This window comes from Oryx dammah, unplaced genomic scaffold, assembly GCF_014754425.2.
Source record: "Oryx dammah isolate SB20612 unplaced genomic scaffold, SCBI_Odam_1.1 HiC_scaffold_27, whole genome shotgun sequence".
In the NCBI taxonomy this organism is placed as follows: Eukaryota; Metazoa; Chordata; class Mammalia; order Artiodactyla; family Bovidae; genus Oryx; species Oryx dammah.
In genome coordinates this window covers 3,513,026-3,654,402 of record NW_024070211.1, presented here as the reverse complement: position 1 = coordinate 3,654,402, position 141,377 = coordinate 3,513,026, and the positions used below count along the sequence as shown (strand labels likewise).

At 49.3% G+C, this 141,377-nt stretch overlaps 4 protein-coding genes across 10 annotated transcripts; 2 read left to right on the top strand and 2 right to left on the bottom strand.

Moving 5' to 3' along the window:
• Positions 1–44,729: 44,729 nt before the first annotated feature.
• Positions 44,730–55,737, bottom strand: UBXN10 (UBX domain protein 10). 3 transcript variants are annotated; one of them, XM_040229458.1, is made up of 2 exons: positions 55,422–55,737; positions 44,730–47,803 (listed from the first exon to the last, which is right to left on the bottom strand). In XM_040229458.1, exon 2 carries the CDS (start codon positions 47,786–47,788, stop codon positions 46,943–46,945), a length of 846 nt encoding a protein of 281 aa, XP_040085392.1. In that variant the 5' UTR covers positions 47,789–47,803; positions 55,422–55,737; the 3' UTR covers positions 44,730–46,942. The 3 variants fall into 3 exon arrangements, with proteins under 3 accessions (XP_040085392.1, XP_040085391.1, XP_040085393.1); XM_040229457.1 differs by lacking the exon at positions 55,422–55,737 and adding an exon at positions 52,631–52,698; XM_040229459.1 differs by lacking the exon at positions 55,422–55,737 and adding an exon at positions 51,293–51,954.
• On the top strand, positions 52,044–79,700 carry PLA2G2C (phospholipase A2 group IIC). Of its 4 annotated transcripts, none has more exons than XM_040229462.1 (5): positions 52,044–52,401; positions 63,329–63,444; positions 66,295–66,439; positions 68,336–68,439; positions 78,103–79,700. In XM_040229462.1, exons 2-5 carry the CDS (start codon positions 63,405–63,407, stop codon positions 78,267–78,269), a joined length of 456 nt encoding a protein of 151 aa, XP_040085396.1. In that variant the 5' UTR covers positions 52,044–52,401; positions 63,329–63,404; the 3' UTR covers positions 78,270–79,700. The 4 variants fall into 4 exon arrangements, with proteins under 4 accessions (XP_040085396.1, XP_040085394.1, XP_040085397.1 ...); XM_040229463.1 differs by lacking the exon at positions 52,044–52,401 and adding an exon at positions 55,876–57,108; XM_040229464.1 differs by lacking the exon at positions 52,044–52,401 and adding an exon at positions 58,061–58,374.
• Positions 79,701–91,929: 12,229 nt separating this feature from the next.
• On the bottom strand, positions 91,930–102,929 carry PLA2G2F (phospholipase A2 group IIF). The gene is made up of 6 exons (XM_040229456.1): positions 102,710–102,929; positions 102,004–102,056; positions 98,700–98,844; positions 97,227–97,336; positions 94,006–94,178; positions 91,930–92,711 (listed from the first exon to the last, which is right to left on the bottom strand). Exons 1-5 carry the CDS (start codon positions 102,817–102,819, stop codon positions 94,006–94,008), a joined length of 591 nt encoding a protein of 196 aa, XP_040085390.1. The 5' UTR covers positions 102,820–102,929; the 3' UTR covers positions 91,930–92,711.
• A 25,350-nt stretch (positions 102,930–128,279) lies between these two features.
• On the top strand, positions 128,280–139,753 carry PLA2G2D (phospholipase A2 group IID). 2 transcript variants are annotated; one of them, XM_040229454.1, is made up of 4 exons: positions 128,294–128,390; positions 131,721–131,865; positions 133,850–133,956; positions 138,859–139,753. In XM_040229454.1, the coding sequence occupies exons 1-4, from the start codon at positions 128,351–128,353 to the stop codon at positions 139,005–139,007; spliced, it is 441 nt and encodes a 146-aa protein (XP_040085388.1). In that variant the 5' UTR covers positions 128,294–128,350; the 3' UTR covers positions 139,008–139,753. The 2 variants fall into 2 exon arrangements, with proteins under 2 accessions (XP_040085389.1, XP_040085388.1); XM_040229455.1 differs by lacking the exon at positions 133,850–133,956 and having other exon boundaries at positions 128,280–128,390; positions 138,859–138,967.
• Positions 139,754–141,377: the final 1,624 nt, after the last annotated feature.

Genomic DNA, 141,377 nt, shown 5'->3' with positions numbered 1-141,377 from the left:
GAAAAAAACTGGGTTAGAACCCAGGCCTTTCTCGAGAAAACACAAGAGGAACGCAACAGGCTGGCTAACCCAGCACACCCAGGAGCAGCAGAGGGCTTGCTTGAGTTTTCTGTTGCAGGTTCCTGGCTGTCCAGCTCATGGACTTGCTGAGCTTCTCAGCAATCTGGGAAACCCTGATCCTCTTGGGGAGGAGGGTGGCCCAGGCTTCGGGAGCTGGGCCAGATGCCATCCTGGCGGTTGGCATGTCTCCGCCCGCTACAGCCTCCCCAAGTGACCTTGAGCTGTGGCAGTGTGTGCAGCTGCCTCCCTGCAGGAAGCACTCCTGGCTGGCCTGCTGAGGAAGGTGGGGTTGGTAGGAAGGCATCAGGACCCACAGCCGTCCTAGGCAGCTGAAGCCATTGACCAGAGCGGCATTCTGCCCTCTCACGGAGCATCTCCGCACCCCGGAGTGGAGGCAGAGGAGGAGCCTGAGTTAAAACCCAATTATTCCTCCAAGTTACTTAGCTCAGCAAATTGGGGGAAACACTTCGAATGAGCAGAAGCTTGAGCAGCTCGTGGCTGCTCACTACATGATGGTTTTCTCCTTCCCCTTCCTCCCTAATGTGGTGCCTAGATGCTACCTTAACTACTCCTTCCTCTCCCAGCCCCGTCTTCCTCAAACTGAGAACATGGATTGAGACCAGTGTGTGTGTGGGCTTGATGGTGGGAATATATAATCCCTCATGTGTTGCTGCTGTTCAGTTGCCAAGTCGTGTCCAACTCTTTGCGAGCCCGTGGACTGCAGCGCTTGCTTGTCCTTCACTGTCTCCTGAAGCTTGCTCAAAATCATGCCCATTGAGTCAGCAGTGCCGTTCAACCATCTAATCCTCTGTCGCCTCCTTCTCCTCCTGCTCTCAGTCTTTCCCAGCATCAGAGGCTTTTCCAGTGAATCAGATCTTCACATCAGGTGGCCAAATTATTGGAGCTTCAGCTTCAGCATCAGTCCTTCCAATGAATATTCAGGGTTGATCAAACCAATATTGATTGGTTTGATCTCCTTGCTGTCCAAGGGACCTCTCAAGAGTCTTCTCCAGCACTGCAGTTCAAAAGTAACAATTTTTCATTGCTCAGCCTTCTTTATGGTCCAAGTCTCACATCCATGCAAGACTACTGGAAAAACCACAGTTTTGACTATATAGACCTTTGTTGGTGAAGTGATGTCTCTGCTTTTTAATACATTCTCTAGGTTTGCCATAGCTGTTCTGCCAAGGAGCAAGCATCTTTTAATTTCTTGGCTGCAGTCATGGTCCACAGTGATTTTTGAGCCCAAGAAAGGAAAATCTGTCATCGTTTCCACTTTTTCTTCATCTATTTGCCATGAAGTGTGGGGACCAGATGCCATGATATTAGTTTTTTGAATGTTGAGTTTTAAACCAGTTTTTTCACTCTCCTTTTTCACTTTCATCAAAAGGCTCTTTAGCTCCTCTTCACTTTCTGTCATCAGAGTGGTCATCTGCATATATGAGGTTGTTGATATTTCTCCTGGCAACCTTGATTCCAGCTTGTGATTCATCCCACCCAGCATTTCATATGAGGTACTCTGCATCTAAGTTAAATAAGCAGTGTGACAATATACAGCCTTGACGCAGGGGTGGGTAATTTCATAGTCTGACCAAAGGGAGGAGTATTCCAGCCATGTCAGGGGAGGACTGGGGATTTCCAGGAACGGGGCCAGCACCCACTCTTTTATCTTTGTGGTCAGCCCTGGAACTGTCATGGTGCCTTTGGGTGTGTTGCTTAGCCTGCTGATGTGTTATAGTGAGCATATACAGAGTCTCAGGATCTAGTGGAAATCCACTCACCTGCCACCTTGGACCTGTTTGATTTTAATCGGTTTATGTCATTTCCTCAGGAGGAGCCTGGTAGGCTACAGTCCACGGGGTGGCCAAGAGTCGACTGAGTGACTTCACTTTCACTTTCACGCCATTCTTTTAAATGTAGTGATCTGCCCCTTTCCCTCATGGTTCACTATGGCCTTCGCTGTTCCACAGGTGTGATCCGGAGCACACGCTCCAGGGAACTTTCTTGTAGAACTCTCTCTCTCAGAGCCTACTTATCTGGGAATCTGGCCTTCAGTGGGAGTACCTTCAGTGGAAATGTCCCCCTAGCACTGAATGTGTAGGCCTACATCCTGCTAATGGAGACTAGAATGACTTATGAGCCACATGATCAGGATTAGACCCTTACCACTCTAGAGCTTATGTTGCAGGATGCAAGGGAGTGGTCCTGTCCTAGGTCAGCCCCTGGGATGAGCCACTGAGTGAGGGTCCTGGGCTTCTTGCAGGAAAGAATTTAAGAGAGAGCTGTAATAAAGTGAGAGCAGGTTTATTGAGAGAGATGCACATTCCACAGGCAGAATATGATCTGTCTTAAAGGTGAGAGCTTCGATCAGGTGTGGTAATAGTTTTTATAGGCTGGGTAATTTCATAGGCTAATAAGTGGGAGGATTACTCCAGCTCTGTTAGAGAAGGGGCCGCGAGCTCCAGGAATTGGGCCACTGACCACTTTTTATGTCTTCTATGTTCAGCCTCAGGATTGTCAATTAGCACTAGTGGTAAAGAATCCACCTGCCAATGCAGGAGATACAAGAGGCATGGGTTTGATCTCTGGGTCAGAGAGATCTTCCAGAGGAGGAAATGGCACCCCACTCCAGTATTCTTGCCTGGAAAATTCCATGGACAGAGGAGCCTGGTGGGCTACAATTCATGGAGTCGCAAACAGCCAGACACGACTGAGGACGCGTACAAACACATACTTGAAACTCTCGTGGTGCTGGTGGGTGTGTCATTTAACATATGCTCATGTATTGCAGTGGACATATGAGGCTCCACGTCTACTGGAAGTCAAATCTTCTGTTGTCTTCTGCCTAGTCGGTTCTACCCAGTATCTGTCCTATCCCCGATGCCATTCTTTTAAAGGTTGTACCCTGCCCCCTTCCTTCGTCTCATTTACAGCAATGTGATCTTAACCTTCTCAGAACCTGTGTTATTTTTTGTAATCCAAGCATAATAACGATTTCTATGTCATCTACTGTGGCAACCGAGATAACAGGCCTTATATTTAGAACAGAGCCTAGCACATGGTGAAAGGGCAGTAAATATTGAACGTCTGTAGCGCTGTTACTGAATGCAAACTTGTGTGCAGGACACACAGTGAGACCAAAAAAACCAAAACGTAAGATTTTGCAGGAGGGAAAGATTCATTTCAGGGCCAAACAAGGAGAATGGGTGGTTCATGCTCAAAAACACCAAACACCCTAGATGGTTTTCAGGGAAACGCTTTTATTGGCAATTTTGGGCATGTGATTTTCTTCTGATTGGTTGGTCCTGAGGTAACAAGGCCTGAAGTTACCATCTTCCACCTGGCTGGGAGCCTTATTTGCAGAAGAACTCAGATATTGTTATGTGTCTCCCTCGAGCAGGAACCAGGATCCCGATTTAATAGCTGTGCTATTCTTTCCTGATCGCTCCTCCTTTGTTCCTACATTCCCTTCCCGTTCCCTATTCAGTTCAGTTCAGTTCAGTCGCTCAGTCGTGTCCGACTCTTTGCGACCCCATGAATCGCAGCACGCCAGGCCTCCCTGTCCATCACCAACTCCCGGAGTTCACTCAAACTCACGTCCATCTAGTCGGTGATGCCATCCAGCCATCTCATCCTCGGTCATCCCCTTCTCCTCCTGCCCCCAATCCCTCCCAGCATCAGAATCTTTTCCAATGAGTCAACTCTTCGCATGAGGTGGCCAAAGTATTGGAGTTTCAGCTTCAGCATCATTCCTTCCAATGAACACTCAGGACTGATCTCCTTTAGAATGGACTGGTTGGATCTCCTTGCAGTCCAAGGGACTCTCAAGAGTCTTCTCCAACACCACAGTTCAAAAGCATCAATTCTTCGGCACTCAGCTTTCTTCACAATCCAACTCTCACATCCATACATGACTACTGGAAAAACCATAGCCTTGACTAGACGGACATTTGTTGGCAAAGTAATATCTCTGCTTTTCAATATGCTATCTAGGTTGGTCATAACTTTCCTTCCAAGGAGTAGGCATCTTTTAATTTCATGGCTGAAATCACCACCTGCAGTGATTCTGGAGCCCAGAAAAATAAAGTCTGACACTGTTTCCACTGTTTCCCCACCTATTTCCCATGAAGTGATGGGGCCAGATGCTATGATCTCAGTTTTCTGAATGTTGAGCTTTAAGCCAACTTTTTCACTCTCCTCTTTTACTTTCATCAACAGGCTTTTTAGTTCCTCTTCACTTTCTGCCATAAGGGTGGTGTCATCTGCATATCTGAGGTTATTGATATTTCTCTCGGCAATCTTGATTCCAGCTTGTGCTTCATCCAGCCCAGTGTTTCTCATGATGTACTCTGTGTAGGAGTTAAAGAAGCAGGGTGACAATATACAGCCTTGATGTACTCCTTTTCCTATTTGGAACCAGTCTATTGTTCCATATCCAGTTCTAAATGTTGCTTCCTGACCTGCATACAGATTTCTCAAGAGGCAGGTCAGGTGGTCTGGTATTCCCATCTCTCTCAGAATTTTCCACAGTTTATTGTGATCCACACAGTCAAAGGCTTTGGCATAGTCAATAAAGCAGAAATAGATGTTTTTCTGGAATACTCTTGCTTTTTCCATGATCCAGAAGATGTTAGCAATTTAATGTCTGGTTCCTCTGCCTTTTCTAAAACCAGCTTGAACATCTGGAAGTTCACGGTTTGCGTATTGCTGAAGCCTGGCTTGGAGAATTTTGAGCATTACTTTACCAGCGTGTGAGATGAGTGCAATTGTGCAGTATTTGATCATTCTTTGGCATTGCCTTTCTTTGGGATTGGAATGAAAACTGACCTTTTCCAGTCCTGTGGCCACTGCTGAGTTTTCCAAATTGGCTGGCATATTGAGTGCAGCACTTTCACAGCATCATCTTTCAGGATTTGAAATAGCTCAACTGGAATTCCATCACCTCCACTAGCTTTGTTCATAGTGATGCTTTCTAAGGCCCACTTGACTTCACATTCCAGGATGTCTGGCTCCAAGTATCTGCTCTTTGATACTCAGAGAAGGTCTAGGAAGCTGAAGCCTTTTTCCTGTAGACTAGAAACAGGAGACATGGAAAGGATTTGTATCACTGAATAGCACTCTATGGGGCTTTCCTAAGGCAGAGCCCTCCCCCGTATCTTCTGCTTTAGCTCTCCTCCAAAGTACCCAGATAATAGCATCTGACACATGTTTCCTGAGTTGGTTTATACCCCACAAAATGGAAGATGTTAACTGTCACACGAGTGTATGTTCCTTGATTCTTTGTCTCGTCACAACAAAGATTTGGAGTGACGGACGTTAAAGCCCCCTCGGCGTGTCACAGCTCTCAGGTCTTGGATGGACTGTGTTATAGCTCTCAGGTCTTGAATGGACCATGTTATAGCTCTTAGACAAATCAGTGTTACAGCTCTATTTTATTTAGAAGATAGCAGGAAAATCCATCTTCGAGGTGTGAGGGCACGTTGATCTAAAGACACGAGGAGAAGAGCTCCCTAGCACACGAGAGAGAGAGAGAGAGAGAGAGAGAGAGAGAGAGAGAGAGCTAGCTTTGGCTCTTCTATTTATATGTTTCTCTCTCCCTGGGCCTGTCCTATGTAAATTGGGCCAGCCAGGAGTGTTGTTTGTTTTACCTGAGGTCCTCACTCCGGTCCTCGGACCTTCTTTTGTTTCATTTTCGCAGGCTGCTCCCTTCCTTGTCTTGTAGCCACCGCCATTTTGGACTCCTTTTCCCTGCTCTACCTACCTAACATTAACTATTTGATAACCATGAGCCTGTAGTAGCCCACACACCTACTGGAGTCTAAGGACTGATAATGTGAAGCCCTGTGATACCATCCTATAGCCTCACCACCATCTGATCAGAGATTTGAACATTAGCTGATCACATACCCTGAAGCCCTCCCTCCCTTACCTGGCCTTTAAAAATGTTTTGCTTCAGCCCTTGGGGGAGTGTGGGGGTTTTTGAGCATGAGTCACCGGTTCTCCTTTTATTGGCACCTTATAATAAATGCTGCACAGTCCTTCTCCGCAACCTGTGTCAGTAAATTGGCTTTACTGTGTGGGTGAGCAGGCCCACGTTTGGTTCAGTAACTTTTGAACCTGGAAGGGCCCCACGGGGTCCTGCTTGGTTCCAGTAGTAAGCACTGCTGAAAACTCCTTCTTAATTTCCCCCACTTACTTGGTTTCCTTGAAATTGATACCAGACCCTTGGCTTTCTGTGCACTGATGCCAAACAGAAGTACAGAGACAAAGTTATGGAGTAGAAAGAAAGAGTGGCTTTATTTCTTTGCCAGGCAAAGGGGGAACACAGCAGACAAGAGTCTCAAGAACTATGCCCCCCTATTCCCCAGGGAATAGGTCTCTGGTCCCTTTAATCTGGCCTCAGGTGGTTTCAAGGCTGCTCCTCCTTTGATTAGCAGCTGTTGGATTCTTCCTCTGGGAAGTCAGGGAAGGTCTTGGAGGCTGAATGAAGGCTATTTCCTATAATCAAAGGAATGGGAGACACAGAGAGGCTTTGTGCCAGAAGCCCCACGGGGCCCTACGGGGCATCAAGTCACACTGTGCTTGCTTTCTCTGCTTTTCTCAACACTTGTCCTCTGTCTGCTTTCCTGGCTCCTCTTCTTCCTCCTGCCTCTTCATCTGGCTATTTAGGGTCTGTCCCTTTCCCACTTACTCTTCCCTTCTTTTTCCATGTTCTTTCTCTCCAGTCTCGTCTACTCTGCTGGAAGCTGGCCTGCAAGTGCAGTGAATAGCCATTGAAGTGGGCTGCATGTAGTTTTTAAGTGATGTAATTTTCAGGGAGGATGGGCAGACCTGTCATTTGCATGAATAATCAGAGCATTTCCCATTTGGGCTGCTCTAAAAGTCAGTCTGTCAAAGCTTGTAAATTGTGTCAGCAATTTTGTTTTCAAGTTTTGCCCTTGAGTAAGGGCACCTGCCTGTCTGTTATGGGTGCTATTGTCAAGGCTGATAATGCAAAGCAGGCAAGTGGAGGCGGAGGGAAGGGTAACTGCCATTTGAAGTTCTACGACAAGAGACGGGTAAAGGGATTCTGAGAAAGTCCTGGAATAATGAGGACAATGAACCATTGTTCTCAGGGCTTCATTTTATTTTATTTTATTTTATTTTTACACTGAAAGCCTCTTTATTTTTTACCATATCTTTAGAAACATCCAACCATGGGTAACTTCATATGTCAAAAGCTCCAAATTCACCTCATGAAATTTAGGTTCATCTTTCTGGCTCTTTAAGGGCTTCATTTTAAAACGGTTTTGATAAGTCTCTCAAACCTCAATTGTTTACATATGAATTACAAGACTTCTAGGAAAGCATAAAATCCATGAAAATTATATGCAAAGAATTCTACTGATGGTCTGTGTTTTGGATTCAGTTGACCTACAGCTAAATCAATGAAAACATACTTTCTGACTTCAAAGGTTAGAATTAAGGAGTGTGGTTCTAGGAGGGCAAGACGAAAAGGATGCTGGAAGAGGCGTCATCCCACTGCAAAAGGTGAGCAGAGAGAGGGAGAGGAAATGAACACTTCTTAGTAATTACCCCATGCTCCCCTGATGGCTCAGCAGTAAAGAGTCTGCCTGTAATGCAGAAGACCTAGGTTTGGTCCCTGGGTCAGGAAGATCCCCTGGAGGAGAAAATGATTAACCCACTCCAGTATTTTTGCCTGGGAAATCCCATGGACAGAGAAGTCTGGTGAGGCTACAGCCCATGGGTTCACAAAAGAGTCCAACACAACTTAGCAACTAAACAGCAACCCTGTGCTCAGCATCAGAAGGGTTTTCTCATTCAGTATCCAGAAAATTTCTGTAAGGAGAGAGTCTCACCCTATTTTATAGAGAAAGAAACAGAGGCCCAGACAAAACCCCTTCCTGAGGCCACATTCAGGATGTTCCAACCCTAAAGTCTGTGTCCCTAATGTTCCCAGTAAATTTAAGGTTCTTGCTTCATTCTGAAAGAATTTAGAGACAAAGTGATAGTAAGAAGTACATTTATTTAGAGAGAAACACACTTCACATTTTACATACAGAATGTGGGCCATCTCTGAAGGTGAGAGAGCCCCGAATAGTTTTTATGGACTGGGTAATTTCATCAGCTAATGAGTGGGAAGGTTATTCCAATTATTTTGGGAAAGGGGCGGAGATTTCCAGGAATTGGGTCACCGCCACATTTTGACCTTTTATGGTTGGCCTCAGAATTGTCACTGCGGGTGGGTGTGTCATTTAGCATGCTAATATATTACAATGAGTGTATAATGAGGCTGAAGGTCTCCTGGAAGTCGGAATCTTCCGCCGTCTTGGACCTAGTTGGTTCTAACTGGTTTTTGTTGTGTCCTATGGCCATATCCTTTTTTTTTTAAGGTTGTGCCCTGCCTCTTTCCCTCCTGTTTCAGTAAACACCCACCCAGCCCCCTGTGCCAGAAGCGCTGCTGGTTTAGGGCACTCCAATGTCACGACTTTAAGGTCTTTAGTTAACTTCAGTTTCTGCCATCACCTTGTGAAATGTAGGGGAGTGCAGTGAGGTCATGACTGAACAAGATATATTTCAGTCGTGACCTTGATTTGTTTATAACACAAACCAGTGACAGTCTTAGGATGAATTCATATCTCTTTCTCCTGTAGCCTGTGGCCTTTCACATACACACACCATGCACACACTCCCCTGAGTTTGGAAGAGTTGTTGGAAGAGATTCAGTTCTGTTCACTGTCACAATATCTTTGGTTCAACCCACTGTAACCAAATGGATTGAACCTGCTTTCCATCACCTTTCTGGGCTTAGGAAATTCTGGAGACAGTGGCTTTATAACATCTGGGCCCTAAGACCTTGCATTGGCCAACCAGTGAAACCCTCTCATCACATACGTGTGAAAAATTCTTGCTTAAATGAGTCACACCGAGCAATTTCTTATGTGATGCCCTTTTTTGATTGCTGCAAAAACAGGAAAAGGAGGAGAAATTATGCTGAAGAAGAGAGGTTAGAAAATAAAGATCTTTCCTTTCCTCTGTGCTTGATTTTTAAAAAAAAATCTTTTTAACAGTTGAAATTTGATACTTGTGGTTTTGAAGAATAAAATTCCCAAGCCTTATGTTAGAGCGTTGTGGCTTTGACCTGGCTGCTGTCCCACAGTCTGTTAGACTGAGCATGATCAGAAGGACTCTTGGTATTGGCAGCTGAAAGGAACAAACAGCTGAGAAACAACTGCCACCACCTTACAAACATCTTGAAAGTTAAGTACTTTTAAAGTGGAGTGTGTGTTAGGATCCATGCCCGCCTCATTGTGGTGTTACAAGGAATGATGATGGATTTCCATGAATCTTAGATTTTAAAGGTCTTTCCAAGATTGTTCTTGGTTGCCTGGAGTCCAAGGGTTTCCTAAGGTCAAGGAAAGCATCTTAGAGAACATACGAGCACAGCCCCTGAGCCAGAAGCATTAATTTTGTTTTTTTCCCTTTATGCTTGCCTGTGAAACATTTCCCAATTATTTTTCCATGTTGTTCTTAAGCAAGTAGTTCCTCTTGCTTTACCGCCTAGACTTTTTCAATAAAGGGTTGAACCGCTCGCTTCAGAAATAAAATGTTCAGAGGACTCCCCTATATGGAATCCACTTTAAGAAGAAAGTCTGTGCCAATGACTCGGGTCCAGAAACCCATGTCCATTTCTTGCAAGAGATCCTGTCCAACTGGCTCTCACCCTCCCTTCCAGTTCCCTGGGTTCTGATTTGAAAGCACTTAATGAGGGTGCTAATTAGATCCTGATCAGGTTGCTAATGAAGTCGTTGACAGCCCAGATCAACTAAGAAAGGGAAAAGCATCCCCGGCCTTTTCTTTGCAACCTCTTCAGGAGATGACACTCTCTCTTTTTAATTGCTTTCAAACAGGCTTTGCTGAACCCATCAGCCGCTGCCATTGCTGCTTGGCTCCTGGCCACACTGCCTGTGCCAGCTAGAGACCGCACTGCAGAGGGGGGAAGTGTTTGGACTTCGGAAAGCAAGGCTTCCCTTTCCCCCATGCCTGAAACTTTATAAACCTTCTACTTCCAAGGGGTTTGCTCTGCCTACTGATCCCCACCCCTGACCACTGACCTTCTGAGATAAACGCTATAAATCCCAACTCAGCTGAACGCCATGTAACCAGCACATCCCATATTGTGTGTGTGTGTGTGTGTGTGTGTGTGTGTGTGTGTGTGCAGCATGAGGATTGAAACCAGAGGACTGTTTTAAATAATACTTCTACTTTGTTTTTTTTTTCACCGCCCTGTTAACCTGGATGCTGGACTCCAGACACAGAACTCTTGAGTTTGGATGATGATTTTTATGGTAGTGTCACCCGAGTGTAAGTTTCTCGGTTCTTTGTCTCGTCACAACAAAGACTTAGAGTGATGGACATTAAAGCCCCCTCTGTGTGTCACAGCTCTCGTGTCTTGGATAGACCGTGTTATAGCTCTTAGACAAATCAGTGTTACAGCTCAGTGTTACCGCTTTATTTTATTTAGAAGATAGCAGGAAAATCCATCTTCGAGGCGTGAGGGCACGTTGATCCAAAGATGCGAAAAGAAGGGTGCCCCAGCGCGCAGGGGAGAGAGAGAGCTAGCTTTGGCTCTTCTTTTTATATGGGTTTTTTTTTTCTCCCTGGGCCTGTCCTATGTAAATTGGGCCAGCCAGGAGTGTTGTTTGTTTTACCTGAGGTCCTCACTCTGGTCCTCCGACCTTCCTTTGTTCTATTTTCACGGGCACCGTCATTTTGGCCTCCTTTTCCCTATTCTACCTAGCTAACAGTAGAAATAACAATAGTGGGTGAATTCTGACACAGTAGGCATGACTCAGTAGAAAATGAAGTTGGTTTCTAGGCTGCAGTCATCTCACACAAGGTGTGAGCAATCCTGTGAAGCCAGGTCTGCAAATAGGACAGAAGGGCCTGATGATGGGAGACGGACCACAAGCTCAGGCAGAGGGGCCCGGAGCGCGGGATGGGACTTACGCTGAAGAAAAGGGGAGATAGACAAAGGGTTTAAAGAAAAAAAAAGTTAAGTATATTTGTTTATTTACTTTTGGCTGTGCTGGGTTTTTCTTGCCATGTGGGCTTTCTTGAGTTGCTGCGAGTGGGGGCTCCTCTCTTGCTGCAGAGCGCAGGCTTCTCTTTGAGCTCTTCTCTTGCTGTAGAGCGCAGGCTTCTCTTTGCAGCAGCTTCTCTTGCTGCAGAGCGCAGGCTTCTCTTTGCAGCTCCTCTCTTGTTGCAGAGCGCAGGCTTCTCTTTGCAGCTCCTCTCTTGCTGCAGAGCGCAGGATTCTCTTTGCAGCTCCTCTCTTGTTGCACAGCGCAGGCTTCTCTTTGCAGCTCTTCTCTTGCTGCAGAGCGCAGGCTTCTCTTTGCAGTGGCCTCTCTTGCTGCAGAGCGCAGGCTTCTCTTTGCTGCTCTTCTCTTGCTGCAGAGCGCAGGCTTCTCTTTGCAGCTCTTTTCTTGCTGCAGAGCGCAGGCTTCTCTTTGCAGCTCCTCTCTTGCTGCAGAGCGCAGGCTTCTCTTTGCTGCTCCTCTCTTGCTGCAGAGTGCAGGCTTCTCTTTGCAGCTCCTCTCTTGCTGCAGAGCGCAGGCTTCTCTTTGCTGCTCCTCTCTTGCTGCAGAGTGCAGGCTTCTCTTTGCAGCTCCTCTCTTGCTGCAGAGCGCAGGCTTCTCTTTGCTGCTCCTCTCTTGCTACAGAGCGCAGGCTTCTCTTTGCTGCTCCTCTCTTGCTGCAGAGCGCAGGCTTCTCTTTGCTGCTCCTCTCTTGCTACAGAGCGCAGGCTTCTCTTTGCAGCTCCTCTCTTGCTGCAGAGCGCAGGCTTCTCTTGGCAGCTCCTCTCTTGCTGCAGAACGTAGGCTCCAGGCCACGTGGGCTTCAGTAGCTGTGGCACACAGACTCAGTTGCCCCTCGGCATGTGGGACTTCCCAGACCAGGGATTGAACCCGTGTCCCCTGCACTGGATGGTGGATTCTCAACCACTGGTCCACCAGGGACGCCCCAACAAAATACTTTTTAAAAATACGTATTGAGCATCTACTGTGCCAGGCGCCGTACTGATCACCAGCTGTAGAGCATGGAATGAAACGTGACTCTCTGGAAGACAGACCCTAAAGAAATGATTGTAAGTGACGTGTGAAGTACTGCAAAAGATAGATTCTGAGCGCTCTGTATGGACACTTCAGAGTTGGCTGCAGAAAGAGCTTTAAGCTGAGATGCAAAGGTCACGTAAGGGATGGCTGGGGCAGAGGGGCCAGAGCAGAGTTCCGGTTGCCCAACAGCACACAGGAAGTGGGAGGGAGAGAGAACAGGACCTAAGAAAAGTGCCACGTGTTGGAGCAGAGACAGGAAAGGCAGGATTTCATGCCCAATTATTCATAGCCCTTTAAGTCACATGAAGGATTTGCGACTGGAAGGAAGGCATTAAAAGGTTTTAAGCAGGGGATTCTTAGGATCGGATTGTATTCTTGAAATCTCCCAGCAGCTGTTTGGGGGAACTGAACAGAATGAGTCCAGATGGGCAGTGGCCCAGTGATTCGGGCTTCTACAGTGGTTCAGATGAAAGCCAATGGTGGCCTGCACTACGATGCTGATTGGGGGAATGGGGAAGGGGGGTGCACTTGAGAGATTTATACAGAAAATGGAATGAGCAAGAACTGTTGGTTAATCGGATGTTGAGGGTGAGAAAGGAGTTGTCAAGAGTGGTTCCCAAAGGTATGCTTTAGTGGTGGGTTCAAAGTGGGGCCGTTTCCTGAGGTTAAGAGTGGTGGGGAGACGGTAGGACCAGGTCTGGGGCTGGGACGGTGGTAACTCTCGTCTTTGCCATGTTTAATCTGAGGCATAGGATGGTGACCTTGGGAAGGCCAGTGGGATTGGTAGGTCTGGACCCGGGATGAGTGGAGGGTCCTTAGCCAACAGTAGACTGAAGTCTGTGGAGCTCCATAAAACTTCCTTGTGGGGAGGCAAGCCTCTCTTCCCAAAGGAAGTACAAACCGGAAGCCAGGGCCTGAAGAATTCCACCATTCAATGGTCTCTCCAAAAAGGAGGAGATGAGGGACTGCCCTGGTGGTCCCCTTGCAATGCAGGGGTTTCGGACTCCTTCCCTGGTTGGGGGGGAAAGAGCCCACATGCCACGGAGCAGGGACGCTCGTGAGCTGCAGCTAGTGAGGCTGAGCACACTGGAGCCCACGAGCCACAACTGTGAGCGCGTGCGCCACAACCAAAGGCCGTGCGTGATGCAGTGAAGACCCCGCGCGTGCGCCTGAGGCCTGACAGCCACATAAATAGGTACATATTTTTTAATCTTAGAAGGAAGGGAGGAATCTTGGGAATTCACCAAGACAACGAAGAAGAAGCTGCCAGAGACAGGAGGAGAGACACAACCTGTGGCGATGGATTTCATGTTCAAGGCTTTCTGCAAGGAGATCACTGTGGACTGATAACCACGAAGGCCTGAGTGCACTGGTTTCCAAAAACGTTTAAGCAGCAGAGCCCCTGAAAGTGAGATCTTTCCAGGTGACCCCCTTTCCAGTAGGGCTTGAGACCCCGCTCGCTCAGCCTTCCTCCGTCAACCCCACCTCTGAACCCCAAGGCTCTGAGGAAGGACATTGGAACCGCCCTGCCCTAGAGGACACCTACTTGGTCCCATTGAGGGCATCTCCCAGCAGAATCGCCTTTGGACTCTCCCGAGGCTATGCACTGCGCTACCCCATGAACCAGCCTATGGCCCAGCTTCTTTGTTCCATGAGCTTACAGAAATCTGACCTCTGCGTTACTCCAGGTTAGAAAGGATCTGGGAGCCGATTACCAGACACCTCCCCTTCTCCCCCCAGCGATAACTGCCTCATAATCCTTGGAAACCCAGCTTAGATGTCATTAACTTCATGACCCTCCCTAGGCCCCCAGTTCAGAACTGATGCTGCTTCCCTGGGCTGCTTTTTGCTGCATCCAGTTCACAAACTACTTGGATTGGTTGTTTACACTCTCCTGCCAGACTTTGAGTTTCTCGAGGGCTGGGATTAAGTCTTTACATCTTAAAGCCAGGACAGTGCCTTTGCACAGTGTGCGTGTGGAATACATGTCTGCCCATTTCAGTTCAGTTCAGTCACTCAGTCGTGTCCAACTCTTTGCAACCCCGTGGACTGCAGTACGCCAGGCTTCCCTGTCCATCACCAACTCCTAGAGCTTGCTCAAACTCATGTCCATCAAGTCGGTGATGCTATCCAACCATCTCATCCTCTGTCGTCCCCTTCTCCTCCCGCCTTCAATCTTTCCCAGCATCAGGGTTTTTCCAATAAGTCAGTTCTTCGCATCAGGTGGTCAAAGTATTGGAGTTTCAGCTTCAACATCCATCCTTCCAATGAATATTCAGGACTGATCTCCTTTAGGATGGACTGGTTGGATCTCCTTGCAGTCCAAGGGACTCTCAAGAGTCTTCTCCAACACCACAGTTCAAAAGTATCGATTATTCAGTGCTCAGCTTTCTGTCTAGATGTTTGCCCAGTTGGATGAAATTATATTGAATCTGAACTTGGAAGGGCGCTGGGACTTCCCTGGTAGTCTAGTGGTTGAGAGTCCACCTTCCAGTGCAGGGGACGTGGGTGTGGGTTCAATCCTGAGCTGAGGAACTAAGATCCCACATGCTTCGGGGCCAATAATCCTGAGCTGCAACTACCAAGCCTGTGCGCTCGCGAGCCCGTGTTCTGCAACAAGAGAAGCCTGTGTGCCACGACGAGGACCCAATGCAGCAAAGACGAAACTTAGAAGGGCCCCAAGCTAGTCTACAGCCCTTCCTTCTTATATAAAAAGGTAAGGATAAGCTCCCGCTTGCTGCTGGCAGAGCTGGTTCTAGAATCCAGAATCCTGATTTCAAGTCCAAAATTCCTAGGCTCCTTTATTTGGTGCTCAAGGGTCAACAGCACTGAATAAACAGGAAAATGTTGGAGGAAAAACTCCTTCATTTGCAAGTCACAGGAGTCTCTAACTGATTTAAGTGGTGCCATCTCAGTTTCACCCACCAGGCCCACAGCATAAACTGACCTTCTTTGGAGTCATTTTTCCTAAGACGAGTGTGACTGTCTCTCCTACTTGTCTTCACCGCCTGGCATGGTTCTGGCTGCTCTTCAGATTTCCTGTCGTTTTGAGTGCCTACCTTCAAAAGAACAGCCACTTCTCACATTTTCTAGTGGAAACGTTTTGTTCGTTTGTTTTTAATCTCCTCTTGCAGGATTTGGCCCAAATATAGTCCCAATATAAAGGCTCTGGCGCTTTCTGTGTGTGGACAAGGGCTAGGAAATTCCTTGGGGGAAAAAGTAAAATTGCACTCTTTTCCTTGGAAACAGAGTAACTGTTCTTTTTTGGAAGACCAGTTGAACAGGGGCTCTCAAGAGGCATCCTTGAGTATAAAAGCTGCAAGCAGCTGTTTCTCACTGTTCTTGGTGGAAGTGACCCCCCTCCCGCCACAATTTAGAAGGAACTGGCTAAGGGGTCTGAGAACCTGGTGTTCACTTCTCTCTCCCATTTATTTCTTTTTCTTGAAGATTTGTTTTTGATGTGGACCACTTTTAAAGTCTTTATTGAATTTGTTGCAATATTGCATCTGTTTCATGTTTTGTTTTCTTGGCTGCTCCACGGCATGTGGGATTAAACCCTTACCCCCTGCACTGGAAGATGAAGCCTTAACTGCAGGACCACCAGGGAAGTCCCTATTCCCATTTATCGTTTACCTGGGTCAGCTGTTTCCCCTTAGAGCACCCCTCCTGATACTCTGCCACCTCCCAGCTTTGGGCTAAGAGTTATTGTCAACCTACTGGTTTTCTTGAGGAAGTAAAGGCAATGGAAAAGAAGAGCGAAAGCTTAGGACTTGATCCCATGTTCCAACCCTGGTGTGCAATCTGTCCCTTCACCTCTGTGGGCCTCAGTTTCCTCATCTGCAAAATGGGACTGATAGCCCCTCCCCAGGAGGATAGTTGCGAGGACTGATGAAAATGTCTATAAAGCCCCAGCCAAGTACTTGGGCCATGGAGTCACCTAAGGAACATTAGTTGTTAATAAACCACATTTTTTTTTCCAGGTAAAATCATTAGTTTGACTTGCCTTGATCTTGCTTGCTTGTCCGAACCAGGTATGATTGATCCACGTACTCACCATTTTCACGGAAGCGAGTGCAATAAAGGGTTTGCTGCTATAATTCCTGTTGTCACTAACAGCACCATTGTGATGCTTATTGATGGAAAGTCTCTTTTAAAGATAGATTCTTGCATGATAAGTAGTTACATGTAACCAAAGGCATATGAAGAATGTAGCCCAGATAGCTTTCTGTATTTCCCTGTTTTGTGTTAGAAAAATATGAATTAATCTGTCAAAATAAAAAGATAAAGTGTTTAACTAGTGAAGGCTACTTGGACTACTGTCTCGCTTCTGCAGCTTTTCAGTGTATCCTTGGCAACTGGTTAGGCGAGAGCTGAGCTTCCCGGAGGAAGCTCTCTGATGGAGGACACACAAAGGTCATACTTCCAAAGCTCTTTGTGTCTGTCAGCTAGTGTCTGTAGGCAATATGTGCTTTTTAGAGAGCCTGTTGAATTACAAGCAAGATGTGGGTGGCCAGATTCTTTCCCTTGAACAGAAATATACTTTTCTACACTCATGTCTGATTTTCATTTAATAGCTCTCTGGTTAAGAGGTTCCATATCTTAACCCTGGCTTAAGAGCAACCTGAAGGGCTACTCTTTTCTTTGTGTCTTTACACTGGAATCCATTGCTTTTCTATTCATAGGCCCTTCCTGAAAGCCTTGAGTGGGCCATTTGTAGCATCAAATCCAACAACTGGATTCTCTTCACTCTTTTTGCAGCATTGAGTATTTGCTGGAAACTGTTTTAGTACAAACTAGTCATACCTAAGAGCATATCCCAAGAAGATAATTCAGTTCAGTTCAATTCAGTTCAGTTCAGTCGCTCAGTTGTGTCCAACTCTTTGCGACCCCATGAATCGCAGCACACCAGGCCTCCCTGTCCATCACCAGCTCCCAGAGTTCACTCAGACTCATGTCCATTGAGTCAGTGATGCCATCCAGCCATCTCATCCTCCGTCGTCCCCTTCTCCTCCTGCCCCCAATCCCTCCCAGCATCAGAGTCTTTTCCAATGAGTCAACTCTTCGCATGAGGTGGCCAAAGTACTGGAGTTTCAGCTTTAGCATCATTCCTTCCAAAGAAATCCCAGGGTTGATCTCCTTTAGAATGGACTGGTTGGATCTCCTTGCAGTCCAAGGGACTCTCAAGAGTTTTCTCCAACACCACAGTTCAAAAGCATCAATTCTTCAGTGCTCAGCCTTCTTCACAGTCCAACTCTCACATCCATACATGACCACAGGAAAAACCATAGCCTTGACTAGACGGACCTTTGCTTACTCCTTGGAAGAAAAGTTATGACCAACCTCGATAGGATATTCAAAAGCAGAGACATTACTTTGCCGACTAAGGAGATAATTAGGAACACCCAAAAAGCTGAAGAAATTCATACCAGCTTCACTCACAGCAGGAAAACACTGGAAAGACCTGAGCCATCCAGCAGTGATGATGTGGTTGAGGGGTTAGACCCCACCATGAGAAAGAGCTGCCTTCATGGGAAGATGTTAACATGCCATCTGCATGGGAAAATGTTTATGAGTTAACGTTAATGTAGGACATAAAATTTTTTGTTGAGCCTGATCTTGACATAAATCTTGGAAGAGAGATGAAGACCAAAAGGAAATGATCCAAGAGGATAATTGTACCAAAGTTGTTCCTTGGAAGAGGGACTATAAGAGAATTTTATTTTATTCTTTATATTTTCTATTTTTTCACAGCACACATTAATAACTGTGATTTAGGTAAAAGTGTCATTTAACAGAAGTAAAGGCAAAATCTCATAGATCCAGGGAGGTGATTGTAGAACTTTTCGATCATAAAATAGTAGGAAGTGGCAGCTGCTGGATATTAATGTTTAGCACTGCTGCTACTGCTGCTGCTGCTAAGTCGCTTCAGTCGTGTGCGACTCTGTGCGACCCCATAGACAGCAGCCCACCAGGCTCCCCCGTCCCTGGGATTCTCCAGGCAAGAACACTGGAGTGGGTTGCCATGTCCTTCCCCAATGCATGGAAGTGAAAAGTGAAAGTGAAGTCGCTCAGTCGTGTCCGACCCTTAGCGACCCTGTGGACTGCAGCCCACCAGGCTCCTCCGTCCATGGGATTTTCCCGGCAGGAGTGCTGGAGTGGGCGCCATCGCCTTCTCCAGTTTCGCACTGAGATAACATTTCATGGGATGCCTTTAAGGTGCATCGTAGCACCTGAGTTCATTTTCATAACATCCCTGTGTGGCAGGCAGTAAGAATTGTAATGACTTTGTGGATGGGAAAAAAAAAAAAAAAATCCAGGCACAGAATGAACATTGCCTTTTGCTTCTACTGATGTTTCTAAGCTGTGAAATTCAGGCCCGCATGAGGACGTGCTGCCATCCGTCCGCGTTCGTCCACACCAGACATTTAGGATCCGCAGGAACCGCAGGACCAGCGCATCGTCCGCCGCCTCGCAGGGAGGAGAGTGAGGGGAGCGCCGAGTCAGCCTCGAATTTGGGAAGATCGTTTCCACGCCTGCTTGTTTAGTACAGAGGGTCTTCCAAATGAGCTTTTTGCTTTAATATATATTACTAGATTATTCTTGCTGAGAACCTTCAAAAGAAAAAAGGAGGGGATGCTACATGATTACAGGGTAGACGGAGGTGGGGCAGGCAGGAAGGCTACTGGCAGCCAGAGAAAGTGGGCGGGACTCGCGGTCTCCCCGCCTGCTCGGTGTCCCTGGGGCTCTCATCCCCTTATAACAGTCAGACTATTCGAGCTCCTCCTTAGTGGCCGTCCAGCCTCCTGTTACTGGCGTCTCCAGCACACCAGCCCATCTAAGGTAACTCATATTTGGGATTCAGGGTATACTCTCCCTAGAATGATAAGAGGATTCTAAGCTTCTCTCCCTACCAGTTTTCTGATGTAGTTTTAAAAGGTGGTCACGGTCCAGATTCGGAAGAAGCATATACACATATTCCCTGACAGTTACCATCTCTGGTGTTTTTTTTTTTGTTGTTGTTTTTGTTTTTGTTTTTTTAAAATCAGTGCTTAAGTGAAGATAAACTTTTTTTGGAAACTTTTTTTTGTAGCATCCGTGAGTTTGTGAGAACTCCCCAAAAGGCAAATGTTCATATGAAGATGCAACATTTGGTGCTTAATAGGTACCTAGGTTCAAATGGATGTTTTCTCTTTGGCTTCTTCAAAGTGCAAAAAGAAGGTGATCAGAATAACATAATAGTGCTACGTTCCTCAGGATATGGTGTGCTATGCTGCAGTAACAAGTACATCTGGAAATATCAGTAGTTTAGAAGAGTGAAGATGAACTTTTTGCTCTGGTAACATCTGCTGTGCGTTACCTGGGCCCTCCCTGATCTGATGACTCAGGGATGCAGGTACCTTCCATCCAGCGTTGCCGTCACCTAACATGTTGTTTCTAGGGTCATTGAGCCAGGGAAGTGAGAGCTAAAAAGTCAGGCACTGTCTCGTAACTGTTGTGTCTGGAAATGACATGTCACTTCCTATCATATTTCATGGACACAAACTAGTCATATGACTTTGCCTAACTGCCAGGGGATTGGATGTTTAGGAAAATACATGGGTCATTGCTTCTGCAACAAATGTCTCTGCCACCTTACTAACATTAACTGAGCCCTTCCTATGTGCCAGGCACTTTCATAACTACTTTACATGCTGATTCCATTTAGCCCTAAACCTTAGGAAGTAGTTACTAATGTCTCCATTGTACAGATGCTACGCTGAGCCACAGAGGGTTTAGGCCACTTGCGGTAGTCTCACAGCTAGTAAGAGTTGGAGCCAGGATTCTGACTCCAGGACCTGGTACTTCACCTCTATGCCTGTCGCCCCCCTTGTATTAATAACATCTCTCCTTAGGGGTTTTCTGAAAAATTATAGCCAGTGTAAATAAAACACCTGGTATGCAATGTCTAACATGTAACAGTTACTCACAAATGACAGCGTTTTTTCTCCTATTGTTGTTTTTGTTGGCTACCTCAGATCCTTTCTGAGTCAAGGCAGAGTGTGAATAGATGACTATGTGATAAAGCTTTATTAAAAGGCACCTCTTTTGTCCTGGCAGCTGAGGTTGCATGGAATGCTTTAATATAACCTTACAGAAAAGTATCAAGTAATTACCAGCGTGTGGAAGTATTTTAGCAAGTCGTGCCCATTCTTACCCTGTAATGGCATGAAGGCAAAGTCTACATTTTAATTACTGTCCTGCCATGTCTCATTACTGGTATCTGCAAGGCTGTTCTGAGCAGAATATAAGGACACAACAGTAGCTTATTTTGTATTTGTTTTAATTAAACATTAGCACTGATCCTGACTTGTTCTTTGGGTAGTTAAAGCAAAAATACTGTGCTGTAAAGTGATTTCTGAACCTCTTTGTAAAGCCAGAAATATATTTGGTGTTGAAGTGACTCCCCTGCCTCTTTCCTACCAGAAGTTAATTGAACTCACTCCTGCCCTTTCTTGGGGAGCCGCAGAGAGCCTAAGGGATGGGCCAGTGATCAGGCAGCAAAGGAACTGTTTTGGATTCTCTAGATTTGCAGAGATGGGTGAAGGATATCACTGAGTCTGTAGAAGGACTGGGGCGATCCGTGGTATAAGTAAAAGAGTGTGCTCTGGTGGTTGGTGAGATTGCTCCTTGCCAAGTGGGACATGGAAGGCAGACTCTGGGTACTTGAGAACTATTTCTAGTTTTCCCCTCCCACTGGGAGTTGGGGGAAGCCTCTTTTTTTATTCCTTACCTCTCTCAGAAGCCCAGCTTCTGCCATAGATTGCTGCCCATTGTCTCTGACAAAAGGAGATGCCCTCCTAGGATTCTCTCATTAAACTGTGGATGGTGAGGCGCTCTGCTCAGCGATGGGGCAGGATAGAACACACTGCTTCAGCATCATCACACACAGATAAATAATAACTTGGGATCAACCCCTGGGTCAGGAAGATCCTCTGGAGAAGGAATCGGCAACTCACTCCAGGATGCTTGCTTAGGAAATCCCATGGACAGAGGAGCCTGGCGGGCAGCAGTCCATGGTGGTCCCAAAATAATGAGACATGATTTAGTAACTAAACAACAACAACAAAAAGAATTAGAAGTTCAAAACACTACATAGAGACACCCGGGGGAATGCAGAGGAAGGGGCAGCTAACTCAGCGGCTCTGTCTGCAGGATCACTGAACCATGTATGTGGACGTGAGTCCTTTTCTACTGATCAAAACCCCCAGGTGTTACTGTTTCTAAGGACTAAAAAGATCATGATGGGCAATGTAATTCCCCAGTATCATTTCAGCTTTAAGCGATTATCATTCTGAAGGATCTTTGGGTTAGTACTGAGACTTTCGGCATTTTGGAAATAATGTCAGCCAGATACTGGATAAATTTTGGCAAGTTTTTAAAAGTAAGTATTCTGCAAAATAGCATGTATTCTGTGATTACAACTATACAAAAAGAGACATATACATATCCAGCATCCAGAAGGGAATATGCATGGAAGGGAGTTACTTTATAGAGGTGAGATGATGACTTTATTTTTTTAGGAAATATTTCAATATTGCATTGCCTTCAGTTTAAAGAGAGAAGAACAAATAATTATTCTGCTATAGCCAAAACATTATATTAAAAAAATATCAATGGGAAAAGCATCTCAGTGAGGCTGAGAAAGGGAATCTTTAAAAATAACTCAGAAACAGTCACACTTGATGGAAATTCTGACCTTTGGGCAGAGAACTTGAAAAGGATTTTAAAGCAGAAACGCGTTTTTAGGGATATACAGGAAGATTTTTAGAAGTCAAAAGATCCTGGTCTATTTAGGGAACTGCTACTGGTATTTCTCAACCATCAGAGCAAAACTAAGAACATTCTAAATAAGAAAGAAAAATTCCCCCCAAACGCACAAATGCCACAAACCAAACCATCTTTGGATTTGTTCCTTATACTCTAATATTTGGTCACACATACACAAAAAATTTAACATAGCTTTAGATACATTTATACAGCTTTCTTCCCACAAAAAGCTGTAAGTATTTTTACTTATATTGTACAATACTGTATTGTTTAATGTATTCAGAGAAGGATTTACTGACTACACTTAAAAACACGGTTATTCTGGAACACTTGTTGACTTGAAATATCTGACCTTCTCTTAAAAAAAAAAAACAAAAAACCATTGAGATTGTCGCAGAAAGGGAAAATATGTCAGTCTTGTCGTGTTTGACTTGAACAGACATGAGGAAAGGTGCCAGTCCCAGGCCGCCTGGACCCCCACCACTCGGGAACTCCGTGGCAGGGATTCTTGACCTTAAGGTTCTTCCTGAAGCTTCTGAGCCTTTGTTTTGTGTGGCTGACATTCCAGAAAGCTTAGCTGTAAACGGAGCTCCAGCACAGAGCCTGCACCCTAACCTTCCGGGGACTTGTCCTGGTGAAATCCGGGCCCGTGCAGCAACACAGGTTTCCGAGGGCAGGAGCTGCCTTTAGGAGCCTGCCCGGCCTGTGCAACCTGAGCCCAGGCGTCATCCTTTAAATCACGTTGCTTTTTAGAAGTGTAAGCTCATGACCGTTTCCTGTTCTCCCTGATTCAACCTGCCGAGCCAGATCGCACCGTCTCTCTCTGGTCTTGGAAGAGCGAACCCCGTCCCCGCCCCGCCCTCGCCATCGCGGTGCTGGGCCAAGTGGAACCGCTGAACAAATACCCGCCAGATTGCCGCAGGCCCCGGCCAGCTGCAGTTGGAGACACATTGCCATCTAGTGGAGAAACAAAAGAAATCCGTGCCCCGCTTAAAAAAAAAAAATCAGCAGAGCATCCTTGAAGTACACCAAAGAAATCAATTGCCCTTATTTGATACCAAAGGAGCCTGGGAATCAGAGAAGGAAATGGGCTTCCCGAATGTCACACAGCCGGCTCGTGGCAGCATCGACCCCGCAGAATCTCATCACCGGAGCCTTGGTTCAGCATTCTTTGCACTACCCCGCAAAGAAACCGGAAGATAAAAGAGCTTCCAGTTCCGGTCGAGCATTTCAGACCTCTTCCAGGGTGCAGGTGAACACACGTAGGGGCCGATGTCTATTGAGCAGGCGTGGTTGTTTACTGTCCTAGAGAATGCCTTGGCTGGGCTCCTAACAAATTTAGAATCCCCGCCCCCTCCACCTCCCACAGACCCGCCAAGAATTCAGCGCAAGATCAGACCACGCCCATGGCACGAGGTTATGGAGCAGAAGATTCCACAGGTCGCCTGCGCCCAGAGGGAAGAGACTAGAAAGAGCCTGCGGGTTGTCAGGCCTTCCCCAGAGGCTCAGCCGTAAAGAATCCGCCTGCAATGCTGGAGCCGCAAGAGGTGCAGGTTCGATCCTGGGTCAGGAAGTTCCCCTGGAGGAGGGCGTGGCAGCCCACTCCAGTATTCTTGCCTGCAGAATCTTATGGACAGGGGAGCCCGGCGGGCTACAGTCCATGGGGTTGCAAAGAGCTGGACAGGACTGAGTGACTTAGCAAGCACGCAGGTGGGCTCCCAGTCGCCTTTCCACTGCGTTTTTAGAGCTAAGGAAAAATGTGCACCTTTTTTCCAGGTCCCCCAGATCCCAGAAGAGAAGTGGGAGTGGAAACGGGGTGCAGCACCCCTGTTCTTGCGCTCCAGAGACTTCTGTGAGGAGCTGCGCAATGTGTAGGCTTCTCAGCCGGTCTACCGAGAAAAGGCAAGCAGATTGGGTAGACTGTGGGGGGGGGGATGCAAGCAGTTATTCAGTGTCAGCTTGCGGGGTGGAAGGAAAGGTGAAAGCCACTGCCTAGCTTCACTCCCTCGAAATAAAATCCTAAATCCTGACTTGAAACATATGGCTGTGCTTTGAGGTAAATCTCAAGTCTAGTTCCTCGTGGATACCCTAAAACAGCTAAAGAATTTCTTGGTTGCGTTCTCTTCCTCGGAGCCTGGGCATCCCCTTGACTCCCGGGTCATCGCTTCAGCAGGAAGGACAAGCCCATCTTGTCTTAAATTCTAGGGCGCTGGCAGAGCCTTCAGCTGTCAGTGTGACTGTGAAGGCCGTGCTGTTAACCTCTGTGCTCACTCTTTTCATTTAATTTCTCTAAAGCTGATTAGGGTAAGAGGAACCTTTTCATTTGTTTTTCTAACCCAGGGAATCTGACTCAGGGACTTTTGTAGACCGGAATGTCCTGAACTGGCCAAGATCTGATAAAACCTTCGGTGCCCAGGGCCCTTGGTGAGTCACTGTGCAGCCTCACACGGCCTGGCTTACCCCAGGCGAGAACACCTAAGTTCCCTGGATGAATGAACAGCCTCTGAGGCCAAGGGCCGAAGCCTGTCCTGCAGCCCTTGAACAGAAAGTCCAGCCCCCAGCAAGGTCCTGCCTTCATCTGCTTCTATCTCTGCCCTAGCCTCACTGTCCTGCTGCCCCCAAAGTCACAGTCCTCTGAAGTGTGTGGTCACACCTGGGCTGTGTGGCAGTGTCCAGGAGTCTGCTGAGATGTAGAAGTCTTGCTTTTTAGGCCAGCGCATTCTTAGGAATGCTTCCCTCATTGGTTCAGCTGGTAAAGAATCCACCTGAAATGCGGGAGACCTGGATTCGATCCCTGGGTTGGGAAATGTCCTGGAGAAGGGAAAGGCTACCCGCTCCAGCATTCTGGCATGGAGAATTCCATGGACTGTAGAGTCCATGGGGTCACAAAGCGTCAGACACAACGGAGCGACTTTCACTTTCACTTTCATCCCTGGGAAAGGGGCTACAGAGAGTACTTTATGATGGAGCTATTTCCCATGGAGACACTGTTATAATCGGGTGTGCTTCTGAGCAGGGACCTGGTACCGCACGAATCACCGAGATATCCAGCTGCAAGGCGTAAAAGCCAGGATGTCCCCAAGCCTCTGTAATCATCCATCAGAGGACAGCCTCTGACAAGTCCTCCGCTCTGGATGCTGGCAGGGCCCCCAGCTCATCACTCAGTGCTCCTGAACTGAGCTGCCCCTCCCAGCACACATGCCCGGGTCCCTTTATCTCCTCTCCAGGCTTTGATCTTCATCCTTCAGTCGTTCCACACTGTCTAGCTCTCCTTTTCTCACCAAACGCCCTTAACTGAAAAACCTCTGAGCTCAGTTCACAGTCTCCTCTGCCCTCCTTCGCCGCCAGCCCCCACAGTGACACCATCGTTGCTGTGACAAGCAGCCCCCCTAGATCACCCTAACAGCCCCCCTCCCCATGTTATTGATCCTGGACCGTGATTAGCACGTAAAGAAGCCCCCTATATAATGCACTTCCAGGTCTAAAACAGCCTGAATATAACTCCTCAATCCAGTCAGCTTTAAGAGAAAAGTATAGCTAAATGGGCCATTCATTTACTCTGAAAATATTTATTGATTTCTTTCTATGAGCCAGACCCTTTCCAAGGCACTCAGATATAGCTGTGAATAAAGCAGATACAAACCCACAGACAGCTCGAGAGGGGAAGGCATAAAGGCATCTGTCTAATGACTGGAAAGACCATTCATTGGCCTGGGAGCTGGGAAGTCTGAGGAGCCAGTCCAGATGCTTCCACCTACCGGCTAAGTCACTTCTCCGCCCCTGATTCTGGCTCCTCACCGGAGTCCTTCCCAGTGACCCTCCAGGAGCGCTGTGATCTGTGGCCCTGCTTCCACTGTGTCTTTGGCTTCCCAGCCAAGAGAGTGACCTCCCCTGACTCTCCTTAAGCGGGGGCATCATTCCTGCCAAGCTCCCCATTCTGCCCTCATAGCCCTTTCCTGCTTTGACTCCGTTTTGCTCTTCAGAAAGAAAGAAAGGAGAGCCCCCCTCTATTGGGTTACCCGGCCTCCCTTCTGCATTTCCCTGGGGTCATACATAGCTTTGAGCAACAGTCAAGTGACCCCTTCTTCAAAGAGGGCTGTTGCAGGAGGATGCCCGTTTGGGGTCATGGCAGTGCCTTTGGGGGCATCTGTTCCCCCGGACTCCATCAGGGTAGCCAGTGGACAGACCCCAGAGCGGGATTCTGTATGGTTGCTGCAACAGAACCACTGCAAAGCAATTAACGGGCTGGAAGCTGGAGGACGGCCGGTGGCCGGAGAACAGGCTCCCCGTGGAAACAATTACCTGTGTGGGCAGGGGCGGCGATGTAGGTCAGCTCCCAGCCGGGAAGTCATTTTCCAAGAGCAAAATGCCAGTCCCTTCTGGAGGCAGAATCTAGGTAAAGGGTTGCTTTCTATCTTTGGGCAGATGACCACCTGGTTGCCCTGCAACTGCCCTTGGTTTTGGAGACAGCTGGCCTTGACGGCTACCTCCCTGCCAAGAGGAAGTGGCTCAGGAGCCTTCTAACCTTGACCTTCTGGTGGACGGTCATGAAACGGGGGGTGGGGGTGCTCCATCCTGCTCTATGCACCGGGTCCAGGTGGGGGGTGCCTGGATCATACTCCCACCTCCTGAGGACACGGGATGTTTTCTGGCACGAGTGTGGGAGATTCTTTCTCATTTGTTTCTGAGTGCTCACTCTTGTAAAGATTTGCCAGTTTCAAATGAGTATTTGGGGAATTCAGAAATTAAGATCAACATCCAAGCTCTAAGGACTCTCTTGGCAGGGATTTGGTCAAGCAGAACGGGAGGCTCTGGGGCTCCCGTTGAGTCCCGTGAGCCCCTCGGTTCAGGTGACCTTCAACCTCTGTGACCTTTAACCTCTTCACATGGCATGGACACAGGCTTTTACAGGATACAAGACGCTACCATACTTATTCTCTCCCTTTGGTTCCAGAGAACTGTTCTGGAAAGTGGGCCAGGGGGGTGGTAACATCTTCATTTTGTAGAGAAGGAAATGGCTCAAAAAGGCTCCAGGCAAATGGCATTATTTTGTTCTTTTTTATGGCTGGGTAATACTCCAGTATATATTTGTACCGTATCTTTATCCATTCCTCTGCTGATGGACATTTAGGTTGCTTCCATGTCCTGGCTATTGTAAAGAGTGCTGAATGAACATTGGGGTGAATATATGCTTTCAAATTATGACTTTCTCTGGACATACGCCCAAGAGGGGGATTTCTGGGTCATATGGTAGTTCTTCTGTTAGTTTTTAAGGAACCTCCATACTGTTCTCCATCAGTTCAGTTCAGTCCTTTAGTCGTGTCCAACTCTTTGCAACGCCATGGACTGCAGCACACCAGGCCTCCCTGTCCATCACCAACTCCTAGAGTTTGCTCAAACTGATGTCCATAGAGTCAGTGGTATCATTCAACCATCTCATCCTCTGTCATCCCCTTCTCTTCCTGCCTTCAGTCTTTCCCAGCATCAGGGTCTTTTCAAATGAGTCAGTTCTTCACATCAGGTGTCCAGAGGATTGGAGTTTCAGCTTTAGCATCAGTCCTTCCAAGGAATATTCAGGACTGATTTCCCTTAGGATGGACTGGTTGGATCTCCTTGCAGTCCAAGGGACTCTCAAGAGTCTTCTCCAACACCACAGTTCAGAAGCACCAATTCTTCGGTGCTCAGTTATCTTTATGGTCCAAGTCTCACATCCATACATGACTCCTGGAAAAACCATAGCCTTGACTAGATGGATCTTTGTTGGTGAAGTAATGTCTGCTTTTTAATAAGCTGTCTAGGTTGGTCATAACTTTTATTCCAAAGAGCAAGTGTCTTTTAATTTCATGGCTGCAGTCACCATCTGGAGTGATTTTGGAGCCCCCCAAAAATTTGTATGCAGGTCAAAAAGCAACAGTTAGAACTGTTCTCCGTAGTGGCTGCACTAGTTTACACTCGCACCAGCAGTGCAGGAGGGTTCTCTTTTCCCCACACCCTTTCCAGCATTTAGTTTGCCGATTTTTTATGATGGCCATTTGGGCAACATGGATGAATCTGAGATTGTCATACTGAGTGAAGTAAGCCAGACACAGAAAGACAAATATCATGTCTCACTTACATGTGTCACTTACGTGTGCTTAGTCACTCAGTCGTATCAGACTGTTTGTGACCCCGTGGACTGCAGCCCGCCAGGCTCCTCTGTCCATGGGATTCTCCAGGCAAGAATACTGGAGTGGGTTGCCATGCCCGCCTCCAGGGAATCTTCCCAACCCAGGGATTGAAGCCAGGTCTCCTGCATTGCAGGCAGTTTCTTCACCATCTGAGCCACCAGGGAAGCCCAAGAATGCTGGAGTGGGTAGCCTATCCCTTCTCCAGAGGAACTTCCCGAGCCAGGAATTGAATTGGGGTCTCTTGCTTTGCAGGTGGATTCTTTACCAACTGAGCAACCTGGGAAGCCCTATATTGCTTCTATGTGGGATCTAAAAAAAGGGGGATACAAATGAACTTATTTACAAAACAGAAGTAGAGTCACAGCTGTAGAAAACAACCTTATGGTCGCCAGGGAACAAGGGAGAGGGAGGGATCATTGGGATTGACATACACACACTGCTGTGCATAAAACAGATAACGAAAAGAGCCTGCTGTATAGCACAGGGAACTCTACTCAGTACTCTCTAATAGCCTATATGGGAAATGACTCTTTTTCTTAGAAAGCGGACATATGTACACGTGTAACTGATCCAGTCTGCCGTCCACTTGAAACTGACCCAACACTGTGAGTCAACTATTTGTGGTCAGTGTTGTTCTTTCTCTCAGCCGTGGCCTGCAGCCCACCAGGCTCCTCTGTCTGTGGAATCGCCCAGGCAAGAACACTGGAGTGGGCAGCTGTTTCCTTCTCCAAGGGATCTTCCTGGATCAGGGATCGAACTTGTGTCTCCTGCATTGGCAGGCAGATTCTTTACCACTGAGCCACCAGAGAAGCCCCTCTTTAAAAAAAAAAAAAAAGGCTCTGGGCTGCTATGTGACAGTCAAGCCCGGAGGTGTGGGGTCTCCTGCTGAGGCTGGAGTCTTTGCATCACCCCGTAGCGTGTGGGGTGTCTCCTGATAGCCCAGGTTAGTTCAGCAGTGGGACTCACGAAAGCGTATGACTGCAGTCTCTTCCCACCTTATTCGGGAAACTCTTTAGGTTTATTAGTAACTCGGGGGGCGTGTCCCGGCACATTCCTCGATAGGCCGAGGTCACAGAACCCTGATGGGCATTTTTCCAGGCAGTTCCCGACTCTGCTTCAATAAGACCAGAGCGAAACCGGATCCCCTAAGTATCCCAGGTTTCCTAGGGAAGCGACATGTGCTAGGAGCTTCGGAGGCTCTGCTCCCTGACCCTCCTCTACTGCAGTGACGCCCTGAGGCTGTTTTCCTCTCTGCCACGCTCTGGCTTCTGACTTAGGAAGAAGTGGTGACCAAATCCCAAGACTTTCCCCTTCTCCCCTTCTCAGGCACGGCTCCGGACAGCTCTCTGGCAAACAGCCCTAGTGAGGCTTGGATCTTCTGCTGGCCTGTTCATAGAAGAACAAAGAACGTCATCCTCAACTTAGCAACACAAACCTCCACCCCTGAAAAGCACCTGTCAACAGCTAATCCTGAAGCCTTCCTTCAAATGGCGCAGGAGGAAATTTGCCAATACAGTTGTCTGGAATCCTGATCCTGGTTCTCTTTGCCAGCTGAGCTGTCTTCCTGAGAGAATCACACTGGAATCCTGCTTGGACTCATCTCTGAGCAGCTGGACCAGCTGTAGCTCACACCGGCATCCTCCAACTCTGCTCCATGTAGTAAACTCTCCGATGAGACCATTTGCCCCCCAGCCCCTCTCTAGGGCCTTGTTACAGAGCGGTGAGATTGTTAGGGGTGAAGAAATTCATTGTGTGCTTGTAGGAATCTAATGTCTTTTTAAAACCAAGAATTGAGAAGTGTAACTAATGAGCTCACTGGGAAAGCCACAGACCACCTCATTAAAGCTCAGAGCCGTGGCCCAGGTCGGGCAGAAGCGAAACATTCTCAGGGAAAGGCTACCCCATCCATTACTGAAGAACTTAAAAGGAAAAGCGTGATAGGTTTTCAGCAGACATTTTGATAGACAGAAAGCGTTCACCAGGGGCCTTAAAAATAGCCCCGATTGCTGGTGGGGTGTGGAGAGGATGAGAGAGGTGAGGAGGAAGGAAGAAGCTTCTGATGATGTACCCTGGGCATCAAAGAGCTGCTAGTTTGGGATTTCTGGGTTCAGATGATTCCAAACTGTTTCCCTCTTCTCGGCAAGGACCCTCCTGTCATGCTGGCGTTCGCTGACCCTTCTGGAGCCACCCCTCTGGGGTGGTTGTGAGGTTGAAAGAGAGACTCCGCACAAAGCTTGCACCTGAGAGTCTGGCACGCTGCCAGTGACTAGGGTGTTTGTTGCCTGGGAGATTCATGACATCCTCATTTAGGGAGGCGATGTGTCCCTTTCTGTGAATTAGGGAAGGAGTGGAGGGCCCAGGGAGGGCGGCTGCCCGTGGCTCCCGCAGAAGGCCCCAGCCACCTCAGCCTGGTGTGTCAGGGGCCAGGCTGACTGCAGCGATGGTGCTGGACGAAGCCCAGCCTGCAGGGTGGTGGGCTGCCCACCGGGGTCTGTTTCACGGCGGCCTGGCCCTCCTCCGAGCACCCTGGGGGTCCAGGTTGCGCTCAGGCAGCATTGCTGGCCCACCAGCGTGGTTAATAGAACAGAGCTCCCGCTGTCCTCTGTGAAGGGGCTCGTCGACTGCCGAGTGCTGGGAGCCAGCCCACTCTATGCGGCAACAGCCTTAGCTCAGGCCCTCCAAGCAGACCTCTCCGTCTCACCCTCCTCCACCCTTCACACAGCCACCAAGAGGCCTGTCTAGAATCAACTTCTGATTTGAGTCATGATACACTCTTCTTTGATGTGAAGAGCTGACTCATTGGAAGAGACCCTGATGCTGGGAAAGATTGAAGGCAGGAGGAGAAGGGGACGACAGAGGATGAGCTGGCTGGATGGCATCACCGACGCGATGGACATGAGTTTGAGTAAACTCCGGGAATTGGTGATGGACAGGGAGGCCTGGCATGCTGTGCTTCGTGGGGTCACAAAGAGTCGGACACAACTGAACGACTGAACTGAACTGAACTGAACGCTCCTCTTCGGGGCTTCCTTGGCGGCTCAGCAATAAAGACTCCGGCTACAATGCAGGAGACACGGTTTAGATCCCTGCATCAGGGAGACCCCCTGGAGGAGGGCACAGCAACCTCCTCTAGAATTCTCACTTACAGAACCCCACAGATGGAGAAGCCTGGCGGGCTACAGAAGGGGCGGGGGTAGGGGACAGCCTGCCAGGCAGTGGGATGAGTTTGAAGCCAGGAAGGGCCTGCCCTGTGTGATGATGAGTGCAGAGGACCCGGGCTGGGGTCACACAGAGTCAGACACGACTGAGCGACTAAGCACGCACACGTGCATGCTCCTCTTTGAAAATCTCTGCAGGCTCCTCTTTGACCTCCAAGGGTCAAGTGCACAGTCCTTAGCATGGCTGTCAGGGCCCCTTGACAATCACCCCACATAACATCCCCCAAGAAAGACACAGCCTGGGTCCTCTGCACTCATCATTCACGCAGGGCAGGCTCTTCCTGGCTCCAAACTCATCCCACTGCCTGGCAGGCTGTCTCCTACCTGCTCTTCTCTGCCTGGAACCTCCTGTTTCATCATTTAAAACTCAGCTACAAGGTGAGCCCCATCTACGTGGCCTCCTCTGATGTTCTCAAGCAGAAGTTCACACGCTCCTTGACCACCAGGAGCCTCCTGCCTGGTGAAGGCCAAGATGTTTCCTGTTATTCAAGGGCCAGCCCCTGCCCCCCAACCCCCAACTTCTGTGCGGGGCTTGGGTATCTCTGAACAGTGCAGCCTGGCCTTGAGAAACATCACACACTTTCCATTTCAGCCTCCTTAGGAGACTTAGGGTAAACATTTACCCCAAATATTGTCCTAGGCGTGAGAATTGTGTAATGGAAGATTAGAGGATATTAAATGCCATTAAAAGTCCTCATCGTTTCCGAGATAACGACACAGAGAATCACTGGGATCTGGACCGCAATGTGCTCTGAGCTGTGGTGGCTTCCCGGGTGGTTAAAGAGTGGTTAAAGAACCCTCCTGCCAGTGCAGGAAACATAAGAGACACGGGTTCGATCCCTGGGTTGGGAAGATCCCCTGGAGGAGGAAATGGCAACCCACTGCTGTAGTCTTGCCTGGGAAATCCCGTAAACAGAGGGTCTTGGCAGGCTATAGTCCCTGGGGTCACACAAAGTTGGCACGGCTTAGCATACACACACTCACACTCACACTCACACACACACTCACACACACACACACACACACACACACACACTGAACTCCGGCAGGAGTTCTCAACTGGAGGTGAGAGTGAAGGCGTCCTGGGCTTTGCTGACACAGACTGGATGCTGCATCCCGTCCTCCCACCCCTTTACCTGCTATGACCTGCCCTAGTCACTGAGTACCAGTCACCCGAGTGCTGGGCAGTCACACTTCCTTTCTGGATCTCCACTTCCCCATCTGTGGAAGGGAGCAGATGACGCTGGCCTCAGAGCAAAACCCTGAAGATCAATGAGAATCTGCCTACGAGGTTCTTGTACTGTGCTTAGTCGCTCAGTCGTGTTGGGGTCTCTGAGACCCCAACTGTAGCCCGCCAGGCTCCTCTGTTCATGGGAGTCCTCCAGGCGAGAATACTGGAGTGGGTTGCCGTTCCCTGCTCCAGGGGTCTTCCTGACCCAGGGATCGAACCTCGTCTCCCAAATTGCAGGCGGATTCTTTACCAGCTGAGCTACCAGGGTTCTTAGCAGACACTAAAAACAAGTGAGTCCCACTCTCCTGCCGCTTCCTCGCGTCAGCTAGAAATTCTCCCTGGGTACCACGGGCGCCCATGGGAGGGAGTCCTCAGTTGTGGCACAAGGAGACGCTGAGGTGGGACGCCCCGGGGCAAAACGCAGCCCCCTCTCCTCTTCATTCTACAGCTTAGGGAGAAGCTCAGACGCTGCATGGCAAGGGGCTCTGTAGCCCTCACTCATGTCTGTGACCGGGGGTTAGGGACGGAGGTGGCGCTGGTGTGCTGGCTGACTTCCTCGTGGGGTGTACACCGGGATGAGATGGGGTGAGGCGCTCTTCCAGGAGGTACACCAGGTGGCGCTGTGGAGTAACCAGAGAGCCGAGAAGGGCCGCGGAAGCCCAACCAGGCCGAGATGCTGGCGAGGGCGGGGCGGGGGGACAGAGAGCCCTTGGAGGCCCACGTGCCATCGGGCACAGGCGCCCCGCACAGGAACACCCCTCTGACTCATTTGAGCACCAGCCAGAGCACTTCTATCTGCGTTCCCTGCAGAGTTGTTGACAAGAGTGGTTGACAGTGTGCCCCGTTCAATTCTAGGTGCTCCGTGTGAATGTGTGTGTTAGTCGCTCAGTGGTGTCTGACTCTTTGCGACCCCATGAACTGTAGCCTGCCAGCCTCCTCTGCCCATGGGATTCTCCAGGCAGGAATACTGGAGTGGGTTGCTGTGCCCTTCTCCGGGGGATCTTCCCGACCGAGGGGTCCAATCCAGGTCTCCTGCATTGCAGGAGGACTCTTTACCAGCTGAGCCACCAGGGGAGCTTCATGTGTGTTACCTGGTAATTCTCACAACCCTGGGAGCTAAGCACACAAACCACCCCAACAAGAAACACTGGCAGCTGAATCACAGAGAGGTGAAATGTTGCCCCAGGTGACCTGGCCGTAGGTGGGAGGCAGGTGGCCTGACCTCCTCACACAAAGAACTGACTTTGCTCAACAGCTTAGATACCTTTCAGGTTACCTCCAGTGGCTTGAGGGTAAAGCAGCAGCCCTGGCCTAGAGAAGATACCACAGGAGGCTGAAGATTCCACTTCCTCATGGAGGACGGACCTTTAGGGTGCCATTTTCAAGAAGCCCGAACCCAGTGTGCCTGGCATGTGCTCTTGGCCTGTGGGGCTTGCATTCGCTTCTTCCCAAAATGTTTACCAGCCAGGCAGCGGGTGCCAGGGGTACAGACAAGCAAGTTCCCAGTCCTTGTGAACTTTATACTGGGGTTGGGAAAACAGCTAACAAGCAAATCCATAAATAAGAAAATTTCAGAAAGTAAAAGAAAAAAAAAAAAGAAAAGAAAAGCAAGTTGGGATCTTCCTGGTGGCCCAGATGGTAAAGAATCTGCCTTCAATGCAGGAGACCCAAGTTCAATCACTTTGCCAACAAAGGTCTGTGTAGTCAAAGCTATGGTTTTTCCACTAGTCACGTACAGATATGAGAGTTGGACCATAAGGAAGGGTGAGTGCCAAAGAATTGATGCTTTCAAGTTGCAGTGCTGGAGGAGACTTTTGAGAGTCCCTTGAACAGCAAAGAGATCAAACCTGTCAATCTTAAAGGAAATCAATCCTGAATATGCATTGGAAGGGCTGATGCTGAAGCTGAAATCCAATACTTTGGCCACCTGATGCAAATAGCTGCCTCCTTGGAAAGACCGTGATGCTGGGGCAGGAGGAGAAGGGGATGACAGAGGATGAGATAGTTGAATGGCAATGGACGTGAAAGTGTGTTAGTCGCCCAGTCGTGTCCAATTCTTTGTGACCCCGTGGACTGCAGCCCGCCAGGCTCCTCTGTCCATGGGATTTTCCCAGGCAAGAATACTGGAGTGGGTTGCCATTTCCTTCTCCAGGGGATCTTCTCAACCCAGGGGTTGAACCCAGGTCTCCTGCACTGCAGGCGGACTCTTTACTCTGGGACATGAATCTGAGCACACTCCAGGAGCTGGTGATGGACAGGGCAGCCTGGAGTGCTGCAGTCCATGCGGTCGCAAAGTCAGACACAACTGAGCGGCTGAACAACAGCACAGCAGGTTAGTGGGATGGAGACTGAACAGTGGCTGGAGGAGGGCGAGGGAGAGTAGAGTGACCAGGTCAGTGCAGTGAGGTCGTTCTGCATGAAGGACGCACTGCACATTTCCAAGCTCTGTGATCTCCTTCCGGAAGAGGAAAGGTCATCTGACGTGGACAGCACCCTCGTGTAACCACCTCTCCTGGCATAACATCAGTCTAGGCACAGGTTAAACAAGGGAAGACTTGTTTTCCAAGTGCCAGAGGTTCTGGAGCTCGGGCAGGCCGTCTGCGCACCTCACTTGCTCACCTGGCCCCAGGTGTAAATGGCGCAGAAACACAGGCCCATTTGGGCTGGGGAGCTGGCCGGGTCAGAGGGCTCTGTGGTAGTTGTTGAAGTTGAACCTCAGTTTTGAGCATTTTGCCGGAAGGAGCCTGTTCATGCTTACAGCTTGGCAGGAGTTCTCACTCTCAGCCAGATTTCCAGCTATGAGCAATAAAGATCCAGCCCCTGTGGGCTGCAGAACCAAAGAACTGAAGGACTCCTGAGAGGTTGCCCAGCCTCTGCCTTCAGACAGGGAAGGTGTAAACCCTCCTGGTCCCAAGGCACTATTTCTCTTCTTGAATGTGTCTAAGGGCAGAGGTCATAGAGGGCCCCCAAATGCAGTCACCCCCCGCCCCATGTCCTCAGGGTCACACTCTGTCTCTGGTTCCAGGGTTTCTATTCAGAAATGTGCTCTCCAAAAGGAACCTGAGCAAAGGTCATTAAGTACTGGATTCCTTATCTGATATCCAGCGGCTATCTCCCCTGCAGACTGAGCTTCTGTTCTTGTGAAAATGGGAAGAATTTTGAGAACAGGAACCTCCCTGTCTTCACCGCTAAGAATGTATTATCTTGATTAAGGTAATGAAGGACATGCTCTGAAATACGTGGATGCGGACCAAAGCAGATGGACGGAATTGATCTGTGTTTGCCAGCTCTAGCCAGCACACTGCAGGGATTTTGCAGGCCACGCCAAGCTCCTGGGGGATGGCACAATGGAGACGTGTCACTGGGAACAGGCTGAAGGGCTTGGGTGACCCAATGACCTGAGCCAGTTCTATGCCTTTGCTGCTGAATACGTGTTTTGTTTCGAAGGCAAGATCTTTTAAGGCAGTTTCATTTCCGAGATGTTGACAGCTACCATGGGCAGCTCCATTGCTAAGCACACAGAGGAACACAGGATGTAAGATTTGTGGGCCAGTTTTCTTTTTAACATACTTTTTTGTATCAGGGTATAGCCAAGTAACAATGTTGTGATGGTTTCAGTTGAATAGCAAGAGGACTGAGCTGTTCATATCCATGTATCCACTCTCCCCCAAACTCCCATCCAGGCTGCCACATATCACTGAGCAGAGTTGCCTGTGCTCTAGAGTAGGACCCTGTTGGTCATCCATTTTAAACATAGCAGGGTGTACACGTCCACCAGTCATGGGCCAGTTTCTAAGTCAGAGAGCCCAGCTGTGCACTGGTTCTGGAACATTGCTCCTCCCTTGGCTGGTTCTCTCCTTCCGGGCCCTTGGAGGCTCCAGAAGCTTCCCCCACCCTCCATCTGTGATTCCATCGTGTCCTTCAGTGCATTCATTAACCTCCGCAAGTGCTTACTGAGTGCCTACTGTGTGCCAGGCGCTGCTTAGATGGTCATGCTAATCCGGTGATACGACAGTTTTTTGTGCATCAGTTGGCCTTCCTCAGTGCAGGGTTGGGGGGGTTGGGTGGGCGGCTTCCTGAGGACTGTGAGCACGTCTTCATTCTTGTGTCCCCCAGTCCCTGGAACAAAGCCACTGCTCCGTAAATGTCTGTGGAGCAAATGGAGAGAGAAATGGCAACAGTATAAGACGGGTAGGTCCTAAAACAGAAATGAGCATTTATCTCTATTTTTACGGGTGTCTAAACATTCTCAATAAACGCTGCTTCATCTGATTCTTCACCACAGCCCCTTGAGATGCACCCATCTTCATCTGCGGCGGGAAGGTGGCGGCTCGCGTGGAGCATGAGCGTCTCAGCAGGAGGGGACTTTAGGTGTCAGATCCTGTGGTCTTTCTACCCCTCATGGGAGTGCTGGGGGGAGGGGAATACAGAGAGATCGCTCCCCACGGAGAACTGCAGAGAGGGCTGGGTCCAAGGCTGCAGGGGGAGGGAGGAGGAAGCCCCTTGCCAAGGTTCGGCGGCTAGTCACTGAGTCCCTGGTCTGGCCTGCAGAGATGGCGCTGAAGAGAATCAGAGACCCCAGGTGTTGGGAGGCACCTTGGAATGACCCAGCCAAGCAGCTTGCAGCCTGGGGACACTTACCATTCCCTGGGGCTGCTTCTAAAAGTGTCCTTCCCAGGCTGCATCCCCAGAAGATCTGGGGCAAATCTTTGTAAAACCCTTCTGGAGCCTTTGGGCTGCTGGGACCCCATTTAAAAGTCTGTTCTTCAGTTGTTCGCCTACTGGGCACAGCCGTAGAGTTCAAAGCCGCTTGGGAGGCGGCATGGCTGTGCCGAGTCAAAGGCTCATTGGGGGTGGTCTGAACCGCGCCCAGAGCCTGCAGCCTCACCCGTCTCCCAGCTGCACGTCCCCTTACCCTTGGACGCACTGGGCCTCCCTCTCCTCTGCCGGGACACCCAGGGGCAGGTTGTCTCTGAGTCTGTATGTTGATTTGGTCTCTCTTGAGCACTGAGCTCACCCCTGAACTTCCTGGAGGCGGAACTGAGGAATCTAGACGGGTTGGTGCCAGATGCCGTGGCTGGTGGGGCATCGGGGGGAGGATGGCAGGGGCGTAGCCCAGCATGCCCAGCCAGGACCACATCCGGGAGCATCTCTGGCTAGTCCCCGGACTGTCCCCTCCATGGCCCCTCTCCAGGACAGACGGCCGTGGGGGCAAATGGGAGCTGGTTTTCTGCACTCCCACACTGGCCTTTGCTGCCTCCACCCTCTTTCTAAAACCCAGATTAAAAGGAGTTAGAAGACTGTGGTGGGGTGGTCACTCATGGCTTTGACCAGGCTCCTGGGCAGCTGAACAGGGAGACCTCCTTGCAAGACCATTAGTCACAGATCGATAGGGATGTTTTCTGCCACTCTGGTGCCTGGTTGGTTTCAGACACAGTCAAAGGAGATAAATGACAGGTATGATACTTACCACATGTGGTTCTTAAAAATATACATGCCTCTTCCCACTAGGCTGGAAATTCCCTAAGAGCAAAGACCTGCCTGTTCCACCTCTGCGCTCTGTGTCTGCTGTGTCTACGTGTCTCAATGAGAAGACATGCATTTAACCAAGATTTGAGTCATAAAAATGTAGTTTAGGTCACGATTTTCTTTCCATATATAGAAAAGTACAACGTTTCTGTCACCAAAAATGCACGTATCAACAAATATGAATATTAGGAGCAAATTTCTCTCTCAGACCTCCCCCATCAGTCCCCACTTTCCTTGGCTGGAAGGAAGTATTGGAATAGTGTCCCAGATTATGACAACAAATTAACCCCACCTTGAATTTTAATTTTAATATTAAAAATATTTTGAAAGACATGTAAAAGGTGTTGCTGCTGCTGCTGCTGCTGCTGCTAAGTCGCTGCAGTCGTGTCCGACTCTGTGAGACCCCATAGACGGCAGCCCACCAGGCTCCGCCGTCCCTGGGATTCTCCAGGCAAGAACACTGGAGTGGGTTGCCATTTCCTTCTCCAATGCATGAGAGTGAAAAGTGAAAGTGAAGTCGCTCAGTCGTGTCCGACTCTTAATGACCCCATGGACTGCAGCCCACCAGGCCCCTCCGTCCATGGGATTTTCCAGGCAAGAGTCCTGGAGTGAGTTGCCATTGCTTTCTCTGATAAAAGGTGTTAAGACTAATCAAAGACGTGAAAAATATGTTTTAAAAACTTTTAGGTTCTATTTTCAGCCAAAGTAAATTCAAAAAAGCAGTAACTTCAAAACTAAAGAAGCCGCAGTGAAACTGTTAGCTCCTTGTTATATAACCCTTCAACAAGCAAAGCAGAAAAATGAAAGGGTTTTTTTGCGTATACATAACTGCACCAACCTATCCTATTCCTATCTGAGTGGCAGAAGCCTACCTATCAGGGCTTCCCTGACAGCTCAGTTGGTAAAGAATCTGCCTGTAATGCAGGAGGCCCCAGTTCGATTCCTGGGTCGGGAAGATCTGCTGGAGAAGGGAAAGGCTACCCCCTCCAGTATTCTTGCGCTTTCCTGGTAGCTCAGCTGGTAAAGAATCAGCAGGTAAAGAATCCGCCTGCAATGCGGGAGACCTGGGTTTGATTCCTGGGTTGGGAAGATCCCCTGGAGAAGGGATCCCTGGAGAATTCCATGGACTGTATAGTCCATAGGGTCGCAAAGAGTCAGACACGACTGAGCAACTTTCACTTTCACATCCTATTCCTGCAAATCTGTCCTAAAGAAATAATTCAAAAGCTGCAAAAAGCTACACGAAAGAAGATTCCAGCCTTGACTTCTGAATCAAAAAAAAAAAAAAAAAATCTGGCAAAGTGCAAATGTTCCCCCAAAAGGAAATACTTAATAATTTACAGTAGACCAACACATTGAAATCTTATTCAATCTTATAATAATTATGAAGACTATAGAAATTTGGAAAAGGAACATAGTTCTGCTGGTTTTGCTCGGTTTACAAATGTTAAAAATATGCCTGTGTGCCTACCAGCAAGAATATAATGTGCAAAATAATGTAATCTTTGAGAATGAGGTAACGTATACCAAAATATTAACAATGGGTATCTCTGACTGAAAGGATTATGGATGATTTTCAGTTTTCCCCTTCAAGTTTCCTATGTGTTTTGTTTTGGAGGGAGAGTATAATGGATTCTGGAGTCAGCCTTCTCAGCCTGGAAAATCATTTATGATGATGATACACTCTGAGGGTTAGCATTTACTCTACTACTATCTCTACAATAAAATCAAGTATCACCTCTTTAAAAAGTAAGCGGATTAGATACCCAGAAGCTGATTACTTCTCACGACATCTGTGGCTGCCTCTCTGGTCTTCAATGCGAACCTGGATTGTGGCTGTAACGGCTTCCACTTGATGTCCCGTCTTTGGCTCTCGTCTGGTCTCAGCAGCTGGAGCGCTGGTCTGAGTGCACACGGCGGGTGGGCCCTCCCACAGTGCCCTGCAGGGCCTCCCGCTGTGCCCGGAGCTGCAGCGCCTTAAAGGTCCCACGGGCTCTGCCTCCCCACCCCCAGCTCTGAAAGCGCTACCCACCCCTCCCTCCGGCCACACTGACCGCCCTTCCCTCCATCAGGCTAGAAACGTTCCCTCCTTGGGATCTGGGCATCCCCTCTGCCAGGAGCAGGCTCCCCGTCCCTGGAGTCCTTACCCCCCACCCCCTGCTCCAGAAGCATGGCTGATTCATCTCAAATTTTCTGCTGCTCAGACGTTGCTTTGTCTATGATGTCTGCCTGGACCAACCACCTCCCCCCGTGCTCTCCAGATCCCCCTCACCTTGCTCTGCTTTCCATTTTCCATCACCTGTATCCTTCTCTATCACACTGCTCCATATATTATTTATTATATATATTGTTTCTTTTCTGTCTCAGGCATTAGAATGCAACCTCCCTCAAGAAACTTGGGTTTGCTCTGTTTCCCTCATAAATTTAATGCATGCCTGTCTTATAGGTGCCTATAAATATATTCTGAACTACAGCTAATTTAAATAAGATGAGTTCCTGTTAGGAGCTTCATTAAGAAGGAAAAAAGCAGACTTCCTTGGTGGGACAGCATGTAAGAGTCCGTCTGCCAGTGCAGCGGACGCAGGTTTGACACCTGGTCCAGGAAGATTCCACATGCCGCAGAACAGCTGAGCCCGTGGCCACAGCCACCCAAGCCTGCGTGCCTGGGGCCGGTGCCAGCAACAAGAGAAGCCGCTGCAGTGAGGAGGGAAGAGTGGCCCTCGCTCACTGCAACTGGAGAAGGGCCGCGCGGCGACAAAGACCCAGGGCAACAGGAAACAAACAGTAAAAAAAAAAAAAAAAAAAAAAACGACGGAAAAAAACCGAGCTGAGGTCCAGGCCTGAGTTGGAGAAGCTAACAAAGTCTACAGGGTCTGGATCCAGAGTCTTCAGGACACGGCCCATGGAAGTCGGGTCTGGGTTGACCCTACAGTATCCCTGGGCTGGAGAAAAACCCTGACCAGAAGCCAATGTGCACAGGAGGGAAATGCATGAAGGTTTTTGGATAAAGTGTGTAGAGAATTTCAAAGCTATTAATTGTGTTAAGAGATGCAACTAACATGTTTGCTTCACTTAATGTACAGTTTAACTCAATTGCCATCTAACTCTAGGGGTGTGATTACCAGCCAAGATTACTTTGTAAGAAATCCTTGTTTCAGTAAAATAATACATTGTTTATCTAACCTCTTCCATGCCTCCCTCCCCTGCCTCTGTTCATTCCATTCATCCAAATTCAACATCTGATTTGGGGTGCATTTCCTCTCAAGAGGGCAGATAAAACCAATGTCTTTGGTGCAATTAACAAAGCTCTTTGTTTCATAATTTCCACGCCCAGCTGTTCTTCTGTTCTTTGCAATGAGATCTGTGCCTGTAAGGCCTTGGGCCAGCTGATAGATGCCCCTCTCTGACGTCACCCTCTAGCAGAGAGGTAGGACCGTGTATCTGCTCTGGCTGGTGGGTACCACCAACAGACATCAGGTGTCTGCTCCAGCCCCAGCTCACTGTTAACAGGCATGCCCAACCAGACTATTCAAAAAACAAGCATCATGGCATCCGGTCCCATCACATCATGGAAATAGATGGGGAAACAATGGAGACAGTGACAGACTTTGTTTTCTTGGGCTCCAAAATCACTGCAGATGGTGACTGCAGCCATGAAATTAAAAGACACTTGCTCCTTGAAAGAAAAGCTATGACCAACCTAGAGAGCATATTAAAAAGCAGAGACATTACTTTGCCAACATTAGTCAAAACTATGGTTTTTCCAGTAGTCATGTATGGATGTGAGACTTGGACCATAAAGAAGGCTGAGTACCGAGGAACTGATGCTTCTGAACTATGGTCTTGGAGAAGACTCTTGAGAGTCCCTTGGACTGCAAGGAGATCCAACCAGTCCATCCTAAAGGAAATCAGTCCTGAATATTCATTGGAAGGTGATACTGATGCGAAGAGCCAACTCATTAGAAATGACCCTGACGTTGGGTAAGACTGAAGGCAGGAGGAGATGGGGGTGACAGAGGATGAGATGGTTAGATGGCAACACTGACTCAATGGACATGAGTTTGAGCAAGATCTGGGAGTTGGTGAAGGACAGGAAACCCTGGTGTGCTGAAGTCCATGGGGTCGCAAAGAATCGGACACAACTGAGGGACTGAACAATAACAAAGTCCACTCAGGTAAATCCCAACTTGTCAAACTATCCTTCCTGTCTTTTAAGAAAATGGATTATGTATCCAGAATCCGACCATCTCTCATCAAGTCTGTAACTACCACCCTGGCCCAAGCCACCACCATCTCGTCCCTGATTACTAACAACGTCCAGGAGTTGGTCTCTCCTCTTCCACCCCGACCCCTACAGTCTGCTCAACTTCACTGGACTGTGGGACTGAGGCTCGCTCCATTGAACCTATTGGAAGCTGTCATATCAGCTGTTCACCTTCTTGAGATCTAAGTGTGTCCAAAAATACTTCCAGAGACCTGGGCTTGTGCATCAGCTGTTCAGGGTGGCTGCTGTTTCCTCAAGCGTTTGAAGACAGGGGCACACAGAGGGATGTCAGCCAGGGCTGGTGGAAACTGCCCTCACCAGGAAAGGAAAATGTCACATCGCCAGTGTGGACACAAAACCAAACACCCAGTTGCATGTTTGTACTGTGAGTGACCGTCCTGTGTGTTGATGAGTGAGTCACCAAGAGGCTGCTCCTCTCGGATGGCTAACTCCTCCGCAGTGGCCCCCCGCCCTCTCTGCTTCTCTGGTGGAGTTTGGTCGGTTCTGGTTTCAGGGCGAGGGTAAACATGCTCAAAGTCTTATTTTTATCGTGGGGTGTTGCCTCGGTGGGACTAAGAAAACAGATACGCTTGTTATTCTCGGAATGATCTCCAAACTAACGCTGAAGCAAAGTGATGTAGCTTTCTTTGCAATTCTGTTTAAGAGGCATAAAAGTGGATCCACTGACTATCTAAAAGGCTCATCTTAAGTACACCCTGAACCACAGGCAATCGTGCACCCTGTTATCTCAACTTATAATGAAACCCTTAGTTTAAAAATGTGTAAAGAGAAACTGTTTTTGCTTCTTGGGGCAAGGTGGCTTTCCTTGGCATCAGACAAATGGTTGTAGAGTGTGAACAAAAGCAAAGTCTAGTGTGCGGGAGGCCTTGCTTTTGTCATGCCTGGTAGTGAGAGAGATCCATCACTAGTCTTGGAAGTTTTGCACTGGAATCAAGCCTTGTTTTATTTGTGTGTGTGTGTGTGGGGGGTGCTCTTGCCTGGAGAATCCCAGGGACAGAGGAGCCTAGTGGGCTGCCATCTGTGGGGTTGCACAGAGTGGGACACGACTGAAGCGACTTAGCAGCAGCAGCAGCAGCAGGGACGGCTGCTGGCCCATGGTCGCGCTCACCTCGCCTCTTCAGCAGGACTGCCCTGGATTTGCGGCTGTGGGCTGGGTCCCTGGGTACTTTCAGGGCAAGGACTGTTGTGTCAGAACCACCTGCCATCTGTTGGTGGAAATTTTCTGGATTCTACGGGATGAGTCACTCCTTTCTCCTGCTGTTCCTTCTGCTGCCAGGATGGATTTACCTACTGGACTTCATCAGGGGATGTGCTGGAGGGGCTTGGCATGTGGTGCTTTGTCCTGTGCAAAGTTTAGGTCCCTGATGCGCGATCGTCCCAGGGCCAGCGCTAGAAGAGGTGGGGAGGAGGCTCCCCTGAGTTTCGACAAGACGGAGAGATGACCAGACGCCATCCAGCCTGGCCCTCACCCCAAGGCCCTCCCAGATAGCGTGACAGCTGTTGTCTTCACCTGGCTGGAGTCCACAGTCTAAGGTGGTTCCACATTTTCTTGCCAACGCTGTCATGCTAGGGTGCCATCGTTGGCCAGCAAGCACAGCACAGGGCAAGCCCTGGGTGACTGTTGGTTAAACGAGTAACTCAGGTCTGCCACAGAGGGGCCCAACTTCAGACCTACCAGGGCCACCAAGAGTTGGGTCCTGGGCTCGGCTTAGCCCATGGGGCCAGGGCACCTGATGGGCAGTACCACCTACAGAGCCAAGAACTCTGAAATTCTGATGCAGTCTGTTCTTGACAACCTCAAGAGGAGAGTGAGTACTGGAATGATCTGGGGGAGAAATTCAGAAGTCTCTTTCCATACAAACAAGCTTAATGCTTTGATAGGTTTCCCTGCTGGCGTAGTTGGTAAAGAATCTGCCTGCAATGCAAGAGACCCCCTGCAATGCAGGAGATCAGGTATGATCCCTGGGTTAGGAAGAGCTCCTGTGGAGAAGGAAATGGCAACCAACTCCATTATTCTTGCCTGGGAAATCCCATGGACAGAGGCGCTGCGGGCTACAGTTCATGGGGTCACAAAGAGCTGGACACGACTTAGTGGCTAAACCACCACAGTGCTCCGCCATGAGCTGAGATCGGCGGCTTTGGGAAGGGTAGACATCTGGAGTGCCTGGGAGAGAAGACTTGGAACTCACAGCAGAGCCAAGTGCTTTGCCAAGGAGGACACTGCAGACCGGGTCCACGCAGCTGTCTGTCTGCGAGCCAAGTGTGGTGGCCGAAGTCTTGGGCTGAAACAAGACAACGCACGTCTCCACCGACTCATCTTCATGTGAACTGACTTTTACTGTTAGTACTGTTGTGTCCTGTACCCTCTCACACACACACAAAACCTCATTAAGGAGTTTCAAATCTAGCTTTATTAACAGATCCCCAAATATACTAAAATATTTCTATGCTTTATGCGTTCCAATTTTTTTCCCACCACCCCAAAATTCTAAGCTAGTAGCAGCAGCAAATCCCGAAGTGCACAACATTCTAACTCCTTCAAGCATGCTCCATTTCACTGCAGTTTGCTAAAGATTTCCTGCCTGGAGAAATTACCAAGTCCCAGGTGGGTGGGATTTTATTCTTACCACAGAGTAGGTGTGATTTCGTGGGAGGCTCTTCCTCCAGCCTCGGAGATCAGAGGCAGAGTTCTGTGCTCCAGTCCCGGGTGGGAGGCGAAACTCCTGGACTGTGAGTACCAGGCACGAGTTACCTGGCCCCTGGCTCCTCTGCAGGGTCAGCGGCCGGAGGATGGGGCCAGTGGCGGGGGCCTGACCAAGGCACTGCCCGCCCTGGCTGACCTTTGCAATCAGAGGAGTGGCTAACCAAAATGGCATTAAGAAATGTTGCAAAACATTCCAAAACAGCCTATTCTAGAATGATCTGGGTGGCGTGGGATGCAGTTTGGGACAAGGCAAGCCTTCTTCAGAGAAATGATGCTGGCGTTAATCTCCGGGGCTGTGTTATTGATTTGCTGGAAGTAACATTTCCAACTGCAGGCCTTATCTACACGCAAGATGCACCTGGTTTTGGTTTTGGTTTTGCTTTTTTGGCAGCATGTGGGATCTTAGTCCCCTGACCAGGGATTGAACCCACGTTCCCTGCATTGGAAGCCTGGAGTCTTATCTGCTGGACCACCAGAGAAGTGCTGACATGCACTTGCTGCGATGCTTCTAGAAGCCCTGCCTTCTCTGTGTACCTAGCAAGCGGGGTTGCTTATCAGTACTCAGGGCTTCCTGACAGCAGGGCTCTGGGAGGACAAGTGTTCCCCACTCTGAAGGGTGATTTGGCCATAAAGGGGATCCAGATGCGACATGGGAGCCTTGCTGAGCTCACCATATGAGGAAACTTTGGCAGATTTCCACGTCAGCACTTCAGAGCTGGAAAAACAAGGCTCGGGGGTCTGCCACACAGCTGCAGGCATCATGCTGATTGACCGGACATTTACTTGGGCACGTGGTCTCAGCACAGGTGCAGCAAAACGACACCAAACCCATGCGCCCTCTCCCTCCAGGGGATTCTAATTCAGAGAACGCGGGCACCCGTGTTATCTCCAGGGCGCCTCTGTGCTTGAAGTTGGGAGACCCTGAAACTGGGGGATAAAACAGTGTATCCACACCCAGATCAGCCAAGGGGGCCTTTCCTACAAACCTGTGCAGCCTTGTGGGTTTTTGTGTCATTTAAAAACAAACGATGCCACCACTGACAAATGCCAAGGACGGCAGACGCTGCTGGCTTTTCTGTTTGGGGGAAATTTTGTGCACAGAGGGCAGCTACCAAAAATTGTAAACCTGGTCAGACTCTGTTAAAAATATAACAGCTCCTGGCTACTCGCTGCTTATGGAAGGGATTTATTTTCCAGCTCTTGGACTCTCTCGGAAATGTTGATGTGCTGGGGGACCTGTATTAGCAAAAGACCTATTCTTTCCCCTGAAACCACCTCACACGAATGGTAATCCCCGAGAACTCGGGCCACCCGAGACTGGCAGAGGGGCTGCTCCCCAAACAAAGTCAACTGCCTGCTTCTTAAAGATGCCTGCAAGGAACACAAATGCCAGTGCAGTACTTCCTCAACCCTGGTTATTTAACAGACCAGAATCCTCTCTGGGAAGTGTTTAATCCTACATCAAATACAGAAAGGCGAACCACTGGCTTCCAGCGAGTGCAAGTTCATTGCAAAGGCAACCAGGTGCTCCAGGAAGGACCTGAGCTGCAAAGGAGGGCTGGGCTCTTCAGGGAGCAGCCTCGGTCACTCGCCAGTTCACTCCAGCGCTGGAGAGAACTGAACAACAGGAAGAGAATCTTCTTAAAGCATTTGGTGCGTGTGTAGATTTCACGGCTCCGAAGATGCTTGGAGGGCGGGCATCCCAAGAGCCACAGGTGCACCAGGTCCATATGGCACTTGGAAGCAAGCTGCTGGGGAGGCCGTGGCACCCATGCACGCACCTCGCTGAGACACCCAGGACCCCAGTTCGATGGCTGTGGACTCAGGACCAACCTTCCCCCTCTTCCTGGGAGATGCCCAGCACCGACTTGTTGGGGATTCCACAGTCCTGCAGAGACTTGCTGAGGTCAGAGAAGCGTCTCCTGGGCACCTCCATCGTCTCAATGCCGCAGTGTCGGTAGGTGGCCTTGTTCTTGTGCTCGGCCACGGCCACGACGGTCTGCAAGTCATCAGTTGGCCGGAAGTGGCGGACGAACCTTCGGCCTGAGGGTGAGCGGATGGCGAGCAGCAGCCTCGGCTCTTCATCTGATGGCTCTTCCAGGTCTCCGGCCCTGGAGGAGGTCTGTCTCTCGGTCCGCACGAGGACTCTCCTCTCTGGGGAACAGGTTTGAGCCTGGGGATCTTTTTCACCCATCTTCGTGGTGCAGGCCTCCTCCTGGGAAAGAGCCTGGGCGCTGCTGAGCTGCAGGGAGCCGGCCTTCTTAGCGACAGTCTCCAGGGCGCCCTCCTCCAGGGTCCTCCTGTTGATGGAAGGGAGGACTGGGTATTTATTGAGGGAAGAGGACACCCCAAAGGGCGCCTGCTGCAGCAGCTCTGGGATCTCACTGGGGGCTCCCTGATCTGGAGATCTGGGGGTGCAGGCTCCGGGTTTCTGGCTGCTTGGCGACTCGCAGGGAATGGCCGGAGGTAGAGAAGCTGGGGTGCGGCCAGAACAGCCCTCTGTGCCCGGGTGCTTGTGCAGTCTTGGCCGAGTACGTCCCTTGGCGGACTTGGGCCTCGTGACATGCATGTTTAGTGAGTCTGGCTGCCAAAGGAAGCTGTCGGTCGCCGTGCTGCCAACAGGGCTGCATTCAGGGGGGGCTACAGTCACAGGGGCTTCGGTGGCCATAGCTTCTCAACAGCCCTGAGGAAGCAAGAGAAAAGAGGAGGCCACCCGTTAAATGTTCTGGGACTTCTGGACCTGAGCCATCCCACTCCACAGGGGCCAGAATAAGGACCAGCCACAGTGCGGGGCAGGGGGAGGGGTGGTACAGAGCAGCTTCTCTCTAGAAGCTGCAGTTCATTCATTCATTCACTCCAGGCATTGGAATGTATCAGTGAACCCAAGTCCCTGCAACTCAAAATATTATAGTGAGAAGAGACTGGTGTTAAACCCACAGCAAATAGATCTTTTGAAAGAGTAACAACTGCTATGACAAAAACAAAGGTACCGCACCAGAGAGTGACTGGGCTGCCCGGTAGCTCAGCGGTAAAGAGCCTGCTTGGGATGCAGGAGACTGCCTACGAAGTAGGAGTGCCCAGATGCTCAGCCATGTCTGACTCTCCAATCCCAGGGACTGCAGCCGCCAGGCTCCTCTGTCCATGGGATTCTCCAGGCAAGAATACTGGAGTGGGCTGCCATACCCTTCTCCAGGGGATCTTCCCTACCCAGGGACAGAACCCAGGTCTCCCACATTGCAGGTGGATTCTTGACTGTCTGAGCCACCAGGGGCTCCCTTTGTTCCAAAGAGGGCAAGGAAGCCTGTTCGGTTGCCCAGCTGGGAAACTACGCTCAGCTTCACTTAAGACTTGAAAGCTAGACCCACAAGCGGCGTCCACTCCTTACAGAGGAGGGGCCCAATCCTCACTGAGGAGGAGCCCCTCTCTGCCACCCCGGTTTTCCCTCCCTTTATCCTTTCCTCCCTCTTTTCCCATCTCCTCAGAGCTTCTTTTCATTCAATCTTGTGTGGCTCGGTGCACCTCACTTCATGCAATGACCCTCTGCTGCCCCCAGTCACCAGGCTAGGGGAGGAGAGGAGACCCCACTGCTGGTCCACTCACTGGCCAGAACTCAGGGAGGACTCAGCTTCCAGACCAGGGCCAGCAGTCCCTTTCCATAAATGGCCGGAGAGTAAATATTTTCGGCTCTGTGGGCCACAGTCTGTCGCAGCTACTCATCTCTGCCCGCATAGTGTGAAAGCCGCCATCGACAGTGTGGAAATGAACGGGAGTGGCTTTGCTCCAAGAAAACTGCCTTTCTGGACACTGGCATTTGAATTTCGTACCCTTTTTCACGTGGCACGGAAGAGTCTTCTATTTTTCTCAACCATTAAACACTGTTGTTAGCTCATGCTCAGTCATGTCCGACTCTGTGAAGCCCCATGGACTGCAGGCCCGTCGTGCTCCTCTGTCCGTGGGGATTCTCCAGGCGAGAATATTGGAGTGGGCTGCCTTGCCCTCCTCCAGCGGATCTTCTTGACCCAGAACAAACTCAGGTCTTCCGCCTTGCAGGCAGGTATTTTACCGTCTGAGCCACCAGGGAAGCGCTGTTAGTTCGGGAGCCACACAAAGTGTGGGGACCCTCCCTGGTGGCCCAGTGATTATGAATCCACCTTGCAATGCAGGGGACGTGGGTTTCATCCCTGCTTGGGGAACTAAGATTCCACATGCCGTGGAGCAACTAAGCCTGTGTGCTGTAGCCAGAGTCTGTGCACTGCATCAAAGGTCCCACATGATGCAACTGAGACCAGACACAGCCAGATAAGTAAACAAATATTAAAAAAAAAACAAAACAGAAAGGAAGAGTGATGCCCCAAGGCCATCAAGCAACCTGAGAAACAGAACCCAGGTCCGTAATACCCAATTCTCAAGGACCAAGCTTGGCCTCTCCCCCACCACTGATCACGTTCTGTTTCTTCAGTAGCTGTTGACATTTCCGGTACATTGCTTTCTGCATCTATAGAAGTAGCTGCATGACCTTGAAAACATTATGTAACTAGCTCTAAACCTCAGTCTCTTTGTCTGCAACAGGAGGACAGTAATACGAAGCAGAGTAGGTAAGGCCATAAAAACCAGACTTGTAAAAGCTTAGGCTTTTCTGCTTTTGGTTTCCTCTTTGTTTAGTGCTTTCAATTATTTGAGGTAAAAAAGTCTTACCAGCTGCCTCAGAGTCCTTTTCCAGGGGGGCCTGTGGTGGGTCCACTCCCAGTTACCTCTAACTAGCTGGGTGCCTCACGGGACCCATGTCTACCCCCCTCACTGCCCAGAAATGCCAGAAGGTGGACCCCAACGAGCTACTGCTTATGAAACTGTCTCCAAAAAAGTGTTCTAATGTGTCCCTTCTTCTCCCACATTTTATTTATTTATTTGTGGGCACGCCACAAGGTGTGTGGGATCCTAGTTCTCTGACCACAGATCGAACCTGGGCCCTCAGCAGTGAAAGCACAGTGTCCTAACTGCTGGGCCACCAGGAAGTCCTCCCAGTCCCACACTTTTATCATATACTTACCTCTCATTGACTTATTCCAAGCTACCTTCATCACACAACCCTGAGTGATTCAACTCAAGCCTCTTAGTTCTGCACCCCAATATTCCCATTCTGTGCATATTACTATCCCTGCCTAATCTGAGGGAGTATGGCCCTCCTCGCTACTAAAACCACAGCTAAAACAAACATGCAACATTCCTATGTATTCTTGAAGTCCTCCTCAGCTCAAAGTCTGCTCTGTCTTAACTGCAAGGCCCTGTGTGTACTCCACTCTGCTCACAGCCTGAGCCTTTCCACACTCCCAAGTTCCCACTTCGTCTTTCACACTAAATCTGGCTGCTGGGGAGTTTGGGAGCCTTTTCGGCATTAAAAAAAAAAAAAAAGCCTGCCCAACTCCTTGTTAATTTAATCTATTTTCTGATCAACTGTGAAGAATGTGGGGTTTTTTCCCCTTTAATTTTAAAGCCTTTCACTTGTAATTAAGCAGCTCTGCACCTGAACTCACGGCAGTATGGGACGGTCAGAACTGCCCAACTGTTCTGCCAAAGAGAAGCTCAACTGGGAAGCGACTCCCCCTCTCTGCCCACCCTCCCCCCCTTGAGGAAGGGCTATTAATTCGCCACAGCTTCTACAGAATTATCACAGACTTGGCTTCTAACTCCCACACATGCCTGGGGAAGGTTTAACTGTCAGTAAGTTTGGTAACTTAGAAACCTCTTCCTTAACAACTTTGATGAGGAAAGTCATGTGTTCTCACAGGCGCTCTGCTGGATTATTTTTAACGGTGAAACTTGACTGTGTGCATGCACTTTCTATACCTTTTGCTGCTATATAATTATCCATGTTCACAGTCAAGACACCCTGGTCATAAGATAACATGACTTTGAGCTATCTCAGAGGGGAAAAAATCCTCAATTATGACTAATTCCTCTAAGCCCACTCATGGTTATTTAGAGATTAACACCTCCTCCAGGTAAAAGCGTTCCACCGAACCTGCTTTCATAACCCTCTGCCTCCTCGCGAGTGCAGGGACCACCTGCTACGTGGAGGGAACACCAACTTTCCCCAGCTTCTCCCGCAGGGCCAGGGGAGGTAGGGCAAACAGGTGTCTGGGGACCTGGGCCAGCGGTGCCTTTCGATTCTCACCTTGGGTCTCACGCTCTACCTGGGAGGCTTCTGCCACAGCCATCGTCAGCCCTGCTAGGCTCAGCTCACCACCTCTAGGCCTGGCACACTCTCAACCACAAAGTGATTTTTGACAGGATCTAGGCGTAGGCTTCTGTCAAGCTGCCAGCTGAATAGGCAAGTGGCCTGTTTACTTAAAACATAATAGCTGTACCCAGAGGCCTGCTAGGAGTCAGAAAACAAACATTGATAACTGTTTCCAAGGAACCGCCAAAGGACAGGTGCCCATTTCTTAGGATTAATTACCAAATCAGCTGGAAAGAGGGAGAATTTTGAGTGGAGAAGCTAAAGTCATATTCCTGCTTCCCAAAGGCTCCGACCTCCCCACAGAGGGTCAAACCACCCTATATCATTCACAACCCAAATCTAAGCCTACGATAAATGCAAGAAAATAATAAGCACCCACATACCATCTGCTGGTATATACCAAGGATACATACATTTGTTTTGAATTGGTCTTCTAAAAATGTTTATCAGTTAATACTCTCCCTTGCCAACACCCACCCCTCCTTGTGAAGCTTTCAGGATGAAAACACTCAGAAGAATCAGGAGAGGACAGCTGGCCTGAAAATGAGAACACTTTGGTACCATTCCCAGTTCTGCCCGGGACTAACGATTAGAATACACTGTCCTGTGCAGAGAGCCACGTTCAAAAGGGGGGAGTGGAGAAACTGGACCACAAGGCCACCAAGTGATGAAAGATTTGGAAAAGGAATTGGGGATGATTCCAACAGCAGTGAGGAGCAGTGATCAGGGGTTGGTGGAAGGGAAGAGCTCAATTCTTTTCCAAGTACAGGCAGCTCCAGAAGGAAGCAAGCTTGGGCAGCAGGAGCAATGTGGGAGGAGGGGCAAGAAAGAGCCTCTAGAAAGTGCCAATTGACTTGGGTGAAAGAGCACTGATCTGGGGGAGGCTCAGAGCTGGTTCCGGCCTCTGCCAGAGTCACAGGACGTCCGCCTGTCCCTCTCAGTCTGCGTCCGGTCTGTACTGCCCAGCCAGGAGGACATGGCCCAACGGTTTCCAAGGCCCCTCGGCTTCAGCAGAGCCCGGGAACCGTCCCATTCCGGCAACGGTGAGCTCTGGCCAGCTGGGCTGGCTTTGCCCCTGGGGAGTAGCCCCTTCCCTCCTGGAACCCCAGCCTGTCTCCCGGGGTTCGCCCCTGGGCCCTGCTCTGGGGAGGCCTTCCCCGGGGTGGAGGAACCGACGAGCCCTTCGGGGCTCGAGTCTGGCCCCTCCAGGGCCCCGGGGAGGCGGAAGACAGACCCTGGGGCCCGCCCAGCGGCCCAGCCGGCCGCGCTCACCTCCCCGCGCGGCTCCATCTGCTGTCGGTGTCAGGGCCCAGCCCGAGGGTAAACAGCCCGGGTCTCCGGGGCAACCACGCGGGTGGGCGGCCACGTGCTTCCGGTCTGACCGGAACAGCCAGAGAGGCCGGGGAGGGGGTGGGCGCGGTGGCGGTGAGGGGGTTGTCCCTGGAGACTTGGGGTGGGGGCCCGTGCCTGGCCTCCCCTGCCTCCTCTCTTCACTTGCCTGGCTGCTCATCTCCTGCGAGGAGAGGGCACCAGGCGAGGGGAGCCCTGGCCTGGCGCTGGGAGCGGCCTCCTGACTGCCTCAAACCCTTTTTGTGAGCAGTGGCCTAGCCCCGGACCCTCCTCAGTGTCCCGGGTTTTCAGATGAAGCTGCTGAGCTGGCTGATTCTTGGGAACCCGCGAATCCCAGCCGCTGTTGTAAGGGCATCTGTTTGGGTCTGGTACCGCTTGTCCGCCTAATGATTGCGCCTTATCTCAGCGCAGCCTGCCAACAGCTGCCTCTTGACCTCCTTTCCCCATCAGCCTGCCACTCCCAGGCCACATCCAAAACCCTCCTGTAACTGCATCTGCGGCCGGCTGACCCTCCTCTCCTGACCACTCCTTCTGCTTTGGTTAACTCCAGCCGCTTCTACCATGCTTGTCTTCCATCACCTTCCAGAGGCCGGTTCATCGCCTTTTCTGCTTTCCCCCCTGCAACCTGCGTCTTCTCTAGCCTGTCGAATCGAAGCTCCGTTGCCTCAGCTGTTCCCTCGCCAGAGTCCGTGCCCTGTGCTGCGGTCTTTACATCGCTCCCACCGGATGAAATCCCAGCCAGTCCACCCACACCGAGGTCCTGAAGAAATCCTGACAGGCGGTGATGTCATGGACATGGGTGGCCTCCAACCTCACCTGGACCCTCAGCCTTAACACAGAAATCCTTCCAGCTCAGTTCTGACTCCTTTCTTCTCACTGGCTGTTTCAAACCTTGTCCCCTCTCCTGGAATCTCTCGCCTCTCCCTGTTCCTCCTCCTGCTCAGAAGATAACCTTTCTCCCTCTTCAGAGAGAAAATAGCCGTCAGATGGAAGCTTCCTCAGCTCTCTGCCCTCAGAGCCGCAGACTCGCCTACTTCTGTCTCCTTGCTTTTCTCTCTCCCTCCGGTTCCAGTGAGAGGGGACCTGTCCTGTGATTCTAAGACCAACGGCTGCTCCAGGGCTGCCCTGAAGCCTGTCTCTTGTCCACGGGGCCCCACCCATCCGCAGCCTCCCCATACTCCAGACCTTCGCTCCTGCTGTCTCCTCTGCCTGGAACATTCTTCTCCACTCTCCGCAACCCTTCATCCCCTTCCTTTGCCTCATGCCCACCTATCCTTCAAATCCCAACTTAGTAGATGAACGTATTCTTCCAAGATGGAACTAAGGGAGCCTCAGAAGGAATCCTCCCTGGACTCTTTAGTCTGCCAGGCCCTGTTCTAGACTCTTGAAATTCCAAAGGAATGACTAGCGACTGTATCATCCGAGGACTTGGTGGCTCAGACGGTAAAGAATCTGTTCGCAATGCAGGTGACCCAGGTTCGATCCCAGAGTTGGGAAGATCCCCTGGAGGAGGGCGTGGCAACCCACTCCAGTATTCTTGCCTGGGGAATTCCATGGACAGAGGAACCTGGGGGGTTACAAGCCACAGGGTCACAAGGAGTCGGATACAACTGAGCGACTAACACTTTCACACAGATTGTTAGAAGATCGTGTTAGGAGACATTCAAGAGCCGTATATCATCAGAAGAAGGAGTTCAGATTCACTGTGTAGCCTGATGGCAATACATTTGCTACTGTGGCTAGCTCAGATATGTGGACCCAGGACTCTAATGGAGCAGGGCCCTGACCCTCCAGCAAGGTGTTCACACTTGGCTGAGAAGACAAGTCGCACAGCCATAAGGAGTTACAAATCAGACCCTCCTCAGCACAGTCTGAGCCATGGCTGGGAGAGCAGCGCGGGCTGGACGTGATTATGAGGCAAGTGACTGGCAGGGACTGGAAGTTCTCCGGGGGCCTGAGGAAGGGGGGGTTGTTTCAGCAGAGGTGTCTCTTCCCGTCTCAGAAAAGAAGCACCTGTTCTGCGGGAGCAGCTGGAGAGGGGCCTGGGCTGGGCAGGCTTCCTGCGCGGGTCACCCCCTCACCCGGCCTGCACACCCAGGGAGGCTCCTAAGGACCCACGAGGGTGCAGAAGGTGGAGGTTTTTGGAGCTGATGGTTCTGCAGCTCTGTGCTGCTGGCTTGTTTCTTGTAAATGCTTCTGTCAGAAAATATCTAAGCCAGGCTCTTCAGCCCTTCAACGCCCACCCCAAAAAAGATGAAAGTGGATTCTTCATCAGCTATTTTAATATCACCTAAGGATTATGCAATCCTTTGGAAAATCAAATTGGCTTCTCACCCCGTTTGTGTGTGTGAGTGAATGTGTTTGTGGGTGTGGATGTGTCCCTGTGTGGGCACACGGGGAAATGGTGCTTATGCCTGGGGTCTGTTTCATCTTTAGCGGCCTGTGCCTTTTGCTCCCAGGGGCCGTGGAATGCACAGCTCTGGGGGGGAAGGCTGCAGGGAAGGGAAGCAGAGGAGGCCGGCCAGCCAGTTGCTGTGTCTGCCTGCTTTTTAAAGAGAAGGCTGACTCTGTGCCTTTGTCTCGCCTCCTTCTTTGAAGAGGATGCCTTTAAAGGATGAGCCCTGTAATTCCGGGTCTCTGGCACAAACACAAGGTGGGTTCTCAGTAAACAGGGCCATAGGTCACTGCCCTGTGGGTGTCCATGTGGACTCACCTCCTTTCCAGCCCTGGCTCTCTCTGCTCCCCAGCCCTCTTCCTGGGCTTCAGCCAGCTTGTTCCCCAAAGGCACCCCCAGCTTTTTCATCTTCAGGGTCTTCATGCCTGCCTACCCGGACCTTGGTCCCTTCCTTGAAGTTAATCCAAATTCACTGACCCTTCGAGACTCTTCTTAAAAATCACCACTTTCTTAAAGCCTTTCCTGACCATACCCGCCCCCCCACACCATCCTGTGCTTTCTCTAATCCCTTTCAGTTCAGTGGAAGCTGCCAGGGATGGCACCGTGGACTTTACTAGGTCAGCTCTTCTGATCGTCATCACTCTCCTCCTTACCAATGTAGTTGCAAAAAACAGTTGAGCCTCAGCGCCCCCCGCCCCAAAGTTAATGATTGGCAGAGAAGTGTTAGAACCCCAGTTTGGCTGATTCCAAAGCCCATTGTGTACCCTGCAGCCTCATCTCACCCCCTGGCGTTCCCACCTGGCACTTGCCCTGTACCTGCCTCTTGTGCTGGAAGAGAGGTGGCAGGTGTGACCTCTGGGGTCAAGGCTTGAGTCTGAATTCCAGCTCCACCACTTGCTAGCTGGCCACCTGGGGTAAATGCTTTAACTTCTGTGGACCTCAGTTTCACATCTTAGAGTGCGATGATAAGAATAGGATTGTTGTGAGGCTGAGATGAGATAATGCGTGTACAGGTTTTAGCACAGTGTGTGGCCGGTAGTAAATGCTCGGTGAGGGTTAAGTCCATTGCGCTGTTGTTCTCGGTTCACAGGGCACCTCCCCTTCAGGTGGTTATGAGCTCCCTGTGGGCAGGAAGTTGCCTGCGTCTGTGTCCCCTGCTTTGTGGTGGGTGCATAGCAAATGAGAATTAGAGTAACATCAGTGGTGATGTTGATTGCACAGCTGACTTTTCTACAAGAGATCCTGCACGCTGCCCATTGGTATCCCCCCTGAGGGTATGTGGCTTGAAGTGGAAATAACCTCTCCCAGGGCTGGGCTGAAGGCAGGAGCTTCAGGTTCTTAGCAGCTTGTCCCCAGAGACCAATTGGCCTTTTCGTTTGTTTGTTTTTCAATTAGAGACTTGTGGATTTTGGCGTCTGTGCCCCCGTGGCCCAGTCTGTCTGTCCTCAGTCTCATTCGACATGTCTATTGAGATCACAGCCTTGAAGCAGAAGGTCAACTGGGGGGGTCTTTTGGTAAAGAGGCCAAGAGACTGGCACAGTTAGTTGTGCCTCCTGATGAATCAGCTTCCTGAGGGCACTGCAAGAGAAGTTTCTAGAGAATGAAATTTGCCCCTTGAAGTACTGTAGCTGTTTTTTTTTTAATATTATTTCTGCCATATGGTTGGAAAATATCCAAAAATGTATCGCCTACCTCCCAGTGTTCTTCAGCAAAGCATACCAGTCATGGTAACTCACCTTGGCTATTGGTGACCGAGTGCTGTCACCATCGGCAGCTTGCTGAGTCTTGCCAGCAGTCCGTGGGGGCCAGATTATGGTCTCCGCCCCACAGATGAAGACGCTGAGGCTCGGGGGAGCTTCAGTGGCTCTGCCAAGAAGTGGCCAACTCTGCACAATGCAACGTTTTCCTGGGGCTTGGAAGGCATTAACTACACCCCCAGGTGAAACACTGTTGACGTGACTGCAGCCATCTGCCCCGCACTCACAGCCCCAGGTTCACGGGCTCGGTCAGTTATCCTTTCAATCATTCCTCTCTCTCCCCTGCCTCCTGGTAAGAGCAGCCACTCCTTTTGTCATGTCTGTCCTGCTTCTGGGTCTGAGAAAAAGAGGCTGATTCTCCTGCCAGAATTCTGTCTACCGTAAGAGCCTTGTGCCATGTGCTTGGATGCTCAGGGCTGTCTTCAGTTTTGTTTTCTCAGCCTTGTTTTGGATAGTTAGAGGGCTTGGCTCAGTGACCCACGGGTCAGCAAGAGAACTGCTAAGGGGGTTCGGGGTGCTGAGTTTGGAGTCAGACACACCTGGGGACTTCCCTGATGATCAGATGCAGGGGCCATGGGGTCGATCCCTGGCTGGGGAACTAAGAGCCCATAAGCCTCGTGATGTGGCAAACAGAAAGATAGTAGACTGAGACACACTTGGATTAAGCCCTGGCTCTGTCAGTTTGCAGGGCAACATACCTAACCTCTGCCAGTCTCTGTCCCATTGTCCACGCACTGCGGTTGATCACCTGTGCCAGGCTTAGCCTCATTCTGGTCCTCCATGGTTGTAGCTTTGCTTTTATTTATGAGACTTGAAGCATGGTAGGACTCGGACCATTCATTCATTCGATCCTCAAATATTGATTACTGCACATCTCTTCATGTCTAGTTTTCTTTATCAGAAAAACAAAGATAATGGTAGTACTTATCTAGCTGAGGACTAGATATGAGGACTTAATGTGTAAATATATGTGAAGTTGCTCAGACTTGTGCCACGTAGAAAGTAAACGTGATACACATTAGCCATCATTTTTAGTACTAGCTGGTGCCAGGCACAGGACTGGCGGGACTCCAGGTGAACAGCATAATGGTGACCCTTACGGACGTTGCAGGCTCCTTCCTCCTTCTGTTCTCCATGGGGAGAAAAAAACCGAGCAATGTTTTATCACTGTCCACGGAAGATGAATTGATGGGTTTGAGAGAGTCGCTCTTAGGGACCCGCCTGCCCATGGCTCCCTCCGCCTCCCCCTTCATCAAGTTTCTATGCCTCTGATCCTGTGCTCTTGGCTTTGTTTCAAGTCCCCCGTAAACGATTAGTTAAAGGGAGAGGACCATGTCCGTCTTGCCTAAGTTGTAGCTGTGGAGGTCAGTGTCTGTGGAAAAGCTCTGTAGCCTTCAAAGGGCCTCACGGACAAGAGGTCTAGGCAGTGGGCGCCCAGCGAGGTGGAAGGAGCACTGGATTTGGAGTTGGGATGTAGGCTTGTCCTGCCCCCCCCACCTGCACCCCGCAACTTGGTAAGCGGCGTGGGTCTCTTTCAGGCCATGTCTCCCCTCTGAGTTGGCTTCTCAACTGTCAAGTGAAGAAGTGATAGGTCCTACCTGGAAGGGTTGCAGTGAGGAGTAAACAGATGCAGAAAACAAACTTGAGGTCATTCAAGGCCCCCCTAAATGCCTCCTTCCTTTTGGAATTGAGTCCAGAGCTCCCTTCTCTGAGCTCAAAGGCATTTATTTACTCGGCCACTAGAGGGCACACACATCACTCTCGTAGACTGGCCTCCCTGGACCCAGGCTTAGGTGGAGGGGTGCAGCCCTGGGAGGCTCCCTGGAGAGAACACCTGTGCAAAAGTGGACACCGCAGAGTTGGGGAGCGGGAGAAGCTGACACCTGGAGGCAGCTGCTGAGGCCACAGGTGGTCCCCCAGGGTGCTCAGGGCCTGGGCTGGCCTTTCAGAGATGTCCGGGAGGAGACAAGGGGGCCGCCCTTTATTTATTTTCAGAGATGTCCGGGAGGAGACAAGGGGGCCGCCCTTTATTTATTTTCTTATTGAAGTATAGTTGACATACAGTGTCATGTTAATTTCAGGAGTCCACCATCGTGGCTGATGAAACACGCTGTGCAATGGTGACCGTGATAAGTCTGTTAACCGTCTGTCACCACACGAAATTATCACAGCATTAACTATAGTCCTTATGCTGTGTGTTACATCCCCATGCCATTTGATAACTGGAAGTCCCTGCCTCTCAATGCCCTCACCTCCTTCGCCCAGCCCCACCTCCCTTCCCTGTGGAAACCACCTGTCTGTTCTCTGTATCTATGACTGTTTCTGTTCGAGTTGTTCATTTGTTTTGTGTTTCAGATTCCACATATAGCTGGAGTCATATGGCATGTGTCTTTCTCTGTATGACATTTCACTTGGCCTAATATCCTCTAGGCCAATCCATGTTGTTGCAAATGGCAAACAATTTAGTTTTTTATGGCTGGGTAGTATTTCATTCTGGAGAAGGAAATGGCAACCCACTCCAGTATTCTCGCTTGGAAAACCCTGTGGACAGAGGAGCCTGGAGGGCCTCAGTCCATAGGGTTGCAAAGAGTTGGACATGACGTAGCAACTGAGCAAGAATATTTCATTATACATACACGTTAAGGAATGCTTAGGTTGCTTCCTATCTTGGCTATCGTGAATAAGGCTGCAGTGGATATAAAGGTCATGTGTCTTTTCAGATTCGTGTCTCTGTTTTCTTTGGATGACTACCCAGAAGTGGAGTAGTTGGATCGTAGGTAGTGATGCAAGGAGATCCAACCAGTCCATCCTAAAGGAGATCAGTCCTGAATATCATTGGAAGGACTGATGCTGAAGCTGTAACTCCAATACTTTGGCCACCTGATGGGAAGAACTGAAAGTTGAACTTTAAGCCAACTTTTTCACTCTCCTCTTTTACTTTCATCAAGAGGTTTTTTAGTTCCTCTTCACTTTCTGACCGACCTAGATAGCATACTCAAGAGCAGAGACATTACCTTGCAGACTAAGGTCCATCTAGTCAAGGCTATGGTTTTTCCAGTAGTCATGTATGGATGTGAGAGTTGGACTGTGAAGAAGGCAGAGCACCAAAGAATTGATGCTTTTGAACTGTGGTGTTGGAGAAGACTCTTGAGAGTCCCTTGGACTGCAGGGAGATCTAACCAGTCCATTCTGAAGGAGATCAACCCTGGGATTTCTTTGGAAGGAATGATGCTAAAGCTGAAACTCCAGTACTTTGGCCACCTCACGCGAAGAGTTGACTCATTGGAAAAGACTTTGATGTTGGGAGGGATTGGGGGCAGGAGGAGAAGGGGACGACTGAGGATGAGATGGCTGGATGGTGTCACTGACTCGATGGACATGAGTTTGAGTGAACTCCAGGAGTTGGTGATGGACAGGGAGGCCTGGTGTGCTATGATTCATGGGGTCTCAAAGAGTCGGACACGACTGAGCAACTGAACTGAACTGAACTGAACTGAACTGTGAAGAACTGACTCATTGAAAAAGACCCTGATGATGGGAAAGATTGAAGGCGGGAGGAGAAGGGGACGAAAGAGGATGAGATGGTTGGATGGCATCACCAACTCAATGGATATGAGTTTGAATAAACTCCGGGAGTCAGTGATAGACAGGGAAGCTTGGCATGCTGCAGTCCATGGGGTCAAAAAGAGTCAGACATGACTGAGACTGAGTCTCATTTGAGATTCAGATTGAGATTGATTGAGATTGAGACACGACTGAACTGAACTGATGGTAGTTCTATTTTTAACATTTTGAGAAACCTCCACACTGTTTGGCTACACCAATTTACGTTCCTATCAGCAGTGCCCAAGAATTCCCTTTCTCAACATCCTGGGGACTTGGTCCTTTAAATCATCACCTCCAGCGGCTAATCCTCCCATCATGGCCGGGTAGGGTCACAACCTTGGAGCAGACAGAGGCAGCTCCCAGTGAGTGAGAGTGTCAGAAGTAGCTGATATCCCATTCCTAAAGAGGGGGCCTGCCAGAGACTGCCAAGCATTCAGGAAGCAATGGAGAGCCAACCAGACTCTCTTCCCATGGGGTGCTTTTGATCCAGATATGGTCTGTAAGTGTACTTAGCTCTTTGGTCTCTAACCAGCTTGGAGGCCCTCCTGGGGCCACAATCTTGTCTCCTTAGAAGAAGGCATGTGTGTGCTAAGTTGCTTCAGTCGTGTCCGACTCTTTGAGACCCCATGGACTGTAGCCCTCCAGGCTCCTCTGTCCATGGGATTCTCCAGGCAAGGATACTGGAGTGGGTTGCCATTTCCTCCTCCAGGGGGATCTTCCTGACCCCGGGATCGAAACCAGGCCTCCCACACTGCAGGCGGACTCTTCACCGCCGAGCCACCAGGGAATAGTCGATGCTTATTAAGAGCCTGCACTATCTCGTTACCGGAAATGCACCCAGCTCCCTTTCTCCTTCTCGCCAAAGTGTCGTCACTCGCTCTTTTGAAAAATATGAGTCCCTTCATCATGGGCTAAACCATCACACAGTTATTTTTTTTTAACACTCAAAAGGAACAAAGGAAGTCAGCCTGTAAGATGGAACCTAATTTAAAAACATCCCTTGCAGCATCTGAGATGAAGGCTGGCTGGGACTAGGCCCCGTCAGGGCCCAGCCTCTCATCATCTACCAGAAGCTTGCCAGTGAGGGCAAAAGTAGCAAATCCTCCCAGGATGCTCGAGCAGGACGCTTGGTTTTGAGATTTTCCTGGGAAACTTTGCCACAGGACTCCATGTGAGGACATGGGACCCTGAGCCCACATCCTGCTCTGTCATCCTGGGAGACGTGCCGGTTATGGCTACCATTACCATTGCTAATGACCTTCCCAGGTGGCTCAGAGGTGAAGAATCTGCCTGCCGATGCACGAGACGTAGGTTCGATCCCTAGGTCTGGGAGACCCCCCTGGGAGGGGGGATGGCAACCCACTCCGGTATTCTAACCAGGAAAATCCCGTGGACAGAGGAGATTGGCAGGCTACAGTCCATGGTGTTGCTAAGAGTCATGCATGGCTGAGCAGGTACGCATGCACCGTTGCTAATAGTAATAAGAAGGGTGTGGTCTCCTGGTACAGCATTTTATAGTGCCAATCTGTTTTACTTGCTTTATTTAGTTGATCTGCACAAGTCTGTGCAGTAAGGGGCTTTGTGAGCAGGAGGAAGTTGTCCAAACTCACTGGGCCTCGGTTTTTCCATCTCGAAACTGATAATAGAGTTTTTCAGGTTATGGCGAGGATTAAATAATGTAACACACCTGAAGCCCTTAAGGAAAATAGCACCTGGCATCTACTAGTTTCTTTTTATTTCTTCTGTACAAAGAATTTACTTTATTGGAAATAAATAGATGTGATAAGTGATCTGCTAAGTGTTTTTCTTTTTTTAAATTGAAGTATAATTCATTTACAATGCTGTGTTAGTTTCAGGTGACAGCAGAATGACTTGGGTATGTGTTAGTCGCTCAGTCGTGTCCGACTCTGTGTGACCCCATGGACTGGAGCCCCCCAGGCTCCTCTGTCCCTGGGATTCTCCAGGCAAGAATCCTGGAGTGGGTAGCCATTCCCTTCTGCAGGGCCTCTTCCCGACCCAGGGATTGAACCTGGGTCTCCTGCACTGCAGGCAGACGCTTTACCATCTGAGCCGCCAGGGAAGCCCCGTTTAGTTAGGCATCTATCTATTCTTTTCCAGATTCTTGCCCCATGTAGGTCGTTAGAGTGCTGAGTAGAGTTCCCTGTGCCGTGTAGTAGGTCCTTGTTGGTGGTCTATTTTATTTACAATAGTGTGTGTCTGTTAATCCCAAACTCCTGATTTGTCCACCCACCCCCACTTCCCTCTTTGGTAGTCATTAGTTTGTTTCCTATGACTATGAGTCTATTTCTGTTTTGCAAATAAGTTCATTTGTATAATTTTTTTAAGATTCCAACTAATTTCTTAATAAATGTTTGAAATGATTGATAGGCAATTTTAGTCTCTTTAGGAGAGGAAACTGGGATTCAGAAGGGCTAAGTTTATGGATAAGTTACTTGGTCATCAAGGAAGGAAAACCCAGGGGGACTGCCATGTGAATGGGGCCAGACTTTCCCGCACTGGATTTCCATCACGAGCCGTGTAGCATTGCCTGTCAACTTGGCACCACAGGAAATACTGACTCTTCAAAAGAAAACTAAACAAGGGTGAAGGCTTAGTGTTGCCAGAGAAAGAAATTAAAAAAAAAAAAAAAAAACAAACACGTGGACTTTTCAAACAATTGAACCATTCTTATCTTTATATTTAGGTCTAAATACCCGAGGGGGAATCATATTCAGAGGTGATTAGGTTTAAAAAGGTCTCTGCTCGGAGCCCCCCACTGAGGGCTTTTGGAGACCTGCGCTGTAGCTGTGGGTTTCAGTACCACGTGGCGTCCCTCATTTTGGTCATTTTCTCCCCAAATAGGACTTCAGCGGGCAGAGCCCTCGGAAACAGAGGACCGTGTGGTTGTGGCGCCTTGGGCCGTCTGAGCTCCTCGGGGATGAAGGTCTTCGGGGTTATCGTGGTCTTTGCCTCCTGCTGTAAGTAGTTACAGCGGGGCGAGCTCCAAGGTGTTACCCCCTGTCTGTGTCTGTGTCTGGGGCGGCCCCTCCTCAGGTGGCGTCAGGTGAGTGGAATCAAGCGTCGCTCAAAGGGGAACCCGGAGTGAAGAGGGCCCCCACCGAAGTCCTGCTTCTGCGGCTTCTGCACAAAGCACTCAGCCCAGTGCTGGGATCTCACGGAACATTTAGAAAGTCAAGGCTGCTAACCTTTTGCTAAGAAAGAGGGCATCTGGCCACTTTGTACCACACACGTACCTTTCAGGAGCCTTGGGTGCGGGCTGCCTTTATTTACTTATTTTTAAGTTCACTTTTACTGGCGTATAGTTGATTTACAATGCTGTGTTAGTTTCCCGGCATAGCACAGTTATACAGCATGTGCCTATGTCTCCTCTCTTATAGACTCTTTTCCCATACAGGTCGTTACCGAGTGTAGAGTAGAGTCCCTGTGCTATGCAGTGGGCTCCTATTAGTTCCGTGTTTTATATGCAGTTGTATGTATGTATCAGTCCCAGTCTCTCAGTTCATCCCTCTCCTCTTGCCTCCTTGGTAACCCTAGTTTGTTTTCTGCATCTTAAGTTGCCTTCATTTAAACTCGTATGGATTCCAGAACAAAAGCGTGGATATATATCTAGCTAGTTTCAGTTCAGTTCAGTTCAGTTCAGTCGCTCAATCGTGTCCAACTCTTTGCGACCCCATGAATCGCAGCACCCCAGGCCTCCCTGCCCATCACCAACTCCTGGAGTTCACTCAGACTCACGTCCATCGAGTCCGTGATGCCATCCAGCCATCTCATCTAGCTAGTTTAGGAATGATTAATTCTCCTCAGAAAGGCATTCTTATGGTGACCTATGGAATAATGGGTAATTATAAGTCATTGCTTCCAGGAGATCAGATTACAGATCTCTGCAAAGTGAAAGAGAACTTACTGGGAAACAGTGTTGGGTTTGCTGGAAAACTCTCTGACTTGTTGCTTTGATTGGATGAGTGGAGATTTGCCCAAATCCATTTTTCTGTCCATTTCAGCTGTGAAACAATCACTTTTGGGTTCCCAAATCAAAATGTCAACAATGGGGTCCTGGTTCACTCAGTCAGTGGTGGAAGGCAGTTTTCAAGACCATGATGTTAGAGGCAGAGGATCTGTGTGCAGGAAGGACCACTGCTGCCCCCCGCCCCCCGCCCCCTGCTCCGTGTACCCCAGGAGTGGAGTCTCAGTGTGGTCCTACCCTCTCTCCAGGTGCTGCTCCAGCAGCAGAGACCGCCCCTAGGCTTGGCCCCCCGCCGCAGTGTTTGGGATCACAAGGCATCCAAAGTCACAGAAAGAGATGGGAGGGCTCCTGGGAAAATCTCCCTAAACCTCCCATTTTGGGTTTTCTTCTTCATGTTTTTATTTTTATTGTAAAACTAAGATTCATTTGTAATTACAATGTGAAATACATTAGTGTGGAGTAACAAGATAAAATCCCTTCTCATCTTTCACAGACCCTTATCCATTTCGATGTAAACAGTCTTCAGAGTTTGATATACATCCTTTTAGGCCTTTACCTGGGCTTCCCAGGCGGTGCAGTGGTAAAGAATCCACCTGCCAATGCAGGAAACAAAAGAGGCGAAGATTTGACCCCTGAGTCTGGAAAATCCCCTGGAGTAGGAGACATGGGTTTGACCGCTGGGTCAGGAAGATCCCCTGGAGGAGGAAATGGCAACCCACTCCAGTATTCTTACCTAAAGTATCCCATGGACTGGTGGGCTACAGTCCATGGGGTCCCAAAGAGTCAGACATGACTGAGAGATTGACATACACTCACGCCTTTGAATACATATGTTGCCAACATTTCAATAGAAAATAATATAGGCTTGTTATAAAATATATATATAATCAGGCAGCATAAAAGTATTTAAGATAAATGTTGCCTGTTTTTTTCTCCACCTACTTCCTCAGTCCCACTGCCTAGTGATACTGCTATTAAAAGTAGTATGTTTTCAAGACGTCATTTAGTTATTATCTCCCTGTCAGTAGGCATGTGGGTAGTCTCCAATTTTTTGATATCACAAATAATGCTGCAGCAAACATTCCTCTCTCTCTCTCTCTCTCTCTCTATATATATATATATATATATATATATATATATACACTCCTCACTTTCCTGAACACTTTGTAGAAGTAAAAATTGCTAAGTTCGTGTGTGTGTGTGCGCACGCACACACGCGTGTGTGTGTGTGTGTGTGTGCTCATTCATGTCTGACTGTTTGTGACCCTATGGACTGTGGGCTGCCAGGCTCTTCTGTCCGTGGAATTTTCCAGGCAAGAATACTGCAGTGGGTTGCCATTTCCTACTCCAGGGGATCTTCTCTAGCCAGGGATCGAACCTGCATCTCTTGCATCTCCGGCGCTGGCAGGGGGATTCTTTACCACTGTGCCACCTGTATTTGCTGTTAAAAAAAAAAATGAATTGAGGACAGCTTTTTCTGCCTCTTAAGTATTTTGTTTCTCCTGTGAGATTGTAAAAGCCCTGGCGATTTTTGCAGGGACTGGCATTTCTGGCTTTGAACCTTTCTTGTTAATGATTAACATCAGACCTGAGGGTGTTTCTGCACGGGATGGTGGTCTTTTACTGTGGGGAGAAGACTGTAGTTGGCAGCATTGTCCCGAACGTCCTGGAAACTGGGTTCTCCTCCTGGGTTAGCAAGAAACTAGCTGTGTGATGCGGCCAACTGACCCTCTCTCGTCCCCATTAAAGGGGCTGGTGTCTAGTTTAGGAGGCTCTGGCTAGGGGATATGAAAGCAATCTTTCTCAACACGTCTTCCCTTCTTCTTTATTTGCTTCTTGGCAGTGATGGCCCCCACGCACAGCAGCTTCTGGCAGTTTCAAAGAATGGTCAAGCACATCACAGGGCGGAGCGCCTTCTTCTCATATTACGGATATGGCTGCTACTGTGGGCTTGGGGGCAAGGGGACCCCTGTGGATAACACTGACAGGTGGGTGCAGAGGCTCTGAGGCTTTCTGTCATTTGTTTCGCATCAAAATCCTTTCTTGAAGAGAGAGAGGTTGTTCGGACTTGCAAATTGCAAGGAACAAACCGATTCTGGTGAGCCTGAGCAAAAGGACAAAACTGAATGGGACTGGGAGGGAGGTCTTGGGATGCCCGGGCTGGGGCCAGCTTCCTGCAGTCTGGGGCCTGCAGGAGGTGTGCTGCTCTGCTGCCACCCTCTTGAGATGCTGGACGGTGTTTGAATAAGGGGCCCTCTCGTTTTCATGTTGCACCAGGCTTTGCAGATCATATGGCCAGCCCTGCCCAGAGCTCTAGAAACATGTGGGCAACCCAGAGCTCTCAGTCCTCATGGCAAATGCCGTCTTTTCTTGGGCCCTCACGTTTTAGGATTATCAGTGCAGCAGGACTGACCCGCTGTCGCCCATCCTGATTCCATTCTGCAGGAAGGAGAGAGAATCTGAATGGCCCAGTTTGGAGAAGTTGTCCATCTGGGTGAGGACACATGGCATAGACCCGTCTGCCAGGCCTACTTCTCAGGACGGAGAGGGGGGGTGTGAGTTCCCAGAAAAGGTGGAGGTTGGTGTTATCTGCGGAGGGAACAGGGAAGTAGGAAACAGGGCGGTCTGTGCATCTTTTTATTTGAAGAATAAGAAGCAAAATGTTCCTGGCCACGCTCACCATAGTGTGGATGAATATAGCCCCACAGCAGGGCCTGAATATCACCCCTGGAGCTCGAGTCCTCTGGGCTGGGCTCATGAGACCAGACTGTTCCAGCCAGGAAGACCCCAGAGCCCCGGAGGGAGCCCGACACTGACCAAATGCCCGGCACGCGCTGAGCCCTGGGGCTGGTGGTCTGCACACAGGGCCTGGTTGACTCCTAGCGCATGGTCGAGGCCAGGCCACCATCTCCGTTTTACAGGGGACAGTGGTGAGGGGCCCACTGAACAAAGCCACAGAGCCAGAAGACCTTCAGCCCCTTGAGTGGCGGAGGCAGGATTTGCACCAGAGTTTTCTTGTTTCAACGTCCAGGCCCTTTAATGCTCTGTGCATCCCCTTCTAAGTCCTAAGGCTGATGAGCATTCCAACACGGTTAGCCAAAGATGACAACCAGGAGCCCACGTGTGGATGCAGACGGTGACGGCGGAAGACTGAGCGTCCAGCCCAGCGGATTGGCCAGTCCCCGTCTCTGCATTCCTGCCGCTCTGACTTGGCTGGGGAGGCGGGCGGGGCATCCCCAGCTGTTTTCTCTCCTCCAGTGTTGCCCCTGCTCCATCTACCCCATTGCCGCCACACCGGCTCTCAGCCTCAAGAGAGCAGAGACTGAAGGATTACATCTGACGTGCTGACCTTTGTCTGCTCAGAGCCTCTCCCAGGGCTGGGCACGTAGTTGGTGCTCAGTTATTAATTGAAGGCGAAAGGAGAAGAGAGCGGCAGAGTGTGAGATGGATGGACGGCATCACCGACTCGATGGACATGAACTTGGGCAAACTCCGGGAGTTGGTGATGGACAGGGAAGCCTGGCATGCTGCGGTCCACAGGGTCGCAAAGAGTCAGACATGACATAGTGACTGAACAACAACGGCAAGGCATTAAATGAATGAATACGTCATGGGAGCCTAGATTTGGGGGAAATTCACCTCTGAACCTTGTTTCCTCCCACACAGAATAGGGACAAGAACTGCACCCCCTAGGGTCACTATGAGGAGCTCATGAGCCAGCAGTAGGTAGAGAAGGGTTCTTTCTATGATTTTTAACACCACCAAGAAGTCACCTCCCTACCTTCCGCGTATTGTCATCCGGGAAGGAGGCAGGTGAGTCCTTTCCCACCTTCTCCCAGGGCCGTCCTCAGGAAAGCCCCCATCTTCCTCCATCTGGCCCGCAGGTGCTGCCTGGCCCATGACTGCTGCTACGAGAGGGTGAAGCACCTTGGCTGCCAGCCCGTGTTGAATGGCTACCAGTTCCGTGTGGTCAACGGGACCGTGGTCTGTGAGTAATCCTCTCTGCACAGAATGTCCTTGAATCTGGGCCTTTCTTAAAGTTCAGCCTTAAAGTAGACCCAGAGAACTTTGGGAAAAGGAGCTTTTTTTTTTCCCAAGTGCTTTGGGATGGAGAGTGGCAATTCTGAGCACCTGTGCTTCCTGAGAGCGCAGCCCTGGTCCTCCCGGTCCCCCCACCTCGTCCCTGCTCACAGCTGTGCCCCCAGCTCCCTCCCCTGGAGTGCGGGTTTCAGCCCACAGTCCCCGCCACCCACCCAGGGTCCCTCCTGGGCTCGATAAGTAGTTGTTGACCGAAGATTACACCGAATCTTGTGGCTGTGCTTGGCAGCTGTTGCTATTGAGAAGCTTCTTCCCAATGTCTGTTGTGTGTTAACAAAGCGGCTCGGCTGTCTTTCAGTTGAACAAATATTTGTGAAGAGGGTTGCGTGCCAAGCTCTGGGGTAGGTGCCATGAATGGGGCGGGGGCGGGGTAGGGAGCCCACCTGGCCTCGAGGCCGTTCAGGGAACAGGACAAAGGACAGTGTGGGCCAGCGCTGAGTGTCCAGCACGCAGGGAGGGGCTCCAATTTCTCAGAGCGCGATCCGGGGCGGCTGGGGGTGGGTAGGGTGGGCTGGATCTAAAGCGCAAGCTCACTTGCAGGCAGCAGGCCACAGGCTGGTCTCAGATGTCGTTCAGTTCGGCAGGGCCGGTGGTCCGAACGCCCCTTCGAGTGTGTGACTCACCTTCCGCTCGGCCCTGTGGAGTTGCGGGAACCACTGTGCTCCCTTGCGTGTTTGCTCAGAGCTGTGAGTGTGTCTTGGAGATCACCTGCCCTCTCCCGAGGCGGGGAGACCACCTCCCTTGCCTTCATGTCCCAGCACCCCCACCCCGAGCTCAGGCTCTGGACGCACAGAGTCAGGCTGGCTTGGTCGGCCTGGTTCCGGTGCCGGGAAGCTGGAAGCGAGTGGGAGGCCCAGCCTCAGCGGAGTCTGCTGTTCCGCTCTCCCCTCTTCCGGCCGAGTGTCGACGGGGAAGGGACGCCGTTTTTCCCATGTGAGTGCAAGAAGCCTTCCTGACCACCCTCCAGCCTAAAGCAAAGTGTCTCCAGTGTGAGGCCCCTATGGCCGCATCCAGGACACGGGGCGGGATCACGGTCTGGGGGATGGGGGGCAAAGGGGGACTGGAGGAAGAGGATCTCAGAGATGGCTTGCTTCCGCAAGTGGTGGCACCGAGTTTCTCGTCCCTCCCAACCCCACATGTCGGGGGGTGGGGGTGGGAAAGGGGGCGAGCCCGTCTGTCGCTTGGTGGGGGAGGGGCACACAGAAAAGCTGCCCTGACTCCTCTCCGTCTGGCTGGTGGTCTTGCCTTCACGTGGTTTCTTCTCATCTCTTTTCACCTTGACCTTGACCTCTGTCATGTCAGGTGTCACCTTAGGGTGGTTGAAAATGCATCCCTTGGAGAGAGGATACGCTCTAAGAGCTCTGGACTGAGGAGGGAGGGGAACAGAGCTCTGAAGAGGAAGCAGGTTTTCAGTAGGTGCAAAGGCCCTTCCTGCACTGTGGTCCCATGCCCCAGACCAAGCCCTCTCCTCCTCTGGGCCTGGGTCCCCTGCACCTGGAGCAGCTTCTTTAGCAACCCTCCTCACCTTCCTCCGTGGGGACCGGAGCCACATCCAGGGACCCCGGGAGATGGAGGAAGGTGACCCGGGAACAGGCTGGAGCCCCAGCAGGAGGCACAGGAAGCGCTGCCTGCTTGGCACATCACGCTGGGTGGTGGTGGGAGGTGCAGGCAGGGTCTCGGAGCTGGACTGGAATGTTCGTGGCCTGGGCTGTGCTTGCCACAGATGCTGGCCCCTGCCAAGCAGCAGTGGCCATTTGCGCTTGAAGCTTGGCCAGGGATCCCGGAGTCCAGCACCTGTCTAAGAGAGTTAGCGGGGAGAGACATTTACCCATCCTCACCAGGGCACTAGCAACCCCTTCTGCAGCTGACCTGCCCAGTGAGTACCAGGCTGATCCCCTGTTGTTCCCACCCCCACCTTTGTTCAGGCGCTCAGTCCGACTCTTTGCGACCCCATGGACTGCAGCACGCCAGGCCTCCCTGTCCTTCACCATCTCCCAGAGTTTAGTCAAGCCCATGTCCATTGAGTCAGTGATGCCATCCAACCATCTCATCCTCTGTCGTCCCCTTCTCCTCCCATCTGCAATCTTTCCCAGCATCAGGGTCTTTTCCAGTGAGTTGGCTCTTTGCATCAGGTGGCCAGAGTATTGGAGCTTCAGCTTGCCAAGTCCCTATTTCCAGGAACAGGGTTGGGAGCTAGGCGACCTGGCTCCTAATCCTGGGTCTGTTGCTGGTGTGCTGAGACCCCGAGTGAACCCCAAGCATATCCATTCCCTTGCCTAGTATTAACTGAGTACCCACGGGGTGCCCATGCAGGGCTGGTGCTGTGCCAGGACCAGGGGCACAGAGTGAGGCAGCCCGGGGCCCTGCCGCCAGTGCTCTTGGAGGCCAGCCCGACCAACCCCTCGCTGCGGTGATGGGGAGCCTGAGGCCCAGAGGCGGGGAAGGGCTGACCCAGGCTCCAGGCAAACTCAGTCTCATGTGTGTTGAGACTGTCTGGTGCTCAGGAACACACTGCTGGCCGCAGTCTTCTGGGCCTGAGTTTCTGCATCCGTAAAGCAGGTGCACTCGCCATAGCTGAAGTCCATCAGCAGCTGAAGGAGGCTTGGTACTGAGCTCTTTGAATCCACAGGAAGCCTCTGAGGTGGGCACTGTCCTCCCCGTTATTGAGGAAGACCCTGAGGCTCAGACAGGTGAAGAGAGATGGCCAAGGCCACACAGCCGGGGAAAGAACCGCTGGGACTCAGACCAGGTCGTCCGACCCCAGCTGGTGCTCCTGCCTCCCACCGCCCTCCCTGCTGGCATGAGACTGCTGGAAGGGGTTGGCCTAGGGGCTCACATACATGCAAGTCTTGTTATCCAAAGCACGCCTGTCAGAATGTTCGGCTCTGGCCCAGGGGGCAAAGGAAAGCTGAAGGAGCTTGACCCCTGCAGTGCCCCAGATCTTCCTGTTCCAGTTCCGTGCACCTCGCTGAAAGGCCCAGAGACAGCAAATGCTTTGGAGTCAGGCAGAGCTGGGCCTGAATCCCAGCTTCCTCTTTTCCAGCTGGATTAATTGCATGACCACCCTGGGCCTTAGTCTCCTCCTCTGTAAAGTACTAATCAGTACTTCCTAAGGTCTCTAAGGTCACTGGAGAAGGAAATGTCAACCCACTCCAGTAATCTTGCCTGGAAAATCCCATGGATATAGGAGCCTGGCAGGTACAGTCCATGGGGTCACAAAGAGTCAGACATGACTGAGTGACGTCACCAAGGTCACTAAAGAATTGACTGAAGTAACCCAACGCAGGGACCTCCCAGATGGCACCAATGGGAAGTCACCCACCTGCCAGGTCAGGAGATGCAAGAGACTTCCCCTTCCTGGGGAAGATCCCCTGGAGAAGGGAATGGCAACCTGCTCCAGGATTCCTGCCTGGAAAATTCTATGGGCAGAGGAGCTTGGCAGGCTACAGTCCATGGGGTCGAAAGAGACTGACCACTTCCCAGCTTAGAGGTCTGACCCAAAGCGGGTGCATAATTAGCACCTTTCCTTTTAGAAGTTGAGATTTCTTACTTTTTTAACCCTAGTTTCCTTTTCCCCTTTACTTCGTAGGAAAGCACTGGGATTTTCTTTCTTGGAAGCATCTCCTCTGCGTTGGTCTCCCCTTGAACTAATATTATTAACCCCTTATAGGATGAAAGCTCTCCCTCCCGCCCCCACCACAAATCCCAGTTACACTGCAGTTTGAAGAACTGCCCTGCAAGGGTTAATCACCTCCTAAGCCTCCCAGTTCTGAAATCTGGCACCCAAGCCTAGTTCCAGGTTGCCTAGCAACCAGTGGCTGCTATTGGATGTGGTTGGTGTTAGCAGGGAAGGGAAAGGAGAAAAACAGCCTGGTCTGTCCATGTCTCGAAATGTCAGTGGGAGAGCAGTGCAGAGAAAGGCCTGGAACCCAAGCCCTGGGACCAACTTGCCGAGTGGTGCTGGCTGCCCTCAGGCGATGGGGAGGTTGTTAGTTCTTTGTTGAGTGGGCTTGCGTAAGCACTTGGAATTCACGAGGGATTTTAAGTGGTGATGCCCCCCCGCCTCCACCCACGTGTGCCCGCATCTGTTGGGCAGGGAGGGGCCTGGCCGTGGTTCCAGAGCCAGGGTTCCAGCCCGAGGCCCCTCTGTCACCTCCATCTCTGAGCCTGTGACTCTGCCCTCTGCCCAAGGTGGAGGGCAAACCAGGTAACCACTGGAGTTTGTAGTTTGCAAAGATCTTTCTCCTTTGTTGAGTTTACTGCTCACAACAACACCTCCACTCACTGATGCATCACCCTTTTCTTTTCCTAGAGTCTGGTTCAACCTGCCATCATCTCATCTTGCTCAGTTATTTGTTTACTTACGGATCAACTCTCCCCTGAACTGGAGTCTGAGCTCCAGGAGACTGGGGAGCAGTTGTTGGGGGTGGGGGTGAGGTGCATGCAGTCGCGTCTGACTCTTTTGCGACCCCATGGACCGTAGCGGCCCCCAGGCTCCTCTGTCCTTTGAATTTCCCAGGCAAGAATACTGGAGTGAGTTGCCATTTCCTCCTCCAGGGGATCTTCTAGACTCAGGGATCAAACCCATGTCTCCTGCACTGCAGGTAGATTCTTTACCGTTGAGCCCCCTGGGGAGCCCCGGGAAGGGGGTGGGTGCTCACTCTCATAAAGCCACAGAGAAGGATGCCTGAAGCCATGCAGTTGTGGGGTCCACTTGCTCAGACCTGTCCCCCTGCTTCCTGGACAAAGGCCGGGCGTATGTTAGAAACTCAACATCTGTTTGATGATTGAATGAGTAAAGACATTCATGAAATGGTCTGTACATGAACCTGTACCCTCATTTGAAAGCCTAGGGAAGAGATTCAGAGAGCAACAACTTCTGTGAGATGCCAGAGCTTGCAAGCGGCAGATCTGGACCCAGGACCTGACTCCCCATTTCTTGGGACGGGGGCTCTGTTCACTGCCCTGCGGGCCGTGTCTGAGTCCAGCCAGCGAGGCGGCAGGGTACGGTGATGGAGCCCTTACCGCATGTTTGGCACCGAAGAGCTGCAAGAAAAACAAACTCCATGACTGGAAGGAGCTTGTGTGCAGGCAGGGAGACAGTCCATGAAATATTCAGAAAGAAAGATACACTCAGGTAGCGACAAGTGCTGGGACACCTCTAAAATAAGGCCACTCGCTATGGAATGAGGGTGGCAGTTGGGGGTGGGTGGCTCCTTCCGGTGTGGAGGAAGGCCTCTTGGGGGAGTGGCATCTAGCCGGAGGAGGGTGGGGGGTGCCTGTCCCATGGGAAACGAGTCTGGCAAGGCCTGGCCATGGGGTGAGGGGCTCCCCTGCTCCTTCAGTTGCAGGGGGGAGCTTTCAAGCAGACAGTGATCAGCTCAAATTTTCCTTTAGAAAGAAGACTCTGGCCCATGCCCAGAGAAGCTGGGGAGCAAGGGAAGAGTGAGGGGCAGCCACTGGTGGGCTGTTTCCGTCACACTGGGGAGAAGTGGCTGTCATGTGGCTCGGGAGCTGGGGCGGAGTGTCAGACGCTGGGCGTGCTTGGAAGGTGAACCGACAGAACCTGCTCTCGGGATCAGTGTGAGGCTTGGAGGTGAGGGAGGCTGACTCTGACATCGTGGGTCTGAGCATCCGTGAGTAACCGTGCATCTACGAGCTTGTGCGCATAGAGGCGCACAGACTCTGCGGTCACAGCAAGAGCCTGGATGAGCCGTGCTGGGTTTGAGATGCACATCGGACGCTCGGGGGTGGGGGGATGGGGGTGGTCATGTGAACACACGTGTATTGGTGTCTGGAGCTCAAAGGGCTGCAGGGAGAACTGGGGAGTCTCTGCGAGGAGAAGTGAGGAGTGGGCAGTGCTCAGGCGGTATTTAGAGCCCTGAGCTTTAAAACAGGGGCACCCAAGGAGAGAGGTTAGAGACCAGGGCAGAGGTGCAGACGGGGAGCGGCCTGGCAGGCAGCCTAGGTTCACCCACGCAGGAGCGCAGACCTTCCCATCTCATTGGTGGAAGTGTGTGCTTTCGTGCGTGCTAAGTTGCTTCAGCCGTGTCCGACTCTTTGCAACCCATGGGCTGTAGCCCCCCGGGCTCCTCTGTCCATGGGATTCTCCAGGCAAGAAGTGCCCCCCATGTTCCCCACCAGGACATCTTCCCAACTCAGGGATGGAACCCACGTCTCTGATGTCTCCTGCATTGGCACACGGGTTCTTTACCCCTAGCGCCGCCGAGGAAGCCCGGGTGGAAGTATTTCAGTCTGTTTCATGGAATGAGAAAGCATTATCAGTTCCGTTCTTCATGTCTCAGTTTCTCCATCAACAAACTGAAGGATGCAGGATCTGGATTTGGGCTTGTTGTTAAAAGATGACTGGCATGGCATTTCTTGGCCCAGGGCTGCCTCTTCTAGGCAGTGACAGGCCTGACTCTACTACGGCTGGCTGTGGGATGCCCACAGCAATAGACTGCTGCTCTGTGTCAGTCCCCAAGGCGTGGGGACCAGGTCAGTCATTAGACATAGAGCTGATCGTCAGGAGAGAATTTATGCTTCATGCTTTGGAAAGGACCAGAAGACAAAGCAAGAAAGGGACGTGGTGAGAAAGGAAGAGGGAGGCTTGCTGAAAGGAGATGGAAGAAAGAAGAGACAGAAGAAAGAAAAGGAGACCAAGAGAGAAACAGAGAGAGAAGGGGGAGAAAGAGGAAAGCGTGGGAAACGTGACTCCCTTCCGGTTCCCAGAGAGGCAGCACCCGGGTGATTGACAGCTCGAGGCACTAGGCCCTTTGGGATGAAAGAGAGGTTGGATGGGCTGGAGCCCTGCGCCCAAGTAGCCCCACTGCGTGCAGCAGCCACACGACCCGGGGGCCCCTACTCGGTGGCTGCCTGCGGAGGGAATCCAGGGGGCAGCTGGGCGCAGCAGAGGTGAGGGACCTGGACATGGATGGGAGTTGGGGCCCCGTGGGTGTCGTAGAATTGTCACACATGTGCGAGGGCAAAGGTGATCCAGGCACCAGGAGCAGCGGAACGGCAGGAACCGTCCCTGGTGCATTTTCTGAGGGTGAGTGGAGAGCTACCGAGGCGTGGGCTGGGTGTCATGTCTTGAGAAGCCCAGGCTCCATCGAGCTGGGGGAGGACAGCTTCCTGCAGGAATTGTGGACTTCAGAGAGGGAGAAGGAAAGCAGACAGACTATAGCCAGCACCAGCCCAGCTTCAGAGGGGCCTTCCTCTTCCAACGTGTGCAGCACCGTCATAATAACAGCGTCAACAGAGGCCTCTGTGTTCCGGGCGTATCCAGACCTCTCCATCTGTAACAATAATGAAAATCCTCACGATGCCTGAAGTAGACGGCATTGTTTATTTTTGACGCTATTGTTTTTATCACCGTTTTATAAATAATACCGAAACTAACTTGCCCAAGGCCAACACATCAGGGGATCTGGCTGCCTCACTTCCTCACCCCAAACCCTCCAAAAAGAATGGAGTTATCTAGAAGGAGGCTGCCTTAGGTATCCCCCATGCCAGGGGTCCTCCACCTCCAGCATCTAATAATGCCTGATGATCTGAGGTGGAGCTGATGTAATAGGAATGGAAATAAAGTGCAGAATAAGTGTGATGCCCTCGGATCAGCCTGAAACCATCTCTTCCTCCCCCACCCCCAGTCCGTGGAAAAATTGTTCCATAAAACTGGGCTCTGGTGCCAAAGAGATTGGGAATCGTAGTCATGTATGGATGTGAGAGTTGGACTATAGGGAAAGCTGAGCGCCAAAGAATTGATGCTTTTGAACTGTGGTGTTGGAGAAGGCTCTTGAGAATCCCTTGGACTGCCAACCAATCCCTTGGAGATCCAACCAGTCCATTCTAAAGGAAATCAGTCCTGGGTGTTCATTGGAAGGAATGATGCTGAAGCTGAAACTCCAGTCCTTTGGCCACCTGATGAACTGACTCATTTGGAAAGACCGTGATGCTGGGAAAGATTGAAGGCAAGAGGAGAAGGGGACGACGGAGGATGAGATGGAATCACCAATGCGATGGACGTGAGTTTGAGTAAGCTCCAGGGGTTGATGATGGACAGGGAGGCCTGGCATGCTGCAGTCCATGGGGTCAGAAAAAGCCAGACATCATTGAGCGACTGAACTGAACACCACACACACACACACACACGCACGCACGCACGCACGCACGCACGCACGCGCGCGCGCACACACACACACACACACACACACAGCACCACTGCTCAGACAACTCTGACTACTAAATAAAAGATCCCCACCTAGTGGTCATTTGGCCACAGTGCAGACACTCCATCCCAAAGGCCCATTAACGTTTCCTTCATTCACTGAAGGACTGTTAGTTGAGCACATACTCTGTGGCAGCATTTGTTCTGCATCCTGGGGACACTGGAAGGGATGAGACGGAAAAAGCCTCAGTCTCACATAGCTTACACTTTGTCAAGGAGAGACAGACACAAGCAAGTAAACAAGAGGAGTGAGAGATTTGAAAAGTACGGGGTATCAAACAGACGGGGATGCAAGGGAGAGTGGCTGGAGAAGTTTAGCTGGAGGTCAGGGAGAGCCTCTCTGAAGAGAGGAAATCTGACCAGACCCAGATGTGGGATGCCTCCAGCCACTTGAAGATCCTGGAGAGAAGTGTTTCAGAAAGAAACTAGCAAGTGCAAGTGCAAAGGCCCTGGGACAAGACCAACCAGAGCACATGACCCAAAGAGGCCAGTGTTCCTGGAGCAGAGGGAAGGCAAGAGTGGAGGGCTGTGGGGGTGGAGAGGTGGGCAGCGGCCCCGTTACAGCAAGTCCGTGGCAAGGACTTGGGATGTCTTGGTTCAAATAGAAACCACAGCAGGGCTTTCAGCAGGAGAGTGGACCTCATTCATTCCGAGACAGTCCCTGTTTACTTCCTTCCATTGGGGCGGGAGAGCTGGTGATGGCAGGGACTGGAGTCATGGCCAAGAAGATGGGAAAAAGAGGGCAGAGCATGAAATATTTTAAACGCAGAGACATCCATGGAACTTTGGGTGGATGAATGTGGAAGTGAAAGGAAGGCAGGAATCAAGGTCGGCCACTAGCTTTCTGGCTTGGGTTGGAGGTGGTACCAATTCTTAAGCTGAGAGTATGGGTGGAGGGCCAGATCAGTGGGTAGGGCAGGGGCATTTACTTCAAGGGCTTGCTTTGGGGCATCTTATACTGGAGATGCTACTGATTTCCACGTGAGATGCCAGGTAGGCTGCTGGGAATAGGAGCTGAGTTCTGAGAAGATGGGCTCTCTGTCCTTGTCCTGGGAGCTGCTTGGGGACACTAACTCAGTGCTGCCCTCACCCATGTGCAGCCCACCCCTGCCCCTTCTCCTGTTTCTTTCCGGGTGTCTCTTTAGGGCCTGTCCAGCTGTGACGGTGGAAGGGCTTGAGATGAAGGAGAAGGACTCCAAGTTCCTTTTTCCTTTCAATTTTCAACCCTTGACCCCTTGCCGCAAGCTCCCAGTTCTCCCCAACCTTAGAACCAAACCCTGGGGGTGGCTGGAAGTCCCCCCGTGACCCTCTGTCTCCCTGCAGGTGAATGTGCCCTTGGTCCTGGCGTCAGCTGCCTCTGTGGGCTGCGGGCCTGCGAGTGTGACACTCAGTCTGCCTACTGCTTCAGAGAGAACCTGCCCACCTACGAGAAGAACTTCAAGCAGTTCTCCAGCCGGCCCCACTGCGGCAAGCACAAACTCCAGTGCTAGCGAGGTCACAGGGTCCCTGGTGAGGCCCAGGGTTCTCCTTTGTCACTCGGCATCAGAGGGCTGGAGATCAAAAGTGCAAAAGACAGAATCTGGGCCTTCGATGGAGGGAGACAGACCATAAATATAAATAAATGATATGTTCCAACCACAGTAAGTGCTAAGAAGCTATAAAACAAAGTGACGAGGTAGAGAGATGTCCCATACCCCCATCCCAGGAAGATTCCAAAAGGGGAGATGGCCCCAATATCTGCCTTAAGCGCCCCCTTCATCCCCACCCCAAGATTGGGATGCTGGGCAGACTTGGGTACCAGACCCACGTCCCAGATCCAGCTGGAGCCAAGGTCTTGGGCACATGCCAAGGCCCCGAGAGGTGCACCTGGACTCTTTTCTCGTTTTGCTGGAGTTCTGCCTTCTGAAAACCTCAAGGTAGGAAAACATCGGTGCCATTCTCACCTCTCAGGAGACAGAGCCTGGGAACATCCACACCCACGGCTGCCACCGGATGTCACAGCCAGGAAGACGCCAAAGCAATGGAGAGAGTGGGGGCGGGCGAGTCAGGGGCATCCAGGGTTGCTGGTCACGTTGAGAAGCCCCTGGTCACGAGACATAAATTCTAATAAATATTAAAGCAAACCAGTCTGGGCGGACTCTGATCATTCTGACACCCAGCTTGTAGGGGAGATTGCAAAAATGACCACAACTGGAGATTTCCTGGGGATCCAGTGGTTAAGACTCTGCCTCTCACTGTGGGGAATGTGGGTTCGATCCCTGGTCAGGGAACTAAGATCCCAAAAGCCACAGGGTAATTAAGCCCATGTGCCTCAACTAAGACCGGAGGAAGCCAAATCGTTAAAAAATAATAATAATAATAAAGAAGACTCTTTGGTTACAAAAAAGCCACCACTGTTCTCACCTCTCTGTATCCTCACCTCTCAGTCCGTTGTTCAATTGCTTAGTTACCTCCGACTCTCTGCGACCCCATGGGGTGCAGCGTGCCAGGCTTCTTTGTCCTAATGCTCAGCTTTTCCCATCAAGAGGTAGAGTCTGTTTCCCCCGCACTGTGAATCTGAACTCTGAACTGATCTTGTGACTTAGTATGGTCCATAAAACATGATGAAAGCGGGGGTCCACCAGTTCCCCCTCGAGGACTCGGGAGGCCCAGTGCACACCCTCTTTCAGAACTCTGCCACTGCCAAGAGAAAAAGCCCAGGGCAGCCTGCAGGAGGATGGAGGTCAGGGTCAGGGTCATCCACCCAGCTGTCTGGGCCGAGACCTCAGACCTGTGAGTGCTCGGCAAGGATCAGCAAAGCCAGCTCACAGATGACCACAGACCCAGAGAACCTCAGCGAGGCCAAAAGAACCGCCCAGCTGAGCTCTGGCGAAGCCACCACCTTGCAGAAGTGCAAGCTAAATAAAGGCCCTGTTTACATTCAGTTCCGGTGTGGTTTGTCATGCGGTCTAACTCACTGGTGTACTTGGTCCTCAGTCCCCGAGGCTCAGCACTGTGACACGCCTGGAGGTGCCAGGAACAGCGTGGCGTGCCCCTGCCCCTTACCTGAGGGCTTGGGAGGAGAAGGGCAGGTGCTGACTGATGGGGAGACAGTGGCAGACTTTATCTTTAGGGGCTCCAAAATCACTGCAGATGCTGACTGCAGCCATGAAATTAAAAGACGCTTGCTCCTTGGAAGAAAAGCTATGACCAACCTAGACAGCATATTAGAAAGCAGAGACATTACTTTGCCGACAAAGGTCCGTCTAGTCAAGGCTATGGTTTTTCCAGTGGTCATGTGTGGTTGTGAGAGTTGGACTATAAAGAAAGCTGAGCACCGAAGAATTGATATTTTTGAACTGTGGTGTTGGAGAAGACTCCTGAGAGTCCCTTGGACTGCAAGGAGATCCAACCAGTCCATCCTAAAGGAAATCAGTCCTAAGTGTTCATTGGAAGGACTGAAGCTGAACTTGAAACTCCAATCCTTTGGCCACCTGATGTGAAGAACTGACTCATTTGAAAAGACCATGATGCTGAAAAAGATTGAGGGTGGGAGGAGAAGGGGACAACAGAGGATGAGATGGTTGGATGGCATCACCGACTCAGTGGACATGAGTTTGAGTAAACTCCAGGAGCTGGTGATGGGCAGGGAGGCCTGGCGTGCTGCAGTCCATGGGGTCGCAGAGAGTCAGACACGACTGAGCGACTGAACTGAACTGAACTGGTAAGTCCCCAATTGACGGAGGCTCAAGGCCACACAGGTGTGGAAGGACAGTGACTTGAGCCCAGCTGACTCTTCTCGCCCTAAGGTTCCTGCCGCAGGCTCATCCCAGAAAGAATCCAGTTCTGGAGAGACCAGGGGGAAGGGTGCTGGAGGAGGCTGCTCCGGGATTTATACTCTTGCCCCGGAGGGAAGCCGAGCTTCTGGTTTGGGTTATTGTTTGTTTTTAGTCGCTAAGTCGTGTCCAGCTCTTTGCGACCCCATGGACTGTATAGCCTGCCAGGCTCCCCTCTCCCTGTGGTTCCCAGGCAAGAATACTGAGTGGGTTGCCATTTCCTCCTCCCAGAGATCTTCCTGACCCAGGGATTGAACCCACATCAACTGCATTGGCAGGCGGATTCTTTACCGCCGAGCCACCAGGGATCAAGCCACTAAGTTGCTGTGTGGTTTCATTCATTCACACATTCACTCAATGCCCAAGTGTCCAGTGTGCCAAGGGAGACAGGGCTGGATGCTGGGGGTCAGTGGGAATAGGAGGCCCCCCTCCCTCTGACACCTGGAGCTCACAGCTGAGCTGGAGAGGTGAAGAGTGGGGTGCCCAGATGCAGGCACACCTGCGGGTACCCCATCCAGACCTGCTGGTGAGCAGAGGCTTCTAGACCTGAACGTGAGTTGGGAGTAGGCCAGGCAAGGCAGAGAGAAGGGAGAGGGTTCAAGGCAGAGGGAATGAGCAAAGGCCAGGAAGGAGATAAGGGGGAGGCTGAGGCTGGGAGGCCAGGGGTGAAGGTGAGTTGGAGGCAGGACTGGAGATGGAGCGGGTGGGAGGCAGTGAGTGAGGAGGCTAGGGAGAAGGCCAGGGTCTCCTGTGAAGGGCCCTGGAGTGAGGACCACCACACACAAGCCCCCTTCCTCTTTCTGGGCCCCAGGCTCCTTATCATAGTGAAGAACCAGCATTTGTGTACACCTGACCCTTCCTGAAGCCCCTTTTCACCTGTCCTCGTGTTGTTGGTCAGCAGCAGAATCTCAGGACATATTCATCCCCATTTCACAGATGGAAACAGAGGGTCTGAGCCAGCATGTGGGGCTGAAACGGGAATCTGTGTCTTCTGATTCTAACTTTCTTGTTCCCCATCCCCTTTCTCACAATGAAGGGGTTGTCAACGGGTTGCTCTCTGAGGCTAAGGTTCTGGAGTTGGGGTTCAAACCCTGCTTCTGTTGCATGACCTTGAGTAACTAACTTGGCTTCTCTGGGCCTGTTTCCTCCTTCTAGAAACAAAGCTATGAATGGCCCCCACCTCATAGGGTTGCAAGGAGGGTTAGCTGAGTTGGCACACACAGAGCTCTGAGCCCAGTGCCAGCTGCAGTAAGTGCTTAATACTACTCCCTGGGCCCCAGCATCCTGAGACCCCAAACTGCCAGCTTGGGGGAGAGAGTGCAGCAGGGTTCCAGGCTGGTGCCCACACCCCTGCCTCCCCATGAGCAGCTTTGCTGGTTGTCACAGCTGGTGGCATCAGCTGCTCGTTAGAAGCCGTAGCCAGGGAAGCTGACAGCAGTGTTGCTGTGCCAGCCTCCGGGGAGGACAGGGCCGCCTCCCTGTGTTCACGGCCGGCCCTGAGCGTGGAGAGCTGGGCAGGCTGGGTCAGGTCAGAGATGGGCAGGCGTTGGGTGCCTGGCCGTGGATCTAGGGTGCCAAGCTACCTCCTTCCTTTTCCTGCTGCCTCTCCCTCATCCTTCCCCTCCCCGACCCCCAGCAGCCTTGTGCTGAGAGCCAGATTTTCTGGCTAAACCACAGCTTTGCTCTGCAGGTTTCCATTTACCAGAGAAGGTCACAGGCCATCCATCCCCACCAGCATCTTCCTTGCTTCCACCTGCCGCCCTTTGCTGACCTGGCCATCAGGACCTCTGTCCCAACACGCAGCCCAGGGCCCCAGTCTCCAGCGCTGACTTTCCAGTCTCGACACCAGGCCTTGTGCTGGGAGCATTCACCTCCGTGGCCTCGTGTAGTTCTCAGACCCCACGATGCTCGTCATTATTACCCTCATTTTACAGAAAGGGGAGATGGAGACTGGAGGGGGGGGTGACTAGCCCAAGGCAAAGTGGCCCTTGAATGGCAGAGACCCGGTCGAGCCTGGCCCGCTCCTTGTGAGACGTGGTGTTGCTGGCGATGATAAGGTGCAGTGACAGTGACGACTTCCTAGTGCTCTCTTGGGCATTGCCAGCCTGGGCAGCATCTCTCACTTTGGGTTCAGACCCAGAGGGGCAACAGGTGTGGAGCAAAGCCTACAAGGTAACCGATCGCGATCCATTGTCTTCCCTGGTGGCTCAGACGGTAAAGAATCCAGGTGCAAGGCAGGGAACCCGGGTTCGGACCCTGGGTGTCAGGAAGATCCCCTGGAGAAGGGAATGGCTACCTACGGCAGTATTCGTGCCTGGAGAATTCCGTGGACAGAGGAACCTAGCAGGTAACAGTGCATCGGGTCACAGTCTGACCCAACTGAGCTACTAACGTCATCATCTATCATGACCACTAGGTGTCACCCAAGCTCTAGAAAAGCCTTGACGGCCACTCCCCCGGAAGGGTCTGAAGAAAGGGAGTGAAAATGAAAGGCGGACCCAGCTCCGGGCAGAGATGATGTAGAAAATCGGACAAAAGTTAAAGTTCTGAAAGTAGATTTTGTTAACTGTCGCAACAAGGGGAGACAGTATAGAACTGGGCTCAGGTTTTCTTCTTCTTCTTTTCCCATTTATTTGGCTGTACAGGCCTTAGCTGTGGCAGGTAGGAGCTGCAGTCTCAGCTGGGCATATAGGGGTCTTTAGCTGTGGCATGTGGGATCTAGTTCTCCGTCCAGGGATTGAACCCAGGCTCCCTGCGTTGGGACCATGAAGTCTTAGCCACTGGACCACCAGTGGAAGTCCCTGGGCTCAGTTATTAACAGAACAAAGAAAAGGTGGGGATTTCTAACTAAGGAGAAGGGTGGGGGGAATCAGTGGCTAGAAACTTGCCAAGAGAGTAGGGGCTTTTTATTAAACTGACCTAGCAGGATTCTTGCTAAAGACAGGTCATGGTGATCAGATATCACCTGTTAGCTGAGTGGGGGCGCAGGGGAGGTGGGGTGAGAAATTTGATCAGATATTGAGGAAAGGCGGGAATCGTCACTAAACTGATATAGCACGATTCTTGCTAAAACCCTCTCCAGTATTCCTGCCTGGAAAATGCCCTGGACAGAGGAGCCTGGTGGGCTATAATCCATAGGGTCGCGCACAGTCGGACAGGACTGAAGAGACTTACCTTGCATGCATTGCTAAGAAGCAGGAATGATTCAGAGATGAACACAGAAGCCCGCAGGTGGAGGGCGAGCTGAGAAAAGGTCTCAGAGGAGCCTGACTGAAGTTTGCTCGAGGAGAGAGTCTTTGCCATTCCCTCCTCTCGTTCAGGGAAGGAGGAGATCTTCTTTCTCCTGAACCGTATGAGTTCTGAGAAATGGACTATTTCCTGCCAGATCAGTAAACGAAAGTTGTCACGGTCATCACTGATCGCAGCCCCCGCGGATGGTGAGCCGGTGAGCCCTAAGGGAACTCTGAAGGAGATAATGCCTGCCATCTAGCAGCCATCAGCCTGCAGCCACTCCCTGAGGTGAGCCCTGGGGAGACTCAGGGTGTGAAGACACAAGATGCTAGACCCAGATAGGTGAGGGACCTATGGAAGCAATGATTTCAGTGTGCCCAGACTCTTGCATCTCTGCATACATAGAAAGGCGCTAAATTCCTTAACTTCATTCATTTACAAGAAGATTGCGATGTTCCCCACTACCTGCTCTTTGTTGCAAAACTCCGATACAGTCCTAGCTCCTCTCCTGGCATTCTCAGAGCAGATTCTCAAAGCTAGATGAAACACTGGCTCTCAGACTGCAGTTCTCAGCTCAGTTCCATTCAGTCGCTCAGTCATGTCCCACTATGTGGAACTCCATGAATTGCAGCACGCCAGGCCTCCCTGTCCATCACCAACTCCCGGAGTTCACTCAGACTCACGTCCATCGAGTCACTGATGCCATCCAGCCATCTCATCCTCTGTTGTCCCCTTCTCCTCCTGCCCCCAATCCCTCCCAGCATCAGAGTCTTTTCCAATGAGTCAACTCTTTGCATGAGGTGCCCAAAGTATTGGAGTTACAGCTTTAGCATCAGTCCTTCCAAAGGACACCCAGGACTGATCTCCTTTAGAATGGACTGGTTGGATCTCCTTGCAGTCCAAGGGACTCTCAAGAGTCTTCTCCAACACCACAGTTCAAAAGCATCAATTCTTCGGCGCTCAGCCTTCTTCACAGTCCAACTCTCACATCGATACCTGACCACAGGAAAAGCCATAGCCTTGACTAGATGGACCTTAGTCGGCAAAGTAATGTCTCTGCTTTTAAATATGCTATCTAGGTTGGTCATAACTTTTCTTCCAAGGAGTAAGCGTCTTTTAATTTCATGGCTGCAGTCACCATCTGCAGTGATTTTGGAGCCCCCAAAATAAAGTCTGACACTGTTTCCACTGTTTCCCCATCTATTTCCCATGAAGTGATGGGACCGGATGCCATGATCTTCGTTTTCTGAATGTTGAGCTTTAACCCAACTTTTTCACTCTCCTCTTTCACTTTCATCAAGAGGCTTTTTAGTTCCTCTTCGCTTTCTGCCATAAGGGTGGTGTCATCTGCATATCTGAGGTTATTGATATTTCTCCCGGCAGTCTTGATTCCAGCTTGTGCTTCTTCCAGCCCAGTGTTTCTCATGATGTACTCTGCATATAAGCTAAATAAGCAGGGTGACAATATACAGCCTTGACGCACTCCTTTTCCTATTTGGAACCAGCCTGTTGTTCCATCTCCAGTTCTAACTGTTGCTTCCCTGACCTGCATACAGATTTCTCAAGAGGCAGTTCAGGTGGTCTGGTATTCCCATCTCTTTCAGAATTTTCCACAGTTTATTGTGATCCACAGAGTCAAAGGCTTTGGCATAGTCAATAAAGCAGAAATAGATGTTTTTCTGGAACTCTCTTGCTTTTTTTGCCCCAAATAAAACTTAACTTGCAACTCTCACATTGTGCAAACTTTTTTCAGTTCAGTTCAGTTCAGTTCAGTCGCTCAGTCATGTCTGATTCTTTGCGACCCCATGAACTACAGCACACCAGGCCTCCCTGTCCATCACCAACTACCAGAGTCTACTCAAACTCAAGTCTGTTGAGTTGGTGATGCCATCCAACTGTCTCATCCTCTATCGTCCCCTTCTCCTCGTGCCCTCAATCTTTCCTAGCATCAGGGTCTTTTCAAATGACTCAGCTCTTCGCATCAGGTGGCCAAAGGATTGGAGTTACAGCTTCAACATCAGTCCTTCCAATAAACACCCAGGACTGATCTCCTTTAGGATGGACTGGTAGGATCTCCTTGCAGTCCAAGAGACTCTCAAGAGTCTTCTCCAACACCACAGTTCAAAGCATTAATTCTTTGGTGCTCAGCTTTCTTTATAGTCCAACTCTCATATCCATACATGACCATTGGAAAAATCATAGCCTGGAGTAGACAGACCTTTGTTGACAAAGTAATGTCTCTGCTTTTTAATATGCTGTCTAGGTTGGTCATAACTTTCCTTCCAAGGAGCAAGCGTCTTTTAATTTCATGGCTGGAATCACCATCTGCAGTGATTTTGGAGCCCAGAAAAATAAAGTCAGCCACTGTTTCCATTGTTTCCCCATCTATTTGCCATGAAGTGATGGGGCCAGATGCCATGATCTTAGTTTTCTGAATGTTGAGCTTTTAGCCAACTTTTTCACTCTCCTCTTTTACTTTCATCAAGAGGCTCTTTAGTTCTTCTTCACTTTCTGCCATTAGGGTGGTGTCATCTGCATATCTGAGGTTATTGATATTTCTCCCAGAAGTCTTGATTCCAGCTTGTGCTTCCTCCAGCCCAGCGTTTCTCATGATGTCCTCTGCATAGAAGTTAAATAAGTAGGGTGACAATATACAGCCTTGACGTACTCCTTTTCCTATTTGGAACCAGTCTGTTGTTCCATGTCCAGTTCTAAATGTTGCTTCCCTGACCTGCATATAAGTTTCTCAAGAGGCAGGTCAGGTGGTCCTGTATTCCCACCTCTTCCAGAATTTTCCACAGTTTATTGTGATCCACACAGTCTAAGGCTTTGGCATAGTCAATAAAGCAGAAATAGATGTTTTTCTGGAACTCTCTTGCTTTTTCCATGATCCAGCAGGTGTTGGCAATTTGATCTCTGGTTCCTCTGCCTTTCTAAAACCAGCTTGAATATCTGGAAGTTCACGGTTCACATATTGCTGAAGCCTGGCTTGGAGAATTTTGAGCATTACTTTACTAGCATGTGAGATGAGTGCAACTGTGCGGTAGTTTGAGCATTCTTTGGTATTGCCTTTCTTTGGAATTGGAATGAAAACTGACCTTTTCCAGTCTTGTGGCCACTGCTGAGTTTTCCAAATTTGCTGGCATATTGAGTGCAGCACTTTCACAGCATCATCTTTCAGGATTTGAAATAGCTCAACTGGAATCCCGTCACCTCCACTAGCTTTGTTTGTAATGATGCTTCCTAAGGCCCACTTGACTTCACATTCCAGGATGTCTGGCTCTAGGTAAGTGATCACACCATCATGGTTATCTGGGTCATGAAGATCTTTTTTGTACAGTTCTTCTGTGTATTCTTGCCACCTCTTCTTAATATCTTCTGCTTCTATTAGGTCCCTACCATTTCTGTCCTTTATCAAGCCCATCTTTGCATGAAATGTTCCCTTGGTATCTCTAATTTTCTTGAAGAGATCTCTAGTCTTTCCCATTCTGTTGTTTTCCTCTATTTCTTTGCATTGATCACTGAGGAAGGCTTTCTCATCTCTCCTTGCTGTTCTTTGGAACTCTGCTTTCAAATGGGTATATCTTTCCTTTTTTCCATTGCTTTTTGCTTCCCTTCTTTTCATAGCAATTTGTAAGCCCTACTCAGACAGCCATTTTGCTTTTTTTGGATTTCTTTTTCTTGGGATGGCCTTGATTCCTGTCTCCTGTACAGGGTCACAAACCTCTGTCCATAGTTCATCAGACACTCTGTCTATCAGATCTAGTTCCTTAAATCTATTTCTCACTTCCACTATAGTCATAAGGGATTTGATTAAGGTCATACCTGAATGGTCTAGTGGTTTTCTCCACTTTCTTCAATTTCAGTCTGAATTTGGTAATAAGGAGTTCATGATCTGAGCCACAGTCAGCTCCTGGTCTTGTTTTTGCTGACTGTATAGAGCTTCTCCATCTTTGGCTGCAAAGAATATAATCAATCTGATTTCACTGTTGACTATCTGGTGATGTCCATGTGTAGAGTCTTCTCTTTTGTTGTTGGAAGAGGGTGTTTGCTGTAACCAGTGCGTTCTCTTGGCACTGTGTGGTGGCTGCAATGGCACAGAAGCATGGCTGAAAGGAGCGACCTACCCCATGTCCAAGGTCAGGGGCAGCAACTGTGCTATGCTGGAGCAGCCGTGAGGAGATACCCCACGTTGAAGATAAGAGAAACCCAAGTAAGACAGTGGGAACTGAGAGAGGGCATCAGAGGGCAGATAGACTGAAACCACAATCACAGACAACAGGCCAATCTGATCACATGGACCACAGCCTTGTCTAACTCAGTGAAACTAAGCCATGCCCTGTGGGGCCACCCAAGACAGGTGGGTCATGGTGGAGAGGTCTGACAGAATGTGGTCCACTGGAGAAGGGAATGGCAAACCACTTCAGTATTCTTGCCTTGAGAACCCCATGAACAGCATGAAAAGACAAAAAGATAGGACACTGAAAGACGAACTCCCCAGGTTGGTGGAGATCAGTGAAGAAGTAACTCCAGAAAGAATCAAGGGATGGAGGCAAAGCAAAAATAACACCCAGCTGTGGATGGGACTGGTGATGGAAGGAAGGTTCAATGCTATAAAGAACAATATTGCATAGGAACCTGGAATGTTAGGTCCATGAATCAAGGCAGATTGGAAGTGGTCAAACAGGAGATGGCAAGAGTGAATGTCGACATTCTAGGAATCAGCAAACTAAAATGGACTGGAATGGGTGAATTTAACTCAGATGACCATTATATCTACTACTGTGGGCAGGAATCCCTTAGAAGAAATGGAGTAGCCATCATGGTCAACAGAAGAGTCCGAAATTCAGTACTTGGATGCAATCTCAAAAATGACAGAATGATCTCTGTTCGTTTCCAAGGGAAACCATTCAGTATCACGGTAATCCAAGCCGATGACCCGACCAGTAACGCTGAAGAAGCTAAACAGTTCTATGAAGACCTATAAGACCTTCTAGAACTAATACCCAAGAAACATGTCCTTTTTATTATAGGGGACTGGAGTGCAAAAGTAGAAAGTCAAGAAACACCTGGAGTAACAGGCAAATTTGGCCCTGGAGTACAGAATGAAGCAGGGCAAGGACTCGTAGAGTTCTGCCAAGAGAACGCACTGGTCACAGCAAACTTTTTTCAGCAGTTCACTTATCAGTTGATCATTTTTTGTTCATTAGTGACCAGTAGAACCATCTGTTGAGACTTGGCAGTAAAGGGTATTTTCTGGATGGTGTGAACGAACCATCAAACATTTAAACGAGGGAGATTTCTATGAAAAAAAAAAGAGAGGGAAGAGAAACAGAGATTAATGAGTAGAGCAATTAAACTTAGTTTCTAAGTCCAGAGGGCAGCCAACTGAGATGTTGAACTTGAAGCATCTGTAGATGGTGAAGTGAGGAGAGCAGTGGCAACCCGTTGGTCTTCCTGGTTTGCAGTTTGAAGCATCTTTGTTGATGGCACAGACATCAGTGTCACGGTCACGTTTGTGTCTTGGAGAAGAGCATGGACACATCCAGCTTCACGTCACAAGGCTTCTTTAGAAAGTTCCTATAAGTTTCTGGACAGTTGAGTTTAGTTCCCAGTGACTCCAAGTCAAGAGGGATGGGACAAAAATTGGAAACATTCCTTTGGAGACTTGTAGCCACGTTTTTGGAGAAAACGAGAAGAATTAATAAAGTGTGCAGGATGGCAGAATCTGTTTGGGTTTAAAGGCAGATAACAAAGCATAAAGGCAAATGGAGTCTAACCAAGAAGTGAAAAATGGCTCAAAGACCATGAATAGGACTTTGATGTAATAACCCAGGAGGCCGTACTATGCTTTCCCACTGAGAGTGAGAGATGTCGAATTTTTTAAAAGGCACAGTGTGAGAGATGCGAGTTAAGTTTTATTGGGGGCGGAATGTGAACTGTAGCATCTGAAATAGTGCTGAGGAAATGCGCCAAAGAGTTAAAGAGGGAAGGCGTCAGAATACATGTGATTTTGGTGAAGGGAGTTATGCACCATCAAGCATACATTTTGACAAAAGATTCCTGTTAGTCAAGAAGGTTGCTGTTTAGTTACGAGGCTCCATAAGTGATATTAGCGCTTTTCTAGATATGAGAAGATGCTAGAAATTGGGCTCATAAAATCGTCTCCTGAAAATATCTAGCTATCTGAAGACCTGTTCTGCCACTTTTTCCCAGAGCACAGAGAGCCTCATTCCTGAGGCTCATTTTCACCCTGAACTCCTTTCAGGGAGTGTTGAAAGTCCGCAGCTGCCGTGTCTAGTGACTTCCTTCTTATGGAAGCATATGGCAAGTGACAGTTTTTAGCTGGCAGAGATCCCAGGGTCCAGTAGTGAATCTGACTCCTCCATGTGAGTCACAGCTCCTAGCAAACCAGAGATGGACTGTAATGTGGCCAAAACAGATTTTTATTCAAAAACTCTTGCAACAGGGGCCAGTATAGATTTGGGCTCAATTCCAAATACGATTTCAAATCTTCAGTTTTCTATTTTTTACTGGAGTATAGTTGCTTTACAATTTTGTGTTAGTTTCTGCTCTACAGCACTGTGAAATCCTGAGTTTTCTTAAGTGGGGATTTATAGCAGGAGTTGGAGGGAGGGATGGAAAATTGCTGAGAGGGTAGGGAATTCCTGCTGAACTGACCAAACAAGATTCTTGGAGAAGGAGGGTGAGGGTGATCTGATATCACTGGTGGGGGGAAGGGTGGAGGATGAGAGATTTGATCAGATACCAGGGGTGGGTGGGGGTGCTCAATGAACTGACGTAGCAGGATTCTTGCTAAAATGGGGCAATGGAAACCCACATGTGGAGCCCTGGTTGAGAAAAGATCTCGCGAGAGCCTGCCCAAATTGTGGTCAAGGAGAGCGTCTGTCGGTGGCCGCCCTCAGACCAGCGGAAGGAAGTCCCACATCCTCCTCAAGCCTTAGCATCAAAGGCCTCACTAACTTGAGGAGAGAAAGACCACTCAGACTGGGTTAAGCAGAGTCCTTCCTCAAAATCCATGGCCCTGTTCTCCTTCCCCACCTCCAGGGGCATCTAATACACTTCCAGCTCCATCCCACCCACTTCCGGGACTGGCAGAGACAGGCTTGGGCTCCATCCTGACACCACCTGGCCCCATACATCAGGGATGTTGGTCCACGTGTCCGCCTCTCCCTCCCAGACTGTGGGCTTCTTGTGGGCAGGAGCTGTGTCTGATCAGTGGTGTCTACTGTGAATCCCAGCCTGGTCCATAGCAGACCACCAGGACAGTTTCACTAAATGAATGAACCAAGCAATGGATGACCACGTCCAGGGCTTTTCAATCTTTTGGCTGAAGAGTCCCTTTTCTCTTTGCAGTAGCTCTTGTGAAGGGGCAGTAGGTTCTGCAGGAAAAGCAGGGTTGCTCATGGAAGGATGAGTAGGAGGCCTCTGACTCCTGTCTGCTCAGCCTCTCCTTCCCCAAAAGTCAACCCTGGATGTTGCTGGAAAATCCGCAGCTTTGGGGAGCCTCTGAAACAGCTGCTCTGGTCTCTCTGCACTTGGGGAAACTGATGCCCCTCATAGGCAAGGGGTCAAGCCAGGACCCAGGACCTGGCACCCTGCTGGGCTCTTAGTCACTCGTCCCACTGGCCCCAGCGGCCCGAGTCCTTGTTAAGAAGGTGCAAGGAGGTGACATGAAAAGTCAGAGGCTGAGATTCAGAGCCCAGCACCATCACTAATGGCCTGGGTGACTTTGGGCAAGTTACCTGCCCTCTCTGGGCCTTGGTTCTCCAACAGAAAAAAAGATGGGATGGATGGGGAGTATCGTGGAGTGGACGCCGGGCAAGCTCTCAGCCCACTGGTTGCTCGCGTTGTCCGATCACTGGACCGCAGCCCTACTTTCCAACCCTCCCAACACTTGCACCTCTGCTGGAGGGCAGCTGCTCCTGTCAGGCCAGGGGCAGGGAGGGGGCAGGCCATGCTCGCCGCTAGGCACCAGGGAACCCATTTTCCCCAGAGCTGGAGACCCGGGAGGGAACCACTGTGCTTTCCCCCGGTGCCTGGCCAGTGGGTGCCGTGCCAGGGAGGATCCAGCGGTGAGGAGTTGAGGAAGGGCCTTTAATAGTTTGAGGAGGGGATGTTGAGTCCTGGGAATGGTCTCTTGGGGTCGCAGCACCTGGGAGAGTCTGGGGTGAGGTGGGGGGGCAGGCAGGACCCCTTAGCAGCAGAATTGCCTCCCAACACCCAGACTTTCAGGAGGGTGAAGGTGTGTTTGTGTGTTGGGGGCACAGCCAGGGCTTCCATGGGCAAGGGACCCAGGCCTCTGTGGTCCCCACCTCTGCGGGGGGGACCCATCCTGACTCCATCCCTGCCTGGGTTGGGGGGGGTGGCAGGGGTGGAAATTCAGCTCAGAGAAGTTGGGGGTCAGCTTGGGATGGCGAGGAAAAGGTGGGCTTCCAGGAGGATCTTGGCAACTGGGCAGATGGGGTCAGGGCACGTGGGGGACCATAGCCGTCAACCCCTGTGGCCAGCATGACAGCAGGGGCTGAGCAGTGGTCCCACGCTCGGTGAGTGCTGACCCCAGCCCCCAGGGCAGGCTGCCCAGACGCTGCAGCTTGGCGGGCCCCGTCCAGTCCCGTCGTGGTCTTTTACAGACCTTCTCGCCGCTCCCACAGCCCTGCCCTGGGGACTGTGAGTCCCCAGGGGCCCCCGGGAAGGCCAAGATTCCTGGTGTATGTTCTGAGTATCCCTGGGGTCACACTGCCGCACCACTGGGCCCTCAGGGTTGATGCCAGACGAAGACAGAAGGCAGGATGCGGTGGGGCGCCCTGGGTACCTGGAGGCCACTGACGCCTGCAGTCAGCAGGGGAGGAGAGGAAGGCAATCCTGGGAAGACATCAGTGCTGGTGCCCATCGGGGGTTGGTCTGGCCCTCCCACTCCGGCCAGCGGCCCCCTGGGCCTGTGGTGTCCCGTCCCCAAGACTCCTCCGCCCCCTTCTCCTGCCAAGACTGCTCTGGTCTGGAGTCTGCCCACCCTGTGTCTCCCCGCTCCCCCTCCCTTCCCTGTTCCCTGTCTACCCCTTCTTGAATCTTCCCCATGGCCCCATGCCTGGCCCTGGTCCCTCCTGCCTCTGTCTCCTCTTCCCCAAGCTGGGTTCCAGCTCTCTGCGCCCTCCTCATGCAGCAGGATTCTGAGTTGAGGCTGCAGCCTTGTCCTTCCTTGTCCAGGGAGAGAGGCTTCTGGCCCATTCCACCCCCTGGCCTGGCTGCTGCATGGGGGGAGGTGGGGGGGAGGGCCTGGCTGTCTAGGCCGTGACCCTCTGGCCTGTGTGTTTGTCACAGACCCGGGACACTGGGGTTGGGGCCCCCTCAGAGCTGCTCAGGGCTGCAGAGCCATGGCCAGGCTGTTCCTCTGACCTGAGTGGGTCAGTGGGAGAGGCAGGAAGGCCTGCCTGGGGGGGCACATTTGTGTGTGACCCCATCTGGGTCCCTGTGGACCTGGAGTTGGAGGGATGCACGTGGGTTCTGTCAGGGCCCAGGAGCCTGCTCGGAGGCTCTTTGGGTCACTGAGGCTGGACTTCGGGGCTGGGATGCAAGCCCTGTGACCATCCGATCTGGGCCGGGACTCGTGTGCCAACGATGAAGGCCAGGATGGGGCCACCTGCTCTTTAATGGGGCTCTGGAGGCCTCCAAAGCATGGATCACCCTGATTCGTCCTGTGGGAGCAGCCAAGGGGCCCTCAGAACCCAGACCTGTGACCAGCACTCCGTCTGCCTGGGAGCCTGCTCCTAGGACACCCGGAGCTCTGGGCCCATGCTGGCTGCTGCAGGCCTGGGTCTTGAAGACCCTGGGATCCACCCTTTCATGCCTGGCTCAGTCAGCGAGAGGCCCCTCTCAGAGGCCCCCGATCTCTTCCACACTTGGGGGAGACCCCAACAAGGCACGCGCCACCCCCTTGCTGCATCTAGGATGAAGCCATACCCAGGGCTGGGCTGGAGGAGCCTGGTGGCCAGGGCCAGGGCCCAGACCTTTCTGAGTCCTCTGGACTACCGGAGGGTTCCCGGGGGAGGCGGCCAGATGCACCAGGGGCTCCCGATCCACCCCCACCTCCACCTGCTCCATCTGCTTGGCCCCCAGAGCCAGAGCCTCCTCCCAGCTCCTCCGCCAGCCCCCAGGGGACCTAGGGAGGCGCGGGGGGCGGCTCGTAGATGCTGCAGTTGGGCGTGGGGCCCTGGCAGTAGATGTTGAGATAGTTGCGGTGCTCCTCCCTGTACGTCTGCTGCTGGAAGCACAGAACCACGCTCCTGTCACACTCGCACGTTTGCTTGTCACACTCGGTCTGGTTGAGCTCGCCTGTGGAGAGTGGAGCGCGCAGACCCTGAGGTCACAGGGGGGCCTCCGAGAGTGGCCCTGGGCCGGCCGCACCATCGTCCGCGGGGCCCACCCTGGGCCTGCAGGCGCAGGAGGTCAGGGCCGGGGCCCAGCCTCTTGCATTCCCAGCCCTCCAGGCACCCCTGACGTATGGGAAACACACAACCACGGAAGCCCAACAGGACAGTGTTGAGTTGGGGAAACTGAGGCTCAGGATGGGGTGTGGTTTGCCTAAGTCACCCAGCTAACCTGGGGCTGAGCTGGGGTAGAAACTCAGGTGTCGGGAACTAACCTCCTTCTCCACCCCGCCCCCTCCCCACTTTCTACCATCACAGGCTTCCTCTCTTCAAGCCCAGAATCCCAGCACCCCGACTCTGGAGGGTGCTGTGGTGAGGATGGAGGGAGCAAAATGCTCATGAAGAGCTTAGCTCAGTGCCTCCCACGGAGCAAACGTTGTTACTACTGGCCTTCAGAAATCATCTTCCCCTAAGTTCTCGGTCTCAGGTGAGCTTTAGGGTCAGCTGCTTGTCTTTGTTCCGCTGCTAAGTCGCGTCTGACTCTGTGACCCCACGGATGGCAGCACGCCAGGCTTCCTTGCCTTTCACTATCTCCAGGAGTTTGCTCAAATTCATGTCTGTTGAGTCAGTGATGCCAGTCAGCCATCTCACCCTCTGTCACCCTCTTCTCCTCTTGCCCTTAATCTTTCCCAGCATCAGGGTTTTTCTAATGAGTCAGCTCTTCACATCAGGTGGACAAAGTATTGGAGCTTCAGCCACAGCATCAGTCCTTCCAATGTATATTCAGGGTTGATTTCCTCTGGGGTTGACTGGTTTGATCTCCTTGCAGTACCAGGGACTCTTAAGAGTCTTTTCTAGCACCCCAGTCAGAGAGCATAAATTCTTTGGTGCTCAGCCTTCTTGATGGTCCAAATTTCACATCCATACTGGATGTGACTACTGGAAAAACCATAGCTTTGACTATATGGACCTTCTGTCAACAAAGTGATGTCTCTGCTTTTTAATATGCTGTCTAGGTTTATCATAGCTTTCCTTCCAAAGAGCAAGTGTCTTTTAATTTCATGGCTTCGGTCACCATCTGCAATGATTTTGGAGCCCAAGAAAATGAAATCTGTTTGGAGGGCTCTTAAAACAAAGGCTGCCCCACCCCACTCCTAGAGATTCAGATTCAGTGAGTCTGGGGTGGGGGCCTGATAACTGCATTTCTAACAAGTGATGCTGATGCTGAGGTTCAGGGAATCCCTTTCAAGAACTACCCACTAGCCCAATGGTTTGCAAACTTGCAAACTTTCTAACAGCAGAATCCTTTCTCTGATGTGAAACTCTTTACCAAAGACGAATATCTCAAGCAGCTTAAAGAGAAGCCACTTGAGCTACAAAATATATCAAAGAGCCAGCTGGACCACTCAGGGATACCTCCCCATCACTGCTCACAGCAGCTGACCTGCTGGTCCCAGAAATCCCCAGAACCCAGTGTGAAAACCACAGCTCAGGTTGGTCTACAGTCTTAGGGGTTGAGGAGGGAGCAGCACCTCCATTCTACATCTGAATGGCAGCATCTGAGGACCACTCAGCCCTGGGCTGCCAAGGGGCATCAGAAGTGCTCGGGTCCCCACCAGACTCTTTCCCAGAGAGCAGGAGTCTTGAGCTGTTTTGGTTTTTTTTTTGAAAACTGACATTGCTCATGAGTTCTTAGTGAGGCATGACACATAGCCTGGTTAATGTAAGGGGACAAAGGGAGCCTGGGGCTGCCCAGGGGACACCTGCTGGCCCAGGCAGGACTGCTAAGGGGAGGCACCACAGGAGGGACTCCTGGGCTGACAGCTTGGATGCTGCGCCCCTCGGGTGGGGAATGGCTATGGAGAGTCTATGGCAAAGGGAGGGAACCTGCCAGGCCTGGCTCCAGCATATCAAATCCCTAGAAACACTGGGTGTCCTAGCATGGGGCCACCTCATCTACTGGGGTCCCAGTGAGAGGACTAGAAGGGAAGAGGTCTGCTCAGATCCAAACCCCTCAATGCACCCATGGGGAGACTGAAGCGAGGTGGGGAAGGACCCTGCCCAGGGCCACACGGGGAGGAGATGCTGGCCAAACCTGGGTGTCAACACAGGACTCCCAACTCTCTGGCCAGCCTGTTACAAAGTGTCAGAATCACCTGAAGATCTGGTTAAAAACAGAGAGAACTGGGACGCTCTAAACTTGACCCACTGAATCAAGATCGCTGTCTAAGTTCTCCAATGCTGAAGTGGGGACTGAAGAATCAGGGTGCCCATTCAGGTGGGGGCCTCAGAGTGCTTCAAGGGGATATGCCAGAGCCTATTAGATTTATCAAGCAAGCAAACAAAAGCAAGGTGCCCAGTGAAATCTGAATTTCAGACAAAAGTGTTTTAGTATAAGTATATCCCAAATATCATGTGGGATATACTTATGTTACTTCTTTATTTTATACTAATACTAATTAATTTTCTGCTAAGGTTTAGAATAAGTATGTTCCATGCACTATGTGGGCTTCCCAGGTGAAACCGCCTGCCAATGCAGGAGACATAAGAGATGCAGGTTCGATCCCTGGCTCAAGAAGATCCCCTGGAGGAGGGCATGGCAACCCACTCCAGTATTTTTGCCTGGAGAGTCCCATGGACAGAGGACTCTGGCAGGCTATAGTCCATCAAGCCAAATAGAGTTGGACACTAGTGAAGCAACTTAGTGTGCACACACACACACACACACACACACACAATATTTAGGATATTTGTTGTTGTCTGACTCTTTGTGACCCCATGGACTGCAGCACGCCAGGCTTCCTGTCCTTCACTATCTCCTGGAGTTTATTCAAACTCATGTCCATTGAATCAGTGTAAACTTACATGAAAACACTTTTCATTGTTTATCTGAAATTCAGAGTTATTGGGACATCCTGTATTTCACTGGCAGCCCTGCCCACTGGCACAGGCTCGGGGGATGGCTGGCGGTTCACGCTTTTCCTGGGGAAGGGGGTGACGGGGGGGCACTCACTGCAGACAATGTTAGTGTTGTTCTCAATGGTGTACTCATAGTGGTCCACATAGGTGTGGCAGCCCAGGTCAAAGAGCTTCTGGTAGCAGCAGTCGTGGGTATGGCAGCACCTAGGGGCAGGGAGGGGAGAGTAGGAAGACGTGGCCAGGCTGTGCCCCTCTCCCGCTGGCAGTCAGCCCTGCCATGATCATCTGTTCCCATCCCTCAAGAGTAAGACCTTCAGATGGTGGCCCAGAGAGGGCAGTTACTTGCCTGAAGTCACACAGCCAGAAGGAGTCAGGCCAGTGCCCCAGAATCTTGTGAGTGACCCCCTCTCTCTGTCCTCTCCCCAGAGCTCCAGCTCTCCCTACCCTTGAGCCCTGGCTGCAGCTGTAGGAGGGGCAGGGTGGGAGGGAGGCCTGGGTGAGGTCCACAGGGGAGGAGACCAGCCAGATGCAGGGGCTACTCCTGGCTGTGCAGGATGGCCAGGGAGGGACCAAGGTCTGGAGGGGTAAGTGGGGCTTGGGGGTGGGCGACAGGGAGCCACTGCTGATGTGGCTGTCCCATCCCCTCGGGTGAGAGGCAGGCAATTAGTCAACATGCATTTATGAAGCTCTCAGGGATGCCAGACTCGTGCTGGCTGCTTTGGGTGGGGGAAAGGAGCAGAGGACAAGCCATGGCTTCCAGGAACTCCCAGCTGATGGAGGCGGCACAGTCCTGCTCTTCAGGGCCTCCTGTCTGAGCAGGCAGGGGTCGCAGCCCTTGCTTTGTCCAGCGCAACAGTGTGACCATTGTGCTCATGTGTGTTTGAAAGAAAGTGAAAAGAAAAGTGAAAGTGAAATCACTCAGTTGTGTCCAACTCTTTGCAACCCCATGGTCTGTAGCCCACCCAGCTCCTCTGTCCATGGAACTTTCCAGGCAAGAGTACTGGAGTGGGTTGCCATTTCCTTCTCCAGGGGATCTTCCCGACCCAGGGATCAAACCCAGTTCTCCCGCATTGCAGGCAGATGCTTTACCGTCTGAGCCACCAGGGAAGCCCATTTGTGTTTGGGGACAGGTCAAAGGTTCTGCTGAGAATGGAAATTCTAGACCCTGATGCTGGGAAAGATTGAGGGCAGGAGGAGAAGGGGACGACAGAGGATGAGATGGCTGGATGGCATCACCTACTCAATGGACATGGGTTTGGGTAAACTCCGGGAGTTGGTGATGAACAGGGAAGCCTGGCGTGCTGTGGTTCAAGGGGTTGCAGAGTCAGACACGACTGAGTGACTGAACTGAATGCCTCCAAGCCCAAGACCTTGGAAGCAGACAATAGGAAGTGTCCCAGACGGTTGAGGAGCACATAGGTCAAATGTCAGGCTTCTGGTTACAAACTCAGCACACAAGCCTCCTCCTTGGGGTAAGGGTCTTCCCCCACCACTGGGAGATTGGGGACGGTCTGCCCTGGGCTGTGTCCGCCCAGTTCTGAGCGCAGCCCAGCCTCTTGGGACCTACCAGTCCACCTCGTCCATGGGCAGGCCACGGCCCCCCAGCCCACAGTAGCAGCCGTAGCCCACGAAGGACAAGATGGCATTCCTCCCAGTGACCGTTTCCACCATGGACTTGAGGTTGAGCAGGCTGCTGCGGGCTGCAGGCAGGACTGCAAGAGAGAGCCGAGGGGTGTGGTGAGCTCCTGGCCCCGTTCGTGGCCTCTCCTGCCCACCTGGCTGGGGTCAGGGGACAGGAGACTGGGGCAGGGGAGGAGGGCAGGGCTGAAGGAGGCAGTGCTCCACAGGGCGCCCCGTGTGGTGCGCTGCCCACGGCCTCACCCTGAGCCCCACAGCCCCCAGAATAAAGCGATATGGGCCCTGCCCGACGCCCTTCCACGCCCGAATCCATCAAGCGCTCACTACAACCCTGTAAAAAAAAAAACCCATTTTACAGATGAGGCGATCGAGGCCCAGAGCATTTAGCAACTGGCCCAAGGAGACATTGTTGAAAATCAGTGGAGCCAGAATTTGGACCCAGACAGGGAGAGCCGAGTGCCTGACACACCCTAAGGGGCTTCCCAGATGCCACGTGCTCTTCTGAACACGGTCCTGGGCCCTGCTGGTTTGGCCTGGCTCCTGGGCTCCCAGCAGGGCCTGGGGCTGGAGAATCTCAGGATGAATCCGGAGACAAATGGGTGTTCTGGACACACAGTGAACACACACACACGCACGCGCGCGCACACACACACGTGCCCATGTATACATTTCTTCCCTTTTGTCCTTGTCTCACAGGTAGTGCAACAACCCTTCCGATAGCAGCAGACTCCCGAGGTCAGCTTCCTGGCTCCCTTCAGGCTGCTCACCCCCGGGGCTGTCTGTGGCCCTCCTGTCTCCCTGCCTCCCGGGCTCCTGGGCGTGCGGGCTCCCAGCTGAGTCAACATCGAGCCTGGTGTTTGGGTTCTTACCTGGGTGAGGCAGCACACCACACCGCCCACACACACACAGGCAGGAGGGTTGCTTTTACCCCATTTTATGGATGAGCAGCTGAGGCTCAGAGAGGTGCTTTGCCCCATGCAGCCTGAATGTGGCAGAGCCCAGACCTGGACGCGGGTCTGTGACCCCCCAGGAGCTGGGATGCCAGCTCACCACCCCTCACCCCTGCTGCCTCCCCTGGGAGGCTCCTCCAGCTGTGCCTGGGGCTGTTCGGCACCTTTCCCCCTGCTCTCAAGTCATGCTCCCCGCCCGCTCTGCAGCCTGATAGAGGAGATGTACTGGGAGAGGGAGGAAGCCAAGAATCTCAGAAACAGAGCCCAGATGGAATCCTAAAGGCTGAAACGACTTGCTTCTGGAGACTTGGCTGTCCAACAACCCTAGTGATGATGGGGGAGCTCACCACCTCAACCTGCCTTGGTGGGAAGGGCACAGACTTTGGAGTCAGACAGATGCCGACCCAGAACTAAGGCTCCCTAGGCCTCAGTTCTCCCATCTGTAAAGTGGGAATAACAACCCCAGCCTCCAGGGAAGTGCAAGCACCTAGATCATACCAGACCCTTGCTCTTCCCACAGCGTCCCCACTCAGGGCTTACTGGGACCCTGGGCCAGGCCTGCCTTCCCGGAATCCCTCTCCACCTGCCTCTTCCAGTCTATCTTCAGGATTTTTGTCGTTACAGAGAATAAGTAGCAAATGAAAGAGGAAACAAAGGCGTGGGGAGAAATGGCCAACAACCTTAAGAGGGTGGTTTAGAGCCTGTAAATGGTTGTCTGGGTCTGGGGCAGGGAAGAAGCGGTCCCTGAGACCTGGGGGCCTGTGTCTGATTTGGCCACGATGGAAGAGAGAGGGGGGCTGAGAGGGGTTCCCAGTAACATCAGCTCTCCCCCAGCCCTTTCTGTTCTGCAGGATTCTTGTCACTGGAATCAAATATGTGTCCAGAAGCCTGGGGGTCAGACGGACCCCCATTTGCAAACAGGCTTCTCCGTTAGTGCTGCAGGGCCAGGGGCAGTGTTCATAAGTAAGACAGACCCTCCCCTCCAGGGCCTGGGACCCACTGCCCTCTGTGAGGTCCTGGCCTCCTGCCCCTAATTCTGTAGGTGTTACCCCTGGTGGGGGGCAGCTTCCATCCCTGGGACCCCTCAACCATCGGTTTTCACCTAAAACTCACCCATCCACATGCAGGACAGACGCAAGTCATACTTTTACACGCAGGCAGATATAAACACACACTCACCTGCCGCACACTCTCCTCCATCTATCACACAGTTACACACACATTCACCCACAAATACCTCCTACACACACATGGTCTCACAAATAGACCCACACTTGCCTCCCACACCTATACACACACATACACACTCCCACTCTCACACACGTGCAACACTCAGAGTGGCCACGTGCACACTCCACTTGGAGCAGCAGAAACAAACGCTGTGCTCACTCAGCCTGCAGCCTCTGTGCCCGGCCCCTGGCCTGGGCTGGACACAAGGGGTTATTTTCTAAATAACAGGTCACTTTGCCTGAATTCAACCAACCAATTCTCATGTCTGGCTGCATTAAACTTCATCCTGTCTCTGGTATTTTCTTTCTTTGTCTCAAACCTGGTTGGGTTCAAGGGGTGCTGAAGAGGTGGACAGAGGCCAGTGGAATACCCAGCCTCTCTTCTGCCTACACAGGGCACCTGCCGCCAGGATGCCTGCCCGTGTGTCAGGAGCCTCAGTGGTCCTGGGGGTGGTCCCTCCAGAAAGAAGGAAGAGGCCCCCAGACCACCTCCATCATCTTCCGCTACCTCTCACACCCAGACACTGCTCCACACATGCGTGTGCAGATGTGTGCACCCTACATTCACCTACACACTCCAGACACACACCCTGCTGTGAACTCGTGCTTACCAATCTTCCAGACGTGTGTTACACACACAGACATCACCATGTGCTCAGACACACCCCTACACATAGACCTGCGGATGCCTGCATGCAAGCTCACTAGTTCCTGTCTGCACATACACATGTTTGTACACACACACGTTTTCCTATGTACACAAGCACCCCAGTGTCGCTGAGTGCCCTGACGCCCAGCCAGCAGCATCACTCTGTGATGCTTGCTCAACTGTGCGCCCTGCGCCCTGGAGGCTCGTAAATAGTTAATGCTGACAGCCTTGGGCGTGTTTACAGGTGGCTGGAGGAGTAAACAGCCACAGAGAGGGAAGGAAGCCCGGCAGAGCCAGGGAGCAGAGACCCAGCGGCGGGTCTGAGAGCCTGTGGCCAACGGCTGAGTCACGGGAGAAAGGCTGGAGTCGAGGTCAGAAGGAGGGTTTCCCAGCACCTTCACTCACCGCTGCTGGCTAGGATGGTGATGGTGATGAAACTCTTCATCCCCAGGCGAGATCTGAGAGGGGAAGAGAGCCCGGTGCTCAGTCTGTCCTGCCCCGCCGCGTGCGGTTCCTGGCCTGCAGCTCCCTCCTGAGCCTCCTTACATCCGCGGTCAACACCACCCCTCGATGCCCGGGTTCCTGTTGCCCTTCCCTGTGATTAGCTCCTGCAGGGAGATCTGAGCACCTCCTGCCTGCCTGCAACCTCCGGGAGCAACAGCCCCCAGCAGGGCAGAGCCGGGAGGCACAGGGAGCCTCCTTCCCTTCCACCCCGAGCCAGGCTTCCAAGAGACAGAGAGCTCCCTGTCTCACAGGGTTGGACCTGGTCACACATCAGAACCAGCCCCTTCCATTCGCATACCAGTCCCGTGACCCCACTTGGTGGCTGGCTTTTGTATCTGGAGCCAAGAGACCTGAGTCCCTGGGTTCTAGCTGCAACTCTACTTCCAAAATGCTGTGTGACCATCAAGAGATCCCTTACCCTCTCTAGGCCTCAAGTGCCTATGAGGACTGATGGACCCCAAGGGCCCTGGTAGTACAGAAAATGCAATATCGCAGCCGACATCAGAGGCTCAGACTTTCTGAAGAAATGGGTTCTAGGAGCCAGCTCTCTGCCCACCTCCCTGCTCGTCTCCACTGAGGGCTCCATCCCAGGGAGGCAGGCACGTACCTAGAGGTTCTTGAAGAGGTCCTGAGGCTTGGGCCCCTCCTCCCAGGGGGGTGTCTAACCAGCCCCTTCTTCTTGCACCCTTTGGGGTTGGCCGGAGCCCCATCTGGCATCTTCTGGGTTCTGGGGGGCCAGCGACATAGGGCTCGCAAGGTCTGCAATCCACTCCGAAGGCTGCGGGGAACAGGCCCCAGCGTCTCGCTGCTGCGCACTGGCAGGGGAGTGCCGGGGCAATGCCCCTGGGCAGAAAGCAGGTGGCACATGGCCTAGAAAAAGGAGGCCCCGCCTCCTCCCTCTGCCCCCGCCCCGCCCACAGCTGTCTGGTCAAATCCCACCCCAGGGTGCTCGGGCCTGCGGGGGCGGGGGCTTGACGCACCGGAAGAGGACTTGGCCTTTCCCCAAGCATCTGAAAGGAAATGAGCCCACATTCTCTCCTTTCCCACCTGAAAGGGATGAGGATAAGTTAAAGAAAAACATTCAGTAATACTTGTTAAAGCACAGCCAGGTAGACCATTTATTCAAGGGGGGTCTCTGGACCAGGTCTGGAGGGACTGCTAACTCCCAAGAGCCCTAGTAGAGAGAAGTTGAAGGTTGTGAGCCTGGCTGGGAAGAAGTTGCCATCGAACTTTTTTCCAACAAAGGAACTTGGACTGATGAGCAGGCTTCTGGGTCAACATGCTGAGGCTTCCCCGTCAACACCCCGAGTCCACGGTAACCAAGAGACAGAAGGCTAGAAACCGCTCTGATGAAGTCTTGCCCTGGAGGAGACAGACTGGATTCAACTCCAAATAGAAGAACCTAGAAAGTGGGAATTTGTAGCCAAGGTGCAAGGTGGAGGTCAGTGGATGGGAAATTACTAAGAAGAAACATCCGGAGTAGCGGAGATTCTAGCTTAACCCACCACCAGAAGGATCTGGCTGAAGGCAGGCATGGTGGTGTCACCTAGCAACGGGAGTGAGGAGTCCCATCAGACATCAAGGTGAATCCTGGCCGAACTGACTCAGCAGTGCATGCGTCCTCAGTCTCTTCAGTCGTGCCCGACTGTGACCCCATGGACTGCAGCCCGCCAGGCTCCTCTGTCCATGGGATTCTCCAGACAAGAATACTGCAGTGGGTTGCCATGCCCTTCTCCAGGGCATCTTCCCAACCCAGGGATCGAACCTGCATCTCTTGAGACTCCTGCATTGTCAGGCCGATTCTTTACCACTAGAGCTGCCTGGGCTTTCCTGGCTGAACAATGCCGAAATGAATATGGAAGCCCAGAAGTTGAGGCCTAAGAGAAGCAAAAGAGCTCAAGGAGCCAGAGCAGGGTTGGGTCAAGGAGCAGCTCTGTCTGGGAGGCCCTCCATGTGGATACGCGTGTGCCTACAGGGTATCCCTTCACATCTGGAAGCGCTTTAGTCTAGAATCTGCAGAGAACTCTCCACCTACATCTGCAAGCTGTGGGTGCCCACCTCTGGCTGAGACTGGAGGGGGCCACAGGTGCAGGCAGACCACAGGAAGCCTCCAGCACAGACGTGGAAGGGCAAGCCTGCGCATCTGGGAGGGGGCTACTGTGCACCCCTCACCACTGTCACGTGGCCCGACACCCGTCTGGGGGGCTGTCCTAGGCATCCCGTGGGCTTCGGCAGCACCCCTTGCCTCCAGCGGTAGACCCAGTAGCTGCTGCCTTCCTGTGCTCCACCCTAGCCTCCCGGGTGGCACTGCGGTCCATAGGGCTGCAAAGAGTCAGAGAAAATGGAAGGGACTTAGCACACACACACGCTCCTCCCTGCTCCCCCCCCACCCCCCGCCTACTTTTGAGAAGCAGAAATGGCTCCGCACATCGCCCAATGTGCCTTGGGGAACCCAGTCCCCTCTGGCTGAGATCCTGGTGGCCTGGGAGTTGATGCCATTCACCTCTGGTGGGGGACGGCGGCACGAGTAGGAGAAAGATGGAGTGGGGAGGAGCAGAGGGGGCTGGAGCCCTGAGAGACCCCCCAGTGTGGATGGTTACACTGACAAGGGGCTCTGTCCCCAGCGCCCTGACTTCTTGACTCTGCCATCCTGACAAGCTAGCTCCGGTCCTTGGGCCTCTGTGTCCTCAGCTGCAGGGTGGGTATAACCAGGTGTCGCTGAGTAAGGATCCTGCTCACAGATAATAACAGACAACAGGTGTTGTGCGCTGTGAGGCTTAAGGCAGGTGCTCAAGCTTGTAACCTGTGTGTTACTGAACCAAGATCTGTTCTTCAGCCTTGAGATGGATTAAGGTGGTGGGAGTGGGAACAAGGAGGGAGGGGAGAAGAGTTCGACCAGAAATGAAACCTCCAAACTGTGGCCCAGCTTCATAGCATCTGTCCCTTCCGAGGTCCCCAGATTTGCTGGCGAGGAACAGGAGTGAGCCCCTCCCCACCCAGGACTTCCCTACCCACCCCCAGCTTTTCTGGCTTGTACTTCTGGCTCTACCAAACCAGCAGGCTGGCTGGTCCCATTTCCTGCTTCCCAAGCCCCTCCTCTTCCCCTGCCCAACTTCCTGTCTGTGGGTCCAGACCCTTCTCTTTCCCAGGAAGTTATCCTAGAAAAGCCCCACTGCATCTAACCGCCCATCCCTTCATGGATGTCAGCGACTGGCACCTGCTGATACAGTCTTTTGTGGACACCTGGACATGTTTTGGTCTGTGGATCTTTGCACTGCACTCAGGCCAGGGATCTTGGGGAACAGAGGGCTGTCATTTCTCCAATAAAGACCAGGTGTTCCCCTGAGGACAGGGGTTGCGTCTGCCCTGTCAGACGGGAGCTCCCTGAGATCGAGTGTGACGATGGGAGGGTGAGGCTGGTCTCTGCCTTCACTTGCCTGTGCAGAGCTTGGCTTCAGTTCTCTATTCGATTTTTGCAGATGCCTCTTAAGGATATCACTCAACTCCAAAAGAGGGAGAGCCAAGAAGTAAGGCCCAGTCCATAGTGATGATTTGGCTGCCAACATACAGGTAACCGGGAGCCACTTAGATCCATGCCAAGGAGGTCACGCCTGGGGCGGAGGGCGGGTGGGGGTGCCCTGGGAGTCTTTGCATAGTCCTGGGCCATTTTCCATCCCACACTCCCACGGGCTGCCACCGGTTGGGCTGGTCTCTTGAGGGGAGGATGGGCACTTCCTCTCTCCTCTCCCAGCCACGGGCGCTCAATCAGAAAAGTCAAGAATAAACTTGTCGACCCAGTAATTCCACTTCTGAGACTATAAACCAAGATACAAACCTGAGTAAGGTCCTAGAGGCAGATGAAAAAAGAATATTGACTGTGGTATTCTTTACAATGTTACCGCCCCCCCAAATCAGAAGCACCTCAAATTAGGGACTTAGTTAAGCAAATTTTTAACCATCCATCCATAAGTACATTTTCAAAGACTTGATGATTACAAAAACCCTGGATATTATGGTAATAGCAATTTTGTTTAAAAAAAGGGGGTGTATGAAGGAGAGTTGGTGGGCACTTGTATAAAAATTATACAGAAAGATATACAGCAAAACATTCACAATGGTTACTTTTAGACAGTAGAATAACTGGTGGTTTTATTGTCTTTTAAAAATGTATTTATTTTTAATTGAAGGATAATTGCTTTACAATATTGCCTTGGTTCCTGCTGCACATCACTGTGAATCACCACAGATGCTCATATGTCCTCTGCCTCCTGAACCTCCCTCCCAGCTCCCACCCCCCACCCCATCTCACTCCTCTAGGTTGTCACAAAACACCAGTTTGACCTCCCTGCCTCATATGGCAGATTCACAGTTATATGGCAGAGTATATGTTTATGTCATTTTTTCTGTGCTAAAATGAATGTAAGGCAGTACATTCCATGACTAAAATGTAAAGGTCCATTTCCTTGAAAGACACAAGGTCATTCAACTGGAAATAGCCCCTATATGTATGAAACAAATGGAATATGTAGTTTAAAACATTTTCATAAATAAACTTCAAGTTTAGATGACTTCACAGGTGAGTACAACCCAACAATATTAGTCTGCCAGGAGTGCCATAACAAAGTACCGTAGACTCAGTTGCTTAAACAACAGAAATTCATTTTCTCACATTTCTGGAAGCTTGGAGTCCAAGATGAACGTGTTGGCAGAGTTGGTTTCATTCTGAGGCCTCTCTCCTTGGCTTGCTGTGTTCACACGTATTCTTTCCTCAGTACACGCACATCCCTCCTGCTTCTTTCTGTGGCTGAATTTCCTCATCTCATAAAGACCAGGCCCCTGGACTGGGGACCCCCTGATGGTCTCATTTAAACTCAGTTTTAAACCCTTTATCCAAATACAGTCATCTTCTGAGATACTGGGTTTCCCTTGTGGGTCAGCTGGTAAAGAATCTGCCTGCAATGTGGGAGACCTCGGTTCAATCCCTGGGTAGCTTTGACTAGACGGACCTTGGTTGGCAAAATAATGTGCTTTTTAATATGCTGTCCAGGTTGATCATAGCTTTTCTTCCAAGGAGCAAGAACCTTTTAATTTCATGCCTGCAATTTCATGTTTTTAAATTTCTTTTAAGTTCACGTTTACTAACAATAAACAACCAGAAAATGAATTGAAAAGTATACTTTAACAGTAACATCCAAAAATATGAAATATTTAGGGATAGTGGAAAAAAAGAAGGAAGAAAGTGAAAGTCACTCAGTTGTGTCCAACTCTTAGTAATCCTATGGACTGTAGCCCGTCAGGCTCCTCTGTCCATGGAATTCTCCAGGCAAAAATACTGGAGTGGGTAGCCATTCTTTTCTCCAAGGGATCTTCCCAACCTGGATCGAACCAAGGTGCCCTGCATTGCAGGCAGATTCTTTACCATCTGAGCCACCAGGGAAGCTCATGGAAGACTTGTACATAGATAACTATGAAACAATGCCCAGAGAAATCAAGAAAGACCACGTTTATAAATCAGAAGACTGCATTTTTTTAAGATGTCATTTGCTCTATAGAGTCAATGCCCTCTCAGTCAAAATCCTAGTACACTTTTCTTGTAGAAACTGACAAACGGATCCTAAAATGTATATAGAAATGCAGAGGACCTAGAATATCAAATTGACTTTGAAAACAGCAAAGTTGACAGATTTATACTACCTAATTTTAAGGCTTATAAAGTTACTTTAATCAACACAGTATAGACTAGTATAAAGACAATCAATGGAATAGAATAGATGATCCAGAATTAGACCTATACATTTATGGAGAATTTGTTTGTCAATGGATGGCAAAACCAATACAGAATTGTAAAGTAAAAAAAAAAAAGTATAAAAGCAATTCTGTGGAGGAAGAATAGATTTTCAAAAGTGATGCTGGAACAATTGACTATAGATCTGAAAAAGAGAGACGAGGGCAAGAAGGAAAGGAGGAAGGAGAAAAAAAGAAAAAAGAATTTTTATCCATACTTCTCACCATATTCATAAATTAATCAGAATGGGTCATAGTTCAACAAGAGTACCAAGACAATTCAAGAAGGAAAGAGGCCTTAGAAAAATGATGCTGAAACAACTAGATATCCACATGTAAAAGAATGAAGCTGGTTTCCTTTCCCATGCCATACTCAAAAATTAACTCAAAATGGATAATAGATTTAACTGTAAGGATGAAAACTATAAGGCTCTTGGAAGAAAACATAGGCGTAGATCTCTGTGACCTTAATTTAGGCATTGGCTTCTTAGATACTCCAACAAAAACATAAGTGACCGAAAAAAGAGACAGATTGAACTTCATCAAAATTAAAGACTTCTGTGTTTCAAACCATACCCCTAACAAAGTAAAAAGACAGCCCATAGGATAGAACAATATATGTATAAATTATACATCTGATACGGGACTTGGGTCCAGAATATGTAAAGAACTCCTGTATGTCAGCAATAAAATAACAACCCAATTTAAAAATAGGTAAAGGGCTGTTCACCTTAAATTACCACCTCATTGTTAGTTGGCTATAGGCCAATACAAAATAAAGTTTAAAGTTTGGAAAAAAAAAAACAGGTGAAGGACTTGAATAAATATTTCTCTAAAGAAGATTAACAATGACCAATAACCCCAAGAAAATTTGCTCAACATCATTAGTCATTAGGGAAACACAGTCAAAACCATAATGAGAGATGACTTCACACCCACTAGGATGACAATACTGGCCATATATATATATATATATATATGACAAATGATAACAAGTGTTCGCAAGGTTGTGGAGAGTTTATACTTTGCTGATGGAAATGTAAAATGGTGCAGCCGCTTTGGAAAACATTTGACAGTTCTCAAAGTATTAAACATGGGGTTACCATACATGACTCAGCAACTCCACTCCTAGGTATGTACCTAAGAGAAATGAAGACATACATCCACACAAAAATTTGTACAGAGATGTTCATAGCAGCATTATTCATAATAACAAAAAAGTAGAAAAAAGAAAACAAAAAAACAAACATCCATCAGTTGATGAATGGATACATGAAAGGTGGAGTAGCTATTCAATGGAACATTAGTCATGTTTTATTCTATTGTTTGAATTCATGTCTTATTTGACAAATGTTTTATTCAACAATTAAAAGAATAAAGTATTGATACATAAGATGAATGAACCTCAAGGACATTGTCAAATGAAAGAAGCCAGTCACAAAAGGCCAAGTATTGTATAATTTAATTTACATGAAATTGCAGAGGAGGCAACTCTATAGAGACAGAAAGTACATTAGCGGTTGCCTATGGCTTAGACATGGCTTCCCTGTTGGCTCAGTGGTAAAGAATCCTCCTGCAATTCAGGAAACTGCCTACAATGCAAGAGATATGCTTTGATCCCTGGATCAGGAAGATCGTCTGGAGAAGGAAATGGTAACCCACTCCAGTATCCCTGCTGGAAAAATCCCATGGACAGAGGAGCCTGGGACATGACTTAATATTGGACTTGACTTAGTGACTAAACCACCACCACTAGGGTTTAGGGAAGGGAGTGTGGGGTAGAGGAGGTTGGGGAGTAACTGTTGGGGTGATTTCTTTGGAGCATGTTGAAAATGTTCTAAAATTAGATTGTGGTGATGGCTGCACAACTGTGAATATACAAAATAATTATACTCTTGAGATGAATGAATGGTATGGTATCCAAATTATACTTTGGTAAAGTTGTTTTTTAATGGATTATGTTATTCAGCTTTAAAAAGAAAGGAATTTTTGACATATGCCATATGAACAAAGTTCTCAAGAAATGAGAACTTCCAGATGTTCAAGCTGGATTTAGAAAAGGCAGAGGAACCAGGGATCAAATTGCCAACATCTGTTGGATCATTGAAAAAGCAAGAGAGTTCCAGAAAAACATCTACTTCTGTTTTATTGACTACACAAAAGCCTTTGACTATGTGGATCACAACAAACTGTGGAAAATTCTGAAAGAGATGGGAATACCAGGCCACCTTACCTGCCTCCTAAAAAATCTGTATGCAGGTCAAGAAGCAACAGTTAGAACTGGACATGGAACAACAGACTGGTTCCAAATTGGGAAAGGAGTACATCAAGGCTATATATTGTCACTCTGCTTATTTAACTTCTATGCTAAGTACATCATGTGAAATGCTGGGTTTGATGAAGCACAGGCTGGAATCAAGATTGCTGGGAGAAATGTCAATAACCTCGGATATGCAGATGACACCACTCTTATGGCAGAAGTGAAGAAGAACTAAAGAGACTCTTGATGAAAGTGAAAGAAGAGAGTGAAAAAGTTGGCTTAAAGCTCAACATTCAGAAAACTAAGATCATAGTATCTGGTCCCATCACTTTATGGCAAATAGATGGGGAAACAATGGAAGCTGTGATAGACTTTACTTTCTTGAGCTCCAAACTCACTGCAGATGGTGACTGCAGCCATGAAATTAAAAGACGCTTGCTCCTTGGAAGAAAAGTTATAGCCAACCTAGACAGCATATTGAAAAGCAGAGACATTACTTTGCCAACAAAGGTCTGTGTAGTCAAAGCTATGGTTTTCCCAGTGGTCATGTATGGATGTGACAGTTGGACCATAAAGAAAAATGAGCACCAAAGAATTAATGCTTTTGAAATATGGTGTTGGAGAAGACTCTTGAGAGTCCCTTGGACAGCAAGGAGATCCAACCAGTCCATCCTAAAGGAAATCAGTCCTGAATATTCATTGGAATGACCGATGCTGAAGCTGAAACTTCAATACTTTCGCTTCTTGATGTGAAGAACTGACTCATTGGAAAAGACCCTGGGAAAGATTGAGGGCAGGAAGAGAAGGGGATGACAGAGGATGAGATGGTTGGATGGCATCACCGACTCCATGGACATGAGTTTGAGTAAACCCCGGGAGTTGGTGATGGACAGGGAGGCCTGGTGTGCTGCAGTCCCTGGGGTTGCAAAGAGTTGGACATGACTGAGTGACTAAACTGAACTGAACTTATATGGATAAAACTTGAGGGCACTGTGTTAAGTAAATGGATAATAGATTAAACAGTAAGGATTCAAACTATGAAACTCTTAGAAGAAAACATAGAAGTAGATCTTTGTGACCTTAGGTTAGGCAGTGGTTTCTTAGATACAACAAAAGCACAAGTGACCAAAAAAGAGAGAGAGAGAGATAAATGGAAGTTCATCAAAATTAAAAACTTCTCTCCTTAGAAAAGGACATATCCTATATAATTTCACTCGTATGAGGTATTCAGTTCAGTTCAGTCGCTCAGTCATGTCCGACTCTTTGCGACCCCATGAGTCGCAGCACACCAGGCCTCCTTGTTCATCACCAACCCCTGGAGTTCCCTCAGACTCACGTCCATCGAGTCAGTGATGCCATCCAGCCATCTCATCCTCTGTCGTCCCCTTCTCCTCCTGCCCCCAATCCGTCCCAGCATCAGAGTCTTTTCCAATGAGTCAACTCTTCACATGAGGTGGCCAAAATACTGGAGTTTCAGCTTTAGCATCATTCCTTCCAAAGAAATTCCAGGGCTGATCTCCTTCAGGATGGACTGGTTGGATTTCCTTGCAGTCCAAGGGACTCTCAAGAGTCTTCTCCAACACCACAGTTCAAAAGCATCAATTCTTCGGTGCCCAGCCTTCTTCACAGTCCAACTTTCACATCCATATATGACCACAGGAAAAACCATAGCCTTGACTAGACGGACCTTAGTCGGCAAAGTAATGTCTCTGCTTTTAAATATGCTACCTAGGTTGGTCATAACTTTTCTTCCAAGGAGTAAGCATCTTTTAATTTGCTGCAGTCACCATCTGCAGTGACTTTGGAGCCCAAAAAATAAAGTCTGACACTGTTTCTACTGTTTCCCCATCTATTTCCCATGAAGTGATGGGACCAGATGCCATGATCTTCATTTTCTGAATGTTAAGCTTTAAGCCAACTTTTTCACTCTCCACTTTCACTTTCATCAAGAGGCTTTTTAGTTCCTCTTCACTTTCTGCCATAAGGGTGGTGTCATCTGCATATCTGAGCTTATTGATATTTCTCCCGGCAATCTTGATTCCAGCTTGTGTTTCTTCCAGTCCAGCGTTTCTCATGATGTACTCTGCATAGAAGTTAAATAAGCAGGGTAACAATATACAGCCTTCACATACTCCTTTCCCTATTTGGAACCAGTCTGTTGTTCCATGTCCAGTTCTAACTGTTGCTTCCTGACCTGCATACAGATTCTCAAGAGGCAGGTCAGGTGGTCTGGTATTCCCATCTCTTTCAGAATTTTCCATAGTTTATTGTGATTCACACAGTCAAAGGCTTTGGCATAGTCAATAAAGCAGAAATAGATGTTTTTCTGGAACTCTCTTGCTTTTTCCATGATTCAGAAGATGTTAGCAACTTGATCTCTGGTTCCTCTGCCTTTTCTAAAACCAGCTTGCACATATATGAGGTATAGTCAAATTCATAGAGACAGAAGAATGGTGGTTGCCAGGTACTGGGGGGAGGCAGAAATTGGGAGTTTTTGTTTAGTGGGTACAGAGTTTCAGTTTTGCAGAAGAAAGGAATTCTGCAGCTAGATGACAGTAATGGTTGCACAACACTGTGAATGTACTTGATGCCAGTAAACTGTATATTCAAAAATAATTAAGATGGCAGATGCTGAGACGGCCAGATAGCATGGCCAACTCAATGGACAGGAATCTGAGCAAACTCCAGGAGATGGTGTAGGACAGGGCAACATGGGGTGCTGCAGTCCATGGGGTCACAAAGAGTCAGACACAACTCATCACGTTGAACTGAACAACAACAAGTGTTATCTTCTGTACATTTTACCAAAAATTTAAAAGAATATTTTTTAAAAAGTGGATCATAGGCCTACATGTAAAGCCTAAGCTTGTAACATTTTTATAAGGAATCACAGCAGAAAGTCTTTGTGATATCAGACTAGGCAGATTTCTTGGTATGACACTAAAAGCACAATATAGAAGAGAAAAAATATAATAAATTGGACTTCAGGAAAATTAAACTTCTGCTTTTAAAGACTATACTAAGATAATAGAAAGATACATCACAGAGCAAAAGAAAATATTGGCAAATCACACATCTGACAATGGGTTTTTATCTAGAATTTGTTAAGAATTCTCAAAACTTCAAATGAGAAAGTAGAAAAAGAAATTAAGGAAACAATTCCATTCACCATTGCAACGAAAAGAATAAAATTCTTAGGAATATATCTACCTAAAGAAGACTAAAGACCTATATATAGAAAACTATAAAACACTGGTGAAAGAAATCAAAGAGGACACTAAAAATGGAGAAATATACCATGTTCATGGATCAGAAGAATCAATATAGTGAAAATGAGTATACTACCCAAAGCAATTGACAGATTCAATGCACCCCCTATCAAGCTACCAGCGGTATTTTTCACAGAACTACAACAAATAATTTCACAATTTGTATGGAAATACAAAAAACCTCGAATAGCCAAAGCAATCTTGAGAAAGAAGAATGGAATTGGAGAAATCAACCTGCCTGAGTTCAGGCTCTACTACAAAGCCGCAGTCATCAAGACAGTATGATACTGGCACAAAGACAGAAATATAGATCAATGGAACAAAATAGAAAGCCCAGAGATAAATCCACGCACCTATGGACACCTTATCTTCGACAAAGGAGGCAAGAATATACAATGGATTAAAGGCAATCTCTTTAACAAGTGGTTCTGGGAAAACTAGTCAACCACTTGTAAAAGAATGAAACTAGAACACTTGCTAACACTATACACAAAAATAAACTCAAAATGGATTAAAGATCTAAACGTAAGACCAGAAACTATAAAACTCCTAGAGGAGAACATAGGCAAAACACTCTCTGACATAAATCACAGCAGGATCCTCTATGACCCACCTCCCAGAATATTGGAAATAAAAGCAAAAATAAACAAATGGGATCTAATTGAAATTTAAAGCTTCTGCACAACAAAGGAAACTAAAAGCAAGGTGAAAAGTCAGCCTTCAGAATGGGAGAAAATAATAGCAAATGAAGCAACTGATAAATAACTAATCTCAAAAATATACAAGCAACTCCTGCAGCTCAATTCCAGAAAAATAAACGACCCAATCAAAAAATGGGCCACAGAACTAAATAGACATTTCTCCAAAGAAGACATACAGATGGCTAACAAACACATGAAAAGATGCCCAACATCACTCATTATCAGAGAAATGCAAATCAATACCACAATGAGGTACCATTTCACACCAGTCAGAATGGCTGTGATCCAAAAGTCTACAAGCAATAAATGCTGGAGAGGGTGTGGAGAAAAGGGAACCCTCTTACACGGTTGGTGGGAATGCAAACTAGTACAGCCACTATGGAGAACAGTGTTGAGATTCCTTAAAAAAACTGGAAAGAGAACTGCCATACAACCCAGAAATCCCACTGCTGCGCATACACATCAAGGAAACCAGAAATGAAAGAGACACGTGTACTCCAATGTTCATCACAGCACTGTTTATAATAGCCAGGGCATGAAAGCAACCTAGATGTCCATCAGCAGATGAATGGATAAGAAAGCTGTGGTACATATACACAATGGAGTATTACTCAGCCATTAAAAAGAATCCATTTGAATCAGTTCTAATGAGGTGGATGAAACTGGAGCCAATTATAAAGAGTGAAGAAAGCCAGAAAGAAAAACACCAATACAGTATACTAACACATATATATGGAATTTAGAAAGATGGTTAATGATAACCCTGTATGCGAGACAGCAAAAGAGACACAGATATATAGAACAGACTTTTGGACTCTGAGGGAGAGGGAGAGGGTGGGATGATTTGAGAGAATGGCATTGAAACATGTATAATATCATGTAAGAAACGAATCGTCAGTCTAGGTTCGATGCAGGATACAGGATGCCTGTGGCTGGTGCACTGGGATGACCCAGAGAGATGACATGAGGAGAGAGGTGGGAGGGGGGTTCAGGATTGGGAACTCACGTACACCCGTGGCGGATTCATGTTGATGTATGGCAAAACCAATACAGTATTGTAAAGTAAAATAAAGTAAAATTTAAAAAAAGAAAGAAAACAAACCACTCACATTTTAAAAATGAGCAAAGCATTTGAACAGACTCTTCACCAAAGAAGATGTAGATTGATAAACTAGCATAGAGAAAAGATGCTCCGCATCATTATACATTCAGTTCAGTTCAGTTCAGTTCAGTCGCTCAGTCGTGTCCAACTCTTTGAGACCCCATGAATTGCAGCATGCCAGGCCTCCCTGTCCATCACCAACTCCGGAGTTCACTCAGACTCACGTCCATTGAGTCAGGGAAGTGAAAATTGACATCACATGAAATTCAGTTACAAACCTGTTAGAGTGCCCCAAATTAAAAAGACTGACCATACCAAATTTCATGTAAATTGTACTTTAGAAAGTTGAATTTGGGGCTTTCCCAGTGGCTCCACAATAAAGAATCCACCTGCAATGCAGGAGACATGGGTTCAATATCTGGGTTGGGAAGATCCCCTGGAGAAGGCATGGAAACCCATTCCAGTATTCTAGCCAGGAAAATCCCATGGACAGGAGACTGGTGGGCTACAGTCCACAGGGTTGCAAAGAGTCAGACACAACTAAAGCAAAGACCATGAGGAAACTTGCCTTTAAAAGAAACAAAAAATTAAGAAACACATGTTCCCTCTATATTTGAAACAAAAATGTTTTATTAATATATAGATACACACATGTATAATGACTATTTCAATTCAGTTCAGTTCAGTTCACTCAGTCATGTCTGACTCTGTGATCCCATGCACTGCAGGATGCCAGGCTTCCCTGTCTATCTCCGACTCCCAGAGCTTGCTCAAATGCGTGTCCATCATGTTGGTGATGCCATCCAACTATCTCATCCTCTGTCGTCTCCTTCTCCTCCTGACCAGTCTTTCCCAGCATCAGGGTCTTTTCAAATGAGTCAGTTCCTTGAATCAGGTGGCCAAAGTATTGGAGTTTCACTTTCAGCATCTGTCATTCCAATGAATATTCAGGATTGATTTCCTTTAGGATTGACTGGTTGGATCTCCTCGCTGTCCAAGGGACTCTCAAGAGTCTTCTCCAACATCACAGTTCAAAGGCATCAATTTCTCAGCACTCAGCTTTCCTTACAGTCCAACACTCACATTGCATACATGACTACTGAAAAACGATAGCTTTGACTAGCTAGTCAAAAAACATATATTTGCCAACCATACTTTGTTGGCAAAGTAACATCTCTGCTTTTTAGTATGCTGTCTAGGTTGGTCATAACTATTTTTCCAAGGAGTAAGTGTCTTTTAATTTCATGGCTGCAGTCACCATCTGCAGTGATTTTGGAATCCCCCAAAATAGTCTGTCACGGTTTCCATTGTTTCCCCATCTATTTGCCATGAAGTGATGGGACCAGATGCCATGATCTTCGTTTTCTGAATGTTGAGCTTTAAGCCAACTTTTTCACTCTCCTCTTTCACTTTCATCAAGAGGCTTTTTAGCTCCTCTTCACTTTCTGCCATAAGGGTGGTGTCATCTGCATATCTGAGGTTATTGATATTTCTCCCAGCAACCCTGATTCCAGCTTGTGCTTCATCCAGCCTGGAATTTCTCATGTTGTACTCTGCACAGAAGTTAAAGAAGCAGGGTGACAATATACAGCCTTGACAAACTCCTTTCCCAATATGAAACCAGTCTGTTGTTCCATGTCCAGTTCTAACTGTTGCTTCTTGACCTGCATACAGATTTTTTAGGAGGCAGGTAAGGTGGCCTGGTATTCCCATCTCTTGAAGAATTTCCACAGTTTGTTGTGGTCCACACAGTCAAAGGCTTTGGCATAGTCAATAAAGCAGAAGTAGATGTTTTTTCTGGAACTTGCTTGCTTTTTCAATGATCCACTGAATGTTACCATTTGATGTCTGGTTCTTCTGCCTTTTCTAAATCCAGCTTGACCATCTGGAAGCTCATGGTTCACGTACTGTTGAAGCCTGGCTTGCAGAATTTTGAGCATTACTTTGCTAGCATGTGTAATGACAGCAATTGTACGGTAGTTCGAACATTCTTTGGCATTGCCTTTCTTTGGGGTTGGAATGAAAACAGAACTTTTCTAGTCCTGTGGCCACTGCTGAGTTTTCCAAATTTGCTGGCATATTGAGTGCAGCACTTTCATAGCATCATCTTTTAGGATTTGAAATAGCTCAACTGGAATTCCATCACTTCCACTAGCTTTGTTGGTAGTGATGCTTCCTAAGGCCCGCTTGACTTCACATTCCAGGATGTCTGGCTCTAGGTGAGTGATCACACCATCGTGATTATCTGGGCCATGAAGATCTTTTTTGTACAGTTCTTCTGTGTATTGTTGCCACCTCCTCTTAATATCTTCTGCTTCTGTTAGGTCTATAGAATTTCTGTCCTTTATTGTGCCCATCTTTACATGAAAAGCTCCCTTGGTATATTTAATTTTCTTGAAGAGGTCTCTAGTCTTTCCCATTCTATTGTCTTTTAACTTCCTCTATTGCTGTGAATTGATCGCTGAGGAAGGCTTTCTTAGCTCTCCTTGCTATTCTTTGCACAATGTCACTAACCTCTGTCCATAGTTCTTCAGGTGCTCTGTCTATCAGATATAATCCCTTGAATCTATTTCTCACTTCCACTATATAATTGTAAGGCATTTGCTTTAGTTCATATCTGAATGGTCTAGTGGTTTTCCCTACTTTCTTCAATTTAAGTCTGAATCTAGCAATAAGGAGTTCATGATGTGAGCCACAGTCAACTCCCAGTCTTGTTTTTGCTGACTGTATAGAACTTCTCCTTCTTCTTCTTCTTCTTCTTCTTCTTCTTCTTCTTCTCTTCAGCTACAAAGAATATCATCAATCTGATTTTGGTATTGACCATCTGGTGATGTCCATGTGTAGAGTCTTCTCTTGTGTTGTTGGAAGAGGGTGTTTGCTATGAACAGTGCATTCTCTTAGCCTTTGACCTGCTTCATTTTGTACTCCAAGGCCAAATTTGCCTGTTACTCCAAGTATCTCTTGACTTCCTACTTTTGCATTCCAGTCTCCTATAATGAAAAGGACATCTTTTGGGGGTGTTAATTCTAGAAGGTTCTGTAGGTCTTCATAGAACCATTCAGTTTCAGCTTCTTCAGCATTACTGGTTGGGTCATAGACTCGGATTACCGTGATACTGAATGGTTTGCCTTGGAAATGAACAGAGATCATTCTGTCATTTTTGAGATTGCACCCAAGTACTGCATTTCAGACTCTCTTATTGACTATGATGGCTACTCCATTTCTTCTAAGGGATTCTTGCCCACAGTAGTAGATATAATGGTCATCTGAGTTAAATTCACCCATTCCGGTCCATTTTAGTTTACTGATTCCTAAAATGTTGATGTTCACTCTTGCCAGCTCCTGTTTGACCACTTCCATTTTACTTTGATTCATGGACCTAACCTTCCAGGTTCCTATGCAATATTGTTCTTTACATCAATCGGACGTTACTTCCATCACCAATCATATCCACAACTGGGTGTTGTTTTTGCTTTAGCTCTGTCTCTTCTCAATCAAGATGGCGGAGTAGAAGGATGTGCGCTCATCTTTTGCGAGAACTACAAAACTACAACTTGCTGCAGAACAGTCATCAACAAGAGACTGTTGGATCCCACCAAAAGAACACACCCCATGTCCAAAGGAAAGGAGAAGCCCCAGCAAGATGGTGAATGGGTGAAAGTACATTTAAAATCAAACCCCATACCTTCCAGAAACACTCAGAGGGCTCAAGCAATACCTTGCACACACTAGGAGACCCCACAGAGACTGAACCAGATCTGATTTTGAGAGTTTGAGTGTCTCCAGTGGAGGTATGGGTCAGCAGTGGCCTGCCGCAGGGGTAGGGGCTCTCGGTGCAGCAGACCTGGGTTAGACATAAACCCTCTTGGAGGAGGTTATCATTAACCCCACCATAGAGCTGCCAGAACTTACACAGGACTGGGAAACAGACTCTTGGAGGGCACAAACAAATCCTTATGCCCACTGAATTAATTGTTTGCTGAGTTCCTCTGGGATTTCTTGGACATGTGGTCTTTGCCTCCCACAAGATAGTACTAATAACAGCATCATCAACTATCATTACTGAACACTTACTGTGTTCAGTTCAGTTCAGTTCAGTCACTCAGTCATGTCCGACTCTTTGTGAACCCACGAACCACAGCACACCAGGCCTCCCTGTCCATCACCAACTCCCAGAGTTCACCCAAACCCATGTCCATTGAGTTGGTGATGCCATCCTGCCATCTCATCCTCTGTCGTCCCCTTCTCCTCCTGCCCTCAATCTTTCCCAGCATCAGGGTCTTTTCAAATGACTCAGCTCTTCATATCAGGTAGCCAAAATATTGGAGTTTCAGCTTCAACATCAGTCCTTCCAATGAACACCCAGGATTGATCTCCTTTAGGATGGACTGGTTGGATCTCCTTGCAATCCAAGGGACTCTCAAGAGTCTTCTCCTTCACCACAGTTCAAAAGCATCAATTGTTCAGCGCTCAACTTTCTTTATAGCCCAACTCTCACATCCATACATGACAACTAGGAAAACCATAGCCTGGACTAGACGGACCTCTGTTGACAAAGTAATGTCTCTGCTTTTTAATATACTGTCTAGGTACAAGCCCCATATCTCAGAAATGGCACAAGAACTCCAATAGCTGGGCGGTCTCATGTTCCTTCACCCCATTTAACAGATGAGAAAACACAAATGGGGGTCAGGATCCACATATGGGCTATTTAACCCGCAAGCCTCCTCTGAATACCCAGGCTCTGCTGCTTCCCAGGATAATATGACCTTGAGGAAGGTCACAGGGACTCAGGCCAAGTCTGAAAACAAGAAGAACCTTCAAGCAATGGCAATGTTGAAGTTGCTGGGAAGGCGGGTTTTGAGTGATTCTGAAATCACATTCTGTGGCCACTTGTCTGAGAGGCCAAAGTGGAAATTCCCTGGTCTACAACCAACTCTATCATTTAGAAACAAGTGTCTCTGGGCCTGAGGTGTAAGTGGAGCTCAGAACTTTAAACTCCTTTCTCCTGGGGAGTTTTGAGTGATTCTGAAATCACATTCTGTGGCCACTTGTCTGAGAGGCCAAAGTGGAAATTCCCTGGTCTATGACCAACTCTATCATTTAGAAGCAAGAGTCTCTGGGCCTGAGGTATAAGGGGAGCTCAGAACTTTAAACTCTTTTTTCCTGGGGAGAGGGGTCACCAGATGCCATGCATTTAATATCAACTATGTGCCAACCATTCTACTTGTAATCATGACAACAAGCCTCAAAGAGTGCATGTTGATCCCAGTTTCAGATGGGAATCTTAAGGTTCAGAGAGACGAAGTAATGTAATTAATGCCATAAACAAGCTAGAATTTGAAGCCAGATTTGCCTGATATCAAAGTAGAAATTTGTTTTCACTGCACAGCTTCAGTTGTTGTTCATAATTTAGTAGGATATCTTACCATCTACAAACATATTAGATGACATAGGAGAAACAGAAGACGTGGGCTCTATCCTTGGTTCAGAGTTGGATCCCCTGTTGAAGGACATGGCAACCCACTCTGGTATTTTTGTCTGGAAAATCCCATGAACAGAGGAGCCTGGCGGGCTACAGTCCATGGGGTCACAAAGACTCAGACATGACTGAAGTGATCTAGTACGTGCGCACACACACACACGGACACACACACACAGAAGGACACTGGACAATTTAGAAGGATATTGAATGACCTGGAAGCATACTGGGTCACCTATAAAGATATCTGATCATCTAGAAGGATATCTCAAGTACTTCCTGCCAAAGTTTGAGTCCATTTGCTTTTACTCTCATGATCTTCATTATCATTGTTACTACTCAAATTCCTGGATTTATAAAAGATACACAAGAACATACAAATCAAAACTGAACAGCTGGAAGAATTTTCAGAATATGAACACACAATGTCACCAATACCAGAAGAGAAGGACCATCGGTAGCACCCCTGAAGCCCTCTTAGTAACCCCACCAGTCACCATGCCCTTCAATGGGTAGCCACTGTCCTGACTTCTAAAAGCACAGATTAAATCTTGAGAAAGAAGAATGGAACTGGAGGAATCAACCTGCCTGACTTCAGGCTCTACTACAAAGCCACAGTCATCAAGACAGTATGATACTGGCACAAAGACAGAAATATAGATCAATGGAACAAAATAGAAAGCCCAGAGATAAATCCACGCACCTATGGACACCTTATCTTCGACAAAGGAGGCAAGAATATACAATGGAGAAAAGACAATCTCTTTAACAAGTGGTTCTGGGAAAACTAGTCAACCACTTGTAAAAGAATGAAACTAGAACACCTTCTAACACCACACACAAAAATAAACTCAAATGGATTAAAGATCTAAATGTAAGACCAGAAACTATAAAACTCCTAAAGGAGAGCACAGGCAAAACACTCTCTGACATAAATCACAGCAGGATCCTCTATGACCCACCTCCCAGAATATTGGAAATAAAAGCAAAAATAAACAAATGGGACCTACTTCTGCACAACAAAGGAAACTAAAAGCAAAGTGAAAAGACAGCCTTCAGAATGGGAGAAAATAATAGCAAATGAAGCAACTGACAAAGAATTAATCTCAAAAATATACAAGCAACTTATGCAGCTCAATTCCAGAAAAATAAATGACCTAATCAAAAAATGGGCCAAAGAACTAAATAGACATTTCTCCAAAGAAGACATAGATGGCTAACAAACACATGAAAAGATGCCCAACATCACTCATTATCAGAGAAATGCTAATCAAAACCACAATGAGGTACCATTTTACGCCAGTCAGAATGGCTGTGATCAAAAGTCTACAAGCAACAACTGCTGGAGAGGGTGTGGAGAAAAGGGAACCCTCTTACACGGTTGGTGGGAATGCAAACTAGTACAGCCACTATGGAGAACAGTGTTGAGATTCCTTAAAAACTGGAAAGAGAACTGCCATACGACCCAGAAATCCCACTGCTGGGCATACACACCAAGGAAACCAGAACTGAAAGAGACACGTGTACCCCAATGTTCATCACAGCACTGTTTATAATAGCCAGGACATGGAAGCAACCTAGGTGTCCATCAGCAGACAAATGGATAAGAAAGCTGTGGTACATATACACAATGGAGTATTACTCAGCCATTAAAAAGAATACATTTGAATCAGTTCTAATGAGCCTATTATACAGAGTGAAGTAAGCCAGAAAGAAAAACACCAATACAGTATACCAACGCATATATATGGAATTTAGGAAGATGGTAACAATAACCCTGTATGCGAGACAGCAGAAGAGACACCGATGTATATAACAGTCTTTTGGACTCTGTGGGAGAGGGTGAGGGTGGGATAATTTGGGAGAATGGGGTTGAAACGTGTATATTGTCATATGTGAAATGAATTGCCAGTCCAGGTTCGACGCAGGATACAGGATGCTCGGGGCTGGTGCACTGGGACGACCCAGAGGGATGGTATGGGGAGGTAGGTAGGAAGGGGGTTCAGGATGGGGAACATGTGTACACCTGTGGGAGATTCATGTTGATGTATGACAAAACTAATACAATATTGTAAAGTAATTAGCCTCCAATTAAAATAAATAAATTTATATTAAAAAATAAAAGCACAGATTAGCTTGTCTGTTTGGAAGCTCATATAAATCTCTCTTACAACCTGTGCTCTTTTGTGTTCAGCATAATGTTTGTGAGGTTTTTCCGTGTTGCTATGTATAGCTGTGGTTTGTTGGTGTGGTATAATCACACAATTTACCATTCTGCAGCAGACAGACATTTGAGTGGTTTCTGGTCATTTAATTCACTTGCTTTACTTCTGCTTTGGTGCAGCTGCAGAAAAGTGGGTCACTCTCCCACAAAGGGATTTCAAATCTCTCCCTCCTCCTCACTTGGCAGAGCGTATCAGAGATGAAGTGCAGAAGACCCCAAGAAAGCCCAGCTTCTTTCTCCATTTTTTTAATTTATATTTTTAATGAAGGATAATTGCTTACAGAATTTAGTTGCTTTCTGTCAAATTTCAACAGGAATCAGCCATAGGTATACATATTTTTTAACCCATTTTTCTCTTTATATATTTTATTCAATTTTTACTTTGTATGGAGTGTAGTTGATTTATCATGTTGTGTTAGTTTCAGAGATGCAGCAAAGAGACTCAGTTCTACATATACATGTATCTGTTCTCTATCGGATTCTCTTCTCATATAGGTTATTAGACAATACTGAGTAGAATTCCCTGTGCTGTACAGTAAGTCCTTATTGATTATTTTATATACAGTAGTGTTTGTTAATCCTGAACTCCTAATTTATCCCTCCCCCATCTTTCCCCTTAGTCTGTGAGTCTGCTTTGATTTTATAAATGAATTCATTCATATCATTTTTTTTAAGATTCCACATATAGGTGATGTCATATAGTACTGACTTTCTCTGCTTTTCTTTGCTTGGTGTGAGCATCTCTTGATAAGCCCAGCTTCTTTCAACTTCCTCTTCCCCTGCAGACCTTCTGCATTAATAATAATAATTCTGGGCTGCATCTAGCTGCCTCTGGCAGGTTTCATCCCAGATGGAATCCAGGCAGTGGGGCCATTTCAGTAAATGAGACTTTATGGGAAGGGATGACAGAGGAGCCTGGCAGGCTACAGTCCATAGGGCTGCAAGGAGTTGGACACAACTGAAGCGACTTAGCACATGAGTCAAGCGAAGGACTCTGGTCACTGGCTGAAAGGGGGTGTCTCTTAGGAGATGGGGGTTCACCTTCTCTGCAGTGAGCTTGGGGGCAGCAGGCTCCAAGCTCGGCCAGCTCTTCTCATTTCCACCTCCATCTATGCTGGCTAAGAAAGTAGCCCCTGGGCACAATGACTCATCTGTATCATGGGGATTCAGGCAGTGCCTCTTTGCACTTATTCTGTGTGAACCACTTAGAACAGTGCCTAGCATGTAGCAGGGGCAGCTCTGGCTGACCTGTATTCGGACCCAAATTCTGCCACTCACCTGCTGCTAGGTAACTCTGGGCAGGTTCCTAACCTCGCTGGGCCTCAGCCAATGGTAACTATTCTCCATAGAATTTGCACTTCAGGGTCTAAGCCCTCTCCGGCTTCCTCCCATCCTCCACCTGGAGATCTTGATGGATCATGGGCGAACAGTATCACCAAGTGTGTCCCCACTGTTTCCCAGGAAGTGAAAACTCAGATTTGCTGGAAAGGCTCAGGAAATGATCAGTTCCATCTATTATATGCTGATGATGGACCCAAAAGCTAGGGAGTTTCTAAATTTCAACCAATTTCAGAAAAAGGAAGAACTCTAAGAACCTTTCTATCCTCTGATTCAGCAATTTCACTTCTGGAAATTTATTTTTTTAAAATTCCCTTTTAAAATAGACAAAGATTTATTATTATCATAGTCTTTTCTCTTCTTTTCTTTGGCCACATAGCATGGGGGACCTTAGTTCCCCAAACAGGGATCAAACCAGCATCCCCTGCAGTGGAAGCTCAGAGTCCTAACCACTGCACCGTCAGGGAAGTCCCCAGAGTGTTTCCTATAATGATGAGCAATGGTGACCTAAAAGTCATAATGAAAAAAAAATCCTTAGAAACAGACCCAGGAACCAAAATGATAGGATTAGTAGATAAACATATTACACCTATATTCTAGATATTTATTACACCTATTTTTATTACACCTATATATCTAGATATTTATTCTAGATAAACAGTTATTCTAGATAAACAGTCTTACACCTATATTCTATATATTTAAGAAAATAGAGGAAAGCTTGAGCCTGTTAATTAGAAACATAGAAAAAGAAAGGGAAGTAGCTCAGTCGTGTCTGACTCTTTCCGACCCCATGGACTGTAGCCCGCCAGGCTCCTCTGTCCATGGGATTTTCCAGGTAAGAATACCGGAGTGGGTTGCCATTTCCTTCTCCACAGGATCTTCCTGACCCAGGGATCTAACTGGGTCTCCTGCACTGCAGGCAGGCTCTTTACTGTCTGAGCCACCAAGGAAGCCAATTAGAAAGATAGAAGATATTAAAGAAAAAAAAAAGCTAGATCAAATTTCTAGAGAGAACAAATACACTGAGATGATAGAGTGGATAGGATTAATGCAGATTAGACAATGTAAAAGAAAAGGTTAGTGATTTATTCTGATCATTTTAAGCAGCAAAGGTGCAGATGAAGATGACGGTGGTGGGAGTCACCGTAGCTCACATTTGTTGGTTTCTGGCTACTGACTGAGCTCTGTCTCCATATCACCTCATTTAATTCCCACAAGTCTATGAAGCAGATGCTATGGTAACCAAGCTGGACCCTATGGTGCTTTCCCAGGACAGACCTGCCCCCACTTGAGTCTTCCACCTGTCTCTCACTTATAAAAAAAACTTTAACCTCCTAGATCTTCCCCAAGTTCCAAAGAATACATTTAATCAGAAAAGTAAGAAAAATGCAAAGCCAAAAGAAAACAGTCAAGCAAGATAAAAATAATAGTTTAACCATTAAACAAACTCGAGGACATTTAGTTCCTCCTTAAAGGCTGTTCTGAGCCAATCATATAACTGCTTCACAGACTCCACCATGTGGAAGGAGTTAACTGTATGTAAGCTGTCACAAGCACATAGACTCCAGACGATTCGAACCAGAAGGTTGACGATATTGATGCCTTAATTCTCTTACCACCAACCAATCAGAAGAATGCCCACAGGCTGACCACACACCCCCAAATCCCTCTCCCTGATCCTGTGTTTAAAGCCTTTCCCTGAAAGACACCATGGGAATTCAGGCCTTTTGAGAAAGAATCGGACACAACTGAGCGACTGAACTGAACTGAACTGAGCATTAGCTGTCTGGACCGCTTGCTTGGTGCCCGGCAATCAACGATGCTCTTTACTTCACCGTGACCGGAAGTCAGTAGACTGGCTTTTCTGGGCAAGCGGACTCAAGTTTGGTTCCGTAACACTTTCACCACCCTGTTTCACACGTGAGAAAATGGAAGAGGTGGAGCTGAGCAGCTTTCTCCCGGTGCAGCAGCTGGAACGCCAGGGAGGCAGCCTGGGCTTGGGTCCCACCTCCCAGCCTCTTTGTCTCCACGTGATGCTACATAACCAGTGCTGCGGTCACCATAATGGCATTGTACTGCGGGGGGTGTGTGTGCAGAGTGTTGTGTGTATGTGGTCTCTAAACCCCATGGCCATCAGACGAGAGAGGGCCGGTTGCCTCCACATCGTCCACATTCTGCAAATGAGGAAAGCAAGGCTCTTGGGGTCAAGTGATTTGCCCAGGGTCCCAAGCTGGTAGGAGAAGAAGCTAGAGTGTGAATGTGTTCCCTTTGAACTGTGCCCTGGGACCTCTGGGGATGTCTGGGACAGCAGATTTTGAAGACTTTTGGCAGCATCTATCAAGTCTTCTCTCCCACTAGGGCAAAGGCTTCTGGAATCAGCAGAAGGCCTGGCTACTTTTGCTTCTGCCCGATTGAGACAAACTCAGGGGGAAGCTGGGGCTCAGAAGGGTAACCACAGACCTAGAAGAGTGCACAGGAAGGTCCCACATTGGTAACAGCAAAGAGATAAAGAGCATATGACTATAGGGCACGCCTAGGGGAGGCATGCCCAAGAGTATGCCAGAGAGATTTCATGTATTTGCTGCTTAGTATTTTGCATGCAGATTGCTTTTTCATGTATGAGGTGATCAGTTAATGACTGAGTCTAGGAATAAGGGAAAATTAGATTTTAAAAAGACAGGGAAGAGTAACAGGGAGATTGCCCAGCAGTGACTTGACTTTTTTTGTGTAGACCAGTTAGCTGGCAGAAGAGGTCAGCCTGTGCTCTATGCTCTTGAACAGCCATCTGACAGGCACCGAAGCCCAGTTTCTGCTCTCGTGGGCTCTCCAGCAAACCTCAGAAGGTTTCTGGTAGAGCGTTTGTAGCAGACTATCCATTTGTAATGCCAAGCATGTCTTGCCATCAGCACCTCCACCCTAGTTGGGCTGGGTCCAGGACATTTGCCTCATTAGGAGTCCCATTTTAAACTGGGGCAGACCTTCTGCAGGGTAAGTTGTCAACACATGTCAGTTGCCTTCAAGTGGTATGTGTGCTTTGACTCAGCAAGCCCGCTTCAGGAGTACACCCTGTAGAAACAATCCTGGGCAGGGACGAGATTTCATCTCAAAGACTTCTTTCACTGTCCTGCTGTCTAGAATAGTATGATATTGGAAATAACCCATATGCCCAACAATAGGAGATTCTTTAAATGAATGGCATACAAGGCTACCTTTCAAAATTTTCTGCAAGAGATGGTTTAACAACAAATATGTTTAAGTTATTTTAGTAAAGGAAAAGAGAGACTACAAAGTACTACGTGTAATGTTTACCTAATTTGGTTGGGAAAAAGTGTGGAAAGATATATACAGAGAGTAATAGAACCAGGATAACATTGACACCAATATGGTAATGATGGAACAACTTAAGTGCCCATCAAAAGATGAGTGCGTAAAGATGCCGTTTGTGTGTGTGTGTGTTCAAACATGTTAAAATAGAGAGTAAAATGGTGGTTACCAGGAAGTACGGGAGGAGGGGGAACACTTGTATAAGTGTACAAACTTGCAACAAGTAGTAAATAGGTCCTAGACAGTATAGTGAATATCGACAACAATCTTGTGTTATACTCACCAAACTTGCCTAGAGACTAGATCTTCATTATTCCAACCACAAAGAGAAATTGTAATTACGTGACGTGATAGAAATGCTAATTATTGCTGCACTAACACTCAGATCATGATATATAAATGTATCAAATCAATATATTGTACCCTTAAATTTACACAGTTATATGTCAATTTCATTGAAAAAAAATTAATGGTGATGAATGGATTCACAAATGATTTTAAATTGCTTCTAGTTGTTCAAGTTCTCCAAATCTTCTATGCCAATCATGCAATCAAAAACATTTAAAAAAGATATTAAAAACAGGAATAATAAAAATCCGCATTGCCAGAAAAGAGGAAACACAAAGCGCCTGGGTGACCTCTGGCAGGGCTGAAGCTGGGAGGGTGGGAGTGCACTCGGCAGGCAGAGCCATCTGATATAAGGGGCTGCTGGCTCGCAAGGGGACTTCCAGTTGCTGCCTCCACTGCTCTGTGCTGGGGTCATGGGCCTCTCCTTGCTCTGCGCACTGCTGGTCTTTGCTGGTAAGTGGGGACAGCACCGACAGCCAGGAAGGCGGGGAGGGAGGCTGGGATGCCCTGTACCTCTTTCCTAAACTGAGCTGCTGTGCTGATCGTCCCTGTCCCGGTCTGCCTGTCCCCCACTCTTCGGCCCCCTGCAAGAGTCATCAGTGGCTCAATCCCCTGGAACAGTGGCTTCAGCCAGAGGGCTATGGGAGGCCAAGCTGTGTGGAAACTAGACGTTCAGAAACTGGGCTCCAGCAGAACTGATGTCTGTGGTACTTCGGACACAAACTACGGAAATGAATCTGCTCTCTTGTGTCCCTCTGACGAAGTAATAGTGATCTCTCACATATGCACACCTCTCCACACTTTCAGGGGCCTTTCCTGGTGGCTCAGTCAGTAAAGAATCCGCTTGCAGTGCAAGAGACCCAGGTTCCATCCCTGGAATGGCAAGATCCCCTGGAGAAGAAAATGGCAATCCACTCCAGTATCCTTACCTGGGAAATCCCATGGACAGCGGAGCCTAGCAGGCTAGAGTCCATGGGTCGAGGAGTTGAACATGGCTTAGTGATAAACCACCATCTTTTTAGAACCGTTTCGGCTCCCTTGACCCTGGGGGTTCTGTTGTCCATTGGGAAATGGTGAAGTTTCCACCTGATCTTTAACAGATCAAATGTTGCAAATCTGGGTGCTAGCAAACTAGAGTGTTTACTTGTTGATCCATCTCAGAATATGTGATCTGAGAAAGCACTTGCATTTCATTTCTAACGTGCTTTATGTTATTTTGGGGACTCCCAAATTCCCGAGAGGAGCACACCACCAGGGTTACAGTGAAAACCATTAGGAAAGCTGCAATCCACTGCAGAAATTCATCTCTCAGATGCAAAGAGGCAATACGGTGTAGAGATGAAATACACAGATGAACCTGCATTCAGATGCTGGCCCATCAACTTCTGGTGCTATGACCCTGGCCAAGTCCCTCTACCCCTCTATACCTCATCTGTAAAGTGGGCACAATAACATCCTCTTCACTGGGTTGTTAGAAGGACTCTAATGAGAAAATACATACAAAACGCTTAGCAAGGGTGAGGAACAGTTAGCAAGCAATAACTTAACACAAAGCGCATGCCTGAGTTAGTGGTGATGTTGCCCCTGCCACTGTCGCTAACCCTTGGGAGCAGGGGCTCCATCCCCCTCAGCGACAGCTGAGGATGCAAAAAGCAACCGAGGCAGGAATCACTGTTAAGCTAAGTCAGTGTCCCGAAGCCCTCTTGACCACAAGATGAGCTCCTCGATTCCCCAGGGCTGTATTGACCTCACTGTAAAACTGAAAGCACCCCAAATCAAAGCTGAATTTGTTTGCTTGGCGAGGAACAGCTGCAGAATTCAGGTGTGAATTTGTGTGTCTACTTCTAAGCTGAAATAGAAAGGTCTAAACTTGGGGTGCACAAGTAGATGGAGGTTCAGCAAAAAGGTGAGATTCCAAATTCAGATCCCTGGCTGGCCTACTGGGTGGACATTCACTCTCCTGGCCGTGGTCTGTTTCTAGGGCCTTATCACCAAATCTGGGGTTCCAGGGGGCTTGAGGTCATTCCTCAGCACAGTCAAAATTAAGGTTTCTCTTTAGCATCTGTACAGCTAGGGCCACCATGGCAAACAAGGGTGGCAATGTGGACCTCCACACACTGGGGACACGACCTACCTGCAAGTCCCGGACTCTACCAGCCAACATTTAGCTGCAGCCTTGGTGGCTCAGACAGTAAGGAATCTGCCTGAAATGGACCCAGATTCGATCCCTGGGTCGGGCAGATCCCCTGGAGAACAGAATGGCTATCCACTCCCATATCCTTGCCTGGAAAATCCCATGGACAGAGGAGCCAGGCAGGCCTCCGTCCGGGGGGTTGCAAAGAGTCAGGCACCACTGAGTAACTATCACCTTCTTCACAAGGCAAGCACCCTGCTTCTGATGGCACCCCTGCCCACTGCATGAGTTCATCCCAGACCCAGCTTTCCCTAGTGTAGGGCTCTCCCCTGGTTATTACTCACTTTATTTGAGTGTAGAGCTTCCATTGTAACACCACTTACTTGAGGGTGGGGGAGCTTCCAAAACTGGGGTCACCCGAAGGGGCCTCCCCAGCCCCATCTCTCTGCGATTCTGGGCTCCATCTGAGTTCTTGGGTCATCCCCAGGCTGCACACAGGTACATCTCGTCCCCTTCGCATCTCGTCTCTTTCTCCCAAATTCTTCCGTGAATTCATTGGCTTAATATATTTTATTTCTCCTAACTCAATATAATGCATTCCTCTCTCCCAACAAAGTGAATTCCCCTTATGATCAGTTCTCACCAGCAGATATTATGACTGAAGTGAAAAATATTCATGAAAAAATTTGATTTCTAAATCACGCTGCTTTTCAGAAGAGCCATGCATATTTATTTAAAGAGGGTTTTTAAATGATTCTACTTACTTTATTTTATTGCTGGCTGTGCTGGGTCGCTGTTGCTGGATGAGGCTTCTCTCTGTTAGCGGTGTATGGGCTTCTCAGCATGGGGCTTCTCTTGCTGTGGAGGGAAGGTTCTAGGGGGCATGAGTTTCAGTAGCTGCGGCACGTGGGCTCTGTAGTTGTGGCTCCCAGGCGCGATAGCTGTGGCACATGGGCTTAGCTGCTCCTCGGCACGTGGGATCCTCCTGGACCAGGGATTGAACCTGTGTCTCCTGCACTGGCATGCGGATTCTTTACCACTGAACCAGCAGGAAAGCCCCCATGCATACTGTTTAATGTGTGGATTCCCTATGGGCTGTGGTGGGAGTCGGGGGTGGTGGGGGCAGTGTCTTCCTACTATAGCATGTGAACCCAAGACAGAGAGCAGAGCCAGACTGCCCTGGGTTAGCATCCTGCTCCTGTTTACCAGCTACTCTGACCTGGAGCAAGTTACTGAACCTCAGTGTGTTCATCCCTAAAATGGAGATTAAAAAGAGCATTTATGGTTCCAAAACTGGTTTCTTAGTTTGCATACATATAGCGTGATGAGAGGATACTGAAAGGGGAGGTGTATGAGACCTCTTTGTATGATCTTGGCAACTTTTCTCTACATCGAGAATAAAGCAAAACAAAAAGGTTGTTTTACAAAAGAGTATCTCGTGGAAAGGAAGGAGTCGGTGGGTCTACAGGAAAAGACCGGTGGTGATCAGTTACCAATTGTCATTATATGCCCGATAGCCGCAGTGTTTGTTGTCACTTTATTATCCAAGGTCACTGGGTTGGCCCAGGCAGAGCAGAGGTGCCAGGCCTGCAGCCCACTGGACTGCCCTGAGATTCACGGCCTCTCCCTGTGGCTGGGCTCCTTGGCAGGTGTGGCTCCAGCTGAGGGCGACATGCTGGACCTGAACAAGATGCTCAAACAAGTGACGGGGAAGACCCCCATCTTCGTCTATTCGTCCTATGGCTGCTACTGCGGAATTGGTGGCCAAGGCCAACCCAGAGATGCCACAGACTGGTAATTCCTCCCATCGTGCTCTGCCTCTCCCCAGGGACCCTCCTCTCTCCTCTCCTGTTTCCTCTTCACCCATTTATTCATCTGGTACCATGTGCTGCTGAGGCCTAGGCTGAAGGAGTTTGGGCATTACCTTGCCAGCATGTGAAATGAGCGCAGTTGTACAGTAGTTTGAGCATTCTTTGGCATTGCCTTTCTTTGGGATCAGAATGGAACCTGACTTTCTCAGTCCTGTGGCCACTGCTGTTTCCCAAATTTCCCTGGCTTATTGAGTGTAGCACTTTTACAACATCATCTTTTAGGATTTGAAAGAGCCCAACTGGAATTCCATCACTTCCAATAGCTTTCTTCCTAGTAATGCTTCCTAAGGCCTACTTGACTTCACACAACAGGATGTCCGGCTGTAGGTGAGTGAGAACACTAAGGTGGTTATCCAGGTTATTAAGTCCTTCTTTGTACAGTTCTTCTGTGTATTCTTGCCACGTCTTCTTAATCTCTTCCACTTCTGTTAGGTCCATACCATTTCTGTCCTTTATTGTGCATGAAATATTCCCCTGGTATCTCCAGTTTTGTTGACGAGATCTCTAGTCCTTCCCATTCTACTGTTTTCCTCTATTTCTTTGCATTGATCACCGAGAAATGCTTTCTTATCTCTCCTTGCTCTTCGCTGGAACTCTGCATTGATTTGGATATCTCTTTCCCTTTCTCTTTTGTCTTTCACTTCTCTTCTTCTCTCAGGTATTTGTAAGGTATCCTCAGACAACTATTTTACTTTCTTACGTATCTTTTTCTTGGGGATGATTTTGGTTACCACCTCCTGGACAATGTTCCAAACCTCAGTCCATAGTTGTTCTTCAAGGCACTCTGTCTATCAGATCTAATCCCTTGAATCTATTAATTATAATCACCTCCACTGTATAATCGGGCTTCCCTGGTGGCTCAGAGGTTAAAGCGTCTGCCTCCAATGCAGGAGACCTGGGTTTGATCCCTGGGTCGGGAAGATCCCCTGGAGAAGGAAATGGCAACCCACTCCAGTATTCTTGCCTGGAGAATCCCATGGATGGAGGAGCCTGGTAGGCTACAGTCTACGGGGTCGCAAAGAGCTGGACACGACTGAACGACTTCACCACCATCACCACCACTGTATAATCATAAAGGATTTGATTTAGGTCTTACCTGAATGGTCTCATGTTTTTCCCTGCTAGGAACTCTGATGAGCTCTGATCCAGCCCCAGCTCTTCTGGAGGGTTCCCCAGAGTTTCTGAAGTCTGCCTTGCACTGTCCACCCCAAACTAGTTAGAAGAACCACAAACACTTCCCATTGCCATTGAACATTGTTTTTTTTTCAAAGTCCCACTTCTTTTTGCCATGATCTCACTTGGTTTTCATGGCAACCCAGGGATCTGCCAGAGGAGGGATGAGAGCCAGCCTGGCCCGAGGTCAGTACCCTCACCCACCACATACAGGCTGTATGATCCTGGGCCAGTGGCCTGACTGCCCAGAGCCTCAGTTTCCTCATTTGTGAAATGAGGATAATGCTAGTACCTCTATGTTCGAGCGGCCAAAAGCATTAAGAGAGAATTCCTAGGTAGAGCAGGTTCCTGGTACATAGGAGGGAATCTTCCTTCATAGCTCAGATGGTAAAGAATCTGCCTGCAATGCAGGAGACCTGGGTTCGATCCCTGGGTCAGGAAGATCCCCTGGAAAAGAAAATGGCAAGCCACTCCAGTATTCTTGCCTGGAGAGTCGCATGGACAGAGGAGCCTGGCAGGCTACAGTCCGTGGGGTCGCAAAGAGTCAGACACGACTTAGAGACTAAACCACCACCCGGTACACAGGAGGCACTCGAGAACTTTTAGCTAGAAAGAACACTAGACCCTGCAGGCCTTGACTTCCGAGGTGGACACACAGTTTCTGCTCTGGGACAGGGGCAACCTGAGACTCCAGTCAGCCAAGGACTCACCCTCCTCCTGTCCTCTCCTGACAGGTGCTGCCACGCACACGACTGCTGCTATGGTCACCTGACACCCCGCAACTGCGACTACCAACTCGACCACTATGACTACACCTTTTTCCAGGGGAACGTCCAGTGTTGTGAGTGCCTGGGCCTCAGGGTTGGAGTAGGAGGCTGAGCGAAGGAGTTATCGCATGCATTGCTTTTGTATGCTGTGTGACAAAGCACAAGCTGCTCAGCCTCTCTGTTTTTCTCATAAGTCCACTGGCAATATCTGAGCTGTGAAGGAGAGGCAGCAATAGGGGTAGGAGGACGGAGAGGTCCCATAGAGAATTTGACCCCTTTAGGATCTGGAAGGATGCCAGACCTCAGCTTAGATCCCAGACCCACCACTGACCAGCTGTGTGACCTTGAGCACTTTGCTTAACTTCTCTGAACATCAAGATCCTGTTCTGGAAACTCAGGATGATAACAGTATTCTACTCCATAAAGTTAATTCAAAAACTAAAATAAGAGGAGACATAGGTGTCCTGCAGATGCATCCTTGAATAATCACTCAAGCTACCAAGGTTCAGTTCAGTTCAGTTGCTCAGTCATGTCTGACTCTTTGTGACCCCATTAACCAAGCACACCAGGCCTCCCTGTCCATCACCAACTCCCAGAGTTCACCCAAACCCATGTCTATTGAGTCGGTGATGCCATCCTACCATCTCATCCTCTGTCATCCCCTTCTCCTCCTGCCCTCATCTTTCCCACCATGAGGATATTTTTCAATGAATCAGTTCTTCGCATCAGGTGGCCAAAGTTTGGAGTTTCAGCTTCAGCATCATTCCCTCCAATGAATATTCAGGACTGATTTCCTTTAGGATGGACTGGTTGGATCTCCTTGCGGTCCAAGGGACTCTCAAGAGTCTTCTCCAACACCACAGTTCAAAACCATCAATTCTTCAGTGTTCAGTTTTCCTTATAGTCCAATTCTCACATCCATACATGACCACTGGAAAAATCGTAACTTTGATAGACGGACCTTTTGGCAAAGTAATATCTCTGGTTTTCAATACGCTGTCTAGGTTGGTCATAACTTTTCTTTTAAGGAGTAAGTGTCTTTTAATTTCATGGCTGCAGTCACCATCTGCAGTGATTTTAGAGCACCAAAAAATAAAGTGTGACACTGTTTCCACTGTTTTCCCATCTATTTCCCATGAAGTGATGGGACCAGATGCCAATATTTTAGTTTTCTGAATGTTGAGCTTTAAGCCAACTTTTTCACTCTCCTCTTTCACTTTCATCAAGAGGCTCTTTCATTCTTCTTCACTTTCTGCCATAAGGGTGGTGTCATCTGCATATCTGAGGTTATTGATAATTCTCCTGGCAAACTTGATTCCAGCTTGTGTTTCTTCCAGCCCAGCGTTTCTCATGATGTTCTCTGCCTATAACTTAAATAAACAGGGTTACAATATACAGCCTTGACATACTCCTTTCCCTATTTGGAACCAGTCTGTTGTTCCATGTCCAGTTCTAACTGTTGCTTCCTGACCTGCATACAGGTTTCTCAAAAGGCAAGTCAGGGGGTCTGGTATTGCCATCTCTTTCAGAATTTTCCACAGTTTATTGTGATCCACAGAGTCAAAGGCTTTGGCATAGTCAATAAAGCAGAAATAGATGTTTTTCTGGAACTCTCTTGCTTTTTCCATGATCCAGTGGATGTTGGCAATTTGATCTCTGGTTTCTCTGCCTTTTCTAAAACAAGCTTGAACATGTGGAAGTTCACGGCTCACGTATTTCTGAAGCCTGGCTTGGAGAATTTTGAGCATTACTTTACTAGCGTGTGAGAAGAGTGCAATTGTGTGGTACTTTGATCATTCTTTGGCATTGCCTTTCTTTGGGACTGGAATGAAAACTGACCTTTTCCAGTCCTGTGGCCACTGCTGAGTTTTCCAAATTTGCTGGCATATTGAGGGAAGCACTTTCACAGAATCATCTTTCAGGATTTGAAATAGCTCCACTGGAATTCCATCACCTCCACTGGCTTTTTTCATAGTGATGCTTCCTAAGACCCATTTGCCTTCACATTCCAGGATGTCTGGCTCTAGGTGAATGATCACACTATCGTGATTAGTGAAGATCTTTTTTGTACAGTTCTTCTGTGTATTCTTGCCACCTCTCCTTAATATCTTCTGGTTCTGTTAGGTCCAGACCATTTCTGTCCTTTATTGAGCCCATCTTTACATGAAAGGTTCCCTTGGCATCTCTAATTTTCTTGAAGAGATCTCTAGTTTTTCTCATTCTATTGTTTTCCTCTATTTCTTTGCATTGATCACTGAAGAAGGCTTTCTTACCTCTCCTTGCTATTCTTTGGAACTCTGCTTTCAAATGGGAGTATCTTTCCTTTTCTCCTTTGCTTTTTGCTTCCCTTCTTTTCACAGCTATTTGTAAGCCCTCCTCAGACAGCCATTTTGCTTTTTTTACATTTCTTTTTCTTGGGGATGGCCTTGATTCCTGTCTCCTGTACAGGGCCACGAACCTCATTCCATAGTTCATCAGACACTCTGTCTCTCAGATCTAGGCCCTTAAATCTATTTCTCACTTCCACTGTATAGTCATAAGGGATTTGATTCAGGTCATACCTGAATGGTCTAGTGGTTTTCTTCACTTTCTTCAATTTCAGTCTGAATTTGGCAATAAGGAGTTCAAGATCTGAGCCACAGTCAGCTCCCGGTCTTGTTTTTGCTGACTGTACAGAGCTTCTCCATCTTTGGCTGCAAAGAATATAATCAATCTGATTTCGGTGTCAACCATCTGGTGATGTCCATGTGTAGAGTCTTCTCTTGTGTTGTTGGAAGAGGGTGTTTGCTGTAACCAGTGCGTTCTCTCGGCAGAACTCTATTAGTCTTTGCCCTGCTTCATTCTGTACTCCAAGGCCAAATTTGCCTGTTATTCCAGGTGTTTCTTGACTTCCTACTTTTGCATTCAATCCCTTTAATGAAAAGGAAATCTTTTCTCAATTTTAGTTCTAGAAGGTCTTGTAGGTCTTCATAGAACTGTTCAACCTCAGCTTCTTCAGTGTTACTGGTCAGGGCATAGACTTGGATTACCTTGATATTGAATGGTTTCCCTTGGAAACGAACAGAGATCATTCTTTCATTTTTGAGATTGCATCCAAGTACTGCATTTCGGACTCTTTTGCTGACCATGATGGCTACTCCATTTCTTCTGAGGGATTCCTGCCCACAGTAGTAGATATAATGGTCATCTGAGTTAAATTCACCCATTCCAGTCCATCGTAGTTTGCTGATTCCTATAATGTCAATGTTCACTCTTGCCATCTCCTCTTTGACTTTCCAATTTGCCTTGATTTCATGGACCTAACTTTCCAGGTTCCTATGCAATATTGCTCTTTACAGCATGGGACCTTGCTTTTATCACCAGTCCCATCCACAAATGGGTGTTGTTTTTGCTTTGCCTCATCTCTTCATTCTTTCTGGAGTTATTTCTCCACTGATCTCCAGTAGCATATTGGGCACCTACTGACCTGGGGAGTTCCTCTTTCAGTGTTCTATTTTTTGCCTTTTGATACTGTTCATGGGGTTCTCAAGGCAAGAATACTGAAGTGGTTTGCCATTTCCTTCTCCAGGGACCACATTAAGTCAGACCTCGCCACCATGACCCCCCCATTTTGGGTGGCCCCACGGGCATGGCTTGGTTTCATTGAGTTACCGAGGTTACTGTTCATTTTTTCATCATCATGGGTTCTTACAGCAGCCCAGACAGGAGGCAGCTCCACCCTGGTGATCATTTTCTTGTTGTTGTTCGTGGTCACTAAGTCGCATCTTACTCTTCGCAACCCCGTGAAGTCTGACCCGCCCGTCGCCTCTGTCCATGGGATTTCCCAGGCAAAAATACTGGAGCGCATTGCCATTTCCTTCCTCGGGGATTTTCCTGACCCAGGACTTGAGCCCACGTCTCCTGCTTGGCAGGCAAATTCTGAGCCACCTGGGAACCCTGATCTCCATTTTACTGACAAGAAAACTGAAACTAGAGTGAACTGTTTGCTCAGAGTCACACAGCTACAAATGAGTAGCCTGGGCTGTAACCCAGGTCACCAAGCCCCAGGGTCCACACACGGAGAAAGGCAGCAAGTCCCGGGGCTGGAAGGTGAACGGGCTCACCAGCTGTCCCTGTTAACTGAGAATAGTGGCAACAACTGTAATGGCCAACATTTATTGACCACTTGCTATGTGCTAAAGGCTTTGCCTTCTTATTTTAATCTGAATATATATGTGTGAGTGTGTGTGTGTATACATATTCTTTTTCAGATTCTTATCTCTTATAGATTATTACAAAATATTGAGCAGAGTTCCCCATGCTATACAGTAGGTCCGGCTCTCTTATCCCCATTTGACAAATGGTGAAACTGAAGCACCATTGTCCATCTTTCATCACAGTCTTTGCACATGCTGTTTCTTCTGCCAGGAATGACCCCTCTCCTCCACCCTGGCTTTCCAGAGTAGGAGCAACAGCTCACTCATCTGATCTCAGCTCAAATGACTTCTGACACTCAGTCAGTCCCATCGGTTACCAGCTCAGAGCCCCTGCCTCATGCCTAACTCCTGGGTAAGCACGGTTGCACTCACTTCTGTGAAGGGCAGGGAGGCCTGGCACACTGCCATCCATGGGGTCACAGAGAGTCAGACACGATTGAGCGACCGAACACCAACGACCACGCACTTCTCCGACATCTGCCTCCCCACCCCCCAGGGGAGTGTGAGGTCAGGCGTCCGTTCTGTTCTCTCCCCCCGGGACTGTCGAAGGACAGGTGCTCAGCTGTTTACTGAACGGATGACTGAGCGAAGGAGCAATGGCACACAGGGAGGTCACAACCCATGCCCAAGGTCACAAAGCCAGAGTCCAAGGAGCTGGGAAGGGCACCAAAAGCTGGACAAGGGCTGAGCTGCCTTCAGCGGCTCCCCTCCAGGGGCGACGGCCCACCCTGCCACGAGAAGGGGCAGACCACTTAAGTGCCCTCCTCCACCCCCTCGCAGCCACCAAGGGGAGCTGGTGTGAGCAGCAGCTGTGCGCCTGTGACAAGACGTTGGCCTTCTGCCTGCAGCGGAACCTGAACACCTACAAGAGTCACCTGCGTCATCTGTCCAGATGCAAGGGCGAGATCCCCAAGTGCCAAACCCTCTAGCCTGTCCCCCTGCATCTTGAGCTATGGAGAAGACCCCCAGGACCACTGGCCACAGCCCCGACCTAGCCTGGTGCCTTTAAAACACACCTGGGAAGAGGACAGGGCTTGGCCTCACCCCTAGCTCCTACTTGCCTCTTGGACCTTCTGAATCTCCCCAGCTGTCTCCTCTGAGGGTGGATTGAGATCTTAGGAAAAACCAAGGCCAAGGAGCTGCCAGGGGGAGTGTGTGTTTGGGGCAAAGCAGTGGGCATGGATGGCAGGGTCTGGGGGCGGGGTGGGGCAGGTTCTTCCTTCTTGACCACTCACCAGGCCCCTCCAGGCTCTCCCCACCCCTGAAACACCATCCAAGCAGCTGCCAGAGTGGCCTCTGTAAAAGGCAATACGGATATTTCTGTCAACGGGACTCTGCTTGTTCAAACCCCAAGGCCCCAAGTCCTGCCTCCCGCTCCATCCCACCCTTCCAGTCATCACAGGACACACGTGTACCTATGGCTGATTCATGCTGATGTGTGGCAGAAACCAATGCAATATTATAAAGCAATTATCCTCCAATTAAAAATAAATAATGAAAAAAAAAAACCCACAACCCCAAGGCCCTGCACCATCCAGGATGGGTCGGGGGGGTGGCGGGCGGGGTGTCTGGGACCTGTTACTGCCTGGCACTGTGTCCCTCTCCCTTGGAGCCTTGGGGACCCTCGCAGACTTGGCTAATGCCTGTCTTGGACTCATTGCAGCTCTGGTGTCCAAAGCAGACCCGGAACTCAGAGGGGTTCAGTAAATACTTTTCGAGGCAAGGACTAGACCAAGCTCCCTGGGCTCCAGGCACCTGGTCTGCAGGCCATGGGACTTCCGGGCACTCTTTCCTCTCTGACTGCCAGGCCTTTGCTCAACCTGGACTTCTGCAGTGACGCTCCGCTGGCCTGCTGTCTCCCAGGTAGCTAAGCCCACCCTAGGCTCCTCGGGGTCCAAGGGCCGCTTCCTACAGAAGTCTTCCCCGGCCAATTCCTCTCCAGTTCCAAGGGCTCACTCCTCCCCTCAAGCTCCCGCAGCACTTTACAGGTCTTCACCTTGCCGAGCTCCCACTTGTGTGGTAGGTGATAGTCTGGACCACTCTGAGCAGACCAGAGCTCCAGGAGGGTGGAGTCCGCGTCACTCTCCTCTCTGCTTCCTCTGCTCCCCCAGGTGATGGGCGCACAGTCAATGCTTTGGAATCAAAGGAGCCCCCAGAGGAGAGATGGAGGTGAGGGCAGGAGGTGTTCAGACCCCACCCAGATCCCCTCTTGGCCCAGGTCCCCCACCCAGGGGTCGGCTGCCAAGTGCGCACCTCGGCCTCCTTCTCTTGAGGATTGCCCCCAGGCTGCTGGGCGCTGCTGTGCCCATCACCCACCCCTCCTCGCCCACCTCTAACCAGTGAGTTGGGACAATGATACCGTGGAGGGCATAACCGCCCTCTCCCCACCTGACACAGGAGCATCTGGGTCGTGCCTGGTGTGCCCCAGAGCTCCTCCTGGATTCCGGCTAGATGTCTTGATCTGTGCCCTGGCCTACCCTGTTTTCCTCTTTCTCCTACAGGTTTTCCCCTGAGGGCACTTCCTCAATACATCATTCCCTTGCCCAAGAATTCTCGTCTCAGGCTTGACAGTCAGGGACTCTGCCTTCATTGGGTGAATGGATAGATGGTGAATATATTCTTACAAGAAGTCCCAACCAGTCATTCATACATGATTAGCTACATGGCCGGGTCACCTGGAGCCACCCACACCCTCTGGTCTGTGACACACATCTGTGAAAGAGCTGACCGAGTGGTTTTCCTTCCGTGTGAAGCTCAGTGGCTCATGCCAGAGAACATAGTAGAGGCTAAGACCTATGGGTGCCGGGTTCAGAGTCCAAGGACTTTATTGGCAGTCCAGTGGCTAGAATTCTGCACCTTCACTGCCACGGGCCCAGGTTCGATCTCTGTTTGGGGAACTAAGATCCCAAAAGCTGTGCAGTTCAGTTTAGTTCATTTGCTCAGTCGTTTCCGATTCTTTGTGACCCCATGGACTGCAGCATGCCAGGCCTCCCTGTCACCAACTCCCGGAGCTTACTCAAACTCATGTCCATACGGTTGGTGATGCCACCCAACCATCTCATCCTCTGTCATCCCCTTCTCCTCCCACCTTCAATCTTTCCCAGCATCAGGGTCTTTTCCAATGAGTCAGCTCTTCGCATGAGGTGGCCAAAGTATTGGAGTTTCAGCTTCAACATCAGTCATTCTAATGAATATTCAGCATTAATTTCCTTTAGGATGGACTGGTTGGATCTCCTTGCAGTCCAAGGGACTCTCAAGAGTCTTCTCCAACACCACAGTTCAAAAGCATCAGTTCTTTG

Bases quoted from the DNA above. Each gene is read 5' to 3' on its own strand.
- PLA2G2D (XM_040229454.1), top strand. From the start codon at position 128,351: ATGGGCCTCTCCTTGCTCTGCGCACTGCTGGTCTTTGCTG. The intron at 131,866-133,849 runs GTAATTCCTCCC...CTCTCCTGACAG, and splicing joins CCCAGAGATGCCACAGACTG to GTGCTGCCACGCACACGACT. The intron at 133,957-138,858 runs GTGAGTGCCTGG...ACCCCCTCGCAG, and splicing joins CCAGGGGAACGTCCAGTGTT to CCACCAAGGGGAGCTGGTGT.
- UBXN10 (XM_040229458.1), bottom strand. From the start codon at position 47,788: ATGGCCACCGAAGCCCCTGTGACTGTAGCCCCCCCTGAATGCAGCCCT.
- PLA2G2F (XM_040229456.1), bottom strand. From the start codon at position 102,819: ATGCCAGATGGGGCTCCGGCCAACCCCAAAGGGTGCAAGAAGAAGGGG. The intron at 97,337-98,699 runs GTAGGTCCCAAG...CCCTGCCCCTAG, and splicing joins CCCATGGACGAGGTGGACTG to GTGCTGCCATACCCACGACT. The intron at 94,179-97,226 runs GTGAGTGCCCCC...CACTCTCCACAG, and splicing joins CAACACTAACATTGTCTGCA to GCGAGCTCAACCAGACCGAG.
- PLA2G2C (XM_040229460.1), top strand. From the start codon at position 52,335: ATGGCCCAACGGTTTCCAAGGCCCCTCGGCTTCAGCAGAGCCCGGGAA. The intron at 52,402-66,294 runs GTGAGCTCTGGC...GCTTCTTGGCAG, and splicing joins ACCGTCCCATTCCGGCAACG to TGATGGCCCCCACGCACAGC. The intron at 68,440-78,102 runs GTGAGTAATCCT...GTCTCCCTGCAG, and splicing joins GGTCAACGGGACCGTGGTCT to GTGAATGTGCCCTTGGTCCT.